This window comes from Artemia franciscana, chromosome 13, assembly GCF_032884065.1.
Source record: "Artemia franciscana chromosome 13, ASM3288406v1, whole genome shotgun sequence".
Classification (NCBI taxonomy): Eukaryota; Metazoa; Arthropoda; class Branchiopoda; order Anostraca; family Artemiidae; genus Artemia; species Artemia franciscana.
Window position 1 is genome coordinate 9,885,911 of NC_088875.1, and position 144,179 is coordinate 10,030,089.

General features: G+C 36.1%; 3 protein-coding genes, 1 long non-coding RNA gene and 2 other non-coding genes across 6 annotated transcripts; 4 read left to right on the forward strand and 2 right to left on the reverse strand.

Moving 5' to 3' along the window:
- Positions 1-23,526: 23,526 nt before the first annotated feature.
- On the forward strand, positions 23,527-98,735 carry LOC136034490 (frizzled-2-like). The gene is made up of 5 exons (XM_065715706.1): positions 23,527-23,652; positions 41,078-42,112; positions 48,584-48,806; positions 81,966-82,234; positions 97,307-98,735. The coding sequence occupies exons 2-5, from the start codon at positions 41,078-41,080 to the stop codon at positions 97,634-97,636; spliced, it is 1,857 nt and encodes a 618-aa protein (XP_065571778.1). The 5' UTR covers positions 23,527-23,652; the 3' UTR covers positions 97,637-98,735.
- LOC136034491 (uncharacterized) lies at positions 95,445-107,438 on the reverse strand. Its single transcript, XR_010619189.1, has 3 exons — positions 107,267-107,438; positions 103,949-103,994; positions 95,445-95,893 (listed from the first exon to the last, which is right to left on the reverse strand). It is a non-coding gene; the product is annotated as an uncharacterized LOC136034491 (long non-coding RNA).
- Positions 107,439-118,718: 11,280 nt separating this feature from the next.
- On the reverse strand, positions 118,719-120,185 carry LOC136034250 (craniofacial development protein 2-like). Its single transcript, XM_065715391.1, has one exon. The coding sequence runs from the start codon at positions 120,183-120,185 to the stop codon at positions 118,719-118,721; it is 1,467 nt and encodes a 488-aa protein (XP_065571463.1).
- Positions 120,186-121,790: 1,605 nt separating this feature from the next.
- Positions 121,791-121,983, forward strand: LOC136035132 (U2 spliceosomal RNA). The gene has a single exon (XR_010619350.1). It is a non-coding gene; the product is annotated as a U2 spliceosomal RNA (small nuclear RNA).
- Positions 121,984-123,747: 1,764 nt separating this feature from the next.
- LOC136034251 (uncharacterized) lies at positions 123,748-129,558 on the forward strand. Its single transcript, XM_065715392.1, has 2 exons — positions 123,748-124,054; positions 129,524-129,558. Exons 1-2 carry the CDS (start codon positions 123,748-123,750, stop codon positions 129,556-129,558), a joined length of 342 nt encoding a protein of 113 aa, XP_065571464.1.
- Positions 129,559-133,615: 4,057 nt separating this feature from the next.
- Positions 133,616-133,805, forward strand: LOC136035133 (U2 spliceosomal RNA). Its single transcript, XR_010619351.1, has one exon. It is a non-coding gene; the product is annotated as a U2 spliceosomal RNA (small nuclear RNA).
- Positions 133,806-144,179: the final 10,374 nt, after the last annotated feature.

Genomic DNA, 144,179 nt, shown 5'->3' on the forward strand with positions numbered 1-144,179 from the left:
AAATTTAGTTTTCTTCAAAATCTTGTCAAAACTAATGTAAACCTAAAAGTTCAAGCATCTACAAAGACAGATCAGTTTTTTTGCTTTTTTTTTCCCTACATATCTACCATTATAGTAAAATAAAGTACTTTTATAGTTCTTATCAAACAGTTCGTAGTAACGAACTGTAGTAAGGAGCGACCCGGCTCAATAGTAACCGAAACTCTAAAAATTAGAATTTTGATACCAATAGTTACATCAAAGAATCGAATTCTAATGCTGATTTTAAATATATAAGTTTTATCAAGATCAGTTACATCCATCAAGAGCCTGAGAAATTTGGCTCATTTTGGAAAATAGGGGAAAACACCCCCTAAAAGTCATAAGAATCTTTACAAAAATCTCACCATCAGATTCAGCGTATCAGAGAACCTTATTGTAGAAGTTTCAAGCCCCTATCTACAAAAATGTGGAATTTCGCATTTTTTTAGCAGAAGACAGATCACGGATGCGTGTTTATTTGTTTTTTTGTTTTTTTTTTGTTTTTTTTCCCAGGGGTGATCGTATCAACTGAGTGGTCCTAGAATGTCTCAAGAGGGCTCATTCTAACGGAAATTGAAAGTTCTAGTGCCCTTTTTAAGTGACAAAAAAATCAGAGGGCACCTAGGCGCCCTCCCATACTCATTTTTCCCAAAAGTCACCGGATCAAAATTCTGAGATAGCCATTTTATTCACCAAAGCCGAAAAACCTGATAACTATGCCTTTAGGGACGACTTACTCCCCCGTAGTCCCCGTGGGAGGGGCTGCAAGTTACAAACTTTGACCTGTGTTTACATATAGCAATGGTTACTGGGAAGTGTGCAGACGTTTTCAGGAGGATTTTTTTGGTTTAGGGGGAGAGTTGAGGAGGGGTTACGTGGGAGGATATTTCCATGGAGAAACTTCTCGTGGGGGAAGAGAATTTCAATGAAGGGGGCACAGGATTTTCTAGCATTATTTGAAAAAACAATGAAAAAATAAATATGAAAAGTTTTTTACTGAAAGTAAGGAGCAGCATTAAAACTTAAAACGAACAAAAATTATTACGCATATGAGGAGTTTACCTCCTTGTTATACCTCACTCTTTACGCTAAAGCATTTTTAGTAATTTCAACTATTTATTCTACGGCCTTTGTGATTCAGACGTCATTCAAAAGGAATTGGTACAAAATTTAAGCTTTAGTGTAAAGAGCGAGATATCGACGAAGGTTGAACCCCCTCATATACGCAATAAGAACATACGAATATAGAAGTTCGTTACGTAAGTTAATTCGTAAGTTACGTATATTTTTTTACTAATGAAAATTTTTGTAAAATATCAAAAGTTCTAGCTGCTTTTTAACGTAATCAAAAAATTGGAGGGCAACTAAGCCTCCTCCCTCGTTTCTTTTTTCTCAAAGTCTTCCGATTAATTGCAAGTAATTAATATGCAAATTTTGTTTTAATTATTTATGTGCGGAGAGCCAAGATCAAAACATGCATTAATTTTAAAACGTCCAGAAATTAAATAAGAAAAACAAGTTTTTTAAAATGAAAGTAAGGAGCAACATTAAAACTTAAAATGAACAGAAATTACTCCGTATATGAAAGGTGCTTTTCCTTGTCAACGCCCCGCTCTTTACACTAAAGTTTTTTACTGTTTTAAAAAGTAGAGTTAAGAGAAAGAGTCAAACTTTAACGTAAAGAGCGGGGCGTTGAGGAGAAAAGGCCCCTTTCATATACGGAGTAATTTCTGTTCGTTTTAAGTTTTGATGTTGCTCCTTCTTTTCATTTAAAAAAAACTTTTTTTTTTATTTAATATAGTATCAAACAGTACCCTTGTTGTACCAAATGGCTTTTTTTTGGTTTTTACTGCCATTTTCGCTTGATTTTGGGAAAATGGTTCCAATTTGTCCCTCCTCCCCCCCCCCTCAAGTTTGGATTTTGACATAATTACGACATTTTATAAAAGCAACAGAAATGAAAAACAGTCCTACAAGATTGACTCGAGCTAAAATGACTTAGTAGAAACAAAGTAGTACGAGGAAAGTTGCATTCCAAGATGGTAATATCTTTTGATTTTTCCAGTCCAGAAGATCAATGTCTTATGGATTAATATTCTGTATAGACTTGTACTAGTTTTTTTCAGGTTTTTTGAGCAATGCTTTGTCCTTTAATATTTAGCCTAAATAAATTACGTGGCTATGCTGTAAGGATAACAAATCCAGAATTAGTTACTTCTAAGACGAAACAAAAGAGGACTAAATGTAGCTTGGACTTTGCTCGCTTTTCACCATCTAAGGGCTTAAGAAATAAATACAAGAATCTTTTCCTTCCAATCTCGTCCAGGCCCATTGGCCCCTCACAAAGTCTTCTCCCTCTGGCAAAAAAAAAAAGATTTCTGTAAAATTTAGGACGGCTCTGCAGCAAGGCCTGCAATAAAAACAAGGGTCAGTCCTGACCACACCTGTTCCTTGTGCCAAAATATCGGACAGAATGCCGTTTAACCATCAACTAAATGAATTCATTCTTCATGGAAAGATTCTAATATATAGACCAAGGAATCATGAGTTAAGCTGTTAGAATGCAATACTTCAGACTCCTCGAATGTATCAACGAAGATAAAACTTTGAGATGATAAATCACAGGGTTTTTGTGTTATATTTGCATTTAGGCTACAGGCTTCCCCTTCCTCAGAGACCATTTTCTCTTAATTCTTGTTCTCCATTCACATGGAGAATTCCCTGTTGATTCTCTTTTCCCTTCATACAGAGCATTGTCTCTTGAATCGCGTTCTCCCACCAGTCAGAGTAGTGTGTCTAGAAATCCATGGAATTCCCAAATGAAAGGATTTGCCCCCATAAGATCTCAAAACTCCTCATTTTTTAGGACCCTCCTAAACTATACTTATATAACTATATACTATAACTATATATAATATATAACTAAACTATATAAATTAAAATACTGTTTTTATACGAGGGAGGAAGGAGGGCCCTAAGAGAATGGGGACTTAAGAGCACCTAGAGCTCCCAGAACTGGGAGCTCCACCCTGGGAGCTCCCAGGTTGAGGTCGTTTTCGTTAGTAATAAACATACGTACCTTACGAATTAACTTACGTACCGAATTTCTATGTATGTGAATTTTTATTAAGTAAATGAGGGGGATCGCCCCGATTTCAATACCTCGCTCTTTACACTAAAGCTTAAATTTTATCCCAAATCTTTAATGACCCCTGAATCCCAAAGGGTGTAGAATAAATAGTTGAAATTAGTAAAAATACTTTAGCGAAAAGAGCAAGGTATTGTGGAGGAGACGAAACTCCTTATATACGAAATATTTCTATGTTCATTTTATGTTTTAATGCTGCTCATTATTCCAGTTGAAAAAAAATCTATTTATTTTCTCACTGTTTTTTTTTTAATGCTATAAAATGCTGCGCCCCCTTCATAGAAATTCTCTTCCCTCATGATAAATTCCTCCATGGAAAGATCCTCCCACGTGATTAAAAATTATAAGAAAATTAATTAATAAAAATAGTATTTAATAATAGTAATTACTTAATAGTGATTAATAAAAAAATTTGCAGTTAAATATTAAGTACTTAGCGTTAAGCACTCCAAAATAGTAACATAAATAATGCTTGAGTTTCAAGTACACGTCATGAACTTTTAACTAGTACTTCAAACTCTTGATACTTTTCTAATTTCAACGGCATATTGGTCATAAATATTATTTTAATAATCCATAATTCATATAGAACTGTAATACAATGAACTATATGTAGTAGGCAGTATAACATGTTAGAAACTATAAACTCTACATGAAGGTTTATAAAGTCTACTATATTACAATACAACTAGCATCAAGCATAAATATAATGAGCTAAATTGTAATTACAATTTTGTTGCATAGCCTTACGATTTTTTGTAAAATAACCATATTTATTTTTTGATATATTTTATAGTAAAACTTGTGTGAAGCAATAATTTTACAAAAGCTGAATTTTTTATTTTATAATATTTATATAGCTACAACATAACTTCATACTTAATAATTTCCATTATTTTATACACAATCGTTCACATGCCTTGATTAAAATTATTACGTAAACAAATTGATGCACTCCTGCTACGTCAGTAACGAACTTAAAGGAAAGTAATTTTTTGTACTAGAGGCAAATTTCTCCTTAAACAAGGTTCAACCTTTACCGGTAATTAGATTCAATTAATAACAATAAATTAGGACATTAAATTGAATGTCTGTTTTTAGTGATCACTATAACAGTTACTCAACTTAAACATGCTTAGTATAATAGTTTTAACACTGTTAGTAACCAAAGATAGTTTGACAATTACTTCGGTGAAATGCAAATAAATCAATATACTTGGAGACTTTTTAATTCAAACAAATCCATAATATAATGCAATAATATAATATATTATTATATTAATGGATATTAATTATATTTAATAATATTTAAATAATATTAATATTTAATATTTAATATTAATAATTAAATTAATTATTAAATTAAAATTATTAATTATTAAATTAATTATTAAATTAAATAATATAAATTATTTAATAAATATTATTTATTAATTATTTAAATTAATTATTTATAATAATTATTAATTATTTATATTAATTATTTATTTAATATTAAAAATTATTTAATAATTATTTTATAAATTATTTAATTATTTAATATATATATTATTATATTAATTATTAAATTAAAAAATTAATATTAATAATATTTAATATTGAATTATATTTAATGGATATAATTATATTAATTATATTAATGGATGAAACATTATCTCTGTCTTACCAGAACTATGGTGTATTTCGATTAAACTAAAAAATAATATAAAATTAATTTAATTAGGCTATCGAAACAAGAAACTCAATTAAAAGAGGGCAACAACTGGATATAATGAGACAAAACGCCAGGCTGACGAGACTGTGATTCAGTTACATTCGCCAGATGTGCAGCTATGGGTGTTCATTATTCAGTGGTAATTTAGACATAATTCCACTACTTATACAGGGACAAGATGGTCTCATAACTTGATGCCTGTTTTCATTCTCTTTCCAATATGATAACCTATTTCCTCGCAAATTCAATTTAAAACCCTCCAACTGACATCCAATTTCAATAATTTCATTGAAATAGCTCAGATTTATTTTTATGAGTTTCGTGAAGTCAATTCAGCAAACTCATTTTAACAAAGAAATCATGATGCAGACAAGGAATAATAGACAAGGAAGAAACATATCATTTAGATCTGTATTTTGGACCAGCAGAAGGAATGGGGTGCTTTGTCAGGGTAAGGACTATTATATCGAAAAGAGGTATAAAATAAGGAACTCTTTTTTATTATGAGTTGGGAATGCTCTTAGCTGGTATCATTGTGGGAAAATATCATCAAAATATATGTAGCAACTTCATCCAACAAAGGTTTCTCACAGATCCGTCAGACAAATGTAATTTCAACAAACAAAAAACATTTTTTAGGAGATGAGTCGCCTCCTTTGACATCAGTGCAGGATGGCAAAATGACCTCTAAAGACGGCCAAAAGTACACATCCGGACGGAATTCAAATCAAATAGGAAATCGGATTGAATTCAAATCGAATATGGTCATCCCGTTAATAGTTCCAAATATTATTCTTAGTTAAATGAAATGTTTCAGAAACTGAACGGCATTCTCGCTTGAAAGTAAAACTTTGTATCTAGCGTCATTTCTAAATAAAGAAAGACAAAACTCCACTGAAAGAAAAAAAAAACTCTGAGTGACAAATTTTCTGAATTTAAATATTTTACTATCAGGCTCATACCCAATATCCAGAAATGTTGTTTTGGGAGAGGATTACATATTTTTTTTTCAAACAGTTCGTGGTAACGAACTGTAGTACGGAGCGACACGGCTCAATAGTAAACGAGACTCTAAAAAACGGAATTTTGATGGTAAAAGATACATCAAAAGAATCGGATTTTTATGGTGATTTTAAATATATAGGTTTCATCAAATTTAGTCTCTGTCATCAAAAGTTACGAGCCTGAGAACATTTACCTTATTTTAGAAAATGGGGGAGGCACCCCCTAAAAGTCCTAGAATATTAACAAAAATCACACCATCGCTAGGGTTCAGAGAACCCTAAAGCGAAAGTTTCAAGCTCCTATCTACAAAAATGTGGAATTTCGTATTTTTTGCCAGAAGACAGATCACGGGTGCGTGTTTATTTGTTTGTTTATTTTTTTTTTGTTTTTTTCCCAGGGGTCATCGTATCGACCAAGTGGTCCTAGAATGTTGCAAGAGGGCTCATTCTAACGGAAATGGAAAGTTCTAGTGCCCTTTTTAGGTGACCAAAAAATTGAAGGGCACCTAGGACCCTCCCACGCTCATTTTTTCCCAGTCAATGGATCAAAATTTGGAGATAGCCATTTTGTTCAGCATAGTCGAACACTATAATAACTATGTCTTTGGGGATGACTTACTCCCCCACAGTTCCTGGGGGAGGGGCTGCAAGTTACAAACTTTGACCAGTGTTTTACATACAGTAATGGTTATTGGGAAGTGTACAGACGTTTTCAGGGGGATTTTTTGGTTTGGGGGTAGGGTTGAGTGGAGGGGGCTATGTGGGAGAATCTTTCATTGGAGGAATATGTCATGGGGGAAGAGAAATTCAATGAAAAGGGCGCGGGATTTTCAAGCATTACTATAAACAAAAACAATGAAAAAATAAACATGAAAAAGTTTTTTTCAATTGAAAGTAAGGAGTAGCATTAAAACTTAAAACGAACAGAGATTATTACGCATATGAGGGATTCTAAAAATACTTTAGCATAAAGAGCGAGGTATTTAGGAGGAGATAAATACCTTGCTCTTTATGCTAAAGTATTTTTTGTAATTTCAACTATTTATTCTGCGGCCTTTCTGATTCAGGGGTCATTCTTAAGGAATTGGGACAAAACTTTAAGATTTAGCGCAAAGAGCGAGGTATTAACGGGGGGACAAACTCCCTCATCTACATAATAAAAGTATAAGAATATAAAAGTTTGTTACGTAAGTTAATTCTTAAGCTACGTAAAAACTTTCGTTAAAAATCAAAAGTTTTAGTTGCCTTTTTTAAGTAACCGAAAAATCGGGGGGCAACTAGGCCTCCTTCCCCACCCCTTATTTCTCAAAATCGTCTGATCAAAACTAAGAGAAAGCCATTTAGCCAAAAAAAAATTAATATTCAAATTTCATTTTAATAATTTATGTGCGGAGAGCCAAAAAATTCAAAAACGTTCAGAAATTAAATTTAAAAAAAATAGTTTTTTTAACTAAAAGTAAGGAGTGACGTTAAAACTTAAAACGAACAGAAATTATTCCGCATATGAAATGGGTTGTCCCCTCCACAATCCCTCACTCTTTACGCTAAAGTGTGACTCTTTGCCACAGTTCTACTTTTTAAAACAATTAAAAACTTTATTGTAAAGAGCGAGGGATTGCGGAGGGGACAACCCATTTCATATACGGAGTGATTTCTGTTTGTTTTAAGTTTTAATGTCGCTCCTTACTTTTAGTTAAGAAACTACTTTTTTTATTTAATTTTTAAACGTGTCGAAGGCTTGTCTATAAATGCATTTTTTTACAATTTGCGAGTCCAACAAACATTTTGGAGGGGGGGTTAAACTCAATAACCTCGCTGGATATAGCAGTGGGTATGATGATCTCATAAACCTGCTGGAAGTCCACTAAAAAACAAACAAAAAAAACTCTGAATGAAAAACTTAAGTCTTCTGGCAAAAAATGCAAAATTCCACATTTTTATAGATAGGAGCTTGAAACTTCTACAATAAGGTTGTCTGATACGCTGAATTTGATGGTGTGATTTTCGTTAAGATTGTCTGACCTTTACGGGTTTTTTCCCCCTATTTTCGAAAATGGGGCAAATTTTCTCAGGCTCGTAACTTTTGATGGGTAAAACTAATCTTGATGAAACTTATATATTTAAAATCAGAATTAATATGCAATTCTTTCGATGTAACTATTGGTATCAAAATTCCATTTTTTAGAATTTCGTTTACTATTGAGCCGGGTCGCTCCTTACTATAGTTCGTTACCACGAACTGTTTGATTCGCCTTATGCAGTTGATTCACGAATTCATTTTGATTAAGCTGTCGAAACTAAAAACTCAATTAAAACAGGGTAATAACTGAATATAATGAGATAACTCACCGGGTTGACGAGACTGCCAGATGTGAAGCTATGGGTCTTCATTATTCAGTGGCAATTTAGACACAATTCCACTGCTTACAGAGGGACAAGGTGGTCCCCCAACTTGATGCTTGTTTTTGTAATTTTGTAATTTTACATGTAATTTTAACAATTCCATTGGAATAGGTCAGAGTTATTTTCACGAATTTCGTGAAATCAATTCAGCAAGTCCGTTTTAACGGAGAAATCATAACGCATCATGAGATAATAGACAACGACGAAAATATCATTTAGCACTGTATTCTGGACCATCAGAAGGAGTGGGATGCATTGTCAGGGTAGGGACTATTATAACGAAAAGGGGCATAAAATAAGGAACGTACTACTTTTATTCTCAATAGTCTTGTCAAGTAGTGGCAGGAATTGGGTGTAACTTTAGGGTCCATTTAAGGGCTTTAAATATGCATTGCAAAATAAATGATTATTATAGTTTGAAAGAATATACAAAATGCGATCGAAAAGTGTGTTCACCTGGTCTTTACGTAAGTAACACAATCGTCTCTAGAATTACGATCCAGTTTCTTCTTTTTAATTTACCAATACTCGCGTGACAAAGCTAAACTTAAAATAATGTTTAACGGTAAAAGTTTATTGAAGGGCATGGTCCTTTGTTGATCGGTTTGGCTCCCATCGATGTTCAATTTTTAGTAAATTCCCACTATTTGTAAAAAGAAACACAGCTCAGGAAGAAGGAATCAAAGTAATAAACTTAAGATATCAAACTATCGATTGTGTTTAAATATTATTAAATTAATTTTTTAACTTAATGGAAGGAGCAACATTAAAACTTAAAACGAACAGAAACTATTACATATATGGGGGGGGTCGCACCCTCATCAATACATCGCTCTTTACGCTAAAGTTTGAATTTCGTCCCAATTCCTTAAGAATGAGATTCTTTAAGAACAACAAACGCTGTTTGATTAGAACAAAAAGCTCTTTTTACAGTGCTAAAAACAACTTTAGCGTAAAGAGGCAGGTACTACCAAGGGGGCGAACCCCCCATTATACGCAATTTTTTTTGTTCGTTTTAAGTTTTAATATTGCTCCTTTCTTTCAAGTGAAAATGCTGTAAAATCAAGCTTTCCTTCCATGGAAAATTTCCTATGACAAACACCTCCATGTAAAGATCCTTTCAAGTAGCCCCCCCCCCTTCCACATGAAAAATCATCCCTAAGAACGTCTGAATACTCCCCAGTGACCAATACTATATGTAAGCAGTGGGCAAAGTTCATTGCCTGCAGCCCTTCCTCTGGAGACTGTAGGAGTTTAAGTCATCATCAAAGCATAATTAATAGATTTTTTTTACTATGCTGAAAAAAATGAATATCTCTAAATTTTTATCAGGTGACTTAAGGGAAAAATAAACATAGGAGGGTGTATCTTTCTTCTGGCAACACATACAAAATTTCAAATTTTTGTACAAAGGAGCTTAAAACCTCTGTGGTTAGCTACCCTCCAATATTTTTTGTCGCAAAAAAGGGCAGTAAAACTTTTAAATTCCGATAAAATAAGCCTTCTACCAATCTATAATTACTAATTCAATATGATCACCCTTGGGGGAAAGAAACAAAAAAAAATTAAAAAAAAAACAACAAACAAACAAAAAATTAACACACATCCGTAATCTTTCTTCTGGTAAGAAACACAAAATTCAACATTTTTGTACATAGGAGCTTGAAACCTATGCAGTAGAGTTTTCTGGTGTGCTGAATTTGATGGTTTGAATTTTATTAAGATCACTTGAAGTCTTGGGGGTTTTCCCCCTTTTTAAAAATCTGGCAAATTTTCTTAGGCTCGTACCTTGTGATTGGTACAAGAAAACTTGATGAACTTTAAATAATTTGTATAAGCATCGAATTTTGATTCTATTTGAGTTTCGGTTACCATTGACCCACATCACTCCTTGCTTAAAGTTCGTTACCACGAACTGTTTGATTTGCGCAACTGACAAAATGTCTTATAAAAAACAGCTTCGGTGGATTACAGTTTGACCCCCCCCCCCCCTCAATCATTTTGTGTCATTAGGCTCAAATAAAGAAAAAAAAAACAAGAAAAAGGAAAACACTTATCAGGCATAAAGGAGAAAAATGAGTGACAGTTTTTATATGTTTTTGGACCCAATTTCCCCAATCAAGTGAAAATGACAGTAAAAACTGAAAAAAAAATATTTGATACAATAAAGAGACTTTTTCTTACTATAAAAGTACAATTGACGGTACTTTATGATAAAATAAAGGTAAATATTTACTAAAAAAAACTGGTCTATTTCTGTTGATGCTTGAATTATACATTTATCTTAATTTTGACAATATTTTGGAAGAATCTAAATTTCAGCTAGGGGGACAACTCGGGTCTGGGTCGGGAGCAAACCAAAGTCTGGGTGGGGTAGTTGCCCCTCTGCCCTATTGTAAAACACGCCTTTGCCTAGCATCGTATATCTGCTAAAGATTTGAGATTCATATGGACATTCTTCCAAACATTGATGACTATAATGCAGCTCTCCCCTAAAAGAGGTTTGATCAAGCACGGACACTTAAGGCCCTAGCTGGAACTATTCTTTTAGCTGTTTTGTTGAATGAGGTCGACCAAAGCCATTGTAGCAATTAAGCACCATTAGAAGATTTTTCTAAACTTCTACTTTAAGTTCTCTAGTAAAGGTCAAATATGTGATAAATTATTTATCTTTTCAACTCCTTTAAAATCTAGAACTGTATAGAATACACACATGATATTGCATTTTTAGTTTTAAATGCCGCCAATCGGTTCTTGTCATCGGCTTTAATATGTCTCTGCTTCAAGCGCTTCAGTTTTGCTCCATCTTCAGGTTCAAGGGTAGGTGTTTATTTTTCCAAAACGAGGGCAGTGAAATAAAGTATAGGGTGGCAAGAGCCATGCGTCATTTGATGTCTTTTGAGGAGTCGTTAGTGGATGTCGGCACACTTCCTAGGTAAACAAACTGTTCCATCCATTTGATTTCCTCGCTCCAAGTAGCGGGTTTGGTGAGAGAGGGACCAGTCTCTGCGTGCTGTGATATCTCATCACCTTGGTCCATTACCCCTTACCTTAAAGAGGTCAGATATCTGCAATTATTCCACTAACATCTACTATTTGTTGTATGATTTCCCGTTTTATAAAGTTGTGTCTCACTCCTATATGCATACCACTTTCAAGGCTCTAGGGTCTTACGTACAAGCCTTGTGAGGATTTCGGAAATTAATATTTTTATCGAAAAAACATTCGTTTTTTAGGGGCGTTTCCCCCTTTTTCAAAAATTAGTCAAATTTTCTCAGGCACGAAACTTCGGTGGGTAGTATAAAACTTCATGAATTCTATACATTGAATAAACATTAATATTCAATTCTTCCGATGTATCTACTATTATCAAAACCCTGATTCTTACAGTTTCGGTTACTATTGAGCCGCTTCGCCCCGTACTTACAGTTTGTTACCACGAACTATTTGATTTACAAGGCCAAAAGGTCAAACAAAAAAAGTACGTTTTTGTTCGACCTTTCTGTTGCTAAAGTAATAAGGATAAAAGAAAATGAAAGCATTTGGGTTTTTTCTCCCAACTACATATAGAATATTTATATAAGAGGGCTTGGGGTAATGAATCATACTTTTTTTACTCTACATATTGTATAATCTTCCCCTCTCCCTTCTTCCGCGCCAAATTTTTATTTTAGTAGTGTTTCTCTTGTAATTTCCATGACTATGAATTTGAAGCTTAAACCTGCCAACTTCACTCGTAATTCCAAAATTAACATATTTGCTTTTTACGATTTTATATGCTAGCTTTAAGCTGAAAATGTTATATTCTGTTGAGCCCCGTTTCATTTTCAAAAACACTTGAACACAAGAACTTATGAATTTCAACTATGGAGTAGTCAGCCCCTCAACGAGTTCTTTACTTTTTTGATTCTTTCCTCGGAAGTCCTGTGCTTACTTTTTAGTTAGTTTTTTTATAAATTATTCTTACGATCAAAAATTTGCAATTAATGGACAACAAATTATATTTTGATTCATGAATATCTAACATTGTTTATGCTACAAAACAAAAGAATAAAAAACAGTTTATTTAGTTTAACAAAACTTTTATAGCCCAACTGCAGCTTCATATATGTTTGAAGAAAACTGCACGTTAAGTTCATTAAATACAATTTTTGAAGGGTTGTACGAATGGTAAAGTCATACAAGAAACGATACTATTGGTCAACCCGAAAGACTTATCATCTGACCTATCAATGTTATACTTTTTTATCAAACAATCGAGATAACATCGGTGATACTAGGTAGAAAATCATTAGATGGCTCTCAGGTCAGGGTTCAGTTTCGGTAGAATTTACAGTAGGATTCTTTCATTTTGTGTTCGGTCTTTGAGCGAATTAGGTACTACATCCTGACATGGCTGCCAAATTGACACATTTTGTGCCAAAGTGACACATTCAGACGAAATGATGACACAATCGACGAGAATGACACATTTTTCAATAAAAAATGACAAAAATGACACACTTTGAAAAAAAATGACACATTCTTCAAAAAAAATTACACATTTTTGTCGTCCTAGTCTTGATTTTTAAATGGTAATAAAAGAAAAGTAAAATTTCAATTTTCTCCCTCCAGAAAAGCTATAGGGGAGAGTCGGGTAAGACGGACCGGGGGGAAAGACGGACCTTTTGTCATTGCTCGGCTTGAGCGTCACCTTTTTATCACTTGTAGAGCTAGAAACAACGGCCATCTAGTGGTAAGTTTCGGAGCGAAGTCTGAGAGTTGAAGCCAATCTTGTCTTCGAGAAAAATATTTTTATTCGTTTTCACATTCTCGAAACCGGCTTTTGAGGTAAATGTTTTTCTTTTCTGGTGTTTCTAATGTTCTGTTTTATACTGTGGTAATTTTTCTTACAAATATGGAGGTCTAGGAGAGTGTGTGAGACATTAATTTTTTTCATTGCAGCGCCATCTTATGTTATAATTTTTAACTATTCCGAAAAAGCAGGTTTAGGGTAAGATGGACCACAGAGACAGCGGGTAAGACGGACCGGTCCGTCTTGCCCCCTATCATCTGGGATCTTTTTCGAAGTTATTATTTTTTAGGTATTTTGTGAATATTGTGTTGCATTTATTGTTCCCGCATGTCAATTAGAAATATATTAAGCTGTCTCTCTTTTGCAGAATGGGAAAGTATACTAGGAAAACCACCCGCGGTCTCCACGACCAGGACTTACTGAGAGCAGCTGCTATGCGAGTTAAATCTGGTTCGCCGCTTCGCAAAGTTTCGAAAGAGGTTGGTTTGCCACGAAGCACAGTGCGAAGAGCAGTTGCAAAACTCGACCCAGCAGAAGATCCCCAATCAGTGGAGTTGGCAACTACCTTCAACTTTAAAAGTTAAGTTGAATAAGCATCCGTAATCTTTCTTCTTGCGAGAAATACAAAATTCCACATTTTTGTACATAGGAGCTTGAAACCTCTGCGGCAGAGCTCCCTGGAATGCTGAACTTGATGGTTTGATTTTCATTAAGATCGCTTGACGTTTTGGGGGTGTTTACTCCCTTTTTAAAAATCTGGCAAATTTTTTTGACTGGTACTATAAAATTTAATAAATTTTACATATTTAGAATAAGCATCAAAAATTTGATTCTATTTATGCATCTATTCATATCAGCACTATGTCTTTAGAGTGTTGGTTATAACTGAGCCACATCACTCCTTGCTTGAAGTTCGTTACCACTGTTTGAGCTTTTGTTTGTGTTGATCAACATTTCTCATGTCCTCATCCAATCAGCTATCTTGTTCAAGTTGGCGCAACTCACTCAAAATGTATTATAAAAAACAGCTTCCATGGACTACAGTTTGATCCCCTCCCCACTCATTTTTTTGTCATTACGATCTAATAAAGAAAAACAGCATGAAAAAGGAAAACACATATAAGGCATCAAGGAGAAAAAGTGAGATTCAGTTTTTATGTGTTTTTACTCTCTGAAAGTACGTAAGAAGCCCTAGCTGCAGTGGTGTAATTTTGTCAAAATTCTGGGGGAGGGCAAAGTTGGAGCCAATTTTCCAAAGTCAAGTGAAAATGACAGTAAAAACTAAAAAAAAAAAACATTTGGTACCCTAAAGGTACTTTTTAGTACTATAAAAGTGCAATAAAGGTACTTTATGGTAAAATAAAGGTAAATGCCCTAGCTGTAGCTATTCTTTGCAGCCGGTTTGTTGAATGAGGTCACCCAAAGCCATTGTAGCAATTAAGCACTATTAGGAGATGATTCTTCACTTTTAATTTCAATTGTCCAGTACCTGTCAAATATGTGATAAAATATTTATCTTTTCATCTCCTTTAAAATCTAGAAGTATATAGAATACACAAATGATATTGCATTTTTCTTTTTGCTAACTTCCGCCAGGAGGGATTGACCGATGGCATACGTTATGCCATTATGCATAACGTTATGATCGTCTAATGGCATCGCTAAATATTTGTGATATGCCTTCGAGTTTTTTGTAGTCCTCAGCAGTACTGGAGCGGGGTGGTCACAGAAATTTTCCTCTTAGGCCAGAGGCATTTATTCTTCCTTCAAAGACTATCTTGGGCAGTTAAGCATGGGACATACACTGAACGTGTCCTAACCATCGAAGCTTTGGAAATTGATGATCAGCATGATGGTTTGAGGTTACTCCAAGGAGGACAGTAATTGTTCGTTTCTTAATTGGTCAAGATAAGTGATAACACTGAGCTTTCGGAGGGATTTAGTTTCAAATGCCACCATTCGGTGCTTGTTATTAGCTTTTATGTGTCTCTGCTCCATGCGCTGCAACCGGAATCAATAAGCCGCAGAAAAGTCATCTGCTCCACGCACTTCAGTTTTGCTCCATCTTCAGTTTTAAGGGCAGGTGTTTATTTTTGCAAAAAGAGCGCAGTGAAATAAAGTACATGGAGGCGAGAGCCAGGTGTCGTTTGATGTCTTTTGAGGAGTCGTTAGTGGATGTCAGCACACATCCTAGTTAAATAAACTGTTCCATCCATTGGATTTCTTCGCCCCAAGTAGTTGGTTTGGTGAGAGGGGGACCAGTCTCTGCGTGCTCTGATATTTTCATTACTTTGGTTTATTGCCCCTTACCCAAAACAGATCAAATTACTGCAATTATTTTACTAAGATCTACTATTTTTTGTATGATTTCCCGTTTTATAAAGTTTTGTCTCACTCCTACCCCTCTCAGGGCTCTAAAGTCTTACGTACAAGTCTTGTGGGGATTTTGGAAATAAACATTTATACCGAAACAAGTTTAGAACTAGATCAAGCTACTTCTCAAGAGGTCAATTTAACAAGAAAGCATTACCCCCAAACTGATTACCCCCAACATATTACCCTAACTTCATTGATTGTTCAAGAGCGTGGAGCTGTCTTATTTAAACAAGAAGCAACATTAAGGGAGGGGAAGAGGAGGGAAATTGTTGCCGCTTGGATATTTTGAAAATACGTGTTTTTAGTTAGGAAGTATCCTTTTTTAGTATTTTCAAAGTAAATAGTAAAAAAGGTTGTTATTGAAATAGAATAAAATTTCGAGAAAGAAGTCAAAAATATTTTATTTGTTTTACTGGAGCTGAATGTAAGGTATATAGAAAAATAGATGAAACGCCAGTATAAATATACTAGTTTGTGACAACTGTTGGTAGATTTTTGGTCCTGATAGATGAAATTAAATTTAAAAAAAAACAACAGTTTTTTCAATTGAAATTAAGGGGCAAGATTAAAACTTAAAACGAAGAGAAATTATTGTAAATATGAAGGGGATGGTCCCTCCTTTATACCTCGTTCTTTACACTAAAGTTTGACTTTTTCTTCCAATTATCTATGAATGACTATTGATACACGTAGACCATTTAATAAGAGTAGATGATTTTTAAAAAATTCAAAAAACACCTGCATTACTTGCAGCCTTTCCCCCGGAAGCTTTGAGGGGTCATCCTCAAAACTATAGTTATTAGATATTTAGACCATGCTGTATAAAATGGCTTAAAATTTTGATTAGACAGCTTTGGGGAAAAAAGGGGGTACCCTCCAATAATTCTGTCACTTAAAAGGGGCACTAGAACGTTATATTTCCTATTAAAAGAGCCATCTTCAGATAACCTAGGATCAATGGTTTGATGCGGTCACCCCAGGGGAAAATAAATAAATCAACATGTATCTGTGACCTTGTTTTTGGTAAAAAATTCAAAATTCTATATTGTTTCATATAAGAGATTGAAACCTCTAAAGTAGGGTTCTCTGATAAGCTAAATCTCATGGTACATAAACTTCACGAATTCTATATTTTGAATAAACATCAAAATTTAATTCTTTTGATGTATCTACTATTGTCAGTTTCGGTTACTATTTGGCCACACCACTCCGTACTTATAGTTTGTTACCACGAACTATTTGATTTACAATGTCAAAAGGTCAAACAAAAATAGATACGTTTTTGCTTGACCTTTCTACTGCTAAAGTAACAATGATAAAAGAAAATGAAACCGTTTTGGTTCTTTCTCCTAATTACCTATAGAATATTTATATAAGAGGGCTTGAGGTAATGAATCATACTTTTTCTACTCTACGTATTTTATAATCTCCCCATCCCCCTCTACTACACCAAATTATTATTTTAGTAATGTTTCTTCAGTAATTTTCACGACTAACAATTTGAAACTTAAACCTGCCAACTTTACTCGTGAATCCGAAACTAACATATTTATTTTTTTCTATTTTATATACTAGCCTTAAGCTTAAAATATTATATTCTGTTGAGCCCCATTTAATTTTCAAAACACTGAAACGCAATAACTTATGAATTTCAACTAGGAGTTGTCCACCCCTCAATGATTTCATTACTTCAATAATTCTTTCTTTTCAAGTCTTGTATTTACGTTTTCTTTAGTATTTTGATTAAATATTTTTATGATAAAAAATTTGAAATTAATAGACAAGAAATTAAATTCTGATTTATGAATATCTAATATTGTTTATGTTATATAAGAAAACACTAAAAAAAACACTCTATTCAGTTTAACAAAGTTTTTATATATTAACCTTAGCTGCTAGATAATTTGAAGATTAGTTCCAATTTCTAAACTGTTTGCTAAAAACAATTTTTGAAAGGTTCTACCAATTGTATAGTTGTTGAAGAAACGATACTTTTGGGCAACCTCACCCAAATACCAGAATTGGTATATGATGCATTGGTATCCTAGCTGTGGCAAATCTGAAAGTCTCTACCATCTTAGGGATTAAATTTTTTATTAAGCTACCTGTCAGTTTAGCCAAAATTCAACTGTAATAACTATAGTTAAAGAGATTTGTTCCAATCTTCAAATAAAATCCAAAAACGTTCGAATATGTAAATTAATATCCCTAAAACTAAATTCGGAATTATTCGCGCTCAAGAGGGAGAAACTACTGGGTTGTTTGTGGGTATTCTACATCAGTATCTTTTTTTTTAGATTTACAAAAACTGCATATTGTATACCGTCGTTTCTAAGGGTTAGAGAATTCTTATTAATGACAATTAATTAATTATGGATGTTAATTAATTATTAATACAATTAATTAATTATTAATGACGGGTGTTACCAATTGTATAATTGCTGAAAAAATGATAAAATCGGCTAGCACGAAAGAACATTCACTATTTCAAATCGGGACTCGTAGACAGTATCAATGGTGCAGAACAGCATAATTGAGAAACAGAAGTATCCCAGCATACTCTAAGAGAAAGTACAAGGACAAATACAAAGATGGCTATTTTATTAAAATAAACTCTTTGGAGTAGTAACAGTCCGACTTTTCGTAGTTATGATCTTGAGGTATGTGAGAAAAAACGCGTGTGCGACATTTGGATTCAAGGCAAGTGATGAAGATGACCCATTTTAAAGATTTAGAGGGATTTTAGGCTAGTTTTGGTGAACGTTGAGACAACTTTGCCGTGTTACTTTTTATTAAGAGTTGGGAATGCTCTCAGGCTACCTGGTATTATTGTGGGAAAAATCATCAAAATATATGTAGCGATTTTATCCAAGAAAGGTTTCTAAGAGACTGTAAAAAGATCAATCCGCCAAACAAATGTAATTTCAACAATTAAAAGCCTTTTTTTTAGGAGATGAATCGTCTCAAAATCTTTTGACATCAATGGAGGGTGGCATAATAACCTCTAAAGACAACCCCAAACACATATCCGGGTGGAATTCAAATCGAATAGGAAATCGGATTGAATTCAAGTCGAATAGTTGTGGGCATCAAGCCATGGCTAATTGTAGAAAAAGCCAAGACAGATAGTCCAACTGAGTGAGAGGTGAATCTGGCATTAACCCCCTTATTAGGATTGTATAAAAATGATGTTAGTTCATTTGTTAATAGATATGTCTATCTATTATCCGTCCATGCGTGTGTTTACTGTTTGTGGCAATATTTATGTTTTATCTGATATTATATAATCATTTGATAAATGATATTTGATATTTAATGTAAATAATATTTTAAAGTAAATTTCAAAATTTACTCATTAGGCCCTATTCATTTTGACTAGGCAATTAAGACGAGCCATGATTTTTCTGTTTTGTATACATTGTTTGCATATTCTGCTCGGATCATCCCGTTAATAGTTCCAAATATTATTCTTAGTTAAATGAAACGTTTCAGAAACGAAATGGCATTCTCGCTTGAAAGTAAAGCTTTGTATCTTGTGTCATTTTTAACTAACGAAAGGCAAAAGTCCACTGCAAAAAAAAATTACTAAATGATGAACTTTCTGAATTTAAATATTTTACTATCAGGCCTATACCCAGGATTGTTGTCTTGGGAGAGGATTACATGTGTTTTTTTGTTTTTTTTTAAACGTGTCGAAGGTTTGTTTATATGCATTATTTTTACGTTTTACGAGCCCGACAAACATTTCTGAGGGTGGGGGGAGGGTCAAACTCCTCAACCCCTCTGGTTATAGCGTTGGGTATTATGAGCTGACAAACCCGCCTTCAGAGGACAAAGCAATACAGTAAATTAAGTCAAGAAACATTTTCAATAATCCATAAATGAAATATTTCTTTTAGAATTTAACTTGGATTTAATTGTTGTTTACATTTTTCTTGCTTTATAAATTCTCTTTTTGCTTAGTTTTTTGCTTTAGTATAGAGCTTACATAAAAGGATAGCCCTTCCTCCTCCTTTGGAAAATGTCTTCTAATCTCCAGACATGTAAATAATTTCTTGCCCCCTTTCCATTTACAATTCTAATGAAAATATATAGAAATGAATCAAAATTTTAATATGACAGTGAAAAAAAAATTCTAATTTCCTTGTAGCTTTACAAAGAAAGCTCCTAATGAGTTACATTAAATAATTATTGCTTATTGTTCTAGCCTTAATTTTATTATTGCAGTGAAGTAAGGGTTGAGAGCACAATTCCCCTGCTGCTATTTGTTTATATTCATTTTTGTTTTTTACTGAAAAAACACGTTCAATATTTTTGTTGAAAAACCCGTTCCTTCCTTTGGTTATTTTGCTTTTGATTTTTTTTTTTGCAGTTAGTGGATAAATATGGTAGTCAATTACCTCATCAGTAAATCATCCCCAAATGGAATAGTCTGTTTTGGAAAGCTCCTACCATGTTGTTTGAAAAGACTGTACGTAATTTAATTGTAAAAGATCTTGAAATATTTACACAACCCCACTGAAAGAGGCACAGTTTCAATTGCTAAAATGAGATCATAAGCAATGCATGGCTTCTAAAAAATGCTGGAGATCAAAGGATTTCTGAAAAACATGTCTGGAGCATAGGAAGGAATGTCAAAATGGCCGAACGAGAAAAAATTATTAATGCTAAATTGACTGTTAATTAGTATTCGGGATATAAATATAAAAAATCACCGAAATATTTTAATATTTTAAGAGTAAAATCGAATATAATAATATAATTAAATATATAATATTAGATTAATATTAATATAATAATATTATTATATTTTAATTATTATATTATATTATTATTGCTATATTATAATATTATTATATTAATACCACAATCGGTCATAGAGATGAAGGGTTAGCAGAACGGAGATTGCTAGCCTTAAATGTCTTCAGTATTCAAAAAAGTTATTAGACTACAGAAAAAGGACAATTTTCCCACCTTTTTGTGCAAAAAAAAACAAAAAAACAACAACATTTTATCCTCAAATGTTATTATATGAAACCCCTTGTATGAAATGTGCTTATATTCTTGTACTCAACCAAAAATCATGGTTGAACTTTTTTGAAGAAAGGATCTTGTTCTGAAGAAAGGATAATTGTTTTATTTTAATGTTGAGTTTCTTTTATATTTCAATTTGTTTGGCTTTGGATGGTCCTTACATAAAAGGTCAAAATGTTTATTTAGAGTTAAGGTTCCACTGTCTTAAGAAAAATTCTCTGTTGTCTCTACTTTTTTTTTTTACTTATTGAGGATGATTCCGCTAATAAGGATATGGGATAACTTTAAAGTACCCAAAATTTTTTAGGAAAATTAGAAATTCAGTTTCTTAATGAAAAAGTTCTCTGAAAGGCTTTGTCAATTTAAGATCAAGGTTTTTATTTATAATCCAATATTGCAACACTGGTGAAAATATGACACAGTCTCAAAAACTTTATACCTTTGTAATAACGAAGGAAAATCTTAAAAAATTGTAATTTCAGTAATGAATAGACTTAAGGTAGACCCAGAGGATCTAATGTTTTTAGGTAATATTCTTAGTATATAGACATTAAATAGAAAAATAAAGATGAAGTACCTGCTTACTCAACAAATTCATTGAGTAGCTTTGATGGTTTCCACTTCAAGTGTTTTTTTTTAATGGGAGAATCTTTCTGTGGATTCTAACTGATGTGGACATTAAATATTAACATTAATATAGACTCGGAAAAAGAAAAAGTAGCAGTAAAATAAACTTCATTTTTAAATAGCAAAAGCTAAATTCATTTCAACAAATGCCTCGGTTTGAAGCAATTACCTTTCGTTTCTTTTCTTGGAATCTTGACCAGAATATTTTTAACGTTTCAAAAAGAAGGAAGTTTTTTTTTTAGTTTTTGAATTTTTGTTCCCATTGCAAACCTTCACATATACTTTTAAAATGTTTATGCTTATGTAACAACCAAGTTACAAATATCAGGATTCGATTACGTTTAATGCTTTTAGATTCTCACCAGAAAATTTAATTCGCCAAAAGATGTTGGGAAGCTGAAGTTAATACAAATCAGCTAAGCAGAAAAAGGAACTATAACTATGTCCCAAATGTAAGAAAAATTAAAAATAATTATGTTAAACTGCGTGTCTTTGTTTTCTCCGCAATCAAGTTGGTGAATTCGTAAACTTGGGAAAGATGAATTGATGAGAAATTCTTTCACGTATACCAGCAGGAACGTGGCTGGATTTCGCTTTGATGATGACTCAATGTGATTTTCTCTATTTCTAGTTTTTCAGGTAATTCCTGGCCTCTTTTCCTTTAACTTGGTAAAATTGGCAAACTCTTGATTCCATTATATCATTTTTGATTTCATTAGTTTCTCCATGTTTAGCAGAGATGCTGCTGCCTGGATAAAAAATTAAGGAACATTTATAGATGCCGTTTTGGCATAATCTGCAGAAATAGGAAAAGATCCAAGTCTGTAAATAAAGCCTGCGGATAATAAGTGTCGGATATCAATATTTAACACCATATCGGTGTTAGTTCTACTTGTTTAATTCCATATACGTGAAACAGCACAATATACCACTTAAAAATGCTGTAAAAATCTCAAAAAAAAATTTAACAGAAATTTTACAGATTAAAAAAGGCTTTTCAAACGTCCACTGTTTCTTTTTACAGTTCCTTTAAGTTTTGCCTTCAAGGCTTGACCTTCGATCACTGATCAATTATCCAGTTTTGGGAAGAAACCATTCCAAAAACGCAGCAGTTGACAAATACACAGATGTTATTGGGAAAGGTCATTTCAGAAGAGTTGCGGCGCTACCCTCTCAGAAATATACATGTTGTTGTACATTTACATTATGCTGGAACCAAGGGGGAACCTGCAAAATGCAGTATGACTCTTTCAGGTCCATTATCACTGGATACGGAACTCGGATCTTTCAATTCTGAACAGCAAACAGTATTTCTATTTTTCCTTTCGAGTAATCTATAAAACAACGTCAATTTAAGCCAAAATAAATTTTGGCATCTTCTATTTCTGCCAGGAAATACCTGCCTGAGATTCTAAGAAGGCCTGACTTACTAAATGACAACAAACAAATAATGGTCCAATAAGAGAGGCGAACTTACTCTGGCCGTTTACGCGTGCCATTTAACCAAACACTTGGAAAACTATAGCCTCTATCACTATCTTAGCTCTATGACTATCTACCTTGGTTCTACTGCCCTAGGAATGACGCACGGATTGATAATAGATAGACATATCTATGTGAACTAACATCATTTTATATAATCCTAATAAGGGGGGGATTAATGCCAGGTTTGCTCCTCCCTTAATTGGACTATCTTTCTTGGCTTTTTCTACAGTTACCCATGACTTGATGCCCACATCTATTTCGTTTTCATTCAAATGTCAGGAGATGGATAGGATTTAATCATATCTCTAAAAAATGGATATAAGTAGCAACACTGAAAGAAACGTATATTCAAATCAGGTGCTACTTTGGATTGTACAAGGGTTACATAGTAAATAACAATGTACATTTTCTTGGAGTGATTGTCAAGAGGAAACCCTTAATCAACCCATGTGGATATTAGGGGTGTAATTTGCTAGGGTTCAGAGGATAACTACCTTCCAGTTTGTCCCCCTCAACTGAATTTTTTTTTGTTCAAAAATCTTATCAAAACTAAAATCAGCCTGCATAATTCAAGCACCCACAGACACGAGTCCGTTTTTTAGTATATGTTTGCTTTTATGGTACTGATTTTTACTGATTTAGGAACATTAGCTCTAACTTTGCCCCCTCCCCCCACGATTTTGCCGAAATTACGCTACTGGTCGACATTTCAACTGGGCTAAATTACTATCTCGTAATCTCTGTCAATTTTCTTGAATTAGTGCAGTTCAATTTTTAGAGCAGAATAAAAAAAAACTATTTTTGTCTTTACGTTTCCAAAAAGGCTGACAGAATTTATTTTTACACTGGGGTTAAAAGTAGCGATATTTTGGAGTATCGAGATGCCGATGCCTTTTCAATAAATATCGATACTTGGATATGAGTACTAAATATCGCCCAGCTTTAGTTGTAAATTGGAGTTCCTTTGCTCAAGTATTTTTGTTAATGGATGAGTTCATAATAATGTAGCTTTAACGATAAACTGACACTAACTAGTAAACAAAAGGTATGATATTAAATAGTTTTATTTGAGCTGAATATCCTCAGTCTAAAGTAGGCCAGCCTAACGTTCTGTCTAGGGTTAAGGCAGTCAATAGGCCTATGATGTGGACAAGGCTATTTAGATAGGCCTAAATGGGTTAAGATTATTTCTGGGATACAATCAAATAGGATAAAAATTAAAAAATATGGATAGAATCACGTCTTAGGGGCTTCTTGATATTGTGGAAAGTAGGCTAGGCTAGGTGAATGAAAATTAGCCTACAGGAATGATCCAAAGGGCAAAAATATACCCTGGGACGTGTTTCTAAATTAGGCTGTTATGTGACAAGTCTGAACCAAGCCTAACTGAGTTCTGTCTAGATTATCTTATCCCAAATCTGAGCAGTCAATACCTTTTTATTGGCTTTAGTTTTAAAAATGTAATTTCCTGTTATTTCAGTAGAATTTTAAGCAAAATGAACGTTTTTCTTAAATTTAACAAATAGATTCACATATCTTTAAAACCTTATAAATCAGGACTAAGCAAAGGTACAAGGGGCTTCTTGCTATCTCTGAAAAAAGCTGAGTTAGGCGAATTAAACTTTCAGTAATGAATCCAAGGCCTAAAACAGGCAACACCCTAAAGAGGCTTTACCCATTTTCTTATTTTTAGATCTTACAAGATTGTATTGGTGACATATCTGTAGGCTATACCTATCTTAATTTTGACAAGAAATAAAAAAATCTTAATTTTTGATCACTCAAGTTTTTGACCACTATTTTGGCAGATTTTAGAGCCATTCTTAGCTTTAATAAACTGATTTCGAAATCTTTTAAGCTTTATAATTTGAGATTGACTAAAGTCATAAGGCTTGAAACATTTTTCTTGGGCCTCATTTGAACATTTAATTTCTCAATATTTCCTTTTTACAACACAAAGATTTTCAAAGGTCAATACCCTTCAGAGGCAGAAGGGAAGGGGTAGTGGGTACTTCCAAGTACTTTCCAAGGGAATCATTAGGGCTCTGGGTTCATTTATGAGAGTTTCATATTACCTTCCTCTACTGCTTTCCGAGGTAGACTAAAACCCCTCATCCAGAATTTTATCCAAGGTGATGTCACAGCAGCATTGGCTAAAAGATTTTGTATAGCCTATACCCTATTGCTACCAAGTGTAGTTTATGATAATTGAAAGATATTAAATCTTAAATGAAAGATATTAGATTAGGTCAATCATAGAACTTTCTTAGTTTGAGGAGATCAACTTTGAATCTACATTATAAAAAACACCAATCAAAGCCTTTTTAACTATTGCAGATGGTACAACCAAGCATATATGAAGGACCATTTTATAAAAAAAAAATCCAAAGATTTTGCAAGTTTTCCTGTAATTTCTTATATTTTTCATAGGATTTGCCTTTTGTTATGTTTCATTGTCTTACTCATAGATAATTTACCATAAGCATGTCTGCAACTATGAATTTAAAAGGGAAGTTTTTCACACTGGGTCATTCTTTCCCCTCTTTTTTTCATTCATGTAGAGATAATCATAATCAAATTTTTTTTTATTGAAAGGGAAACAACAATTATTTTCATTCACAAGTTTCAATAAGCTTCTTTTATCTCTTTATTTCCTGTAACAGAGCTACAATGGTAAGCAGAAGCTTGTCATTCCTATAGCAGGCATCCACAAAACAAAATTAACTAACAGAATAATGAAGAAACACAATATTAAACAAACTAAATAAACACAAAATTAGATAAACTCAATAATAAAGAAAAGAGTTAGACAAACCCAGTTCATCAGACCTCACATGGCTGGAATTCTCTGTTTTTATCATATGTTTCCAAGCAGCATTGACACACATGGTTTCCCAGACTTTTGATTTTGATTTAAAAGTCATGCCATACTGATTCAGCATGACAAATGGACCAAAATAATTGAAAACTTGGTCACATTCTGTCTATAAGCTTGTAAATAACAGGGCTGTGGGGTAAATTTTTACTGAAATGGGTTGGAGTCATTTCATTGAAAATGCCTGCAGTTGGAGTCAGTTACAACTTGTTAAATCTAGTTAGATGAAGCTTTAAAACTAGGCTGGAGATCGGAGTTTTAGTAAATTTTTGCTGAATAGAGTTGGAGTAGGTAGGTATATTGAAAATGTTTAGAGTCAGAGTTGGTTATAACTTAAAACCCTTACAAATAGTCTCTGAGAAAACTGGTCAGGTATGACTTTTCTCCCTTTTTGTGATCTATTTGGTTGTTGTTTATGTTTTCCTTTGTTTTCTACTTTTCTCATTTGAACATGGTTGTCTGGCCATACACACAGTAAAGCATAGAAATCATAGTAAAGCACAGTAAAGCAATGCATGCATGGGAATCACACTTTCAAGCCCAGATGATAAGTATCCAAGGGCACTGGCAAAAAAATTTCGAGGAGGGGGGGGGTTGCAGACACGAAAATAGCAGTGGTGGTTGAGTGACAGGGGATATTTTTTCGTAGGAATAAGTTTATTTTAAATACTTTTAGGAAAAAACTATCAAATAAAAAGAACAATTAAATTGCATGTAAATTGACATAAAATCCAGAAATTTTAAACGACAAGGATTCCTGGCAAAGGGACCAATTTATTTAATCAATAATATATCTCTTATGGATTTAATCTTTGAAGAAAATCAAACTCAAACCAACATTACAGAAATATTTTTTTGCTTTGGTAGATTATAACAGATATAGATTTGTCTTTATGCAATATTTCCTATGCCTTAGAATAGTTTACAGAAGGAATGGGGATACACAAAAATCCTCCTGTCTGCATAGATACCACGTTTCATTTTATAACGGCCATGTAAAATGCACCTCTTTTACAATAGGACGATACTCTCGCTCGAACTTGAATTTCTTTTATATTCAGATGTTAAAAAAATAGAATAGCATTTTTTTTTTAATTTGAGAAAAAAAATTAAACTTAACTATCCAGCTGTCAAATTGACATTCTTTCTTTTTATTTTTTTTTATTAGAACAGAAATTACTCCGTATATGAAAGGGAATGTTTCCCTCCGCAACGCCCCGCTCTTTACGCTAAAGTTCGACTCTTTCTCTTAACTCTTCTTTTTAAATCAGCAAGAAACTTTAGCGTAAAGAGCAGGGTTTTGAGGAGTAAAAAATCCTTTCATATACGGAGTCATTTGTGTTCGTTTTAAGTTTTAATGTTGCTCCTTACTTGCATTAAAAAAACTAGTTTTTCTTATTTAATTTCTGGATGTTTTTGAATTTATGCATGTTTTGATCTTTGCTCTCCGCATATAAATAATTAAAACGAAGTTTGCATATGAATTAATTGCAATTAATCGGAAGATTTTAAGAAAAAAGGAGAGGGAGGAGGCCTAGTTGCCCACCAATTTTGTATTACTTAAAAAGGCAACTAGAACTTTTAATTCTTTACGAACGTTTTCATTGGTAAAAAATATACGTAAATTACGAATTAATTTACGTAACGAACTTCTATATTCGTATGTTTTTATTGCGTATATGAGGGGGGTTCACCCCTCGTCGATACCTCGCTCTTTACACTAAAGCTTAAATTGTGTCTCAATTCCTTAAGAATGACCTCTGAATCACAAAGGCCGTAGAATAAATAGTTGAAATTGCTAAAAATACTTTAGCGTAAAGAGTGAGGTATTACGATGAGGTAGACCCCTCATATGCGTAATATTTTTTGTTCTTTTTAAGTTTTAATGCTGCTCCTTACTTTCAGTAGAAAAAAACTTTTCATATTTATTTTTTTATTGTTTTTTCAAATAATGCTGGAAAATCCTGCGCCCCCTTCATTGAAATTCTTTTCCCCCATGGGAAGTTCCTCCATGGAAATATCCTCCCACGTAACCCTCCCCTCCAACTCTCCCCCTAAACCGAAAAATACCCCTGAAAATGTTTGTACACTTCCCAGTAACCATTACTATATGTAAACACAGGTCCAAGTTTGTAACTTGCAGCCCCTCCCACAGGGACTGGGGGAGTAAGTCGTCCCCAAATACATAGTTATTAGGTTTTTCGACTGTGGTGAATAAAATGGCTATCTCAGAATTTTGATCCGGTGACTTTTGGGAAAAAATGACCTGGTGGGGTAAATTTCAAATCTTTATATGTCTTGCTTTGTCTTTACCGATTCAATTTTACGCGTGGAGATGTTGAAGGTAATTGTCCGGGTAATTTTTCGCCAGGATTGAATAAATCGCTCGACTCTTCACTCTCTCAAAATCTTTTTAAGGATAGACCGTATACAATTTATTCCTCCGTCATTTTTTGTACAGAGTATAAATACCAAAGATTAGGTTAAACTCTAGATACTCGCATCAAATATTAAATTAAATCAAAATACCAAATATTAAATTAGGTTATTTTACTATTAAATTATTGAAATCCAGATACCAAATATTAAATTAAATATCAAATTAATTTTATTCAGTATTAGATTAATTGCTGTTCAATATAAATCAAATTCAAGATACATTAGTTGGTATAACACAAACTGCAACAATAGCGTCAAAATTAATGATTCGAATCCAAGACTGATAGCCTCTTGAAGACGAACAACTTTCCGTTACTTGTGACTTGACTGCCCTGGTATTTTCAATACATGAAGCAAGGGATTTCGCTTGTCTTCCAGGTGTTCGTGTTATAATACTAACGGTTAAGTCTTGGGGTAAAAAAAAAGGTACTCCATTTTTTGGCTACCGTACTTAGTTTTGAAAATGAAACGTTGGTAATTTTTATTCAGAGTTTTATTTACCAATAAACACAAAATGGAAATACAATACTCTTATTCCCCCTCGAAGGGCTCCATGGCCAGGGATACAAGGGGGATACAAAAAAATACAATATAAGCAAACTAACTTTATAAAGTCCACGATCTCCTACTTTCTAATTATTACTACGATAACTATACGATATACGATGTATTACCACGATAACTGCTTTCTAATATGCTCAGAGATGAAACTTCAAGGGTGTGAGCGATGTCCAATGTTACCAAAAAGTGAAGTTTAAGCCATAATTTTCTCAAACTTGCATTGCGAAGTTTTGAGCTAATTATAGGCGGGGAATCCCCTTTTGTACATATATGGCTTTACTAGATGAGTTAAATTCATCCTGGGAGTTGTTTAATTTTTTGTCTGAAGAATGACCAAGTATATCTTTTTGAAATGCCACTTAAAGCAATGCCTTGACAGACAAATCAAACAATACAAAGATAATTGATGAAGTGAGAATTTCAAATACTACTATTCATCGCTCACTTTTGTCCTCTGTTTCAATATCTTTTCCTTAACAGAGCTTGCTGTGTAGTTAGGATAGTTGATCATTCAGTCATTATCTAAATAAAAAAAAGTCAACGAAAAGTAAAGAGCAGCATTGACACTGCTTGAAGAATCTTAGAACTGTTCCGGTCGAGAGGTCACGAAATCACGTTAACAGTTTGGCGTGGCGGAACTATGCCGAGAATTGGAACGACTTCGTCACTTGTGGTTAAAATTTTTGGTATACGTGGCGCTTCAAGATGTACACCATGTGGTTCAAAGTGGGTGACTGTTCGTCTCAGTAAAACACCCAAACAGGGATTGCTGGAGTTGCTTTAGCGGTGCAATATGGTTGTGCGTCTCTGCTCCACCATAAATTCCTTTCAAGTTGTTTTTCTTTGTTAGGGAATACTTATTTTTCTGAAGTAGATCCTTGGTGGAAGCCAAATTGACTTGGTAATGCCAAAAATTTGTTTAAATGCAAGCCCTTTCGATTTTCTTTTGTGTTCTGTATAGTGCTTCTGTGTGTTCTTTTTTTTCTTTTTCTCTTTTTTATGTTTGAAGCTAGTTCTTTTCCTTTCTTTGTTTCTTTTCTCCAGTTGATAAAGACTTGCGAATTTGAAGGTGGAATGTTCGGAATTATTTTTATTATTTGTACGAAAAAGCTTTTTGTTTTGAAAAGTTTCACTGTTTGCGTAAAGATTTTACCCATTTACCGAAGTTTTCTCTTTGTTTCAGCTATGGAAAGGCGGTGTGGTTAGAAAAATTATTCGCTTTGGTTATTCAAAAAGTCTTTGATTTTTTTTTTTTGTAAAGCAGATTTAAAACCTATTCTTTTAAAAGAGTTACAGTCGACCCATTGATCTAATATGCGTTTATTTGGATCTCAAAAAAATTTGGATCTTTTGATTTTTCCCGAATGTGACATGTTTTTTTTTTTCAAAATGCAGAAATTGTTAGAAATTTTGAGCTTTTGACATAAAAATTATGCTAATCTTACCGTGTGGATAAAAACTTCCCTGCACTAACTATTATTTGCCAATAACAATCGAAAAAATTCAAAACGTATTTTCTAATTTGTTGGCAGTCCTTCAACACTTACACTATGCAACATACTCCCCTTTTTCCTTTTTTTACTCCAGATGTCCAGAGAAACTTGTCCAACAATTGAATTTCCTAGGGTAGGTTGCCTCTACTGCCCTTCTCCCTAGAAGCAGCCTTTTTTGGGGCGGAGGGGACAAGTTCGTCAAAACAGCCAATAAAGGAGTTTTCTGACAAGTAATGGTCATTCCTACAAAAAAGGGAGCTATCGAGGAAAGGAAATAACTGAGAGGCCGTGTGTGTTTTCCCAATTTGTTTTGTATATTGTTTTATATCCTTTAATTTTCTATATATGAATAAAGGACGCGTCATGTTCTTTTTGAGAAAAAGCGAATGAGTTGTGGTTAAAAGAAGCTGAACAAACAATTTTTATGCACACGATTCTGCAAATCCAACCATAAAAATGACGTGCATCTAATTGGTTTGCTGCCACGCTTTAGGTTTTCATTTAAAAATAAATAACTCTTCATAGTTGAAGCTTAAAAAATTTGAGAGAAAAGCTTTGTGTAATATTAGTTTACATAAATGATAGCTTTGAAGTCTAAGAAGCATCCAGTGTCCTATATTCATCATCTTCCACAAATGCGGTGATGAACCATGAAATTCTCTGGAGCCCAGGGTTGTATCCAGGACTTTTTGCATGGGGGTTGGTACAAAAACACTTTAAAAAATACACCAACGATACGTTTTAAAGGGGGGAACCCTTGTCCCTGGATATGGCCTTGCTGGAGCCTATACCTACTACACTTGCAATCGGGAAGCGTTATCCACGACCTTTGTGCAGATGATTAGGGCTAAAAAAAAGTAGTAGGCTACTAAAAGGATGCCTTTAATTTTAAGCACATACGGAGGGAGGGGGATCTTTGGGGCCTTAGCTTCACGTAAAACTTTGATACTTCTACCCTTATCTCTTATATTCGCGATGTAGAACCACCTAACTCTGCGAGTTCCTTTTTGTCTTCTCTCTCTCTTCTTCTCTCTCGCTATGCACTCTGGAGTTTGTGGTAACGAACTGTTGTAAGGAGCGACCCAGCTCAATAGTAACTGAAACTCTAAAAAATGGAATTTTGTTTCGAACAGATACATCAAAAGAATTGCATTTTAATACTGATTTTAAATATATAAGTTTCATCACGTTTAATTATACCCATCAAAAGTTACGAGCCTGAGAAAATTTGCCTTATTTTAGAAAATAGGGGGAAACACCCCCTAAAAGTCATAGAATCTTAAGGAAAATCACACCATCAGATTCAGAATATCAGAGAACTCCACTGTAAAAGTTTCAAGCTCCTATCTACAAAATGTGGAATTTGGTACTTTTTGCTAGAAGACAAATCACGAATGCTTGTTAATTTGTTTTGTTTTTTATTCCAAGGGTGATTGTATCGACCCAGTGTCCTTGAATGTCGCGAGAGGGTTCAATTTAACGAAAATTAAAAGTTCTAGTGACCTTTTTAAGTGACCAAAAACATTGGAGGGCACCTAGGCCCCCTCCCACGCACATTTTCCCCCAAAGTCACCGGATCAAAATTTTGAGATAACCATTCTGTTGAGCTTAGTCGAAAACCTAATAACTATGTCTTTGAGGACTACTTAATTCCCACAGTCCCCGGGGGATTGGCTGCAAGTTACAAACTTTGACCATTGTTTACATGTAGTAATGGTTATTATGAAGTGTTCAGACGGTTTCAGGGGGACTTTTTCGTGTTGTGCTGGGGATGGGTTGGGGGGAGAGGGTTACGTGGGTGGATCTTTTCACGGGGGAATTTATCACGAGAGAAGAGAATTTCCATGAAGGGGGCGCAGGATTTTCTAGCATTATCTAAAAAAAAACAATTAAAAAATAAAAAAAATTTCTTTCAACTGGAAGTAATGAGCAGCATTAAAACTTAAAACGAACATACGTGTATGTAAGGGGGTTCGTCTCCTCCACAATACCTTGCTCTTTACGCTAAAGTGTTTTTAGTAATTTCAACTATTTATCCTACGGCCTTTGTGATTCAAGGGCATTTTCTTAAAGATTTGGGACAAAATTCAAGCTTTAGTGTCAAGAGCGAGCTATTGACGAGGGGGTGAGCCCCCTCGTATACATAATTAAAACACACAAATATAGGATTCCGTTACGTAAGTTAATTCATAAGGTACCCATGTTTACTACTACCAAAAACGTTCTTTAAAAAGTAAAAAACATTAGTCGCATTTTAAGTAACCAAAAATTGGAGGGCAACTAGGCCTCCTCCCCCAGTTCTTTTTTTTATCAAAATCGTCGGATCAAAACTGTAAGAGCCATTTAGCAAAAAAAAAAAAAATGGAAATTTCGTTTTATTTATTCATGTGGCGTGAGCCAAAATCAAAACATGCATTAATTCTAAAACGTCCAGAAATTAAACAATAAAAAATCAAATTATCTTAACTGCAAGTAAGAAGTGACATTGAAACTTAAAACGAACAGAAATTATTCCGTATATGAAAGGGGTTGTCCCCTCCTCAACACCTCGCTCTTTATGCAGTATTTTCTTTATTGTTTTAAAAGTAGAGTTGTGACAAAGATTCCAACTGTGGCGTAAAGAGCGGGGCGTTGAGGAGGGGACAACCCTTTCATGTACGCAACAATTTCTGTTCGTGATAACTTTTAATATCGCTCCTTACTTGCAGCTAAGAAAAAGCTTGTTTTTTTATTTAATGCCCTCTGGAGTTTGTATCAGGGAAGGAGCGGAACAGTTAAAAATCAGAAACAGGTGAATTATTTAAAAAATATAAAAAACTACTTCGTTTGGTTTCCTTTATTACAGTTTTTATTTGAATCTAATCGGTTTTGTCTATTTCAGTCCGGTTTAATAATCGCTTCTTGCGCGTGTTTTAAAACTCGTTCTATTTTTGTCATGAAACTTCTACATAAAAACATTATTTTAAAATGAATCTTTTGTTGTACTCTGTAGACTAAAAAGCAAAAAGCTCAATCTACTCTGTATTCACTTAATATCTTTTGTACTTATCGAACGTTCTCTTATAGCATTTACTTTTAGTCCATCTTACAAGAAAGAATGACTTGGCGTAAAATTGAATTGTATTTGAATGAAATTGATTTTTCTGTTTTTTGTTGTTTCATTGGGCATAGGTGACAAGCATTTTTCCTTTTACTGTTCGGTACAGGATTTACATATTTAAAGTGCATGCTATTTAGCTTAAACGCTTAAAAAAAAAAAAACAACAACAAAAAACGGTGTTTCAAATAGGCCTATAGCCGGTGTTGTCTGCAATGAGATAGTGTTTTATCTTAGACAGTAGTTGGACGGAAATAAGGGGGAAATGACAACATCTTTGCTATTAATCCAAAAGTATTTTTTCCAAGTTTTGATCCCCTAACCCACTAAAAAAATGTTTTGACCCCGTCCCCTCAAAGGTCTATCTTCTGTTCACAAAATTCTGATATTACACTCAAACGAAGTCCTGTCGAATGCTTAATGAACCACCCTCCTACTCTATTCCCAGAAGTATATACCACACTCCTCCCCTTACTCTTATCCAAGAAGCATATGCCGCACTGAAGCCCGTATCTAGGGTAGGGGGGAGGGCAAAGAGTTTTAACCCCTTCCCCCTTACTCACGTAAAAAATCCTGGATACGCCCTGGGCCGTACCCTTTACTTTTTTTTACTGTTTGCACCTTACAATATTGTTTTTTTTTGTAAAAAAAAGCAAGAAAGTACAATTAATCGAAATCACCCATGGGAAATGGATCATTGAAAATTGGCATTTGCGTTCTCTTGCGGTTAAGTTTAAATTAGTAATTATTTTCCGGTAGACTAGGTTTGGGAGTAGTTTAGTTTTAATGGGATATCTCCTGCCCTGAAAAATGGGGTGCCAAAAAAAAAAAAAAAAAAAACAATAATCATAATCACACTGGAAGGGCACAATGGCTGGTACTTGTATGATATAACCCCTACCGCCCAAATTGTTCATTTATTAACGCATTATAGAACCGTTCTTTTCTTTCGCTAGCTTCTTTCAACTAAGCGTGATACAAGAGAAACAGCAGTGACAAAACAGATGGAAAATATGTTATTTGGGCTATTTATTTGCACATTAGGGGGGGGGGGATAAAGTATTGGACATAGATCATTGAACATTGGCATGAAAAAACCAACAGGCCTACCAGAAAAACTGAAACATTTTGTTTGCCAAAAGGGTCCTCGATCAGTTACCTGTTCTGGAACGCACAGCAGAAACTTGGGGGTTGTGGGGATTTTCCTAGATGATTTGATGATTTTTCTAGACTAGTGGTAAAAACCTCGAATATCCATATTTTAATTAACACGGATGGATTTCTTTTCAAAAACAAGTGGATTAGTTCATAGGCCTATACGAAATATTCGGGGAAATTTTTAAAATCACAAGCCCCAAGGCTCCTGACCTGCCTACGTGTCGACTGCATCTGTACTTAAGGCTTATATTCCCTGTTAACAATTTTGTTTTTCGCTAATTTTTTTTTGCGGTCTTGCATTATTATTATTTCAACTTAAGACGGCAATTCTGTTATCTTTCGACTGGGTGATATTCCGCTTTGTCCATTTGCCGAATTACATTTTTGGGTAACTTACGTGGTATCCCGACCGCACTCAAGAAGTGAAGTTAGGTTAATCATAATCAAACATTCCTAAATATGATGAAAATATAGTAATTTAGTTATTAAATTATGGTATTTGGTTAACTTATTTTGTAAAAAAATTATACCCAGCCTAGCCAACTCTATATATTAAATATTGAATTAAAATATACCTGCATAATAGTTTGTCTTACTCAGGCTAAGCTGATTATCCGAGAGTGCACAGAGATAAATCTATTTTAAACAGATCAAACTTCTTGAATGTGGTTGGGATAACACGCACATAAGTATCCATTTTTATGGCACTTGGTATTAAACAAGTGACTTATAGTAATCGCAAATTCTGTCGGTCTGTCTGTCTGTCGGTCCCGGTTTTGCTACTTTAGGTACTTCCAGGTAAGCTAGGACGATGAAATTTGACAGGCGCATCAGGGATCGGACCAGATTAAATTAGAAATAGTCGTTTTCCCGATTTGACTATCTGGGGGGAGTGGGGGGGGGGCGGTTAATTTGGAAAAAATAGAAAAAATGGGAATTTTTAACTTACGAACGGTTGATCAGATCTTAATGAAATTTGATGTTTGGAAGGATATCGTGTCTCAGAGCTCTTATTTTAAATCTCGACCGGATCTGGTGACATTGGGGGGGAGTTGGGAGGGGGAAACCTAAAATCTTGGAAAACACTTAGAGTGGAGGGTTCGGGATGAAACTTGGTGGGAAAAATAAGCACAAGTCCTAGATACATGATTGACATAACTGGAACGGATCCGCTCTCTTTGGGGTAGTTGGGGGTGGTAATTCGGAAAAATGAGGTATTTGTAACTTACGAACGGGTGATGAGATCCTAATGAAATTTGATATTTAGAAGGATCTTGTGCTTTAAACCTCTTATTTTAAATTCCGACCAGATACTGTGACATTCGGGGGAGTTGGAGGGAGAAACCGGAATTATTGGAAAACGTGAAAATTGGGTTTTTTTTATCTTACGAATAGGTGATTGGATCTTAATGAAACTTGATATACAGAAGAATCTTATGTCTCAGGTGCTCCATTTTCGACTCGAGTTGGATCCGGGGACATAGGGGGTTGGAGGAGGGAAACATAAATCTTGGAAAACGTTTAGAGTCGAGAAATCGGGATGAAACTTGATGGGAAGAATAATCACAAGTTTTAGATACGTGATTGACATAATTGGAACGGTCCGTTCTCTTTGGAGGAGCTGGGGGGGGTGTTAATTTGGAAAAATTGAGGTATTTTTAACTTAACAACGGGTGACCGGGTATTAATGAAATTTGATATTTGGAAGGAATCCATGTCTCAGAGCTCTTATTTCAAATCCCGACCAGATCTGTTGACATTGGGGGGAGTTGAAGGGGGAAATCGGAAATCTTGGAAAACGCTTGGAGTGGAGGAATCGGGATGACGCTTGGTGGATAGAATAAGCAAATGTCGTAGATACGTGATTGACGTAACTGTACTAGATTCGCTCTCTTTGGAAGAGTTCGGGGGAGGGGTTCAGTGCTTTGGCGAGTTTGGTGCCTCTGGACGTGCTAGGATGAATAAAATTAGTAGGCGTGTCAGGGAGCTGCACAAATTGACTTGGCGTTTTCCCAGATTCGACCATCGGGGGAGGGGGCTAAAGGGAGAGGAAAAATTAGAAAAATGAGGTATTTATAACTTACGAGTGGGTGATCAGATCTTAATGAATTTTAATATTTAGAAGGACACCGTGACTCAGAGCTCTTATTTTAAATCCGACATTAAGCCTCTGATTTTCCTTTTAAATCAATCTACTGATTCTTAGAATTTTGTTAGAGCTCATACCATATGAGCTCTTGGCTCTTAGCTCTTCTTGCCTCGTCATAAGTGCCATATGGGCTCTTAGCTCTTGTTTAAATTCGCTCCTACTTTTTTGCAGATAAAAATGCTTTGGAAATATCTCACACGCATGCGGAAATAGGAATATTTTCTTATTTTAAGAGCAAGTTTAGATCAATCTCCAAAAAAATTTCTGTTATAACTTTAAAAAATTAAATTTATAGGCTTTTCATCACTTTTGAGGAACCGTAAACCCTGCTAGTTAGTTTGAGTTGGTAGGGTGTAATAATATTTTCAAGAGAGTAGGGGAACTGAAAGAAGAAAAAAAAAATTCTGGACCCAAAATTGTTAATTTTTGTCTCTGGTCGCTAAGACCAATTTGAGCGAGAGATTACTAGGCTCGTATCGCTTTTAGGAAGTAGACTTGTCCCATGTGTCTACAGTACCCCTTGAAGTACTGTATCTATCATTTTATACTATTATATCTTTTGTTTACTACCGTGTCTATCATTTTATAAAAGATGACGAATTCTGCTTTGACTTTGCTGGGTCAGTGGCCTTAGATTTCTAGAAATCTGCTGGCTGGAATATCCTTTCTTCTCACTCATACTTACCTCACCCTTGCATGTGCTATTTATCTTTTACTGCAACGGGGAAAACTAATTAGGGCGCTATATCGCCCATTCGTTATTAATATTGTCTCTGAAATGTTAATTGTGATGCCAGTGCTAACATTCAAAAATTTTAATGACCTAGGCATTATTTGGCCTATCAAAAGTAAAGTTTTTTTTTTATCTTAGTCCAAGTTTTTGGGATTAGTTTATGAATGCTCAAATGCCTTCACAGATATTGTTCAACCATATTTGTTGTTTTCAAAAAGTGATATAAATGAAGGGTGGTGAGGTTGGTGTAGAATATGAGTGAAAAAATATGACGTAATTCTACTATATTGTATTATTTAAGAAGTAAGTGTAGAATATTATAATTTAAATTAATTTTTCGAGATTTGATTGTCTCTTTCAAATTAGTTTTGTCTCAGAAGCAATGTCGACACTTGGCACTTCCAGAAATATCTTTCAAATACGTTATTTTAAAAAAATCATTTTAACAACAAAAATGTCTTCAAAATAATATTTGCCTTATTCTTTTGACGATAATAAAAAAGGAAGCTTTAAGTCATGTTCTTGGCAAGGGCGAATCCATGGGGAGAACGTACAGCCCCCCCCAGATTGTCTATAGTTATGCTTTTTACCCCTCCTCCAACATAGATTCTGTATCTACCCTTGGTTGCTGATGAAACATAATGCATATCCTACCATTTGAATATTTAAACCCAGAAGTCTATATGCTCTTCTTGCAAACATCAGCAAATTGATGCCGTATCAATTTTTTGATACGGCATGTCCCTGATAATGTGAATACGTAGGGGGGAGTCGATTCATGAAAATGTTAGGGAAGGGGGTAATTTTGCTATTTTTTAATGGAAATATTAAAAAAATACATATTCAATGAAAATACTAAAAAACGTATTTTTCAGCTACAGTAGTCTACTTAAAAAGGTATTTTTCAATGAAACCACCAAAAAAGGTATTCATCGATAAAAATACCAATTGTAGGTATTTTCAAGATCTGTATGTTGGGGGTAATTGCCCCCCCTCCACAATTGATGTACATGTGTATACAATCTGCAAGTAGAACATTCCTAGATGTAATTGTGTGTTTTGATTTGTTGGCTATCTTAATTATAAAATTACGACACTTATTGAGTAACGGTTAGAAAACAAAAAAGAAGAGTTATTTGTAATCAGCGATAAGAAAAACACAATCCTTGGAGAACAATCTAGAAGATATATTTAGAAATAAAATGCTTTCGGTATGTCTCATTGGTTTTAAGCCTGGCTATCACTGGGTTTGCCACATCATTTTTTGAAATCCTCTCTGAATTTATGTCCTCTCTGAAAAAAAAAGACCATTAGAAATAAAAACCTTTCTCTTATTCTGAACCTGTAGCCAGGTATTTCTTCAACGCAAGTATGAATAAGAAACATAGAACAACTTTCTACAGAAGAGAAAAAGAGAGATTACTACCCAACATCTGCATGTTAAAAAGTGTACTTCAGTTCCATTTATTCTTGTGACTAATTTTCTAAAGACATCCATATCATATGCTAGTCGAGTAATTACCGCACAGGGCTTGCAGTCCTGCGTTTGTAAGGGGGGAAAGGGGGGAATGTCGATTCCTGATATTGTTGGCTAACCTAACCTTAATTTTGTTTTGAAACGGGGGTCAGCAGTGTGACTGTTAGCTTAGCCAGGGCTGATCCAGTCCCAAATGGGTATCTGTGGGGGGCGGGTAAGAGAAGCGTCTGATGATCTGCCCTCAACCACGCGTCGCGTTCTCGGTCGAAGGCGGAGAATTAGGAGATCAACACTTACGCTAGGCGAATCGTTCATCTGCATGGGAAAAAGTTTTAAGAAAAGATCCTTGTCATTCCTTATTAGGCTAATGGAGAGACAAAAGGCACCACCTTTTTGAAACCTGATTGGTTTTGAATCCGCATGGAACTGGGAAGTTGCATTAAACAAGATTATTTAGCACGGCGAAAAGTAAAAAAAAATTGTTACAATATTTGGTACTTATGGGTTATACCAAACACACCCAAATAGTGAAGTCAGGCTAATCATAATGAAATCTACCAAAATATGAGGAAAATAAAATACTTTAAAAACAAAATTAAGGAAACTACGACAAAGAATTGTGGAAAGAAGGCCTCCCAGAATGTATTATATTGAATATCTAACCTAACCGAAATACCAACTCTTAATATGAAATGTTTAATTAAGATATACCTATATCGTAGTTTTTCAACTGAGCGTGAGCTAATTATCTATAAATACAGACATATAAAACCGGTTTTCGTATATATATAACAGAGTAAATTTATCTTGTGTGTTTGGTATAACACATAAGTACCATAACTAAACTCTATTTTGTCGAGTGCGTTTGTCAGAATGCATAAGTACCCAATATTTTTATAAGTAAACTCCATTTTATCGTGTGTGTTTGGTATAATACATAACTGCCCAATATTTTTATAAGTAAACTCTATTTTATCGAGTGCGTTGGGTATAATACATAACTGCCCAATATTACTATAAGTAATCTCTATTTTATTGGGTGTGTGTGGCTTAATACACAAGTACCCAATATTTTTATATGTAAACTCCATTTATCATGTGTGTTTGGTATAATACATAACTGCCCGATATTTCTATAAGGAAACTATTTTATCGAGTGTATTTGGTATAATGCATAAGTACCCAATATTGTTATGAGGAAACTTTATTTTATCGAGTGTGTTTGGTATAATACACATGTACCCAATATTTTTATAAGTAAACTCCATTTTTCTATTTCATCATTATTAGCCTTATTCGCGTGATTGCCCAAGAGATGAAGGATCTCTATTACTGTTATCTGCACTAATTAAGATGGTGCCTTATAGTTGTTTTTACTTTAAAACCTTCACCGTATCATTAAAACTGAAAGCAGTAACCTCTATCGTAAATGCTCAACCATGTTCGTCATGCGACAACTTTATGTATATGTTTTATAGCGCGGATAGCCATACTGAAAGGACGGATTTCACGCTCAATAGTAAGCTATTAATGCAAATTCATCTTCTTCCCTAAGGCATTTGAAGACAATTAATTTATGAGCCGAAAAATCCTCTGGTGGAAAAAACTGTCGGTTTGATCTTGTCTGTCAAGATGAGTAATTGCAGTTTAATAGCTCTAATTCTGGAGTAATTTGTGCATAATTGAAGATCATTGGATTAACCTCCACATGGTGCTATTTTAACTTTAATCTACATCATTTTTCTTTATGAGCTTGTCGTTTATTGTTTACTAATTATAAAGTTAGCGTGAGATCCAGGCGATAATCGAATATAGTTGTTTCTACTGTTGATGTTCTTGCCATCAGAATAGAAGCTTTCAATGACGTAAGCAAGGGGTGGGCGAGGGTTCTTACTCCCTCATGTGTGCCAAATGCATTTTGATATTTTTATTATGTTTTAGTTTTGAAAAATCGAAACGAACGGATTTGAAAAATGCCCTCCCCCAAATATTTTAAAAATGCCTTGTCTTGTATCTTCATTAGAAAAACCTCACAATATTTTTGTTAATTGGCTCTACTGTGAAAATAATATTTGTAACATCAGCATTTTCGAAACTGAAAATTTGAAAACAAAACAAAGTAGCAGTAATATCCTCATTTTTTTTTTAGAGGATTCGGGTCAGAGGCTCCCTGCTTAAGTGCCTGTAGCCATCTCACCATAAGATTAGATTGGAAGACTCACCTATGGAAATTGGAAATAATTTAGCCTTAAACGCACGTTAGGATTATTAATTCCAACTCCAAAAAGAGTTCATCTGACCCCACCCATCAAATTCTTACCTATATACATCTATGATAAATATATAAAGGTGTTCTACGTGGTCAGAATGCCCCCTCGTAAAAAAAGAGGCCATTTCTGTGAGAAAAGGTATGATATGTTAACTGTTTGTGGCGTTCTTCTTCTTTTTTTCTTATGTTTTATTAATTTATTTTCTTTTCATGTTCTAGATGGCTGTTCCTGCTAAAGTCTTCCTGTTTTTGGCTAGTTTCTATCTGTGTGAAGGACGAGGATTATATGCTGTCAATACAACTATATCTGATAGAGATAGTCTGCCTCACCATGGGCGGTGTGAGCCAATTACAATCCCCCTCTGCAAAGATATTGCCTACAATGAAACAATCATGCCCAATATACTGGGACATCACAAACAGGAAGAAGCTGGACTAGAAGTTCATCAGTTCTTTCCATTAGTAAAAGTGCGGTGTAGTGAACACCTTCAGTTTTTCCTATGTACCATCTATGCACCAGTGTGCACAATATTAGATACGGCCATTCCTCCATGCCGCTTCCTATGTCTATCGGCAAAAATAGGATGTGAAGGCTTGATGAATAAATTTGGTTTTCAATGGCCTGAGAGTTTAGATTGTAAAAGGTTTCCAGAAGCAGGTACTGATGAGTTGTGTGTTGGTGAGAATGCCACTTCTTCTGATTCAAAACCGCAAAAACCAATTCCCAACACGAATTATGGATACCCCGGACTTGGCCAGAACCCTACTGTTTCTGTTGATAATCACAATAATAGAGGCTCGTTCGTTTATAATAAGCCTGTATTTAGTGATATTAGTGATCCCAGTGCTTATTTACGTGAGAAAATGTTAACTTGCCCCAAACAATTGGAAGTATCACGTGACCTCAATTATTCATTGCGCATTGGAAGAAGACGAATTTCTAATTGCGGTGCTCCGTGTAAAAATATGTTCTTTTCAGAATCGGAAGTCAACTTTTCACATTATTTTATTGGAGGGTGGTCAATTCTCTGCATGGCCTCCTCTTTATTTACAGTTCTAACTTTCCTTTTGGATAGAAAGCGGTTTAAATACCCAGAGAGACCTATTATATTCTTATCTGCTTGCTATTTTATGATAGCATTAGTATACATTATTGGGTATTTATTGGGGGATAGTGTGGCTTGTACGACCCCATATGAGCCTCCAAGGTCCCAGCAGCTTCATAATTTCCAATATCTGTCCACTATCACTCAGGTAAGAGCCAATAACAATTTTTTATATATTTTGCTCAGAAATTTTGAAGTAAGAGCCAATAACTCAGGTAAGAGCCAATAACTGTTTTCTATATATTTTTCTCATATATTTAATTATCTTAAAATATGTATTTGTATTTTATTCTTCAGTATGATTTTAAGGGAATGAAAAATATTTCATACAATGGAATTGCAATAGTTAGAAAAAAGGAAGAATTATAAAGTGACTCTAAAATATGTTTTCGAGAAATAATGAAATCGCAGTCTTGAAAACAATTCCATATACTTTATTGTCAAAATAAAGTATGAGTTTAAAATAAAAAACTTGAAGATTGGGTAAAGGGACCGTCCCGCCCAAAAAAATAAAATCTTTTGACTATAACATAAAGCCAAAATTCACCAATGTATCTGTCACATTTGACGAATTGCCGTGCCTCTTGCTGATACAAATCCCTGGATGTGGCTAGCTCTGTAAACTGGGGCTCATGGAACTTCCCCCTAGGAAAGATAAGGTTTATTCATCATGAAATACACACACAATATTACATTTTCCTATTCCCCCAAAGGCTCTTTGGCCTGTAAAGAAGGGGGGAGACAAATGAGTCACTTAATCAGAGAAGAAAAAATACAAAAAAAGAAATTAAAATTTTAAGTAATTAAAATATTAAAATAATATCATAGTCCCCCAAATCCAGTTTGTATATGGCTTGTCAATGTGGTGCAGGCGGTTTTCAAGTTGTATTAAAACAAGGAAAAATTTAACCCCAAGCCCGAGGCCGTATCCAGGATATTTATTCGGCAGGGTGGGGGGGGGGTGTACAAAATCGAATTACAAACTTGCTTGTATGCATTTTGTTATGTTTTACGAATTGGGCGAACTTTGTTTTTTTTGGAGGGGGGAGCTCCAAACTCCTTAACACCCAGGGATACGGCCGTGCCTAAGGCATTCAATTGGTTTTTAGCACAACGTGTGTAATATGATTAGAAGTGGATTGGGAATAGCTAGGAAAAATTGTCTATGGGTCAAATGCTCAATCTTTGTAAAACTTGTTGCGCTTTATTATCTGTTTCAAAGAATAATCCACATAAAGGTTTTGATTTACCTCAGTAAACCTCATTTGTTGATTCAGATCAATGGAACGAGTTTGGCGTCTAGTAGACCCGAAAATTCTTAGTTTCCCTAATTTACTTTGCAGCCTACTAGTTTCCTTATACTTTTCTTGTAACTCATCAACTTTGTTTCTTTCTAATTTTAGACTCCCCCTTCAAAATAAATTTTGCTAAATAAGGCTATTGAGAGTATTATTTTAATCATATTATTGATAACAAGTGGCGTCACTTTTGAGAGGGGTGCGTTTTCCCTTCCCCCAAGTTCCCTCTCACTAGGTTTTGGATTATTTTTTTTGTATCATGGGTTTTCTTATGGTATTTTCGAAAAAAATTGGCAAAATTACCCCCTAGATCTAAAAGAATACATCCCCCTACATTTCCATGAATTGAAGCCACTATCATCGATACCAATATTGCTGTTTTAAATTTCAAGTTGACCTAAAGTGGAGAAAACTAAAGTAGGCTATCTAATATCTTAGTTGGAATACTGCAATATATGGTTGATGACAATTAATATGGTTCAGGAAATACTGCAATATGTGGTTCATTACAATTAATACACACTCGAAACTTGATAATTAATACACACTCGAGAAGTGAAGTTTAATGAATGCTAATGAAATGAAACAAAATATAATGAAAATACAGTACTTTGGTAACAAAATTATGAAAACTACCACACAGAGTTATTGAATGGGGGCCAACCAGAGCGCATTATATTAAAAACGTAACCTAAAATAACCTAACCTAACCACAATACCAACTAAATATTTAACTGAAATATAGCTCTAGTGTAGTTTCCCAACAAACCGAAGAAAATTTTCTGGTATAGACAGCGTGAAAACCGGGTATTGTCTCATATTTGCGATTCACGTTCTCAAGTGTGTATTGTATAATACACAAGTGCTTCATTAAATTTTAGAAATGAACTACAAAACAAATATGCTCATTCAGACAATTGTAGTTGCTCTCACGTGTCAGAAGCAGAATAATTTACAAAGATGAAAACTTCAACAAGTATCCTGAGAACTTATTATTCTAGCCACTCCAGTATTTTACTTTTATTGTGCTCTGGACACTTGGGAGGTTGCCAAACTCACGTCTGTTATACGCAGGTATATCCAACTCATTCTTGGTAAAGTCATAATTGCTCCAGATATACAAACTTGTAGCATCCTCTTTTGCTCTAATGACTTCATCCACGAAAAGATGTGAAGTATTTTGATGAGACTATAAACCGATTTGCAACTCATGGTTTTTTGTCTCTTTTTTGCAAACCGTGACTTTTTTCTATTTTTGTCTCTTTCGAGCCCTATTATACATTTTGTAGCATACCAGCAGACATTTGATACCTCCAATCTAGTTGCAATTATTCTGTCTGAATTTTGCTTTGCCATAACTTGGTAGAATTCGTTAATAAAACCCTTTGGGCTCCAATGTTTTCAAACTCTGAAACTTGGATTCCATGTAATATCTGGGCTCTAAAAAGTTGTATTTTGTAAAACTTTCCACATAAAGAAGTTTTGCAAAGAAAAGTAAAGAGTCGCATTAAACCAAAGATGAGCGGAAATAAAGTAAGATAATTTTTCAAGGATAAAACTACCTTAAATTACAATAAGTGAATAAACGAAACCCAAAACGAACAGAAACTAAGAGGATTGGTCTGATGCATCCTGCGCCTTCCAAAGACCAGAGCATAATTTGCACTTTACTGAAAACAATCTTTATTTCAAGCTATGTGTTTTTGTTTCTCAGAATATCAAAAAAGAGAAAAAATCACCATTATAACCAAGTCACTGAAAAAAAAAGAAATGAATACGGATTTGCCAGCTTAATATATATCCTGATATTCATATCTGAAAGTCTGAATAATTTTGTTTATTTTGTAATTAAAAGAGATAAAAACATTTCAAACATATTTTGTTTTCAGTTACATGCTTAAGAAATTGCTTGTATGCCCTTTTGACGCACACATAGTGTCTTTTGATTTGGTTCAACTTAGCCTTAATAGCATGACAGGATTATATAGCTGTTAGGCAACTCATCCAATAAGGATTTACCCTTCAAAGCTGATCTTTTCAATTTTTTCAGTAACTCTGTTTGACCCTGCCTAGTAATAATCTTGGGACATGTTTACTTTGATCCGTTCCAAAATTATTCAAAATGGAATGTTAAATCAAGCATACTCTTCTCGCAAACTTGCCCTATCTCAAATAGGAACTAATATTACGTATATCAACAAGCCTACAGTAGTGGCAAAGTTGTAAAGGAGCTCACAGATGGCTATCCCCCCCACCAGAAAAATTGTCTATGAATATTAAATTTGTATGTTGTATGTACTGTATGTAGGCTAAAGATAAGGCAAAGTTTATTTCCAAAAGAATATCACAAGCTCTAAGAGCAGAGGCGTCAATTGACAAAAATATAAGGGAGAAGGGAGAAAAGGTCTTTCAAAATCTAGGGGAGGGGATCTTATTCAATTTCATCAATTAAAATGCCAAAAAAGTAACAAAATGTGTTACTGCATATGAATGTGTCAAAATTTATTGAACGATCAGTACAAAAGTTCAGCAGAAATTCGTAAAAAAATATAGCTTACAAAAATAGCTTATCTAAATAATAATTAAACAAACTTTACATAATAAATGATAAAGCAAATTAAAGAAAAGTATGAAGGGTGAGGGGGTTTGCTTGTGCAATGTTTATATGCAACGTTATTCATTTATGCTATACAAAACATAAAATTTCTTCTGTACCTTTGGGAGAACATTATAAGAGGAAAAGATTTTTCCTTAGTTTGACCCTGCCCAGGGGTGTTGTTTAGGTTGCCATTCCCCCACCCAAACAATGTAGAGAAAAAATTCTTATGTATCCCATGCCCCTTGACTATCTGGATATGAACCCCTCACCCCCAATAAAAATGCTGGAGATTCGCTCCTGACCCTGCCCCCTCCACAAAATGAGTTATATCTTCATTGAAAAGAGAAATATGTTGAAATCCGTGGATCCCATGTCTTAATACCTGCTGTTTCTAATAAATGAGTCTTTCAGAAGCCAAATTGATGAAGTCCGCTCTTCTGTATTTTGTTTCCGAGACTTAAATGTCAAAACACCATATTAACTCTTAACTATGGATTTTCTGAAGGGTAGGTTAAATAATAATGATAATAATAACAATAATATTAAAACGAAACATTTTGACAAAACAAGCAAACAGGTGTTAGGTGACTATTGAATGTATCTATAGGACTATAGATTCTATAGAAGTGCATGTCATAATCAAACATATACTGAAAACTTTGTCCGACTTAAAAAAGTACCAAAAAAAAGGATCCAGGATATTGCCTCGCACATAAGTAAGCCTTTACGTAGTCAAATTGTATTTGATTGTCAACTTCTTTTTCGAACTTCTTTTTACTCTTTTCAGTTCTTATGGCACCTAGTATTAACCAATTGACATATAGCGATCGCAAATTCTGTCAGTCTGTCCGTCTGTCGGTCCCAGTTTTACTAGTTTAGGCGCTTCAGATAAGCTAGGACGATGAAATTTGGCAGGCGTATCAGGGACCAGACTAGACTAAATTAGAATAGTTGTTTCCCCGATTCGACCATCTGGGGTGGGACGGTTAATTTGTAAAAAATTAGGTATTTTTAACTTACGAACAGGTTATCAGATCTTAATGAAATCCGATATTTAGAAGGATATGGTGTCTAAGAGCACTTTAGATCCCGACTTGGGATGGAGGGGTGTTGGAGGGGAAACCTAAAAGCTTGGAAAACGCTTAGAGTGGAGTGGTCGGGATGAAACTTGGTAAAAAAACTTAGCACAAGTCCTAGATACGTAATTGACATATGCGGAACGGATTCGCTCTCTTTTGGGGAGTTGGGGGAGGGTTAATAATTCGGAAAATTAGAATAAATGAGACATTTGTAACTTACGAACGGGTAATCAGATCTTAATGAAATTTGATATTTAGAAGGATCTTGTGCTTCAAAGCTCACATTTTAAATCCCGACCAGATTCGGTGACATTGGGGGGAGTTCAAGGGGGAAATCGCAAATCTTGGAAAACGTGAAAATTGAGGTATATTTATCTTATGAATGGGTGATCGGATCTTAATGAAATTTGATATATAGAAAGATCTTATGTCTCAGATGCTCCATTTTCAATTCAAATTGGATTCGGGGATATAGGCGGTTGGAGGGGGGAAAAAATCTTGGAAACCAGGAAATCTTGAAAAACGCTTAGATTTGAGAAATTGGGATGAAACTTGATGGGAAGAATAATCACAAGTTTTAGATACGTGATTGACAATTGGAAGGGATCTGCTCTCTTTGGGGGAGTTGGGGGAGTGTTAATTTGAAAAAATCAGAAAAATTGAGGTATTTTTAACTCAAGAACGGGTGACCAGATCTTAATGAAATTTGATATTTAGAAGGAACTCATGTTTCAGAGCTCTTGTTTTAAATCCAGACCAGATCCGGTGACATTGGGGGAGTTGGAGGGGGAAACCGGAAATCTTGGAAAACGCTTAGAGTGGGGAGATCGGGATGAAACTTGGTGGATAGAACAAGCAAATGTCGTAGAAACGTGATTGACGTAAACTTGACTGAACCCTCTGGGGAGGAGTCCAGTGCTTTGGCTAGTTTGGTGCTTCTGGATGTGCTAAGGCGATGAAAATTGGTAGGCGTGTCAAGGACCTGCACAAATTGACTTGATAAAGTCGTTTTCCCCCGATTCGACCATCTGGGGGGGCTGGAAGGAGAGGAAAAATTAGAAAAAATGAGGGATTTTTCACTTACAAGTGGTTGATCGAATCGTAATGAATTGTCTCAGAGCTCTTATTTTAAATCCTGACTGGCATTAAGCCTCTGATTTTGCTTTTAAATCAATCTATTGATTCTTAGAATTTTGTTAAAGCTCATGCCATATGAGCTCTTGACTCTTCCGACCTCGTCACAAGTGCCAAACGAGCTGTTAGCTCTTGTTCATTAATATAAACTGTTTTTATTTGAAGACATTAATAGAAGCAAATAACCCTCAACTACAGCTACAATTCAAATAGAAAAGCCCATTGAAAAAGGACGCTTTCAGCGAAGCCAAACCAATGAATGAAAGGGTAATTCTAAAAATACAGGACATAATCACCCACATAACCTGTACATTGAAATTGAGGGCAATAGGCTAATATTATTTTTTTGTATTTTCTTTTTTTTTGTTTTTTTTTTACCTGACTGATTAAACTAGTTTCCGAGCCATTTAAACAAGTAAGTAAGGTGTAGTATCTTTTATTTTTGTATTTTTTTTATATTCATTATTGTTTATATTTAATTATATTTTAATATTTATTTAATATTTTAGGGCACAAAAAAGCCTGATTGCACAATACTCTTTATGATGTTGTACTACTTTAGTGTGGCATCGTCTTTGTGGTGGGTCATATTATGCTTGACATGGTTTCTGTCTGCTGGACTCAAATGGGGACATGAACCCATTGAAGCAAAATCTCATTACTTCCATTTAGCAGCCTGGGCAGTGCCTGCAACTTTAACTATTGCTATCTTAGCCATGGGAAGGGTTGATGGTAAGTCATTTTTGCAAATTATATGGTAAAATGTTAATATTTTGCCCAGAATTTAATACCGATGATGAAATATTGTGAAAGTGTCTCCCTAACAATTCAGACAAGAAGAAAAAGAAGAAGCTAACATTGCTAACAAAATACGCATATATACATATATATATAATACTAACATATATTTTTATTATATTTAACATAATAAAAATATATGTTAAATATGGCTATTTGGAAGGACAAAAAGAAAATTACCTCATTGGGTTTTCTCCCCCCAAAATTACCCTCATTCCATCCCTCGTCTCAAAAAAACATAAATAATCAACTGCTAAGAAAGCAAAAAAAAAACATCAATTGAACTTGAATGAAACGCACCATACTCTTCAATTCTCATCAATCATTCTTTCTTACTCAAACTGACATTCACCTCGTCAAGCCTATAGTCAATCAACGAAACATAGGGGGTGGGGGTATATTTTACCATTGAAAATACAAACAAAAACTTATTTTCAAAGACAATATTAACAGAGGTATTTTCAAAGAAAGTACCAAAAATGGATTTTTCATGATCTGTAGGGTGATGCGTCAGAAGCCCCCCTCCCCCCTAATTGACACATAAATTGGGTGTCAATGGCTAACACTCGACGAGGTCATTTATAGCAGTATTTCGTAATCTATACATGAAAATTAGAATGCTATCTTGACTGTTTTGATCAAAAAACTCAATACAGACATTTAATGGGTCAAAAGCCTGCCTCCAGATTATTATGATCTAAACCTGATTTTGCTCAACCTTAATAAATTTTCCAGGAAGGTTAAGCTATATGCCGGGAACAATAGAAACCTCGTAAAAGTATTATATAGTTTCTTTATCTTTATTGGTTGAGATATCTGTTTCATTTCGCTAGGGGATAGCGTATGATGAAAATTGTATTATATGGCCTCTTGGAAACATTGATTCTTAGGACGTGTGTTACAAGATTTGAATCATTTTCGAAAAGTCTAAAATTTCAAATTAACCGTGGCGTCAATTGAGGGGAGAGAGATCCCCTAGGTGTTTTTACCCCCCTCCCCCCCATTCGATTTAGATTTGAAATATACTTCTTTGTGAATATTGGCATTGAAAGATGCCGTTTTCGTATTTTCATTGAAATTTTTTTTTATAAAAACGACAAATTTACGCTCCTAACTCGCTACCCCTAAATATCCGTTGAGATAATGAAAGTGCACATTGGTAGTGTTACTTTCCAAATTTTTGTTCCTCGATTTTGTAAAAGTAACGTTCGGTAAATAATCATTTGGAGTAAATTTAGTTTTTTGCAGTTTTTTAAATGGTGAAGCTTTAATTTTGCGAGTTAATAATACGTTTTACGCACCTGCACATAGTATGCAAAATAATAATAGTATAATAATATAATAAAAAATAATAATACGCACCTAAGTAGTTTTAGGATACACCCTGTTTAAAAAAGACGAGAATATGAAAGATTGGAATATGAAAGATACTTAATTGTTAGAGCGACCATTCTCAAGTTCTTTATCTGAGTAAAACCGGTTTCTCGGTCTGCAGTCAGAGATAATTAGCTTAATCTCAGTGAGATAAACTACTATACAGGTATATTTTAACTAAACAATTAATTGATAGAGTTGGTTTGGTATTTAATATAATGCGCTCTGGGCGGTCTGCTTTCTATAATTCACTGTTGTAGTTTTCATAACTTTGTTGTTTAAGTATTGTGTTTCCGTCATATTTTGATATATTTCATTATTATTAACCTAACTTCACTCTTTGATATTGTCACTATAACACGCAAGTACCAAAGATAGTGTTCCAGCGACCAAATTATGATGATACTGATAATGATCTGAAAAATAAGTCAAATCCCTCAACACAAAATGACATACCCCTGGTCCTGGGGGGGGAGGCAATTTGTGTTTTTAATATTGCAGTCCTTGGTAGTTAAAATTTTGTGATGGAATGGCACGTCAAAAATTCTCTAGATATGGCATTTCATTCGTCTATAGTGTGGTATTGGAAATTACGGAATCATCCACTAAATTTGAAAGAAAAATGAAACCGTGAAGGTAGCCGTGGTTAAAACGGGATTAATTTGTCTGCTGTATGTTATCATAATATCCATGAAAGAAGGTTCTTTATTTTTTATTTATTTATTTTTACATGAATGCTTCGTCCAGTAAGTTACGGCTTTTTTTTCTTTTTCTCTTTTTCTTGCTTGGATTCAATTATCTTTGCGAGTCAGCTTTGATGGTAAAAGTTAGGTTAGGTTAAATTAGGTTATAAATCTCAGAAATTGGTTAAAAACCTAACCCAACCTAGCCCAAAGTAATCTAACCTGGCACCATCAAACCTTGTATAAAAATGAAAAATTTGACTGGCAACGCTGACTAAATCTAAGGAGAAAAAAGGTATTTCGAACATTCACGGTAACATATACACCTAAAAGAGTGTAGTCCATAACTAAGAATTAGTGTGTATAATTAAAGTTTCTAGTTTGAGGACTAACTCCAGATTAGATATTTATTCAGTTTTAGAATGGATTAGCTAGTCTTGATATTGCTTAGCAAATCTTAGCTTTCTTAGCCGTGGCTTATTACCATAAAACTATTTTCTATGATAAGGACGGGATAGGGCCGTAAAAGCGCTTTGTGGAATCATAAATCGATTGTTTGAAATCTCCACTATGAATTGTTGATTCTATGGCTATAAATTGCTTTGTAAACCTAGCCTATGATTTTGAGCTAACCAGCAGAAGGACGAGACAAGTATATATATATATATATATATATATATATATATATATATATATATATATATATATATATATATATATATATATATATATATATGCTAATTTGCCTGTCCCGCCTTAGAGTTTTTGAAGACGGAGTTTTTCTTATGTGCCTTCATATGAAAATGAAATATGCCAATATACCCCTCCCCCTCAAGTATATATGTGCTAATTTTCCTATTTCTCCCCCTCAGACTTCTTGTTCGCGCAATATTCAGCCGCCCAGAATAAATCCTGCATCTGTGCATGGGTACACCATAACCAGGGCCCTTCCTAGGGTCGGTGGGGCCCAGGGAAAAATTAATAACAGTGCCTCCCTCCCATCTCAAATATTAGTAAAAGAGCCGAACAAAAACAAAAAATACAATCAAAGTAGTTAACCTCCAGTCGTCCTCCCCTGCCACGGTGCCTTGGAAAGCTTGACTCCCCTCCCCCCTTTGGACGGCTCTGACCACAACCTAGCTTTAGGCTAAGCACACTTGAGATTTGGAACCTTGACACTATTAATATATTAGGAGCAATTCCTATAGTATATGTAAATTCAAAAGTGATGCAACGTTGAGGTCGCTGTCTTATTAATTTGGTAATTACTTCCCAAATTTGAGTATAAACATCCAAGTAAGTGATCAGTTGTGTAAAATCCAATTTCAAACTGAGAATTAGCCTGTTAGTTTGCCTACTGAATGTACTATAATTATGCTTGGGTGAAACTAATCAAGTTACATCCAGTTTCACTTACTCAAATGATTTTAGTTCTTGAGAACCTATTAATGAGATGCGTGCGCAGAATGAAGTGGGTTCATTCCCCCTCCTTTTGGCTTGTGTTTGGGAGTCTGTCTTGCAGACAGTAGGTTAATGTTTATTGTGAGCTCCAGGGGCAGTTCCAAGAATTTCACTCTAGGTAGGCCCAGGTTTCTTGCATAGTAGTTATTATTATACCAAAAAATGATTCAAATACACCCTGGTGTAATGTTTTACAGACATGTAGCGTTCCACTTTTTCTGGGCCTAGGTCTATGCACAAATTGTTCCTTTATTTTCCTGGTAGTTATAAAAATTATAAGATTTGTCTTAAAATCTCCTATAGCTTATATCTATACATACTTCTTTGTTTTGTTTTTTCATATTCTCCCATCCCCCATCAATTTTGACTAAACCCCGTTTATGTGCTTCACTGGGCTTAATGGCATTTTTTAGATTTACCAGGAAGGCTTATTTTTATCTTATTTTATAAGTCTCGTCCTTTATGAATAGGCAAATTGTGTCCTTGTGAAGCAGGCGCGTACCCATGTGCAAAGCAGGTTTGTATAAATGAAAAGTCAGTGCGCTACCAACTTAACCTGATGCGAATATTGCTGTATATGCTCCTCCATCCCAACCTGTTCAGAGCTTCATATGTACTTCTTTGTATGTATCTTTAAATGTTTTCTTATCACGTCTTTTTGACCCATTTGAGGACAGCCTTCTTTTTGTTTAGCCCTCGGTGGACTGCCAATATGAATAAGTTTGGAAACCTCCCTGTGGTGTACCTATTCTTCTTTTTACATTGTGTATATCGTATATACTTTTTTTTCTCAGGCCTAGAAAATTGCCTATCAGCCTTTATTACTTCTCAGAAAAGACTGCTGGATAATTTACTTAACGAAACACGTGGCCTGTCTTGGCCGAATCATTAGTATATCGAACTTAAAAGCGAATGATAACTAGCTTGAGTCTCGGTGATGCCTATGGTTTTTGTTTGGGGCGAGGGTTTGTGGCATTTTCCTGTAAGGCAAGCCAAAAGTCCACCTACTTTCAAATGGGTAGGGTGTCTAGGGAAAACGCAGCAAGTGGTGGGAGATATTCCCCCAACTATGCATACTACTTCTGGCCGAGTACAAAGTAGATGATGAAAAATTAAGTTTTTCTGATTGTTACCCAGAGTACTAAGTTAATCTGGGCAAACAGGATCCGAGGATGGAAGCGGAACTGATGTTATGCACCATTACTCCACATCGAACAGTCGGGTGATCTTTTTGAAAGGATAAAAATCTGCTTTAGGGACACAGTAAATAACCATTTTTTTTTCTTTTATCAGCGACAGAGGTATTTCCCATTCTTAGAAATCAAGCACTCCAGATGGCGTGTGCAAAACGGGGTGGAACTCTGCCAAGTGTTTTGGGGAGTGTGTGAAGCGTCTCAGGATTTGTACCGACCCGACCGTCGCGGACTTCTTTGGCGCATTTAGTATTCCAAGATGTACGCCATGTGGCGGAAATGGGGAACCCCTCGGTAGCTTCGAATAACTTATAAACTCTTTGTCTTGCATTAGCTTGATTTGAACTATCTTGATTCAACTCATTTGAGTCTCGAAGAGCATAGCTTATTCTCAGGATTAGAGCTTACTTGAGGCCTATTTTCAGGTCATGATAACATTCTCATTTAATTGATCAAGAAACGGTGTGAATTCTATTATTGTTTGAATCTATCCCAGGCATGAAATGGTTTCCTATGCTTTTGGAATCGATTAAATTATTTTTATAACCAGAAATCTCTTAGTAAGCAAACAGTGGGGATGATTTGTCGGCAAGTTGTAAAAGAAATCCAAAGTCTAGACTTGTGTCTATTTAGAAATTCTTCCACTGACATAACGAAGAAAATTAATGATGCTGTTGACATGGCGGAAACTGAATTTGTGCGCCATGAGCCAACGAAAAATAGCTAACGATTTCATTGAAATCGGAGTAGATTTATTGTTAATACTGCTGTTCGCAATAAATATCCTTCTGCTCATCTTCTTCATTTCATATTCGGACGGAAATTTGGCAAATTGGAACTTAAAAATGCACTTTTGAGGCTTGTTACTCCCCCACTCAACTGAAAGACCCCTAACATCCCCTCTAAAAGTGCAACACTGAACACCGTTCATTTTGTATAGACTGTAAAAACGTATATGGACAGATGTGTCCTCTGGCGGCAGTATTCTCTTGAATGCCTCTTTCTCCGACATTATATAGTGACACGAAGGGGGTTTAGCAAAAGACAAAAAAGGAATTATGGTACTTGTGTATTGTTCAGAACACGCTCAATAAGTGAAGTTAGGTTCTTTTGTGAAAAAAATTACGATGCGAAAATCCGGTTTCATAGCCACAAAGACAAAACTCAACTTATTTTGCTACGCATAGTGGTAGAAGATAGTGTCTGTGATGTTTGAATGAAGATTTGCGAATTGCCAAAGACTGAAAAAGAGGTAATTGTACTTTTCCAGGATAAGGGGTTGTTGCCCACAACAAAACTGTGCGTTGATGGACACAACATGACTTTATGCTCTTACGAGAAGGAGCATTTTTGGAAGTGTAACAAAAGGCTATGTTTGAAAGGTTAGGTTAGGTTACAATTTTCATAATAAAGTACTGTATTTTCATCATATTTTGAGAGTGTTCTGAATAATGCACAAGTACAAGTCCTATACTTGTGTGTAAAAAATGTGCTGGAATGCCGTTGGCCTATGCTCCGAAAAACAGAAGTGGATTCCCTAGACATTTTCCAGAGAAATTCCCCACGAATTGTCTGGAATACCCAACTGACTGACCGTATCTTAAACAGTAAGCTGTACGAAAAATGTGGTTCACTAGGGCCATAATGACAGAAAAGATGAGATGGCTAGGACACTTTCTGCTGATGAAGGATGACAAATCAGCAAGGATTGTCCTTGTCGGCCAACCATCTAGGACCAAACGAAAAGCAGGGTGTCTCCGAATGGGGTAGGAGAATGTTGTTGGGAAAGATCAAAAGAAAATGGGAACTTCTGGGAGGATTTCAAGAGGGAGGCTATGAATAGATTGGGATGGAAAAGGAGAATGCGAAGCTGTGTTGGCCTCAGGCGGTTTATTGCTGCTGTGAGTTGCTAGTAGTAGCAGTAGATGTCGCATTATTTCCTAAGCGGATGAATACAAAAACTGATCGGTTCTTCTGTCTAAAATCCTAAGCCAGTAAAAAGAGCGAACCTTTTTGGATTCAGAATTATATATATATATATATATATATATATATATATATATATATATATATATATATATATATATATATATATATTATATGTTGCTATTCTGGGGTATAACCTTGAATTTACACCACTGTATTGAGACAATACGGTCTTTATTTTTGAATAGCTGATGACCAGACTGGTCATAGCGCTATAATCTTTTTATTGATTAAATAAAAAAAAAAGTTTTTTAACTGAAAGTAAGGAGCAACATTAAAACTTAAAACAAGCAGAAATTACTCCGTGTATGAAAGGGGCTGTCCCCTTCTCAACGCCCCGCTCGTTACGCTAAAGTTTGACTCTTTCTCTCAATTCTACTTTAATAAACAGTAAAAAACTTTAGCGTAAAGAGCGGGGCGTTGAGAAGGGAACAGGCCCTTTCATACACGGAGTAATTTCTGTTCGTTTTAAATTTTAATATCACTCCTTACTTTCAGTTAAAAAAACTAGTTGTTTTTATTTAATTTCTGAACGTTTTTGAATTAATGCATGTTTGATTTTGGCTCTCGGCACATAAACTATTAAAATGGAATTTGCATATTAATTCTTTTTTTTTTGGCTAAATGGCTTTCTCTTAGTTTTGATCAGACGATTTTGAGAAATAAGGGTTGGGGAAGGAGGCCTAGTTGCCCTCCAATTTTTCGGTTATTTAAAAAGGCAACTAGAACTTTTAATTTTTAACGAACGTTTCTATTAGTAAAAAATATCCGTAACTTAAGAATTAACTTACGTAATAAGCCTCTATATTCTTATATTTGTATTATATATACGAGGGGGTTTGTCCCCTCGTTAATACCTCGCTCTTTACTCTAAAGCTTAAGTTTTGTCCCAATTCTTTAAGAATGACCCCTGAATCAGAAAGGCCATAGAATAAATAGTTGAAAGTACCAAAAATAATTTAGCATAAAAAACGAGGTATTTAGGAGGAGAAGAACCCCTCATATGTGTAATAATCTCTGTTCGTTTTAAGTTTTAATGCTCATCCTTACTTTCAATTGAAAAAAACTTTCATGTTTATTTTTAATTTTTTTTATAGTAATGCTAGAAAATCCTGTGCCCTTTTCATTGAATTTCTCTTCCCCCATGACATGTTCCTCCAAGGAAAGATCCTCCCACATAGCCCCCTCCCCTCAACCCCCCAAACCAAAAAAATCCCCCGAAAACGTCTATACACTTCCCAATAACCATTGCTATATGTAAATACTGGTCAAAGTTTGTAACTTGCCGCTCCTCCCCCGGGGACTGTGGGGGAATAAGTCATCCTCAAAGATATAGTTTTATGATTTTCGACTGTGTTGAACAAAATGGCTATCTCAAAATTTTGATCCGTTGACTTTGGGAAAAAATGAGCGTGGGAGGGGGCCTACGTGTCCTCCAATTTTTTGGTCACTTAAAAAGGGCACTAAAACTTTCATTTCCGTTGGAATTAGCCCTCTTGTGACATTCTAGGACCACTTGGTCGATACGATGACCCCTAGGGAAAAAAACAACAAATAAACACGTACCCGTGATCTGTCTTCTGGCAAAAAATACGAAATTCCACATTTCTGTAGATATGAGCTTGAAGTTTTTGCAATAGGATTCTCTGATGCGCTGAATGCGATGGTGTGATTTTCGTTAAGATTCTATGACTTTTAGGGGGTGTTTCCCTCTATTTTCCAAAATAGGGCACATTTTCTCAGGCTCATAACTTTTGATGACAAAGACTAAATTTGATGAAACTTATATATTTAAAATCAGCATGAAAATCCGATGCGTTTGATTAGAATTTCGTTTACTATTGAGCCGGGTCGCTCATTACTACAGTTCGTTACCACGAACTGTTTGATTTTTGGGAAATTTGGTAATTAATTAAATACATTTTAATTAATTAGTAAGGAGCGACCCGGCTCAATAGTAACGGAAACTCTAAAAAATGGAATTTTGATACCAATAGTTACATGAAAAGAATCGCATTTTAGTTCTGATTTTAAATATATAAGTTTCATCAAGATCGGTTATACCCATCAAAAGTTACGAGCCTGATAAAATTTGCCTCATTTTAGAAAATAGGGGAAACACTCCCTAAAAGTCATAAAATCTCAACGAAATCACACCATTAGATTCAGCGTATCAGAGAACCTTATTGAAGAATTTTCAAGCTCCTATCTATCAAAATGTGGAGTTTCGCATTTTTTTTTACCAGAAGACAGATCACGGATTTCGTGTTTATTTGTTTATTGTTTTTTTTTTCTTCCCCAGGGGTGATCGTATCGACTGAGTGGTCTTAGAATGTCGCGAGAGGGCTCATTCTAACGGAAATCAAAAGTTATTGTGCCCTTTTTAAGTGACCGAAAATTGGAGGGCACCTAGGCCCCCTCCCACGCTCATTTCTTCCCAAAAGTCACCGGATCAAAATTCTGAGATTGCAATTTTATTCACCATAATCAAAAAACCTCATAACTATGTTTTTAGGGACGACTTCTTCCCCCGCAGTCCCCGTGGGAGGGGCTGTAAGTTAGAAACTTTGACCTGTGTTTACATACAGTAATGGTTACTGGGAAGTGTGCAGACGTTTTCAGGGTGATTTTTTTGGTTTAGGGGGGAGAGTTGAGGGGGGTTACGTGGGAGGATATTTCCATGGATGAACTTCTCATGGGGGAAGAGAATTTCAATGAAGGATTTTCTAGTATTTTTTGAAAAAAAACAATGAAAAAATAAATATGAAAAGTATTTTCTACTGAAAGTAAGGAGCAGCATTAAAACTTAAAACGAACAAAATTATTACGCATGTGACGGGTTTACCTCCTCGTTATACCTCACTCTTTACGCTAAAGTCTTTATAGTAATTTCAACTATTTATTCTACGGCCTTTGTGATTCAGACGTCATTCTTAATGAATTGGGACAAAATTTAAGCATTAATGTAAAGAGCGAGGTATCGACGAGGGTTGAACCCCCTCATATACGCAATAAAAACATATGAATATAGAAGTTCGTTACGTAAGTTAAGTTACGTATATTTTTTACCAAAGAAAACGTTTGTAAAAAATTAAAAGTTCTAGTTGCCTTTTTAAGTAATCAAAAAATTGGAGGGCAACTAGGCCTCCTCCCTCGCTCCTTTTTTCTCAAAATCTTCCGATTAATTGCAATTAATTAATATGCAAATTTCGTTTTAATTATTTATGTGCGGAGAGCCAAGATCAAAGCATGCTTTAATTCAAAAACGTCCAGAAATTAAATAAAAAAACAAGTTTTTTAAATAAAAGTATGGAGCAACATTAAAACTTAAAACGAACAGAAATTACTCCGTATATGAAAGGGGCTTTTCCTCCTCAATGCCCCGCTCTTTACGCTAAAGTTTCTTACTGTTTTAAAAAGTAGAGTTAAGAGAAAGAGTCAAACTTTAGCGTAGAGTTATTTGGGGGGGGGGTTAATTCTGAAAAATTAGAAAAAATGACGTATTTTTAACTTACGAAGGAGTGATCGGATCTTCATGAAACTTCATATTTAGAAGGAACTCGTAACTCAGATCTCTTATTTTAAATCTCAACCGGATCCAGCGTAATTGGGGGGGGGGAATACCTAAAGTGGTGAAATCAGAATGAAACTGGATGGGAAGAATAAAAACCTGTCTAAGATCCGTGACTGACATAACCGGACCGGATCTGCTCTCTTTGGTGGAATTGGGGGGGGGGTAATTTAGAAAATTGAGGTATTTGTAACTTACGAAAGGGTGACCAGATCTTAATGAAATTTGATATTTAGAAGGATCTTGTGCTTTAAAGCTCCAATTTTAAATTCCGACCAGATCCTGTGACATTGGGGGGAGTTGGAGGGGGAAACCGGAATTCTTGGAAAACGGGAAAATAGAGGTATTTTTATCTTACGAATAGGTGATCGGATCTTAATGAAATTTGATATTTAGAAGGAATTCATGTCTCAGAACTCTTATTTCAAATCCCGACCGGATCTTTGACATTGGGGGGAGTTGGAGGGGGAAATCTTGGAAAACACTTGGAGTGGAGGAATCGGATGAAGCTTGGTGGATAGAATAAGCAAATGTCCTTGATAGGTGATTGGCGGAACCGTACTGGATTTGCTCCCTTTGGGGGAGTTGGGGGGAGGGGTTCAGTGATTTGGCGAGTTAGGTGCTTCTGGACGTGCTAGGACGATGAAGATCGGTAGGCGTGTCAGGGACCTGCACAAATTGACTTGATAAAGTCGTTTTCCCTGATTCGACCATCTGGGGGGCTAAAGGGAGAGGAAAAATTAGAAAAAATTAGGTATTTATAACTTACGAGTGGGTGATCGGATCTTAATGAATTTTGATATTTAGAAGGACATCGTGACTCAGAGTTCTTATTTTAAATCCTCACCAGCATTAAGCCTCTTATTTTACTTTTAAATCAATCTATTGATTCTTAGAATTGTATTAGAGCTCATGCCATATGATCTCTTGGCTCTTAGCTCTTCTTGCCTCGTCACAAGTGCCATATGAGCTCTTAGCTCTTGTTTTCATTTTGTCATGCTTAGCCTGTTACCTTAGAAATTAGTTCTTTTCCAGGCTTAATGAATCTTATATCCTTTCCGCAAACCTTGCATTTCTTTGTTAGTCTAAGTCTATCACTAAACGTTAATTGCAAGTTGGCAATCACCAGTAACAATAAGGAATAATGTAATTTGGGAAAATACGTCACAAAAATAAATCAATAAATTTAAAGCACACTTTTTAACACGGACATACTGGACTGCAGTTTCTCTTTTTCTCTCTGGGTTCAGGCACCCTTGCTCAAGTACCAGGATGGGATATTAAAAATTGAGAGAAGAAGAAATTAAGGGCTGTAACCTATTATTCAGCATTTTTTACAGTTACGCTTGGTCAAAATCAGAAAGTGTATACCCGTGTCATTATTATCGGCAATTCTTTATATAGTCGTTTAATGGCTGGCTGTATATCTTTAGCCTAATCGGCGTTTTATGCAAATTTAGGCCGCAGATATTGTCATGCTTTAAATTAGGTATTTCAGTCGTTTAAGAACCTGTTTCAAAGAGTTCAAATATAAATCTTAGCTTTGACTGGGAGTGTGAGATTCAGGACTCAGGGGCCGATAGCTTCGTTCTTTAGATGACGCTTACAGGTTTGTCAGGTAACTATTTGTCTTTGATAAAACTTTTCTTCAAGAAACAGATACATCGAGACGTCTTTTAGACAATTAGGTAGTTTCTCTTGATTTACCCTGCCTCTGCTCAATTGGCGACGAATATTTATTATATGCTACTTATATGACAATTTCAATGGAAAATCGTATCTGTTTAAAATCTTGTAAATCTTTCCTCCACTGTTTTCCTACCGAGTGATAGCAAGCTCTGGAGCTGCTACCGGGTTGTCATGATTCTATCGTTGGTTATTGTTATGCCTCTTTAATACAAAACCTTTTTTTTCGTTCGCCGTCCGACATTTTATAGGATACCCTATGAGCCTTAAACGACAAAAATAAAACACGTTAAATGGCCAGGTAGCATGCGACAATTATTGAAAAGTCCCTATCAAACAGTTCGTGGTAACGAACTGTAACATACGATGCAGCTCAATAGCAATCGAAACTTTAAGAAATAGAGTCTGAATAACAATAGATACATCAAAGAATCAAATTTCTCAATCAAAATATGTAAAATTCATCAAATTTAATGGTACCATCAAAAATTTGACCAATTTTTGAAAATAGGTGGGAACACCCACAAAACATCAAGTGTTCTTAATGAAAATCACTCCGTCAGATTAAGCATGCCAGAGAATCCTATCGTAGTGGTTTCAAGCTACTATGTACAAAAATGCGGAATTTGCGGGGGGGGGGGGGTATTTTAGCTAGCCTTTGAAGTTACGTGGGAGGATCTCTCCACTGAGGAATTTTTCATGGGGGAAGGGAATTCATGGAAGTGGACCCGGATTTCCCAGAATTATTTAAAAAACGACGAGAAATTAAATAAAAAACAAGTTTTTTCCAACTGAAAGTAAGGAGTAACTTCAAACCGTAAAACGAACATAAATTATTATGTATATGAGGGGTCTAGCCCCCTCGTCAACACTTCGCTCTTTACGCTAAAGTTTTTATGGCACTTGGTACCTTCAAGTGACATATAGCGATCGCAAATTCTGTCGGTCCCGGTTTTGCTAGTTTAGGCACTTTAGGTAAACTAGGACGATGAAATTTAGCAGGCGTATCAGGTACCAGACCAGATTAAACTAGAAATTGTCATTTTCTCAATTCGACCATTTTGGGGGGGAGTGGGGGAACGGTTAATCGGAAAAATAGAAAAAATGATGTATTTTTACCTTACGAACGGGTGATCGGGTCTTAACGAAATTTGATATTTAGGAGGATATCGCGTCTCAGAGCTCTTATTTGAAATCCCAACCGGATCTGGTGACATTAGGGGAAGTTTTGGGAGGGGGGAACTTAAAATCTTGTAAAACGCTTAGAGTGGAGGGATCGGGATGAATCTGGTGGAAAAAATAAGCAGAAGTCGTAGATACGTGATTGACATAACCGGAACGGTTCCGCTCTATTTGGGGGAGTTGGGGGGGGGGGTTAGTTCTGAAAATTTAGAAAAAATGAGGTGTTTTTTACTTACGAAGGAATGATCGGATCTTACTGAAATTTCATTAGATCCCGACTGGATCCAGCGTCATTGGGGGGGGGGGGGTGAATCTTGGAAAACACTTAAAGCGGAGAGATCAGGATGAAGCTTGGTGGGAAGATTAAAAACAAGTCCAACATGCGGGACTGACACAACCGGACCGGATCCGTTGACATTTGGGGGGAGTCGGGGGGGGGGGAACCTAAAATCTTGGAAAATGCTTAGAGTGAAGGAATCGGGATGAAACTTGGTGGGAAAAATAAGCTGAAGTCCTAGATACGTGACTGACATAACCGGAACGGATCTGCTCTATTTGGAGGGGGGTTGGGGGGGGGGGTTAATTCTGACAAATTAGAAAAAATGAAGTATTTTTAACTTACAAAGGAGTGATCGGATATATTTAGAATGACCTCGTAACTCAGATCACTTATTTTAAATCCCGACCAGATACAGCGTCATTAAGGAGAGCTAGGGGGGGGGGCCGGAATTATTGGGAAATGTGAAAATTGAGGTATCTTTATCTTACGAATGGGTGATCGGATCTTAATGAACCTTGATATATAAAAGGATCCTATGTCTCAGATGATCCATTTTCAATTCGAATTGGATCCGGGGAGAAAGGGGGTTGGAGGGGAAACATAAATCTTGGAAAACGCTTAGAGCGGAGAGATCAGAATGAAACTTGATGAGAAGAATAAGCACAAGTTATAGATACGTGATTGATATAATTGGAACGGATCTGTCTTCTTTGGAGGTGCCGGGGGGTGTTAATTTGGAAAAATTAGAAAAACTGAGGTATTTTTAACTTAACGGGTGACCGGATCTTAATGAAATTTGATATTTAGAAGGAACTCATGTCTCAGAGCTTTTGTTTCAAATCCCGACCAGATCTGATGACATTGGGGGGAGTTGGGGGGGGGGACCGAAAATCTTGGAAAACGCTCAGAGTGGAAAAATCGGGATGAAACTTGGTAGGTAGAATAAGCAAAGGTTGTAGATACGTGATTGATGTAACCGTACTGGATCTGCTCTCTTTGGGGGAGCTAGGGGGGTGGGGTTCAGTGCATTGGTGAGTTTGGTGCTTCTGGACATGTTAGGACGATGAAAATTGGTAGGCGTGTCAGGGAGCTACACAAATTGACTTGATATAGTCGTTTTCCCCGATTCGACCATCTGGGGGGCTGAAGGGAGAGGAAAAATTAGAAAAAATGAGGTATTTATAACTCACGAGTGGGTGATCGGATCTTAATGAATTTTGATATTTAGAAGGACCTCTTGACTCAGAGCTCTTATTTTAAATCCCGACCGGCATTAAGCCTCTGATTTTCCTTTCAAATCAATCTATTGATTCTTAGAATTTTGCTAGAGCTCATACCATATGAGTTCTTGGCTTTTGGCTCTTCCGGCCTCGTTACAAGTGCCGTATGAGCTCTTAGCTCTTGTTTTTAGTTCTTTTAAAAGAGCTTTTTATTCTAATTAAACGGGCTTTGTGATTCAGATTTCATTTTTAAGGAATTGGGACAACATTCGATCTTCAGCGTAAGGAACGGGATATTGACAAGGGTATAACCCCCCCCCCCTCATATTCGTAATAATTTCTGTTCGCTTTAAGTTTAGTGTTGCTGCTTACTTTCTGTTGAAAAAACTTGTTTTTTATTTAACTGTCTTAAAATTTCGCTACTGGCTCAGCTCCTTCAAGGTCAATTTACAAAGCGATTTTACTAACGCCGGGAATTAGCCAGTGCTGATTTGAGCTAATTCTATCAGCTGAAATCAGTACAACTTAATATTTGTTGTGAAATACATATATAACAAGAGCTCATATGGCACTTTGACGAGGCCGGAAGAGCCAAGCCTCCCAGATGGTCCAATCGGGGAAAACGATTTTTTCAAGTCAATTTGTGCAGGTTCCTGACACGCCTACCAATTTTCATCGTCATAGCACGTCCAGAAGCACCAAACTCGCCAAAGCACTGGACCCCCCTAACTCCTCCAAAGAGAGTGGATCCAATCCAGTTTCGGCAATAACATATCTACGATATTTGCTTATTCCACCCAACAAGTTTCATCCCGATCTTTCCACTCTAAGCGTTTTCTATGATTTCTGGTTTCCCCCCTCCAACTCACCCCAATGTAACCATATCTGGGCGGGATTTAGAACAATAGCTCTGAGACATGGATTCCTTCTAAATATCAAATTTCGTTTAGATCCTGTCACCCGTTCTTAAGTTAAAAATGCCTAAATTTTTCTAATTTTTCCGAATTAACACCCCCCCCCCCCAACTCCCATAAAGAGAGCGGATCCGTTCTAATTACGTCAATCACGTATCTAGAACTTGTGCTTATTCTTCCCATTAAGTTTCATCCACTAAGTATTAAGTATCTTTAAGTATCATAAAGTATCTTTCCACTCTAAGCGTTTTCTAAGATTTTCGGTTTCCAGGATTTCTGTTTCCCCCCTCCAATCCCCTATGTCCCCGGATCCAATTCGAATTAAAAACGGAGAGATACCTCAATTTTCACGTTTTCCAAGATTTCCAGTTTCCCCCTCCAACTGCCCCCAGTGTCACCGGATCTGGTCGGGATTTAGAATAAGATTTCTGAAGCACAAGATTCTTCTAAATATCAAATTTCATTTAGATCCGATAATTTGTTCGTAAGTTAAAAATACCTATTTTTTCTAATTTTTCCGAATTAACCGTTCCCCACTCCCCCAAGATAGTCTAATCAGGGAAACGGCTATTTCTAATTTAATCTGGTCTGGTCCCTGATACGCCGGCCAAATTTCATCGTTCTAGCTTATCTGGAAGTGCCTAAACTAGCAAAACAGGACAGACAGACCGACAGAATTTGCCATCGCTAAATGTCACTTGGTTAACACCAAGTGCCATAATGATACACAATGCTGTTCCCCCTAAAGGCACTTTGGCCTGTAAAGAAGTTGGAATACACACCAGTCATTGGCCTAGAGAAAAAGAAAACTGATCACTTACTTACTCACACACAGAAGAGAGAAGGAGAATAAAAAACTATATATAATACAAGAGTTGAACAGATTAGATAGATTAAATGATTTAAATAAACTCCAATAAGTCCTGCATAAAAAAGAGAACAATAAAAAAGAAACTTATAAGAATCTAGGCGTTAAATCTTGAATAAGTAAAATCGTATTGTGAATGGGACTATATGGGTAATTTTGATGCGTCTAAGCGTTTCCCCTGAAAAATCCCCCGACTCCCGTTTTAAAATTATCCCATGGAAAAATTCGTCCTATATAATTCTCCTCATTTTCCATAACAGCATCCGATCGAACTTTTGATAGAGCTATTTTTTTCAAAACTGTCCAAAGGTCAAGCAACCATTCCTCCAGGTTTACCAACCCCTTTCCTTGCCCTTTCCAGGGGCAAGGGCTGTAAGCTAAGCAATTTGTCTATTGTCAAGATATAATTTTTTTGTGGGAAGGGTGGCTGTATAAACTTTGTAGGGGAGGATGCTCCAAAGGGTGTATTTTAATGCCAAAACATCCAACTTACATTGAGCCTTCAGGTAAATACAGAATAATTTGTAAGAAAGGGGTGGAGTGGAAGTAGTAATTGATATTTAATCCTTCTTGATTTTGGGGAATAATTCTGATCTACGCTGTTATTATGAAAGTTAAGACTAATATTAAACCCCAAGATTAGCAGAATTTATCTTTTATAAGAGGGGAGGGGCTTCGCCTTCCTCATCCCTGACCCCCCCCCCCTGCGTGGCTGTAGAAACTTTGGATGATGCTCATTTGATGGGAAATCAAGAGTTCTATTTCTTTATTTGAAGACAAAGGTGATTGGAGACCAACCAACCCCTGCCCTATAACTGTTTCATATTTGGTCCTTTTGTTACCCTTTAGAACGTCTGATGGACATTATGAGGTACCTACTTTGTACTTTCTCTGAGGCTGCTCAACTTTGCGGGTGGGAGAATTTTCCATGTGGGGTGGACGTAACCCCTGGTCCCAATTTCGATAGAACTTATTTCTGTGCAACAGCCTCTCCTGCTGATTTTAGTTGGAAAACTTTATATAAGTGGACAGGTTCTTGTACCCAATTGATTTCACAATAGAGTACCAACAGAAACAACAAGGTCATTGTTTTCGTTGCATCGAATATGTGAAGTTCCGATTAACTTTGCACCAAAAAATCATCTAAAACCTACAAAGATGGGAGACCCTATTGCAATTTAGTATAAGTAATGAAAGTGATGGATGCATAGTTATCACTACTACAGGAAGCCCAATGCGTTACAACTGCTATGAGAGGAACTGAAATCCTTTATGTATTAGGACGTGTCTTTAATATATGCGATGGTGATGACAGATGTTCGTTTGGATACTTTGCTATTCGAGGCTGTTCAACTCATACGATTAGTTTGACTTCTTGAAATAAATAATATGCCTAAAAGCAAAAATTTAATTCGATCCGAAATTTTATCCCGATCGAAAGATAAGATAAAAAGGCAGAAAGTGAATAAAAAGCAAACAGATAAGAAACTATAATGCTTAGATAACCTGGCTGTTCAGGTGGTTCGTTCATTTTTGCTATACTGGCGAAGAAAAAGGAAGAATAGGGGGAGGAGGCAATAATACCGCAACTAGATCAATACATCAAAGAAAGGAGTTGCTCACGTAGAGAACCATGGAAAGCTAGATGAATTAGATCTAACGTTGGTGAATAAAAATCTTCACGCAATTAGTAGTATTAACATAACGCTAGGGTTGTGTCCAGGATTGATATTTGTCTATTATATAATACACAATCAAGAAGTGAAGTTTGGTGAATGCTAGTGAAATACTACAAAATATGATCAAAATACAATACTTTAATAACAAAATAATGAAAGCTATCACAAAGAATTAGGGAGGGGTGGCCACCCAGAGCCTGTTATATTAAATACGCAACCTAAAATAACCTAACCACAATACCAACTATGTATATAGTTTAAATATACCTATAACGTAGTTTCCCAATGAGCTGAAGAAGATTATCTGGTATAGATAACGTGAAAACCGGTATTGTCACATGTTCAAGATACAAGTTCTCGAGTGTCTATTATATAATAGACAAGTACCCCAGGATTTTTTTGCTTGGGGTGATTTTTTTCGGGGGGGAGGTGGGGAAAAACGCATCAAAATGTGTTTTTTCGCATTTTTATTGCGTTTTTACGCTTGGACCAAATTTCTTTTTTTTGGCGGGTTGGGTTATTTAAATCCCCTGACTCCTCTCCTGAATACGGCCTTGGCATCGGTTAGTGTTGAAAACTTTGGAAACTATTATACACTATTCTAAGATGACTTTTCATCATGGTTGCAGCGATATTAGCAACCTAGTAGGCTAAAGAACGAACTGCGACCCATAGTAGCCAAAAATTTAAAACGCTATTGAAAAAATTGTAATCAAGTGACAATCAGAGAAAAAAAACGCTGACCTGTGAGTTTTTCACATTTTCTTTTTTTTGGCTAAAAGTTTTTATGGTTTATTTTCTCGTCGTAAAAAAAGCTCCTATTTTTCGAAGTGCTTCTTATTTCGGACTCTTATGTAGCTCTGACATCTTCAGGCCTCTCCAGGATCCATGCAGTTCTTGGTGCGAAGAGAATTAGATTTAAAAACAATTGAAATATTTTGGATCCAGTATTTAACGAAGTATAATTCGCTTTAAAGCCTCTGGGAAGAACGGAGAGGCTAACAATTGTGTTGAATCATTCTTTAATCGGTATTTGAAGAGTTCTCAGGAAACAAAAGGTCGTAAAATAATAGGAGTCCATCAATATGCTGAGTGGATTTGGAATTTTGTAATTCTCTCCCAACTTCCTTTTGAAAATTGGTTCCAGTCTTTCAAAAAGATGTTGTAATTAGAAACATTCTGTAACCAGATGTGTTTTATAGCCGAGAGATGTAGGCATGCTTGCGGGCAGTAATATAACTGATATCGGGTACCATGTATGAAGACGAGGTCTCTGGGAAATGGGATTTGGTCGAAAAGCTTCTAAAGACGATCCCGGAAGGGATTGTGAAAGATGTTTGTTATATATGACTTTCTAGAAATGCAATTCTTCATGTAATATGGATTAAAACTATTTTTAGGGATTAAGAACAAAAAGTTTTTTTTTCTACCAAACCTCATATTGGTAACGTCAAAAACGTCAAAAACGTCAAACGATTACGTTTTACGCACACACTAGCACATAAACAAACAGATAAACAATACCAAATAAACACAAAGTAGAAAGAATTGAGATTTTTTTTTCGAAGACAGTGGAATACAATTCAGTGAATATTTCGGCCCTATGTCCAAGGGCCGTTTTCAGGCCAATACTTTACTGAAAAAGACAAAACAATATAGAAGTTTTGGTACAGTAAAAGCAAACCGATTAAGGACATATTTTACAGAACAAAAGTAAGGCATTTTAGGATTGTTGCTTTTTTTCATTTCATTTGAAAAGGATATTCACGGCCATTTAAAAAAGAAAATACAATGTAAATATTCCGGTCAAGACCTCCGCAAGTCCAGAAGCTAGAATAAAAAGATAAACCTTAGAAATTAAAATAAAAACGACCTCTTCTCAAGCAACGATGGGTTACATCGTATCATCCTTTTGCGCTGGGTACGATTATCTTCGTTTTTATGGCCCTTGGTATTAACCAAGTGACATATAGCAATCGCAAATTCTGTCGGTCCCGGTTTTGCTACTTTCGGCACTTCCAGGTAAGCTAGGACGATGAAATTTGGCAGGCGTATCAGGGACCGGACCAGAATAAATTAGAAATAGTCGTTTTCCCGATTTGACCATCTGGGGGGCAAGTGGGGGGCCAGTTAATTCGAAAAAATAGAAAAAATGAAGTATTTTAACTTACAGCCGGTTGATCAGATCTTAATGAAATTTGATGTTTGGAAGGATATCGTGTCTCAGAGCTCTTATTTTAAATCCCGGCTGGATCTGGTGACATTGGGGGGAGTTGGGATGGGGGAACCTAAAATCTTGGAAAACATTTAGAGTGGAGGGATCGGGATGAAACTTGGTGGGAAAAATAAGCACAAATCCTAGCTACATGATTGACATAACCGGAACGGATCCGCTTTCTTTGGGGTAGTTGGGGGGAGGGTTAATTCTGAAAAATTAGAAAAAATGAGGTATTTTTAACTTACGAACGGGTGATTGGATCTCAATGATCTGCTCTCTTTGGTGGAGTTGGGGGGGGGGGGGTAATTCGGAAAAATTAGGTATTTGTAACTTACGAACGGGTGATCAGATCTTAATCACATTTAATATTTAGAAGGAACTTGTGCTTTAAAGCTTTTATTTTAAATTCCTACCAGATCCTGTGACATTGGGGGTATTTGGAGGAGGAAACCGGAATTCTTGGAAAACGTGAAAACTGGGGTATTTTTATCTTACGAATAGGTGTTCGGATCTTAATGAAACTTGATATACAGAAGGATCTTAGGTCTCAGATCCTCCGTTTTCGATTTGAATGGGATCCGGGGACATAGGGGGCTGGAGGAGGGAAACAGAAATCTTGGAAAACGCTTAGAGTGGAGAGATCGGGATGAGACTTGATGGGAAGAATAATCACAAGTTTTAGATACGTGATTGACATAATTAGAACGGATCCGTTCTCTTCGGAGGAGCTGGGGGGGTGTTAATTTGGAAAAATTAGAAAAATTGAGGTATTTTTAACGTAAGAACGGGTGACCGGATCTTTATTAAATTTGACATTTAGAAGGAATTCATGTCTCAGAGCTCATATCAAATCCCGACCAGATCTGTTGTCATTAGGGGGAGTTGGAGGGGGAAATCGGAAATCTTGGAAAACGCTTAGAGTGGAGGAATCGGGATGAAGCTTGGTGGATAGAATAAGCAAATTTCGTAGATACGTGATTGACGTAACCGTACTGGATTCGCTCTCTTTGGGGGAGTTGGGGGGAGGGGTTCAGTTCTTTGGCGAGTTTGGTGCTTCTGGACGTGCTAGGACGATGAAAATCGGTAGGCGTGTCAGGGAGCTGCACAAATTGACTTGATAAAGTCGTTTTCCAGATTCGACCATACGGGGGGGGGGCCTAAGGGAGAGGAAAAATAAGAAAAAATGAGGTAATTATAACTTACGAGTGGGATATCGAATCTTAATGAATTTTGATGTTTAGAAGGACATCTTGACTCAGAGCTCTTATTTTAAATCCCGACCGGCCTTAAGCCTCTGATTTTCCTTTTAAAACAATCTCTTGATTCTTAAAATTTTGTTAGAGCTCATACCATATGAGTTCTTGGCTCTTCTGGCCTCGTCACAAGTGCCATATGAGCTCTTAGCTCTTGTTCTTCTTTATGTTTTCTCGTTTTGTCATGCATAGCCAGTACTTGGATCCATATTACACTGGATTTTCACAGAAGGAACGAATTCAAAAGCCACTTCAAATAGCCTCAAAAATTATTTAGCTATCTGACATGCTTTACCATTGACTAACAATCCTTTTTTCTAGATTGGATACATGGGTCCTATTTGGAGTAAAGTCATGGTTACTTGCGGTGGGGATCCTTATTTTAGAAGGGGAGCTGCCGATAATGTTCGGCTTGAGAATATTATAGAAAAGTAAATTGTGCTCAAGTCAAAGAGGGATCAAGCCCTGTATCTGCCAGCGGTTTCTAGCCTGATCAGACTTTAAGTCTTGCCCAAAGCGGCGTTACTGGTTGTAGATTAAGTAAAAAGAAAAAAAAAAGTTTTTTTTAACAGAAAGTAAGGAGCGGCATTAAAACTTAAAACGAACAGAAATTACTTCGCATATGAAAGGGGCCGCTTCCTCATCAACGCCCAGCTCTTTACGCTAAAGTTTGACTCTTTTCCTTAACTCTACTTTTTAAAATAGTAAAAAACTTTCTTGACTCTCTCACTCTTATTTTCACCCCTACCCTCATCCTTTAGCACTGGAGGGGGGTAGGGGGCGATGAGAACATGAGATTGTCAATTTTTCACTATGTAAAAAAAAACAATAATAATGTGACCTTTGCAGAAAGACCTTTCGTTCAGTTTTTTTTTGTAGAAGGAGGAACTTTCACAAAAAAAATGTCGTAAGTAGACTCGAGAGGAGAAGGTAGGGTTTGAAAAATAAAATAAAAACGCAACAAATATTCGTATTTTTGTCAAGAATTTGTGGGTTAGAGAAAATGTTCAAGGGGGGAGAGTCAAACTCTGTATATAAGGTCTTCTCAAATCTTGTGGACTAATTCGTTCCTTGATTCACAGAAAGGAGGGGTATTGACAGTAATACTGACATTGAGAATAATGTGACTGATGTTCTTCGAAGAATGACTAAATTCCTCTCAATAACATTCAATTTAATACGAAATCCAAAATCAGAATACGAATTGCTCGTTCCAATTTTTAGTGTGAAAAATTCATGGAAATCAAATGCTGTCTGGTAAGAGAATGGTCGTCGGAGTCCATAAGAAATATGGAGATATTGTGAATTACATTTGGTGTTTCTAAATTGAACCTTTCCCAGAAAAAAGTTGAACCCAGATCAAACTAAAATAAACTTACTTTTCATTTATTTGTCAAAAATGTTGGCTGTGTCCCACACCACACATGAAAACTAAATATGCTTGGCATGAGCAAGTGTCATACTTTAACACACGAATTCCTACTGAACTTCTGAGAAAGACTTGAGGATGACTTTGTCCTTATTGTTTGAGTAATATTTTTGATATCCTATAATCCAATCTGATATCAGTAGTGATGCATTTTTGGATCCCGTGAGACACATAACGGTTATAATATTGGAGCTACTAGTCCCCCAAGACGTTTTTACGCGCACCTAGGTCTTACGTAATGCTATAGTACAGTTGTATGTTACATAATAGGGAGTCGTTTACTTCAGGATTTCTTTGGTTATTACTCAATAGGGTATTGTGTTCCCATGTTAAGGATAACGCTTTCTCGCGTGACTTGTAGCTTAGGGCCCACCAGTCAAGTGGGGAACCCCCGCTTGTAACTGAAATTACGTAATCTTGCATGACATGTTACATTTCAAGGTCCGCTAGTTAAGTGGGAGAGCCTACGTAAGAGGGAATGTTTATTTATGTTGAGGGTGACAAAATCTGGCGTCACTCGGTAGATTTTATTGGGAATGAAGGGGGCCTTGGGGAACCCCCGCTTGTAACTGAGCACGGCACACACGTGGGTGTTCTGTAATGACGGCGCACACATGGGTGCTACGTAACGACAGCGCACATGTGGGAGTTACGTAATGACGGTGCACACGTAACTGTTACGTAATGACGATGCACATATGGGATGTTACCGAATACTTTAAGAGATTTTTTCTTCAGGATTTCATTTTTCTTCAAGGGCGTTTTTTCTTTTTTTTTTCCAGGGATCCTTTATAATCTAAAGATTTTTGCCCCCTTAGGAAACGAAAGATATTGGCAATTTTTTCGAAGATAAGGCAAATTTTCTCAGACTCATAGAACTAAACTTGATGAAACTTATATGTTTAAAATCAGCATAAAAATTCGATTTTTTATGTACTCGTCCTTTTGGTGGAAATGCAAACTGTAGGCTTGTTGCAAAATCATATATTTCAGAAGCAGGGCCGTAATCTGGATGTTTGTACGGGGGGATTTTTAGGGGGTATACAAAAAGAATTAAAAGACGCATTAAAAGCGTGTTTTCGTGTATTTTTATTACGTTTTTACGAACCGGACAAACATTTTAGGGTTTGGGGATTTCAAACCCCCTAACTCCTCTCCTGAATACGACCTTCTTCAGAGGGAACATAAACCACAGCAAAATTTGACAACTCATATCTTCACATATTTTTGTATCTTTCGCTTTAACCCTATAACCAAAGAGTATGGGTAACTTATATGGGTGAAAACTGGCGCTAGTGCATACAAGAAAACTATCAGTACCATCAAGTGTTTGACGACGCTGGGCATTTTTTCAAGCTATATAATGTATGTTTTTTTTGCCAGGAACTAAAATCAGACATTTACTGCTACCTATATTTTACCAGTCAAGTAGCTGAACTTAATTCTTCTTATCATTACACGGGAAAAAATGTCAATTGTCGTCAAGTGCTAGATGGTGTTGATATTTTTTTTAACAATAGCGTCAGTTCCCACTCTTATAAGTTACCCATACTCTTTGACTGTAACAGTCAATTCTGAGTTGTTCATAATGGCTACAAGTTCACTTAATGCCATATATCCCCTTCATAATTGAGCAATTTTCTACCTGTTTGCCCTTTCAATTGCGAAGCTAATTTTCTTCAGCCTAAACAAAGTCATTTTTCGTGAGTAAGCAGTCATAAAATTTTAGACAGGGTATTATTTGTTTGTTTTTAAGTTGTTCTGAAATTATATGTACTGCATAGTTCCTAATAATAGCCTGCATTTTGCTTAAAGCGCAATTTTCAGGTTTCACTGGGGAGATGATTAATTTTGAAAAACGACTGGTAACCTACTTATAAGCTGTTTTACTGTAGATTTCCTTTGATTTTATATATTTTTTTTCTAAAAGATAATTTCTGAGTTATGACAAAACTATGTTGTATTGTACTTTTCGTAGCTATGAACAATCCTTTTTTCATGTTGTTTTAATGGCAAAATTCTCTTAAATCATGCCAAACTCGTAAAAACTGCAATTTACAAAAAATCATCAAGTATTATTTCGATATTTTTTTTATATTTGTTTATTTCCCTCGATTAGAGAAATATATAAAATGTATAAATGAAATTGCGAAAATATTTTGACAAATAGAACAAAGCAAGGATTTACAATACACTTATAAACATAACTGAATAAAACACTTTAAATGAAAAAAATAATCAATACTAGAAAAAATAAATAATTACTAGGAGGTGTGTATTGAGGGGAGAGAGGGACTGGAGAACCTATGTTCAATTAAATAAAAAAAACTAGTTTTTTTAACTGAAAGTAAGGAGCGACATTAAAACTTAAAACGAACAGAAATTACTCCGTATATGAAATGGGTTGTCCCCTCCGCAGTCCCACGCTCTTTACGCAAAAGTTTTTAATTGTTTTAAAAAGTAGAATTGTGGCAAAGAGTCAAACTTTAGCGTAAAGAGCGAGGGACTGCGGAGGGGACAACCCATTTCATATACGGAGTAATTTCTGTTCGTTTTAAGTTTTAATGTCGCTCCTTACTTTCAGTTAAAAAAACTAGTTTTTTTATTTAATTTCTGAACGTTTTTGAATTAATGCATGTTTGATTTTGGCTCTCCGCACATAAATTATTGAAATGAAATTAGTATATTAATTTTTTTTTTTGCTAAATGGCTTTCTCTTAGTTTTGATCAGACGATTTTGAGAAATAAGGGGTGGGGAAGGAGGCCTAGCTGCCCTCCAATTTTTCGGTTACTTAAAAAGGCTACTAGAACTTTTAATATTCAACGAACGTTTTTATTAGTAAAAAATATACGTAACTTAAGAATTAACTTACGTAACAAACTTTTATATTCTTATATTTTTATTATGTGTACGAGGGGGTTTGTACCCTCGTTAATACCTCGCTCTTTACACTAAATCGTAAGTTTTGTCCCAATTCTTTAAGAATGACCCCTGAATCAAAAAGGCCGTAGAATAAATAGTTGAAATCACTAAAAATATTTTAGCATAAAGAGCGAGGTATTTATCTCCTCCTAAATACCTCGCTCTTTATGCTAAAGTATTTTTAGAACCCCTCATATGCGTAATAATCTCTGTTCGTTTTAAATTTCAATGCTATTCCTTACTTTCATTTGAAAAAACGTTTTCATGTTTATTTTTTCATTGTTTTTTTTTTTTTTTATAGTAATGCTAGAAAATCCTGCGCCCTTTTCATTGAATTTTTCTTCCCCCATGACATATTCCTCAAAGGAAAGATCCTCCCACAAAGCCCTCTCCCATCAACCCCACCCCCTAAACCAAAAAATCCCCATGAAAACGTCTGTACACTTCCCAATAACCATTACTATATGTAAACACTGGTCAAAGTTTGTAACTTGCAGCTCCTCCCTCAGGGATTGTGGGGGAGTAAGTCATTCCAAAGACATAGTTATTATGGTTTTCGACTATGCTGAACACAAATGGCTATCTTAAAACTTTAATCTTTTGACTTTTGGAAAAAATGAGCATGGGAGGGGGCCTATTTGCCCTCCAATTTTTTTGGTCACTTAAAAAGGGCACTAGAACTTTTCATTTCCGTTAGAATGAGCCCTCTCGCGGCATTCTAGGACCACTTGGTCGATAAGATGACCCCTGGGGAAAAAAAAAACAAAAAAACAAACAAACAAATAAACACGCACCCGTGATTTGTCTTCTGGCGAAAAATACAAAATTCCACATTTTTTAGATAGGAGCTTGAAATTTTTGCTATAGAGTTCTCTGATATACCGAATGCGATAGTGTGATTTTCTTTAAGATTCTATGACTTTTAGGGGATGTTTCCCCCCTTTTTTCCCAAAATAGGGCAAATTTTCTCATGCTCGTAACTTTTGATGACAAAGACTAAATTAATTGAAACTTATATATTTAGAATCAGCGTAAAAATTCGATTCTTTTGATGTACCTTTTAGCATCAAAATTCCGTTTTTTTAGAGTTTCTTTTACTATTGAGCCGGGTCGCCCTTACTACAGTTCCTTACCACGAACTGTTTGAAAAGAAAATAATTCGGTATTTCGGGGCTTCTGACATTATTACTCCTTTGCGGAAGTTAAGCTCAAAATTGAAAAAGGATTATATTTTTTCTCTGGGCCCTTTCCACCCCTTAGTTCGTTTATTTTCCCGTTAGTTTTCACCAGTTTTCGCTTTATAGTTGTGTTATCTCTTAGCAGTTCTTTCGTTAGTTGAGTTATGGTTGTGGTATATATATTTTATCGCTCGTATAGTTGTGTTATTTTCAAATTATACCCCATAATAGAGAGGCTCCGAACACCCAGCATTGTATATTAAGCTCTTAATTTGACGTTTTTTTCTAACGTGACCAGATTCGTCCTGCGCCCTTTTCATTGAATTTTTTCTCTCATGGCATATTTCTCCCAGGAAAGATCCTCCCACATAGCCCCCTCCCTCAACCCTACCCCCAAAACCAAAAAAATCCCCCTGAAAACGTCTGTACACTTCCCAATAACCATTATTATATTTAAACACTGGTTGAAGTTTGTAACTTGCAACCCCTCCCCCAGGGACTGTGGGGGAGTAAGTCATCCCCAAAAACATAGTTATTATGATTTTCGACTATGCTAAACAAAATGGCTATCTCAAAATTTTGATCCGTTGACTTTGGGAAAAAATGAGCGTGGGAGGGGGCCTAGATGCCCTCCAATTTTTTTGGTCACTTAAAAAGGGCACTAGAACTTTTCATTTCCGTTAGAATGAGCCCTCTTGCGACATTCTAGGACCACTTGGTCGACACGATGACCCCTGGAAAAAAAACAAAAAAAACAAAACAAACAAATAAACACGCACCCGTGATTTGTCTTCTGGCAAAAAATGCAAAATTCCACATTTTTGTAGATAGGAGCTTGAAACTTCTACAGTAGGGTTCTCTGATACGCTGAATCTGATGGTGTCATTTTCGTTAAGATCCTACGACTTTTAGGGGGTGTTTCCCCCTATTTTCCTAAATAAGGCAGATTTTCTCAGGCTCGTAACTTTTGATGGGTAAGACTAAACTTGATGAAACTTATATATTTAAAATCAGCATTAAAATGCGATTCTTTTGATGTAGCTATTGATATCAAAATTCAATTTTTTAGAGTTTTGAGCCTATTGAGCCGGATCGCTCCTTACTACAGTTCGTTACCACGAACTGTTTGATATGGAAAGTAACTTTAATTTTTAAGTAGAAGCTTGTATGCCTGTACAAATCCTAGTTTGTGTCTTTGTATATATTCATTAAGCTTGGTAGGCTGCAAATAGAATCTGACCGTAAGTTTTATCAGTATTTGTTACACAAACATTAAAATAAATGTATAAAAAATCTATTTGGTATAAATAGATTCCTATTACTATTACTAACAACTCACAACTGTCCCAAACCGTTTAAGACCAACACAGCTACGTACGGTCCTCCTCCGTCCCAATGTACTGAACACCTATCTCTTTACTTCCTCCGAGGAAGTTGCCATTTCCCTTAAACCTTTCCTTATGACATCCTCCCACCCCAACTGGGGACGACAGACTCTTCTTTCGACCCTAGATTGCGTTCTATAATTGGGGATAAAATGCAACCCTGCTTAACTCCTAAAGAGCTGGCTTTTTGTTGCCCTCTCTTTTCGCCCTTCATGATTACGATTTCCCCTATAGTGTATTACATTTAAGTATAGTTTTGCCAGCCCCCCCCCCCGCTAATTGTGAAGATTTTCTTCTGGAAATGGCCTGCTGTATTTTTAATAAATTTATTGATTATGTTATTTTTACAACTTGGTTTTCAAAAACATCTTTATTCATGGTGTTGGTTATTGCAAAAAAACGTAAAACTGAAAAAAAAAATTCAGTCCTCTTGATTTGAGCGAATACTTCAGGGGAAGGATCATTGCCAAAACGGGAAAAGTTGCTAGTGATTCGTTAGAATTATACTAATTTGGCAGCGCTCTTGCAGTCCGATTGAGGCAACACTCTCGGGGTACTATAAATTAGTCTTGTCTTCCCTGAACGCAATTTCAGATTTCTTGAAAAAACTTTGTAAAAGTACCGCCTTTTAATCCAATGACTTTGTTAGATTAGCCGAACATTTACGTTGTGTGTGTACTATCCTATTTTGGTACGATACAGCTTATGTACAACAATTCCCTCATTTATTTCTCTTTTTATCTTATAACATCACCGATCTCGCCTCCCGATTCCCAGGGGGTTAACTTCAGAGACAGGTCCCATAAAAGAGAAGATATATGGATGCACCTAAGTACAATGGAATCACTGCCATAGGTTCAACTTAATTCCGTTCTGTCATTTAGGTATGCAGACCCCACGCTGATCCAGGGTTACCGTCTGTGACAAATTATCCGATGGTATATAAACATGGAACGTTCTAGACAGATGTATTGTTTGAAAAGGGAGCTTGTGCCAATGGTGTGTTTAGCTGAACGCTAAACTTACTCTAAAAAACGAACTTTTTTTCACAATTATTTTAAATAAAGAGTCGTCATTACAAATCGAGATACTCGTGAATAGTAAAGAATATGGTGTGAAAGTATGGGTTCTAAAGAAAGAAGATAGTCTATACGCTTTTTCAGAGAAAGTGTTTCAGGATTGTTTCTCCGGAGTGTTTTTTTCCTGGGGAATAATTGGGCCTGAATTTGTGGAGACTTTGGACCAATCTTGGAAGACTCCTACTGCCCCTCCTTTCTGTGTTCTGGTGCTAATATCTTTTATTAACTACTACTCAAGTCGCCTGAGGCCAACACAGCTACGCACGTTGCTCCTCCATCCCAATCTATTGCAGGCCTCCTTCTTTACACCCTCCTAGGAAGTTCCCGTCTCCTTTAAATCTTTCTTTATGACGTTATCCCATTCCAACCGCGGACGCCCTAATTTCTCTGGAAAACATCAAGTAAATCTTCATGCGCTTTTCGGGCGTTCATGCTTCAGAGCCATATCTGATCACTATCATCACTGTAGCTTCCAATATTCTAATCTTGGTTTGCAGACGTATCTTCCTATTCTTCCAAACTTGTTTTAACTGTGAAAAAAACACCCTGAGCCTTGGCTATTCTACTTTTAACATTTTCACTGCTCCCACCATCTTTACTAATAATACTACCAAAGTGAGTAAAACTATCCACCTGATCAATCTTTTCGTTACCTCTTCAACCTTTTCATCTTCACTTTTTCCTAGCCTTAGTGACTTAGTCTTCTTAACATTAAGTTTTCAAACCAATTCTAGCACCCTGAACTCGGCAAACCTCTGAAAGTTCATTCATTTTTCTCACACTTTCATCTAGGATGCTTAGATCATCAGCATAATATAAGTCCAGGAGACTTTTCTTCCCCATTTGATTCCGTGGTCTAACATTGCTTTTCCTGTACTCCTCAAGACAAATTCCATCAGAATGATCTATATAGAAAGGATAGAACACAACCATGCTTAACTCCGTATGCTAAAAAAGAAGATACTTTGGCTGCATAACTGAAGGATTAAGTACGGAGTATGGAGCTTCCAACACTTTCCCAGGCCTGCACTATTTTTTTATTTTTTACGTTTTTTACACTCTTGTATCCCTTTTGGTAAAGCTACAAGAATTTGCTGAAGTGCTACTTTATAGGTACCGCATGAGGTAAAGATTTAGGAATCTTTTGTCGGAGGAATTAACCGAAGACCAGGAACAAACATACCTACAAAAAAAGTTGGAGGCTTTTTGTCAGTGAAATGTTATTTAACTGTGGCCACTGTTGTTATTGTGAATACTACACTGCTACTGAATAACGTTTTTTTTTGTTTTTTTTTTTTTTAAGTCAATTTAGACCAAAAACTAGGTACATGACACAATCTATCTTTTTTATTACTAGTTTTATAGTCATTTACACGAATGATATCTCTCTGGTGAACACTGATTGTAAACTTCATATCATTAATTTTATTTGTATGATTAATTTCACTAATCTTCATTCCTAATATGAGGGGAGAGCAGATGAGGTATAAAGCATTTATTTAAGAAAAAACTACAAAATTCGTTATTATTACACAAATATCATAATGCCACTTTTATGCCAACTCAATGATTTTTTTTTTCTTGTGAATTTTAGACTGAAAGTTGGATATATGATACAATCCATCCTTTTTTGTAATCAGTTTTATGCCCATATAAGCCTCTCTTGTGAACCCTGATAAATGAGATCATGTCATTAATTTCCTTTCTCTGATCAATGTCAGTAATTTAAATCAAATGTAGAAGGAGGGGTAGATGAAATTTAAAGGGTTTATCAAGAAACAGCTACAAAATTTGAAACTATTGCACGAATGTGTATTTTAAATCAGGAAATTTCCTATCTGTGGATTATACTGTTATGAAAAAGCAATGTAGAATTTCACACAAGTAAAATTTCAAAAATTTGTAGCACGAGGGTCCTCTGAGGTGATGGGGTGTCCATTCTATTGAGTTGATCGCGATGGTTCTATCTGAAAGTCAATACCTTTTAGTCTTCAAATTGCCTGCTCTTAGCCTTTTTGGAGATAGACTCTATGTTGCACGCCTACTTCTAATTTTGGATCACCCTTTGGTAATCTCCAGCCTTTGTTGTTGAAAAACTGCTAGACTGTAGTTTGAATATCGCTGATTTACTCCTTTTTTAAATTGACTTTTTGTAACTATATTCCCTCTATATATTAAAATGGTCCAGGTATTTCTAGATCATTACCGAGTCCTGTTTTGCATATCAGATCGTGACCTCAGTCAAGGGATTTACGATGACATTCAATGTCTCTTTCTGTCTTGTTTGCTTCGCATGCTTTACATTTATCAGAATGACAGAAAGGATTGTGCAAGACAGATGAGCTTCGTGCGAGCTGTTTTTGTCTAGCGATAAAAAAAATTCTTCGGTTTAATTTAGTTCTTTTTGCGTGCTTGGTTGTTATTTTGCACTACGCCAGCAACTTTTGGCGTCTCCGTCTTTAGTTTTTGTTTTCTTCTCTAAAGGTTTACTACGCCTGTCACATGTATATCATTCCTCTCAATTCGTTTTTTTATTATCATTTTAAATTCTATTCAGAAGTTTTAATTTCAGTTTTAGACATTTGTTTCTGCTTAAATTAGATATTTGAAAATGTTGATCTAAAGTGTAGTCGCGTGGTCATGTTTTTCACACATGTAAGTCTTAGAGAAAATGTACTCGTGCTCGTAGTCGAAATGTAAATCACGTTTGAAGAAGGATCTAAATATGATAAACAAGGTCGCGTCCAGTATTTTTTTGGTGAGGGGGGGGGTACAAAAGTAAATTTTACAAAACGTATTAAAAATTTGTTTATATTTATTTTGTTATTTTTTTACGAGTCGAACAACGATTTCTTGGGTTCAAGTCTGGTATCCCCTCCCTGGATATGGCTTTGATGATGTATTAATTAAATGCGTGCATGAATAATAATTGCTGGCTTTTGTGAAAATAATCCCACGTAATAATTTTTGTCCAGTTAAAGAAAGTATTTTTCAAACCAAATAGATACCAGTATGACCTGACACTGGATTACCTATTTGTTTTCGTAAAATTTAATGCCCCAATTTTTGCCGTCTTGCAATAGGTCCTGATGCACAGGCATTGGTAAGTCGTGTACACATGAAAACTTAGGTACACTTGTGGCGTACGGAAGGTGGGATCGGCTTCGACTTTAAATAAAGATAGTTTGACTTGAACCCAAAAACGATTCGGTAAATATAACTGTAGCAACTTATGGAATTATTATGACCTTTCTTTAATATATCAAAAAGGTAATTAAGCTACGACATATGACAATTGGAAATTATGAGATAATTAAGACAAATTATGAGAAACCGGAGGGGTGATAGTTATGAATTCCCCCCCACTTGTTGTGGTACTCTTTTTTAGAATATCCGTCGGTGATTTGGTGTTAACCTTATGCACAGGCTCGTGAAGTAATTTATATATTATTTAATATAATAATATAATATAATTTATATAATATATAATATAATATATTAATAATATAATTTTTATATTATTTTTTTAAGGTGATGTGCTCAGTGGTGTTTGCTCTGTGGGAATATGGAACACAGAAGCTCAGCGAATATTTGTGATAGCGCCTCTGATTATCTTCTTACTTCTTGGTGTCGCTTTCTTATTGGCTGGTTTTATTTCATTATTTCGAATTCGTACGATAATGAAGCATGACGGAACTCGAACTGATAAATTGGAGAAGCTGATGATTCGAATTGGTGTCTTCTCAGTTTTGTATGCTGTACCAGCTATTATGATTCTTGGCTGCTTGATCTATGAGCAGGTAAAGTTTAAATGTAGTCTGACAGGGACGGTTTTAGGGGGGTGAAAAAAGGAGCCCTTGCCCCGGTTGCAAAAGTTTTAGGGGCGCAAAATTTGAAATAAATAATTTAGCAGTTATAATCATTATGTAATTTTTGAAGTTTTATTCGAATTAAAATAAAGTAGAGGGTGCAGTTATAATGAAAAATTATTTAATCATTAATTAGTAAATTTAATAAAGTTAAAAACTATTTAGCAAGGATAATTAAATGGTAATAAATAAAATAGTTAAATTAAAAATAAATAGTATTTAAATAATATAAATAATAAACAGAAAATGATCCAAGTATAAACCATTAGTTAATTAATTAATTGAAGTTACTTCTGTTAATAAATGTAAATCTTGGTAAAACTTGGCCCGAAAATTTTGTAGGAAACAGGGGGGCGCTATTCAAGATTTCGCCCCGGGTGAAAGGGAGGCCAGAACTGCCACTGGAGTCTCGGGAGCCCGCTGGTCTAAATCGTTGGACAAAACGTCCAAACATCCCTATTCGAAAGGAAAAATGAGAAATACATAAAATGGTACTAAAATTGTCATAATTTGGCTGATTTTCTCGGTTGACAAGAACCTTCAAAAAAAGAATGAAAACAAACAAAATTTAGCCCCTGAGCTTGTATGACTGGCCTATAAAACACGTTTCTTGATTAGTCAAACGTTACATAAATAAATTGGTCAGGGAAATTGGGCAATTCAACGGATTTGATAATTTTAGCTGACTAAATACACTGTAAGTTAGGACAAAAAAGATAGGTCACTGGAGACGTTCCATATTGAGGGGTCGATAAGTACAAACAGGAAGCCTTTTCAATTGGCCAATTTCCAATTTAATCTGCAATAAGAAAAAAAGGAAAACATTGAAAAAATTGTGCGATAAATAGTGATATGAAAAATTAAAGCAATTAAACGAAATTAAAAATTAAATAAATATTAATTAATTAAATTAAATAAAATAAATTAAGATAAAATTAAATTAATTAAAATAAATTAAATTAATTAATTAAATAAAATTAAAAATGATATGAAAAATAAACGTGACGAAATGTTCAAAACGCACAGCGGTGTTGAATGAAAAATCATGCATAAAAGTTTCAAATTATTAGTTCCCAAAGATTTATGATGTTCAGAATTTCATTTTATTGCTGTATTATCTCAGCAATAAAGATTTTGTATGCCAAATCGGGATGTTCAAACGCGCCACTATTCTTCTGCCTATTGGAAAACGACCATCCAAAGAAAGGCAACTGCCTAATAAGGGCAAGTGGCTATACCAAAAGATGATTTGCGAACTATTTAATGGTTGGAATTTTTCAGAATTGGCTCACAAGGGCAACGTCTCTTTTTTCTAAATTTAGTGAAAAGGTTATATATGCCCGATTAAAGGGTGGGCGATCCATCGTCGTAACCCTTTTTGTATTGTATAAAAACTTGTTGGTCAGTTATTATTATTATCATGGGCGGACTAAAAAAAAAAAATTGTCTAAATTGGCCCATTGCCTCTACATCCAAAAAGCTGCTGGGCGATCGATCCCCACCTCCGTGCATGTGGTATTTTTGGTAAGATCTTGTCTGTCCCATTGTAGAAGATTCTTCTACGGTAGCGGTGTTCAGCATTGTTTCCTCCATCCCGAGAACCCGACCGTCAGCTTCAGACTGACTTGGGCAGACAACATCCGTTCCTCGAAAGAAAGCGGAGAGCTACCCATCATTCGTCATCCATACGGTACTTGTGAGAGATCTTTTTCTTCCGCCTTGGTCTCATTTCGCCTCGGTTTCTTCCTCAAGGGATCTTTTCTTGTGTCACGGTAGGTTCTTCATATACCAAGGGATTGACCTCCTGGCATAATTTGTGTAGCCGTTTCCGGCTTCAATCTATCCAATCTCGGCTGTATATTCAACAAAATAGCCTGCCTCGTGATCAGACACTGGGCAGGACGGCCAGTGGTTAGATAGTCATACTTGGCATACTCCCGCCGTTTATCCGTACAATTTAACCAAACTGTTGGAAAACTATAGCTTCTATGACTATCTATCTTAGTTCTTCCCTAGGAATGACGCATGGGCGGATGATAGATAGACTTATCTATTAACAAATGTACCTGACATCATTTTTATAGAATCAAACAGTTCGTGGTAACGAACTGTAGTAAGGAGCGACCCAGGTCAATAGTAACCGAAACTCTAAAAAATGGAATTTTGATACCAATAGTTACATCATAAGAATCGCATTTTAATTCCGATTTTAAATATATAACTTTCATCAAGGTCAGTTATACCCCTCAAAAGTTACGAGCCTGAGAAAATTTGCCTCCTTTTAGAAAATAGGGGGAAACACCCCCTAAAAGTCATACAATCTTAACGAACCATTAATTATCTTAACAAATCACACCATTAAATTCAGCGTATCAGAGAACCTTAGTGTAGAAGTTTCAAGCTCCTATCTACAAAAATGTGGAATTTCACATTTCTTTGCCAGAAGACAGATCACGGATGCGTGTTTATTTGTTTTTTTTTTGTTTGTTTTTTTGTTTGTTTTTCCCAGGGGTGATCGTATAGATTGAGTGGTCCTAGAATGCCGCGAGAGGGCTCATTCTTACGGAAATTAAAAGTTCTAGTGCCCTTTTTAAGTGACCAAAAAATTGGAGGGCACCTAGACCCCCTCCCACACTCATTTTTTCCCAAAAGTCACTGGATCAAAATTCTGAGATAGCCATTTTATTCACGTTAGTCGAAAAACCTAATAACCATGTCTTTAGGGACGACTTACTCCCCCGCAGTCCCCTTGGGAGGGGCTGCAAGTTACAAACTTTGACCTGTGTTAACATATAGTAATGGTTACTGGAAAGTGTACAGACGTTTTCAGGGGTATTTGTTTTTGTTTAGGGGGAGATTTGAGGGGGGGTTACGTGGGAGGATATTTCCATGGAGAAACTTGTCATGAGGGAAGAGAATTTTAATGAAGGGGGCGCAGGATTTACTAGCATTATTTGAAAAAACATTGAAAAAATAAGTATGACCAGTTTTTTCTACTGAAAGTATGGAGCAGCATTAAAACTTAAAACGAACAAAAATTATTACGCATATGAGGAGCTTACCTTCTTGTTATACCTCACTCTTTACGCTAAAGTATTTTTAGTAATTTCAACTATTTATTCTACGGCCTTTGTGATTCAGAGCTCATTCTTAAGGAATTGAGACAAAATTTAAGCTTTAGGGTAAAGAGCGAGATATCGACGAGGGTTGAACCCCTTCATACATGCAATAAAAATATACGAATATAGAAGTTCGTTACGTAAATTAATTCGTAAGTTACGTATATTTTTTACCAATGAAAACGTTTGTAAAAAATTAAAAGCTGTAGTTGCTTTTTAAGTAATCAAAAAATTGGAGGGCAACTAGGCCTCCTTCCTCGCTCCTTTTTTCTCAAAATCTCCCGATTAATTGCAATTAACTAATATGCAAATTTCGTTTTATTTAATTTATGTGCGGAGAGCCAAGATCAAAACATGCATTAAGTCAAAAACGTCCAGAAATTAAATATAAAAAAAAAAGTTTTTTTTAAATGAAAGTAAGGAACAACATTAAAACTTAAAACGAACAGAAATTACTCCGTATATGAAAGGGGCTTTTCCTCCTCAACGCCCCGCTCTTTACGCAAAAGTTTCTTACTGTTTTAAAAATAGAGTTAAGAGAAAGAGTCAAACTTTAGCGTAAAGAGTGGGGCGTTGAGGAGGAAAAGCCCCTTTCATATACAGAGTAATTTCTGTTCGTTTTATGTTTTAATGTTGCTCCTTACTTTCATTTTAAAAAAATTGTTTTTTTTTATTTAATCCTAATAAGGGCTTAAGCCAGATTTCCCTCTGCCTCAATTGGACTGTCTGTCTTGGCTTTTCTACTATTAGCCATGGCTTGTTGCCCACAACTACTTGATTTTAATTCAAAACCAACGGCAAAACTGGCATAAATCTGGATTTAGTAGTAGCTGACTATCATGTGTGTCTGCTACTCTCAGTGAAATTCCGAGGTTTCGCCAGTACCCCCTTATTAGTCATTCAAATTTAGTCAATATTGCGTAATGCCTTCCTGGGAATCAAATCAACAGGATCTTTGGCAGAGGGACAGAAGTGAACATGGATCGGGGGGGGGGGGTGGCTTGAAATATAGTGCACATTATGAATGAATAGTCGAATGCCCCGAGGTATATTATGCGAAGTATATACGAAGGGCGCCTAAAAACATTTTGCCCAAGGGCTTGATTTGGCACTCGGTGCCCCTGATGACAGCAGATCTTCTGTAGTTTTCTAGACAGAAAGAAAATTTGTTTTTTATATTCAGTGCAAAAAAATACATAATACCTTTTATACAACTCTGAATAAATTTAAAGACTATTTTTAAGTAATTCCAGAGCCGTATTTATATGTGGGTGGAGTCCGCATCCAGCTAGGGAATCACCCTAGCTGGATTAGGGGTGCAACAACTGTATTTGATTCTTGCAACATGACGGAAAAAGAGGAATGTAATTAGGATATATGAATGAAAAAAATGTCAGTTTTCCCGAATTTTTGCAATGCAAGTTCGAGTCATTTGACCATTTTCAGAAATCTTGGTACTTATACCGCTGTACAGAACAAAACCAAAATACAGCCATATTGATACATTGGACGCTGTTAGACTGCAAAATTTTAGTAAAAATACAAACTAAAAAAAAAAACAGGAAGGGACTAAGAAAAAGCCAATTTTTATTTCAACATAATTAGTTAAAAATCTGGTTACCGTAGAAGTGGACAAGGGGCGGTGATTGTTCTTAAAGCGGCTCACTACAAAGTTATGGCCTTCGTCACTGTCGGCTTTCGCTATAAAATTAAGTAAAAAAAAACAGGAATGTTTTAATTGAAACTAAGGAGCTACATTAAAACTTAAAACGAACAGAAATTATTCCGTATTTGAAAGGGGTTGTCTCCTCCTCAACGCATCTCTCTTTATGCTAAAGTTTGTATTAAAAAACTTTAGCATAAAAAGGGGTTGTTGAGGGAGGGACAGCCCCTTTCTTATACGGAATAATTTCTAGTCGTTTTACGTTTTAATGTCTCTCCTTTTTATTTGATTTGTGAACGTTTTTTGAATTAATGCAGGTTTTGAATTTAGCTCACCGTACATGAATAATTAAAACAAAATTTGCATACTAATTTTACTTTTTTTTTAAACTAATAATCACCTTTTAATAACCTAAGTTTGATTTTTGTTCCAGTTGTTTAAAAATGACTCTTGAATCACAAAGGCTGTTTAATTAGAATAATAACCTCTTTTAAAGTTAAAAAGGAAACTTTAGCGTAAGAGTGAGCTATTCAGGAGAGGTAACCCTCCTCATATACGTAATATTTTTTGGTCGTTCTAAGTTTTAATGCTGCTTCTTACTTGCAGTTGAAAAAACTTGTTTTTTATTTAATTGCTGCTCGTTTTTAAATAATATCAGGAAAGCCAGTCCCCTTTATGGAAAATCCTTTTCCCCACCAGAAATTTCTCCATGGAAAGATTCTTCTGCGTAACTTAAATAAGTGATATTTGTGGAATTAATTTTGTAAGGCATAGCAACAGAACGGCCAAAGAGGTCGAAACTACTTTTATAAAAATGAAAGTCACAAGTTGAGCAATTCTCAAATGACTGAAATGAATGAAAGAAAAGATCATTAAACGATATAAATATTAAATTATGTTCGTTTAAGTTTTAATGTTATTCCTTACTTTCAGTTGGAAAAATTAAATAAAAAAAAGCAAGTTTTTTAACGGAAAATAAGGAGCGACATTAAAACTTAAAACGAACAGAAATTATTTCGTATGTGAAAGGGGCTGCTTCCTCATCAACGCCCCGCTCTTTATGCTAAAGTTTGACTCTTTCTCTTAACTCTACTTTTTAAAACAGTAAAAAAAATTAGCGTAAAGACCGGGGCGTTGATGAACAAGCAGCCCATTTCACATACGAAGTAATTTCTGTTCGTTTTAAGTTTTAATGTCGCTCCTTATTTTCCGTTAAAAAAAAAACTTGTTTTTTTTAATTTCTGAACATTTTTGAATCAATGCATGTTTTGATTTTGACTCTCAGCAGATGAATAATTAAAACAAAATTTGCATATTTATTTATTTTGGCTAATTAGCTTTCTCATAGTTTTGATGGAATGATTTTGAGAAAAAAAGGAGCAGGGGAGGAGGCCTAGTTGCCCTTCGATTTTTTGGTTACTTAAAAAGGCAACTAGAACTTTTAATTTTTTACGAATGTTTTTATTAGTAAAAGATATACGTAACTTACAAATTAGTTTACGTAACGAACTTCTGTATTCTCATGTTTTTATTACGTATATGAAGGGGATCACCCCCTCGTCAGTTCCTTGCTCTACACTAAAGCTTAAATTTTGTCCCAATTTCTTAAGAATGACCCCTGAATCACAAAAGCCGTAGAATAAATAGTTGAAATTACTAAAAGTGCTTTTGCATAAAGAGCGAGGTATTAGTAGGAGGTGAGCCCCTCATATGCGTAATAATTTCTGTTCGTTTTAAGTTTTAATGTTTCTCCTTACTTTCAGTTGAAACAACTTTTTCATATTTATTTTTTCCGTTTTTTTTAATAATGCTAGAAAATCCTGCGCTCCCTTCATGAAAATTTTCCTCCCCCATGACAAATTCCTCCAAGGAAAGGTCCCCCAACATATTTCCTCTTCTCAACCCCCCCCCCCAACCTAAAAATCCCCCAGAAAACGTCTGTACACTTCCAAATAACCTTTACTATATGTAAGCACTGGTCAAATTTTGTAACTTGTGGCCGCTCCCACGGGGACTGTGGGGGACTAAGTCATCCCCAAAGACATAGTTATAAGGTTTTTTGACTACGCTGAATAAAATGGCTATCTCAGAATTTTGATTCGGTGACTTTGGGAAAATAATTAGCGTGGGAGGGGGCCTAGGTGCCCTCCAATTTTTTTAGTCACTTAAAAAGGGAACTAGAACTTTTCGTTTCCGTTAGAATGAGCCCTCTCGCAAGATTCTAGGACCACTGGGTCGGTACTATCACCCCTGGAAAAAACAAACAAACAAAAAAACAAATAAACACGCATCCGTGATCTGTATTCTGACAAAAAAAAATGTGAAATTCCACATTTTTATAGATAGGAGCTTGAAACTTCTACAATATGGTTGTCTGACACGCTGAATCTGATGGTGTGATTTTCGTTAAGATTGTTTGACCTTTAGGGGGTGTTTCCCCCTATTTTCAAAAATGAGGGAAATTTTCTCAGGCTCGTAACTTTTGATGGGTAAAACTAATCTTGATGAAACTTATATATTTCAAATCAGCATTAAAATGCGATTCTTTTGATGCAACTATTGGTGTCAAAGTTCCATTTTTTAGAGTTACGGTTACTATTGAGCCGGGTTGCTCCTTACCTCAGTTCGTTACCACGAACTGTTTGAAAACTTATTTTTTATTTCTATTTAATAACAACCACAAGCCGAAGACGTACAATATCTGTGGTTTCTTATCAAATGAAAGTCATAGTTATGAAGCTACTTAAGATAAAATTAAATGCTAAGATTGGTCAGAAAATAACATAAGCAAACTATTGCTTATATTGGCCATTATTTAACAAAGTTCGAACTTCAGTATAAAGAACGAGGTATTGACGAAGGGGCGAATTTCTTCATATACGTAATATGAGAGGGTTTGCACCCTTTTCAATACCTCGCTCTTTACGCTGAAGTTCGAATTTTGTTCCAATTCTTTAAAAATGACCCCTGGACCACAAAGGCGGTTTAATTGGATTAAATAGCTCTTTTGAAATTACTAAAAATACTTAAGCGTAAAGAGCGAGGTATTGACGAGAGGAAGAAACCCCTTATATACTTAATAATTTTTGTTCGTTTTAAGTTAATGTTACTCCTTACTTCCAGTTGAAAAAAAACTTTTTTGTTCAATTAATTTCTGATTGTTTTTTTAAAATAATGCTTGGAAATCCAGCACCCCCTTTATGTAAAATCTTTTCCCCCATGAAAAATTTCTCTATGAAAAGATATTTCCACATAACCCAAACCCCCGACCCCCCACCAGATAAAATCCCCCGAAAACGTCTATATACATACCAATAATCAATACTATATGTAAAGATGGGCAAAGTTCATAACTTGCAGCTCTTCCTCCGGGGACTGTGGGGGATTAAGTCGTCCTCAAAGTCATAGTTATAAATATTTCGACTATGTTGAACAAAATGGTTATCTCAAAATTTTGATTCGGTGACTTTGGGAAAAAAATGAGCGTTTGAGGGGGCTTAATTGCCCTCTAATTTTTCTGGTCACTTAAAAGGGCACTAGAACTTTTAATCTCCGTTCGAATGAGCTCTCTCCCAATATTCTAGCACCACTGAATAAATACGATCATCCCTGGGAAAAAACAAGCAAACAAAATAACAACAAATAAACACGCATGCGTGATCTTTCTTCTGGCAAAAAAATACAAAATTCCACATAGGAGCTTGAAACTGCAGGACCGACGCAGAGACCTTAGCAGTCAAGAAGCGTCGTTAATTCTTAAATAAATAATAAAAATAACCTCTACTCAATGGTTCTCTGATACGCTGAATCTGATGGTGTGATTTTCATTAAGATTATATGACTTTTAGGGGATGTTTCCCTTTTTTCAAAAATACGGTAAATTTTCTCAGGTTTGGAACTTTTGATGTGTAGGACTAAACTTGATTGAACTTATATATATAAAATCAGCATAACACTCCGATACTTTTGATTTATCTATTGGTATCAAAATTCCGTTTTTTAGAGTTTCGGTTACTATTGAGCCGGGTCGATCCTTACTTTGAGTTCGTTATCACGAACTGTTTGATAATGTTAATTTTACGTGAAATGTTCTGTAAATGATAAAAATATGACTGAACCAAATAGCATAAGTAAATCAAAAGTACGATACATAAAGAAGTTAAAAATAGAACCAAACCAACTTAAACCCATCAGTTTTACGTAAGTATAATTTGTTCAGCTTTAAAGTTCAATGTATCCTCTTCGCAACACTCATAATAATTCAACCTAAAATACGGTACTTGAATCTTAAGTTAGAGAGGTGTGTTCTGTGCATTCTAGAGTAATATAATTTATGCGCGTTGTGAGTTTTTAATATATCTATTTGGTATAATCGATAATTTTTATGAGCAACTAAATAATCAGGATCTTGAACGAGTATTTTTTCCCTTTTTTGCTTAGCTACAAACGACTCAATATTTCAGCTCGAGCGTTTGCAAAATTGTGTAGTACTGGTTTCAACGGTTTGGTGAAACCCCATCTACTGGTATCTAACAAAAATCTTTTGCCCTGTTAAGCAGAGTATCACTACGTTGAACTTCTCAGGGGGTGTTATCTCAAGTGAAGCGAGTGCTCCTACCAACTACTTTTAACTCGATTAAAACATAATAAGGTTTGCATCAAACAACATCTGTTGCATTGAAAAAACTAGAACATAGTTGAAAAGTCAAAAGCAGAACAAAAAATATAACTATGTTGTAGTAATGATTCTCTTGGTAGTCTTTTATAGGACGTTTAAATGTTTATATGGGGAATATTTTCCTTTTTAGAGATAATTAGATTACATTTTCTTAGCTCTTTTTATTGAAGGAGTGGAATTGGCTCACGTCCATTTCCAGTGACCAAATTCTTCAGGCAAGGTCTAAGGGAGATCTAATTAATGTTATTTTCTTGGATGTGCTGTGAATAGGAACCCAAATTTTTACTTAGAAATAAATGAAGTGATATAAACTTTTTTTTAATAGACTTAGTTTTCATACAACGTTCCACAATTGTTTTTGTTTTGTTTTACATTTTTCCTGCTTGGTAGAAAAATAAATGAATAGTTTTTCAAAGAAACAGAATAAACAAAAAGGGAGCTCTTGTATTAATAAAGATAATCAAAATGAACTTAGCGTTCAAGGACATTCAATTTTCCCTGTTAACTAAAAACCAGAAACGAACATAAATGTGACGTCAGTAATTTGGATATACGGAAGCGGAATAGAAGATGGGGTAGGGGATATCATAGTTGCAATGATAGCTGCGACCTAGTAAAGAACGAAGATCGGCCCATGGTAACCATTAAATAAAAAACGCGTTAAAAAAATGGCTTGTGAAAAAATTGTCATTTGTAGGTGATTCAGGAATTGGGTACTTGTCAATAATATCGACAACACCCAAGAAGTGAGGTTAGGTCAATCTCAATGAAATATACCAAAATATTATGAAAACATAATGCTTTAGTAACAAAATTATGGTAACTACAGCAACAAAATTATGGAAATCAGGTCGCCCAAAACGCGTTATATTAAATACCTAACCAACTTTATATGTTAAATATTTAATTAAAATATACTTATATAGTATTTTATCTCACTGAGACTAAGCTAATTATATCCAACTGTAGACAAAGAAACCGGCTTTACTCAGATCAAATAGATCAAACTTTTTGAGTGTGGTCGATATAATTGACAAGTACCATCTGAAAGGGAATTACTATATCTACGTGCTATCGTGTATGACAGTTCGTTCCTATTTCTTTGAAACTGCCTAGTGATTTTTAGAACTCCGAAACACAACACTATACTTAAATCAGAAACTATCAAAATACACAATATGGAAAATAATAACTTATGAACAAATCTACTTTAAAATGATTACATTGTATGAAAAATGATGGCAAACATGCACGACATAGTTTTTTTTTTGGGGGGGGGTGCAACTTCCAAAAAAAAATCAGAACTAGGTTAGAATATATAAATTGTAGAACAATTGTCAAAAGTTTAAGGTCTCATCAAAGGAGGGGGGCTGGTATTGTGGCGCATGTGTGCCTAAAATAGTATTTTCTTGATATAAAAAAAAAATTGTAACTAAGTAATTTATGCTTCTCCAGAAGAAGATTTTATTGGAGGTTTTTCCGTGATTTAATGTCTAAGGATTAGCATTTCTGTATTTTCTAATTATTGTAATTATTGAATATAACTGTATCCCGAGTTAATTTTGTTGTTTTTTTTTAATGAAATTTGTCAAGTTAATTTGTAAGGAAAAGAAAAATCGCATGATAATCCAATGTTTAGGTTATTCTTTTTTATAGATTACTCGTATGAATCAAGTAATACGGCCTGTTTAACTAACTTAATTTTGTCATTGTGAAATTTTAGGTCCGAAATTCGAGGGAGGAGGATGTAAAGAATGATATGGCGGGCGATTTGATTTGACAAAGGCTGTATTCCAGTTTGCAAACCGTAGTAACTTACAGACGTTACTCAGAGACATTTTAGGGGAGGGACAGAGCGGGTACTTGACCCAGGCGTAGCAATTTTAGGAGCGCAAAATTTCAAATAAATAATCTAATGGTTATAATCATTTTGAAACTTATGAAATTTTATTTTTGTTAAAGTAAAGTAGAGGTCGCAGTTAATAAGTGAAAAAATTAATAAATTATGAATTGATTAGTTAAACAACAATGGATTGAAAATAACTAAATAATGATATTAGAATAATTATATTAAAATATTTATTAATTAATAAATTGGAGATAATTTTGGTGAAAGATTAAAGTTTTGTTAAAATTTAGCCTAAAATTTTGCGAGAGATGGGAGGAGGGCTCTAATCAAGATTTTGCCCGGGCCGCAACAGGCCAGAACCGCCACTGAAGCTTCTCAAAGCGACATCCATCAGGAACGGGTGTGAAGTAACTACTCCCTCAGTAAGTTTGTAATGATATAACCTTCTAGAGTTTCAACTTTATTAATTGCTCTCTCAATATAATTTAGTCTAATAATACTTTGGGTATGTTTCAAACTGACATTATTTGCAATGATGATAGTGATGCACAGTTACTTCTCTAAAGATGATCGTTAACTATCGTTAGTTAAAGCTACTAAAAAGTGCAAATTCAAAGATACTTTTATGTTATTCCTGCGACTGTGAAATGTCAACTGGAACGGAAAAAGCTACTTTTTCGTAACTTTTAGTTACTTTTTGTTGTACCTGGAATGCAGCCAAAATTTTGTCTCAAGAATTAATGACTGTTTAGTCACAAGTACAAATTTAGTATGGTCTTGAACAATGAAGAAAAAAATACTGAATAATCGCCTAAATACTGAATAATCATATAATCACATATTTATTTCTAGTAGTAGAGAGTAAGGCTCTTATATGTTATAGTGCTTTAGTTCTTCATCCGTTGACGCACTGCAGAACCGGTTCCTTCGTTAGTTTCTTTCAGCTTAGCGTGAGACAAACAAAGACAAGTGACAGAATAGATGGGAAATATAGAATTTGGGCTTTATATTTGCACATTAGGGGGTGGGGGTAAAGTAATAGGACAGTGGTAAGTTAGAAAGCAATTCTTACTTCATAATATGCGGAATAATTGTACCTAACACATTTTGCATGTTGACCCGCTATACTTAACCCCCCCCCCCCTTCAATGTGCAAAAATGTGGTTCAAATTTTTTTGTGAAGTATTATAATTTCATCATATTTTGTGACATTTAATTACGATTAGTCTGAGAAATAGGTTCTATTTAGATGAAGAACTTAACACAGGCACTATAACATAAAAGCACCAAGAATGATACTATTAACAATGATAATAAAATTATTTATGCTGGGTAACTGCCAAGGAATGACGTCATTGGAGCCATGGTTTTGTGAGTCTTGAAATTAGTCTGAAGGATTTGTTTCGATTTTATCTTTGTTGTGGCTTGAGTCGTTAGTGCTATTAAGGACATTATAGGCTTTAATTTTGGTCGTAAAATACCCACGGCAAATCAAAATCTTTTGAATACTAAGGTAGCAGATGTTTGACAAAGAGAAGATTTTGCAATGGATACCTGTTAATTAGCACAGTCAGTTCGTAATTAACCAAAGTTAAGAAAAAAGTCTTCGAGTTACACTTGCTGATGTTTTTGTCTGAAACTGGTGTCAATTAACTACATCACTAAAGTCGGATATTCATGGTGGAAAACTTTTTTTTTAAATACGTAAAGCTATAAATTTAAACGTGTGAACAGGAAAATAAGAAAATATACCCCACCCCCTAGGAAGATGCTCTTAGTTCACAATTAACAAAAGTAACAGTGTTTCCCCATTTTTTTTCAAACAATCTGGAAAACCTCGGCGATTTTCGGTGGAAAATCGGTAGATGGCTCTCAGAGTTTGGTAGAATTTTCAGTAGGACTGTTTTTCATTTTGTGTTATGTATTTGGAGGTGTTTGAGCGATTTACGAATAAAGTACCTTTCCTAAACGTCTTTTCCTATTCGTCTTTCCTAAACCCTCCCTTGATCGTCGTAAAAGCAGAACGCGTTGGGATTTTGAACACAACACGCGCAAAAAGGTATAATTACGCCGTCAGCACTCTTCAAAAAATCACTAAAACACCACAGACAACAGCCATGAGCCATATCAAAATCAAAGAATGACCACCAACACAAAGTAATATTTTCCGTGGATTCAGAGTTTTCTGTAGATTGTCGGTAGTTTCAGGATCTTCTTTTTTTGTCGGGAGATGGATAGGGAATTCGGTAGATCTCCATAGAAATCGGTAGAAGTGGAAACACTGAAAAGTAAAGAAAAATGTCTCAAAGCGGCAATTTCTAGTGTTCTAGTCTGAAATTGATGTCGATTGGCTACCGCAATAGATCTACAAGCTCGAAAAGGCTTTTTTTCAGTTTCAAAACATTCAAATTTTAACTAGGCAAGCAATACTGTTTGAACCTGCTTCTAAAGGGTAACTTGCAAAGTTTGTAACTGGCAGCCCCTCCCCCTGGGACTATGGGGGAGTAAGCCGTCCCCAAAGACGTAATTATTAGGTTTTTGACTATGCTGAACAAAATGGCTATCTTGAAATTTTGATTTGGTAACTTTAGGGGGGAAATCAGCATGGGAGAGGGCCTAGGTGCCCTCAATTTTTTTTGTCACTTAAAAAGGGCACTAGAACACTTAATTTCCGTTAGTTTTAAACATGTAAATTTTAACTAGACAAGCAGTACTGTTTGAACCTGCTTGTAAAGGGAAAAGTCTCTAAGTGTCACTTGCACTACACTAGATCCAGATATTCAAACTGGAGAATATATTTTGTAATTTAAAAACCCATATAAATGAAATTTTTGTTGGGAATGGGGAAAATAAACCCCCCCAGGAATGCATTATTGGTTCTTGATTAACGAAAGTAAATAAAAAAAAGTCTCAAAATGGCAACTGCTGGTGTTGAAATCTGAAATTGGCATTAGTTAATTGTTTCCACAAAAACCAGAAATTCATCCTGGAAAATATGATTTGTCATTTACACAAAAATTGTAATTTTAGACTAAACGCAAACAATATCTAACAACTTTTGAATCCGGGGACATGGAAATGGGAAAATCCCCTCATTCCTTTTTCCAGCAGTGGCTAAACATTTCTCTTAAGGTAGATGCTCCCTCTGAAACCAGCGATTTTCCGACAAGCCTGCAGCTTTAACTTGCAACAAAAGGAAAAAAATACTTAGATCACTGAATTTTATAGTCTCAGCTCTATCTATTCACCGAGCCAGAATTATGATATTTCTCAAACTCTTTGCTAGAAAAAGAGCTAAACTTGCGTAAAAATAGGAAAAATGTCCTTTTTTATTATTTCAAACCAATTTTTGACGTATTTTTAGTCTAAATAAACTCGTATACCAAATAATCCAAAATTTAATTTAGTAAATGAAACGCTTTAGAACACTAAATTATGAGTTCTTTTTAGTTTTATGTCGAGGGATTGATGACCTTCGGAAATTACGTTAACCAGGTGGCACGTGCCAAGCGTGGCGAAAGTTTGCCGGAAACTGCCATGTGTGGCAGAATTGTGCCACATTTGGTAAAATTGTGCGTCACACACGGTGCTCCCAGATCCAGAATAGGTGGTGGATAGTGGTAAACTCCTTGTTTTGGCTATTTTTAAAACATTGTCTGTTTTTTAAATAATAATTTTTCTTTTTGTTTTCCAGTTGAATTTGGATAAGTGGATGCTTGCATGGCTGGAACGAGCTTGTAGAGACTATCGTTTCCCGTGTCCAATGTCTTTAGCCCGAGCTGCTGCCACGCTTAAATATGGTGGCAATGCAATAAATGACACCATCGTCGAAGATCTGCTGACAAGCATTACGGGTGTTTCGCCAGATCCAGGTGCTAAACCTATTTTTGTGGTGTTTATGGTGAAACATTTAATGTACCTCATTGTTGGTGTAACCACTGGCTTTTGGGTGGCATCGCCAAAAACTTTTACTATATGGAAAAGGCATTTAACAGGCTGGAGATCGTCTGGTGTTAGTGTGTAACATGGTAAATTTTGGTTGGCATCACCAAAGATCTGTCAAATATGACTGGTTTTTTGGTGGCGTCACCGAAGCTACCGTACAATACGGTGAATTTATTTTTGAAAATGGTGATGTAAGTCTAAGCTAGGAAACGTAACAGTTCTGCAGCTTTCGTAAAAATAGAGGCAGCTTCCATAAACAGCAGCTTCAAGCTGCTAAAACTTTGAAACTCATGGTGATTGAAAGCTGCTGAAATTTCCCTTAGTTCAGCTTGATTTAGGCAATGTTCTGCTTCTATGTATGCTGTATATAATGTTTGTTTAAAATATACTATAGTTAACATTGAGGTCACGACCCAGGCTCACTCAAAGAATAAAGTTTTTCCTCTGGAGACAAGAAATTTTCCAACTAAAGCCACACTACTCTGGAAAGCGCGTCTTTTCTAGGCAGTGTTATTATTTCTCTTGATGAAAAAAGATTTAATTTTCAATCGCGTTTCAAATTTCTAAGTAAGGGACCAATGTGTAGAGCTTAGTTTTTGGGGTGTAAAGGCAATGGGCCTTGAAGGCCTGAGTCTCGACCCACTGACAGTGGGTCGAAGTTAATCTAAATTTTGATATTTTTTCAGTTTTATGAAGTTATTAAATTTTATGATAATGATAAGCGGAACGGGGTGGTAAGGCACATATACATTGGAAGACTGAGTCTATCTCTCACCCTGAATTGTTTTGGTTTTCCCATAGTTTTCCGAAGCATCTATAAAATTCGCTTGTTTTTGGGTCTTTCAACTCTCCCAGCCCCAGCCGAAATTGATTCATGCACAGGGTGTGCTGGTGAAAGTTGTGAATTTGTAGATATTGAAGTTTGGAAGAAGTTACAAATCCAACTGACATTATTATATGTGATATTTATTCTGTTTACTAATTGTAGATATTGTTTATTATGCTGTATATGTTATTTTGATATCTTTATTGCTCTCGGCTCAATGTGCTACTTTGACCATAAATGGACTAATTTGACCTTTGAAAAAATTGTCTCAGTTCTATAGTTTTCTGATGTTTTTGATGACTTTTTTGTTCTTTGATATTTCAAGGAAAATATAATTGATGGCGTTTAAGGACCTCTAGTGTTTTATTTTGTTGAAATCAATCGTCAAAATTGAAAGATTTTGCTTTGCTAAAATTCTTGTTTATATCCAGCGCACAGTTTTTCTACGCGTAAAATTCCTTCTCGAGAAGTTTGGCTAACGAGTATTTTCGTGATATAGATATATATATAACAATTTGATGATAAGTTTTACTCGCCAGCGAATTTACAGGCCGAAATTATGTTTCAAGCGTCGTTTTTTTTTGTAACTTTAAAGCGATCAATAAAAATATGCAACTAGAAGCCAGTAATGAACAAACAATCCAATACTACAAGTAAAGACTACGTGCTACAGTAAATATACAACATATTAAATACCAATAAAGACCAATATTAAAAGTAAAGCAAAAATGCCATTATTGAAAGAACTCGAAACCACAAGCCATGCGGTAACTACTCGAAGCTTCTACCAGTTGAGCAATGTTTGCATAAATGTGGCGGGCGTACCCCGAAGTTATGAGAACTGTTTGTTAGGATTGTGCGTTTCAATGGAGTTTAGTGGGGATACGCACCTGTGTATAGCAGGGAACTGCCTCTTGGACATAGAACTATCTCAGGAAAAAAAAATTGAGAGCCAGTGAACCGAATCATGACGCAGCAACGTCTCAGCAAAGACAATTTCAACCTTCTCACTGAACCAAATGAACGACTTCCTAATATTATCTTTATTTATATCTTGTTATAAATAAAATAATTTCTCCTTTATTATTATTTTGCGTTTTGTACCAAAAAATAAAATATTGTGATTATTATTAAAACCCATCTATTTTCCTATTCGTTTTCACATCATCTGTTAGTTGTGTTCCACGCCTGTAAAATAATAATTAATTATGATGCTTTTTCTTGTTCAAAGACCTTTTCTAGTGACAAACTGGATTGTAAATTCATAGTCGGGATTTTAACAATGCCGTTCTATTGACGATTTAGATGATGAAAATGTTCATATCTGTTGCCCCAGTGACAATTGGGATCGTAAGCTCATAAATTAGACTGTGAATTCAAGAACTTAGCTGGTAAAAAAGGGTGGTCCTGGATCGTGTATTTCGCCAGGTTTGTAGGTCCTAGAAAGTGGACTTACAGAGTTCGCAACTCTGAATCTTATTTCGAGAATCTGGCTTGTCAGTAGACAAAGCACCCAAGGCTTTTATTCCCTCCTGTTTACAGGTAAGGTAATTTATTAGGATCAAGGAACACGGTTTTGAAAGAGAGTTTGACCTACAACGTACTAAGATTCGATAAATACAATTGTTGTATACCAGCTGTAAATCAAATGGCACTGTGTGCATCATGTTTATCAAAAAGAAGGATCTGCAATTACTTAAGAATGGCTGAGGGTATTAAGCTGAAATTTTCAGGACCTGCTGAGGGTTGGATGTTTAAAAGTGGTTGGAGGGCTGTCAACCCCTTCTCATGTGCTTTTTAGCTGCCCTCCTTCCAAAGCCCTTTACACGTTCATTTCTTGTTTACAGATAAGGTGACTTATTAAGATAAAGAAACATGGCTTGAAAGGAAGTTGGACCTACAACGTACTAAGATTCAATAAATATAACTGTTGTGTTTCAGCTACTGGCTACTGGTAAAATTCGTGCAGCAAACAGCTGTATTTCTTAGCTGCACAGAATTCAAAGCTAGCAAGCTTTAAAAAAAATTCTTGCCATTCCTCGAGGTAAAATCTAATCCATAGGATGTTTCTTTAAGTTTGGCAGGAATTCTGTTTGGACGTGAGTCGATGGTCTTACATCGTGTTGTAAATCACACCAAAGTTTCATGTTTAGAGGGTGAAAGGGGTGTAATGCATCAAATTATACCCACATTTTTGCAGGAAAGTCTTCCAGACCTATCACAGAAGGAAGTCTCCTATCTTTGAGTAGGGGTTTCCCCTTTGTTTTAATCTGATATCTACCGATTCGTGGGACTTTTACTAACCAATTTCAACACTGTCTCCTCTTGAAGGCAGTTGCCGATTTAGCCCAATGCTGTGTCCTGTTAAGATAATTGAACAAACCTTCATGCTTGCTTACTTCTGTAGGCTATTTACAGACGCCTGAAATTTTTATTTCGACTCATGGATTTCCAACGAATATTTTTCACAGAGTGTTGAAAAAAAAAAAAAATACCACTGTTTTTACAATTTATTTTTGAATGGAAACGAAACAAATTTTTAAGAGAAGAAAATTGAAAGATGCCCAACTGGTAAACCCTAATCTGGCCTTTCAAAAGTTGAAAATGAAAGAGGTTAATCTCAAATTCTCTGTGTAAGCTCTTTAAGAATTTTGCAAGAGATTGTGCTTTTATTTACCATTAAAATAAAATGAAAGACCTATCTCTACTCAAATAAAACCACTAAATAGGAGAATAAAAACCAACTGTTTGGCTGGAACTTGTACTGGCTGACACCAGGGGCGTAATTTGTTATGGGACAGGAGAGCCAACTGTCCCCTAGACCCTAGTTTGACTTCCCTCCAGGATCAAAGTTTGACCTCCTTCCCCTCCCAACTGAATTTTGGTTTCTTCAAAAATCTAGACAAAACTAAGATAAGCCTGCATAATTTATCCATCCACAGAAACGGGTCCGTTTTCTTTAGTATATTTTTGCTTCTATGGTACTATTTGGCTCATTTTTCAGTTTTCAGTTTAGTTTTCACTTGATTTTGGAAAGTTCCCACCTACCCCTCAAGGATTGTCTTGAAATTACGCCACTGGTTGACACTGAAAAAACCTTTGATCTTGTTGAGTGGAATGACTACTTGTGCAGAAGGAGAGAAACCCTGTGTACTTTTTACTCTTCTTATGTGTACTTTAGGGATATTGGTGATGAAAGGGGTGAGTCTCTTCTATTCGTTTTATGCATGAATTAAGTTAAGAGAAAATATGCTCTTCGCAATTTTTGTATAAACTTTCTAAGGTGTAGGATTCTTATTACTCTTATTACATTAAATACAACGGGGCTTTTTTTCTTTTTTTTTCTTTCTTTTTTTTAGTTGTATCTTGTTTAGGTTGACTTTCAGAAAACCTTTGATTTAGTTTATCTTGACCAAAGAATATAAAATTTCTTCAAACTGGGTAGTTTTCTAATGAATATTTTAGTTTCCTTTCGTAATTGATCGCAGGTGATGAAGCATCTCAATTTCTATTCAAAAGCCCTTTCTATTTACTGTGAAAATTCCCCAAGGTATCTCATTGTACCTCTGCATCCTTATCCATAAATTTAAGCAACTTCAAACTTGAGTGTTTTCTCGTAAATGTTTTAATTGCCTTCCTGTCGAATCCATTACAGGTGGTGAAGTATATGAATTTCTATTCTAACGGGAAAAACACAAAAAAAAGATGTCCTCCACTATTCTCGGATATGCCGTTTGTCATCGGTGCCTAAAAACTTACACTTAAGGGTATTAAAATCAGTATGGAAAAAGTAACGTCTTTTGTGGCTTTATAAGCCAGGCAGGAATAGCAATCCAGTCTTTATTTTTATTACCAAACGCAAGTTAGCCTCGTGCAGGAATTTCAAATTTCCTTGAGAAGCTTTGGACGTTAGTCTACTTAACTTGCAGTGGGTGAAGGAGATTTTGGGTTGAACTACTGCTGTCCTTGGATTTGGCTCAAGCTCCTTCTCTGGAATCGAACCCTGATTACCTGTTATCCGTTGTAACCATGGTAGGTTACAACGGTAGGACATCATCCTGGATGCCTGAAGGCATCCAGGGCTGTCAATTTCGATTTGAAAAACCCTGGACAATTGGACTCAATCCAGAGCGTTAATGCACTTTCAGTTAAGCTACCCAATAATGATTTTATCTTTCCTAAACTTCCTTTATATTCTGTCCTTTTATATACAATTGTTCCGTGACACTTCGTTTATTTTGCCACTTTTTGAGAACAAAAGTGTAACATAGCTAGCTTGAATTACTCTTGGGACTCAATCCTGGACAGGTGGACTTGCCTCTTTTTTCTTTTAGAGCTAATATTCAAGTGAATTCTCACCAAAGCAGCGAAAACGCTCTTTGTGCCTCCCTCTTTACACCCTCACAAGGATTTCTATTTCCCTTATTTTCTCCCCACGAAAGGTTTTACCCCACGCGGGGAAGTTCCCATTCAGAAAAATTGCATGTGGACTCGCCTCTTTTTTCTTTTAGAGCTAATATTCAAGTGAATTCTCACAAAAGCAGCGCAAACGCTCTTTGTGCCTCCCTCTTTACACCGTCACAGGAATTTCTATTTCCCTTATTTGCTCCCCACGAAAGCTTTTACCTCACACGGGGAAGTTCCCATTCAGAAAATTTGCATGTAAAGATTTGCAGAAAATACCAGGTCGAGACTTGTCATCTTTTTTTCCTGTTTCAGTTTTTTACGGCTTTCAGTGTTGAAATCCTGAATTCCTATCATTTTTTATATTTCTATTTTATTGCCTTATTCAGTATTGTTTTTAGATCGTTTATATACTGCTTTGTGAATCTAAGGAGTAATTTTTGGGGTACGTGCCCCCAAAAAGTCAAAAGTTTCACTAATTACAGTGCCGGTTTGCGAACTACCCATGGGAGAATTTTAGCTTCGTTGGTATTCCTCAATACCTACAAACTAATCCTGCATCTGCTCTTGGTTCTGTTTACACTTTACTGTCCTTGGTTCCGTATTAGTATGTTCTAGTCATTGTGTAAGAAAGAGAGGAATAGACAAAGTTTAAATATAACTCAAGTCATTCCCGAAACTCTTATTTTTTATTCGCAATCAGAATTGCCAATTTTGCAAATCTGATTTACTATTTAATGCTAGATAATTTTAAATACCAAAGTAATTTTTTTTCAACGTTGGACTGTACTTCAGTAAAATGATAAACACCAGAACTTGTAACACCGTTCTAAATAGAGAACTCAGCACTTTGTTGTTATGTTATTGCCACAAACGTACTTAAAATTCATAGTAGTTTTTCAGGTTTTTGACTTCAAGTGGTTTCGTAACGCTGATCAAAATTAGCAAATTTTTAGATGAATGAGAGGCTTAGTTTCTTAGATAAAATTTTTTCTAAAATTTTTAGATAAAGAGAGGCATCACTTTCGTTTAAAGTGCTTTATTATTAACTCTTCGACTAGTCATTTCTTTCCTAGATTTTTTAATTTTCTTTCTAAATATTTATATTTTTCTCCATTATTTTGAATAACCATACAAATTATGCGCAATATATTCACTGACCTGTGCTTTGGTACTAAATTATTTGCCCATTCGTCATCAGAGAAATCTAAAGAAAAAAGAGAAAGACAATTATAACAAATAACAGAAAAATAAGAATGTAAATAAAGCGTAATTCTATAACCTGAACGAGGTAGAAACTCCAAAAAAAAATAAACAAAAATTTTTTTATTGTTTCTAAACGTTAAATTCGGCGCAGCTCCATTTTTACAGTTTGCTTAAGTTTTAAGGACGGCGTTCGCAAATTTCGTAAAGTTGCTTCGTTAACCTTCTGTAAATCTTTACGTGAGTAAGCATTAAAGTTAAACTTTAGTTAACTTTTTTCGTAAAGTTCATAAAGTTGACCAATAGGGAAAGAGTTCTAGAGCAAAACTTTTAAACAGATTTGGAAATGTGGAATCAGGAAACTAAAGATATGCTGATTTCTCTAGTCCGAGAAAAGCCTTTCATATACCAGTCTTCTCAAGGAAAACACAAAGACAGGATCTGCATTGAAAACACTGTCAACTTCACAAGAAAATAGGAAAAACCAGGGAATCTTGATGTGTTTGATCCTGAAAACAGAATATGCAACAAGCCCTTATGCCTCATTAATCTATACTCACACCCCAAGCTCCTTATTTCTTCAAGACTTTTTCTCCGAAATATGAAGTGCTTCAGAAATTTGAATAGTTTGCTGCTCAAAACGCACGTAAAGTACAAGGCTGATATGAGCGGTGAAAACTTTACAGAAACACATTTTGCGAACGTCCTTACAAACTTTACGAACGCCGTCTGAGCCGTCCTTTAACCTTCCATAAACCTTTACGTGAGCAAGCATTAAAGTTAAACTTTAGCTAACTTTTTTCGTAAAATTTATAGAGATGACCAATAGGGAAAGAGTTCCAGAGCAAAACTTTTGAGCAAAACATATTATATATGAATATACAATTATAGCCTGTTTTAAAACTGAACCTATATTCAAAAACAAAGTCTTGCAAAATATTCAAGGGGTACTTGTAGCCTATGATATACCCCCTGCATCTCAAGTTGTGCATGCATTGTAAAACTTTCTGTTCATTAGTTAGTCAACTCAGTATGAAAAAAGACAAAGAGAATTGACAGAATAGATGGAAAATGCTTGACCCTGAAAACAGAATATGTAATAAGCCCTTATGCCTAGTCCCCGAAGCCGCGCCGAATAAAAGTTCGGCGGCGGCAGAGATAATTTATGTCGGTGGCGGCGCAAAGAAAATTTTTTGGCGGCGCACCGTCGAAGTACTATTGGCGGCGCGCCGCCGATTTTTCGGCGTTTTCACAACTTAAGGCATTTTTCAGTAACTTTAACTACAAGAAGCCTGGTTAAACAAGAAAATTAAAAGTGGGCTTATTACAATAACTCTGAGATGCCCCTGTAAACCCAATGAAAACTCTATAGCCTGCGTAGTTGAATAGTAATTTTATGGAAAACTTGCATGTCTTGATAATGCAATAGTACAGAATACTTTACTTTGATGTGCCTCACACTCTGCTACTTATGCAGTAGTATGTAGTAGCATCCACACCCAGGGGCGTCCTGACACCTTCCTGATTGGGGGGGGGGGATGCAGCTTCAGAATTTTACTGGAATTTTTTGAGATTTTACCGCAATTTTTCAAAATTTTACCGGAATTGGTCGAGGCTTTACCTAAGCGAGATTCCCTAAAAATAATCAGTTCCGGCGAATTTATCAAATTTTACCAGATTTTTTTACCAACAGACCTTCTTGGGGTGGGTGGGGTGTGGCACCCCCCCCCCTTGGGATGCCACTGTCCTCACCTTATTCTAGTAGCACCCAATCTTGCTATAGTCAGTTACAGTCATATCAGCATGTTCCTTTTACAAACAACTTCATACAACTATTTTGAGATAATCTTTCATTTGGAACAGCCTGGTAGTATGTGTTTGTAAGAATTGACATTGACTTTTGTGTTTGTGTGCATAGGTTTACTCTTACTAACAGTATATTTTAAAGCTGTACTACCCTGCCATTCAAAAATCCTAAATTTTTCCAGCAATGGTGCTCCAAAGCCCGGGCATTCCCTAATGCATGGGCATGGGGCTTATACAATAAGGCACCGTGTCCTGCAGCAAACTATATAACTAGCTTTCGTATAAAGTGAATGTACCACTCGATGCCTTTTTTTATGCTCTTTACGAATATAATAATCGCTTCTACCGCAAATTCAGATTTAAGCACTTTTTAACCTAACCTAGCCTTATTGTAAATAATTTTAGCACTGAAAAATGTAGTATTATTTTGTCAAAAGCGGCGCGGAGAAAATGTAGTATTATTTTGTCAAAAACGGCGCGGAGAAAATGTAGTATTATTTTGTCGGAAATGAAGGATAATTCATACTTCAATTGAAAATTCGTCATTTTTGAGAGCTTAAAAAGTTCTTAAATTCGAATTTGTGGTAAACGTGATTATTATATCCTTAAAGAACATAAAAAAAGGCATCATGTGGTATGTTTGCTTTATTGGTAAGCCAGTTATAAGAAACTGTCATAATTTTTTGAAAATTTGCCATATTTAAGAGCTAAAAAAGTGCTCAAATCTGAATTTGTAGCAGAGGCAATTATTATATTCGTAAAGAGCATAAAAAACGGCATCGAGTGGTATATTCACTTTTTACGAAAGCCAATTATATGGTTTGCTATAATTTTACCCATACAACCCCCATAACAATCTGTTTGAAAGCAAATTTACATGTACTCACTTGGAGAAGCTATATAGTACTAAACAGAAATCGGCGGCAGTTATTCATCGGCGGACCGCCGCCACCGAACCTCACGGCAGCGCGCCGGCGCGCCAACATGTTTTCGGTGGCGGCCCGTTGAGTTATATTCGCCGGCGTGCCGCCGACTTTCGGCGCGGCTTCGGGGACTACTTATGCCTCATAAAACTATACTCACACCCCAAGCTCCTTATTTCTTCAAGATTTTTTCTCCGAAGCATGAAATGCTTCAGAAATTTGAATAGTTTGCTGCTCAAAACGCATGTAAAGTAAAAGGCTCATATGAGCGGTGAAAACTTTACGGAAACACACTTTGCGAACGATTTTACAAACTTTACGAATGCCGTCTGAGCCGTCCCTTATTTTTCATATCCACATTCCTCAGTGCCTCATTTTCTTAAAATCGATTCGGATATATTAAAGATGGCGCAAACTTTCAACTACATTTTCGAAATGCTTCCTATTTCATAACTTCATTCGGTCGAACATTCGAAGTCGAGAGGGGCTGTTAATCAATGCCAACATGCTTCAAAACATTTTCATCATCAGCAACATGAAGTCTTACCTATTTGAATTTCTCTTAGGCCAGTCTGGGTGTTTGGCAGAAGTTGTCTAAATTCATTTGCAGGTATCAATTCCTTCTTTAAGTGATGCTTCAACCTATCTTTTGCCGGATACTTTTTTTTTCTAAAATATCAAAAACTGTCATGGTTAAGTAAAATACAAAATCATGGGTAAAAATATCGCTTATTCAAGAATTAATGTCTGAATATCCACAGCTACAGGTGAGCTTTAACAACTTCTTATAACAATTAAATAAAATAAAACAGTTTTTTCGACAAAAGTAGGGAGCAACATTAAATAACTTCGAAGACCACACTGCCTTTCCATGACGAAAGTAAAACAGTTCAAAATAGAGATGACACCTTTTTATTGACAGTGAATAGATATAAAATTATTTAACTGGATATTTCGAACACATATACAGTGTTCATCATCAGCAGTAAAACTAAAAGACATGAATAAAAATAAACAAAATTTGTACCTAATAAACTAATTACATATAGTTTATTGCTATTATTTTTTTCAATGCAACAGCGGGGGCAAATCTTTTTGACCTTTTTGGTTCCGGTTCATTAGAATTATCTGACATATTACGTGGAAAGAGGTCATAGCTCTTAGGCGAGGTGATATTTACTTTATTTGACCTCGGTAAATTATCATAAATTGAGTTCAATCCAAATTCACCTGTATCTCTGTTTATGGAATTATTCTTGAATAGAATTTTTTTAATTTCGATTGTTTCCCTGAAAATTTGCTTTAAACCTTGGTCCCTAGAAATCAAAGAAACATTTTCAAACAAAATAAAATGATTTGGAAAATTAAAGATATGTTCCGAGAGGGCCGACGTGAAATCTTCAGGTTTGGTATTTTGCTTTAAAGACGATGAAATAGAATTATGATGTTGTAGCAATCTCGTTTTTAAATTTTGGTTAGTACGTCCCACATAAGAGCTTCCACAAGTACATGGGATTTTATAAACCCCACTTTGTTGCTCTACAGAGGTCCGATCCTTTCCAGAATTTAAAAAACTAGCCAAAGTATTACTACCTCTTAAAGCTACCTTTAAGCCATTATTTTGTAAAATTCTTTTAAGTTTTTCACTCAAACCTGGAACATATGGTAGAGAATAAAAAATATCTTTCTTTTCTGTTGTTTCCAGAATATCGTCAGAACATTCTAGAAATTGTTTCCTTCTTTTCGAAAAAGTCTGGTCAATTAACCAACCCGGATAATGGTTACTTATTAAAATCTCTTTTAACAACAATAATTCCTCCTCAATGAATTTTGGAGAACGAATTCTAAAAATGCGGACAGTTAAGGATATGATTAAACTAATTTTTACTTGGCGAGCATGACCGGAGAAAAACGACAAAATCTGTTATTGTTTGTAGGTTTTCTGTAAATCTTAAAATCCAGACTATTTTCATTTTTTAAAAGAGAGACATCCAGAAAAGGATGTTTATTATCCTCTTCTAATTCTATTGTAACTTTTAAATCCCCTCCCCAAAAATTAATATGTTCTAAAAACTTTTTAATTCCTCCACCCCATAATTCCATACGGAATTATATGGAATTCCATATGGAATTGTGGAGTGGAGGAATCAAAAAGTTTTTTAGAACATCTATTCAAGAATAATTCCATAAACAGAGATACAGGTGAATTTGGATTGAACTCAATTTATGATAATTTACTGAGGTCAAATAAAGTAAATATCACCTCACCTAAGAGCTATGACCTCTGTCCACGTAATATGTCAGATAACTTTAATGAACCGGAACCGAAAAGGTCAAAGAGACTTGCCTCCGCTGTTGCATTGAAAAAAATAAGAGCAATAAAATATATGGAATTAGTTTATTAGGCATAAATTTTGTTTATTTTTATTCATGTCTTTTAGTTTTACTGCTGATGATGAACACTGTATATGTGTTCGAAATATCCAGCTAAATAATTTTATATCTATTCACTGTTAATAAAAAGGTATCATCCCTATTTTGAACTGTTTTAGCAACATTAAAACCTAAAACGAACAGAAATTCTCACGTAAATGAGGGGGATTGACTCCTAATCAATACCTCGGTCTTTAGGTTAAAGTTCAAATTTTGTTCCAATACTTTAAGAATGAGCCGTGAACCACAATGGCCGTTCAATTAGAATAAATTGCTCTATTGAAAGTACAAAAAAAAATTTATGTAAAGAGCAAGGTATTCAATAGGGGGCGAACCCCCTCATATACGTAAGAATTTTTTTCTTTTTAGTTTTTAATGTAGCTCCTTACTTCTAGTTGAAAAATCTTGTTTTTTTTTAATGTAATTTCTGATCGTTTTAATTAATGCTGGGAAATCCGGCGCCCCCTTCATAGAAATGTCCCTTCCCTCATGAAAACTTCCTTCACGGAAATATCCTCCCATAAAACCATAAAACGTCTGTATACTTCCCAAGAAGAATTAAAGCTAAAGGAAGGCCAAGTGGTGGTTTAGCCGTCCTGACAACTTGTCAATCAGAATTGCTTGAAATGTGTGATTGCTATCTTACTGTGACGTTGATAACTTGGTAATAGTCATTTTTTATATTCCAACCCATTCCAGGGACGAAGCTTCTGAAAGAAAATTTGCTATTGCTTGCAGAAAGGTGGCCAAACTGTTAAAAAAGATCGAGAAGATGAACAGAAAGTGTTTACTTATTGGAGACTTTAACTGTGATCTACTTGAGAATTCAAGTGCTAGAGCTGAAACGTTTCTATCTATTCTACCAACCGGTTACTCGATTGTACCGAAAGACCGAAATTGTTCGTTTATTTCAACTTCTGGAAACACTTCTAATCTTGACCATATAGTCTTTTTCCATCCTCCCAATCCAGATCTTATTGTGAAAGTCAGTTTGGAAGGCGAATATAGTGACCATATCCCTTTGTTCCTGTCGATCCCCGTCCGAGATACTCCCTCTTCTGAATTTGCCAAAAAGAAATATAAATTTTTACGTGTTAAATCTTGGGACAAGATTGATAAGGGTATCCTCCAAGGGGAGTTTGACTTCATGCTAGATAAATCCGAGTTCCGTTTCAACTGCTCCAACGGCAACCTGGGATGGACAAGTCTGACATTCGTATTGAACTGAATTTTTATTGTGCGCAGATTACCCACGCTCTAAAAAATACCAAAAATTCGCTGTCCCAGTGAAAACGTGTAGATCTGGAACTGAAAAATTTGGATGGTCCAGTAACGATAGCCTCAAATCCGCTTGTCAGTCCTCTAAATTTTGGTTATGTCTGTGGAATGATTGTGATAAACCTAGAAACGGAGTTGTAAATACATTACGGTTACTTACTAAGCGCCACTTTCAGAAGGAACTCAAAGCTCACCGGGTTGGCCAAAGTGTTGCAATTGCCGAATCGATCGCGAATGACCCTAATAAGTTGTGGAAAACGCGTTTGGCAAATAATAAAACTCGGGAAAGCAAAATTACAATTAGTGAGTACCAGTGGCATTCATATTTCAAAAGTCAGTTCACCGAACCTGACGTTAACATTCTCAAGAAATTTGAAACGGATTTAAATAATCGCTTACGTACTCCTGGACCGGGTACCTTTGTAGTAAGTTCTAGTGAATTACGTGACGTTATACGAAAGCTTAACAAAAGACAGTCAATGGGTTATGATGGCATATGCGCCCTTCATTTACAAAATGCGTCTGATAAGCTTATGTGTCATCTTTCTTTGTTGTACCAACTGATTTTTTGGCTGCGGTATAGTTACAGATTCTTTTTGTGTTGGTCTTATTTCACCGATTCTAAAAAAAGGGAAGGATCCGTTTGAATGCTCATCGTATCGACCTATAACTGTTTCAAGCGTTTTTGCGGAGGTGTTTGAATTACTTATAATTAATAACCTACGTTCTATCTGTTACATGCCACCTCACCAGTTTGGCTTCCAGCCTAAGCTTGGTTGCTTCCATGCTCTAAAATGTCTGTGCAATTTGTTGATCGATGCAGATAAATCCGGTGGTACTCTAGCGCTTGGAACATACGATGTTAGTAAAGCATTTGACTCGTTGTTGCATCCCCAAGCAATGAATGAGCCTTTGAACCGTGGTATATCGCTAGACTTAGTTAGACCTCTTTTGTACATGTACCGCCAAATGAAAGCAAAAATACGTATACCTGGAAGCAATTTGCTGACTGATGATATACCAATTCATATTGGGGTTAAGCAGGGTGCGGTTACTTCTTCCACGTTTTATAATAATGCAACGCTTCCAGCTCTGTGCCAACTTTCTTCGTGTTGTATATATAAAGGTACTGATTGGTCGATATTATGTTATGCATACGATGTTTTTAATATTAGTAGGACTATCAGTGGGATAGAAAATGTTTTTTGGAGATATGTAAAAACTACAGTGATATTAGACTTTCCCTAAATGCTGAAAAATGTGATGTTTTGATTTTCAATGAAATAGACACGACTACATCAGATAATACATCTATAGATCTGAATGGTACAGAAGTAAATCCTTGTGTTAAGTTGAAATATCTTGGCCTTCCTATTGGAAAAAATCTGAAGAAAACTAGGCTATTGATGCTAGAAAGTATGGAAACGAAAATCCGTCGTGCATATGATACAAATGTTAGTTCTCAGTTTCATTTGAATAGAGCCCATCTTGCGAGAATTTACAATAGTGTCGTCCTGCCACATATTCTGTATTTAGTACCGTTTTACCCTATATTTAGTGAATCTGACCATCTTAGGATGAAACGCGTTTTATTCAAATTTGCTAAGTTTCTGTTGCGAGTTCCTCCGTGGACCCGCAACTCCTATTTGATGAAAAAGTATAGCTTGTCTGACCCGTGTGCTAGGTTAGCTGAGCTGAATGTACACTTGTGCAATAAGCAAACCGGCCATGAATGGCAAAATGTTGTTTTTTGACGTGGAATTATTTTTGTTTGTATTTTAGAATGTAATTACGATATGTTGTTTCTTTCTCCTTTTTTTCCTTTTTTCTTCAATTTACTCCATCACTTCATTATTTTGTATGATGGGTTATAAATAAATACATACATACATACAATAATATACGTAAGCAATGGGTAAATTTCATTACTTGCAGCCCTTCCCACAGGGACTGTGGGGGATTAAGTCATTCTCAAGGACATAGCTATTAGATTTTTCAACTATGTTGACAAAATGGCTATCTTATAATTTTGATCGGGTGAGTATGGAAAAAATAAGCGTGGGAGGGGACCTAGTTAACTTCCAACTTTTTTGGTCACTTAAAAAGGGTAGAACTTTTAATTTTCATTCGAATTAGCCCTCTCGTCATATTGTAGGATTACTGGGTCGATGCGACCACCCCTGGGGAAAAAAAAATACATATAAACACACATCCGTGATTTTTCTTCTGGTAAAAAATACAAAATTTTACGTTTTTGTATATAGGAGCTTGAAACCTCTACAGTAGGGTTCTCTAATATGCAGAATCTGATGGTTTGATTTTCATTAAGATTCTATGACTTATAGGAGGTATTTTCCCCTTTTTTCGAAACCAAGACAAATTTTCTGAGGATCGTAACTTTCGATGGGTAAGACTAAGTATAAGGACACAGTTCTTTTGATGTATCTATAGGTATCAAAATTTAGTTTTTTTTTAGTTTCGGATACTATTGAGCTGGGTCACTCCTTACTTGCAGTTCGTTACCACGAACAGTTTGATGTCTAATCTCTTTGTGTTCGTTCCCTCAGTTCAGTGTAAAAAAAAATTTCTTCTCTTTTGAAAAATCGAGAAATGTAATTAGCCTATAAACCAGAGCAGGGGAAATAGTTGAGTACAGCCACAATTTAGATTCATATGACATGGGATTGAATAGGCTCTAGTGCAGTAATGTTTTTGCCAGGGACGTAGCTCAACTTTGGGATGATCTGTTTAAAGGCTCTGCTAAGATATTTCAGGTCGTATATCCGGAAGATAATATTTGATACCTTATTTTTACGTTTGTCTCTTAAACTCTAGGAAAAAAAGAAATATTTAACCTATTAAGCTTCTGGCAGAAATTTGTCTCCACGGGAAGAGCTATTATTAAAGAGAGTATATCCATCAATATAGAGTATCACAAAAGCAGAGGAGCGAAACTATGCAGGAGTATAAGCTAAAAAGTTTCATGTTATAAAATATTATGTTAAAAACTTAATAAAAGAACTTAAATTTTTATTTACATTGTATGTATAAATGCATAGCCAAAATATGGTTTCGGAAATATCGGAGGAATGTCCAGTATCTTATACTATCCATATTACCAATATGTCTCTTTTTTCATACCAATTAAAATATTTTCAACACAAGCTGGACTATCGAGTATATCACTGAACAATTTTTCATCTTTCTGTTGATTACTGTAATCCTGGCTTCAAATTCAACCCGAAATTATGGAAGTTTTTCTTTTTAATCGGCTTGAAAATTTCAAGTCACAGGTAATATCACTGGGTGCCTCCGTTATTCCGGCTGTTGACCATGTCTTATTTTTGGCTCTATTTGCCAAACTCGCACTATTTAAATTGAGCGTATTTCTTGTCATTTACCCGCCGTCTAGAATTGAAAAGTTTCGGAAATGTTTTGTTTTAACTGTTTTGTTCCTCGCAAGTTTTTGTCGATGCATGTCGAAATACCTCGTAGTCTGTATGCTATAACTTTTTGAAAGATATTTACTAATACTGATAAAGAAAAATTACGTTTACCTTTTCCTATTTTGGTAACAAAGAGTATGGATAATTTAAAACACCATTTAACGATGGTGTTGCTTTGTGCGTTGCTTCGCATTTATTTTTTAGTTAATAAGGTAACATTAGTCAAGGAATAAGGGTATTTTTTGTTTCTGGGTAAGTAAATAATTGTATTATCGACAATTTTTGATTGCTCAGATTCCTGTTTTGTCCTTGCAATGTGTTGCTACAGCAAGGTTTCTGGGCACAATTATGAAGTTTGAAAAATTTCCAGAAGTGACAAGTATTAGATGGCGTTGGTGTCTCTTTTTTTACACTGATGCCAGTTTTCGTTCTTATAAGTTACCTGTACTTTTTTAAATCTACCACGATGGGCACAAAAGTACATTGACCAAACAATATGTTACCGCAAATCAATAAATGATAGTATTAAGACTTTTTGAAAAACAGAAAAGGAAAAAAAAACAGGTCGCTTGTTGTTCTATATTCGTGATTGAATTTGAGTTACAAGGTACAATAATAAAGAAGATATAAAATTTATTCATAATAATATGCGTAATTAAATTACGCATAGCTAGCCTTATATAGGCTAGCCTTTTGAGTATATTTTCTTAGCTTCCAGAGCTTGATCTGGTCTAATCCAAAACTGTTAAAATGTGTCATACTAGTTTTCGTGCTTCAACGGTCAAAAGTCTTATCTGCGTGGACCTATTTGCAATTTTCCTATAACCATTATCCTTGAGTCTCAGCATGAATCTATGGCAAGAAGTTTTTATAAATTACAGATTTATAAAATGGGCAAAGGGCCAATACTAAGTGCTTCCAATGGCAAAAAGCTTGAAAAAGTCAAATATTAACTCAGGTTTACAGTGTTTACCTGATGTAGGTTATCGAATCAGTATGATATCGAAAAAAATAATATGAGATATATGGCAATTATTTTCCAACTTGACCTTATTGACTCATATCCCATCCGGGCTTTGTGGAGTTTACGCCGTCCCTCTAAATGGATTAGAGCGGCTTTCTTTTTAAGAATGGTCACAATAACACCTAGACAATATAGATCAGGGACAACACCTTGATTCGTCACAAATGGATTAGAATGACTCATTTTTTTTCTTTTTTTTTGTATATAAGATATTCTATAGGCGATGCACTATAGCTTGGTTGGCAATGTCTCTTTCTGACACAAGTGCTATAATAGCAAATTCCAACTTTTTAACGGACTTATAGAATCACTTACATTTTGCCTGTAGCCCCCCTCCTTTATTTCTCAAATGTAGCCCTAGTCTATAAACAGAAGTTTACGGATATTTTGTTGTTGTTTGCCTTTTAATCGGCATTTTTGGCAACTGTTTTGAGAAATAAGTAAAACTACAAAAAAAATCAACCAGTTTCCAGAGAGAGAGAGAGAGAGAGAGAGATCGGTATATTTAAAAAATATCGTAGCATAGCTAAATTCAGTTTTTTCACAAAAATCATACATTTAAACAAAAATCACACACTACAACTCAGCATTAAAAACTGATGTGAAAAAAGGCACAAATGAGTTTGCGTATCGATTGGTTCGTACTTTAGGGGGTACAAGTTTATTTCGTAATCGAGTTCTGCTATTGGGAGGGGCTGGTTCGGGTAGTAGTGATCGGTGGCTCTTATTGGCTAGGATGAATTTTCCAAATTGGTGAATAAGGTGTTCCAGCCGGACTTTAAGTGGAGATAAATTTAATTTAGTGAGGGCTTGATCGTAGGGTATGCCACGGTCTCGGAGTATAATCCTTGTTGCTCTTTTCTGGACGCACTCTATGTCGCGTAATAGGTACGCTGTGCGGATAGCAGATGGACCCCACACCGGGCACGCATACTCGAGCAACGGGCGAACATAACACGTGTAGGCATGAAGAAGGCTTTTAGTATCACACCCAAAACGCCTCATTTTGGTAATTGTCTGAAGGCTTGCATTAGCCTTGTGGACGGTTAAATTAATATGGGCACTGAAACTACAGACACTAGTGAAAGTTACTCCTAAGATTTTTATTTCGTTCACAATCGCGAAAGGGACTAGAGGCATATCTATATTCCGCTTCAGAGGGTTGAAACGAATTATCTTCGACTTGGCTACGTTAATGGTAAGATCATGACTTGAGCATTCGGTCTTTAGCTGATCAAATAACTGGTCTGAAAACTGCTTTGTTATGATAGTGTTTTCGACCAGGTAAGCGAGCACTATGGACAGATCATCTACAAACTTGTAACGGTCGTCGTGATGGTTAAGCAGGGAATTAATTACAGCCAGGAAAATTATTACAGCTAATTTTCTGCCTTGTGGGGCCCCGCAAGAAGTATCTGACCATGATGAATCCGAATCGTTTTCGTGGAGTGCAAAGACTTTTTGTTTTCGGCCAGTTAAGAAGTCAAGTACAAGGCTAAGGGTGCATCGTTTGGCCCCCATTTCCTGGAGATTCATGCCTGCAGTCCGGTGGCGGATTAGGTCAAACTTTCGGAAATCCACTGCGCAAATGTCGACGAAACAGCTACCTTTTTCAAGCCATTGGAGGACGCAGTCAAACATCCGTACTAGGTAGATTGTAGTACTACACTTGGGGAGTCCACCGTACTGGAATTTATCAATACGCATGAATTTGTTTCAGAAGAAACTTGAGTATAAAGGCCTCAGTTACTTTCGCCAAACAAGGTGTAAGTGAGATCGGGCGGAGATCGTCGCATGCACTAGGGGTGCGCTTTTTTGGAATAATTCTAATATAGGCCCTTTCCACTGTGACGGGAAAAAGCCAGAAGCAAAACACTCGTTAATGATGCTGGACAGTGGTAATGCTATGAAGGCTGCATATTCACGTAGCAGTTTGGCAGGTAATTCACCAGGGTATGAAGATGTATTCGGTTTGATCTTCCGTAATTCCGTGTAAACATCAAACTCACTGACTATTATGTTGTTCTCAGGCTCACATTTTTCAAGTATGGTGGACTTTTCATGAGCCGTAATAGTTGGATAGGTAGTACAGATCTTGGTGAAGAATTCACTCTTACTTACTTGTACTTGGGTCACGTTCGAGCCTTGTCCAGGCCCATCGTGGCATCCAGAATTTGTCGACATGCGTCTCTCCATTGCCCTCTTTCAAATGCGATTAGCTCGATCAACAGGATCCATTGTCTATTCCATCGGTGCCCGTGCTTCTTGAAACTTCCCATTGGCTCGAGGTCGGCTCTGACTATTGATAACCATGTCTTTTTTTGTCCTCCAGGCTTCTTCTTCCAGTGCGCGAGGGGTTGGCATTTCAAGCACTGTTTTCTGAACGAGTCATCCGGTCGGCGCAGTGTATGCCCGAACCATCGTAGATGTCTCGCTTTGACAACATCAGAGACAAGTGGTATATCACCACATCTTCTTCTGATGACATCGTTACGGACGCGGTCAGAGAGACGCAGGCCAAGAATACAGCGAAGACACTTGTGGTGGAAGACATTCAGGTTATTAGCTTCCCCAGCTCTGAGGGGCCACGTTTCGCAACCATAAAGAAGCACAGAGAGGACCAAAGCGTTATATATCTGGAGCTTTGTACGAAGGGAGATTTCATTTCGTAGCCAGAGGCACTTCCGAAGCTGGATGAATGCTGCCCAGGCTGCGGAGATGCGGCTTTGTATTTCGCTTAGAGCTTCGCCCTTGGGATTTATTAGGGAGCCTAGATATTTGAAATTCTGGACGTCCTCGATTGGGATGCCATTCAATGTGATTGGAGTTTCATCTAGCCCAGAGGTGCGCATCGATTTTGTTTTCGATTGGCTGATCTTTAGTCCAGTAGTAAGGGATCTAGGAGCAATGTCGTCTATCATGAGCTGTGCTTCTATTATCGACTCAGCCAAGATATCCACATCATCAGCGTAATCAAGGTCTGTTATTGATAGTGCTGGACTGATTGTCACACCTTTGTATTTGTCAAGAGTCTTCATGATCTGGTCAATGACAAAGTTAAACAAAATAGGCGATAAGGCACAACCCTGTCGCACTCCTTTGTCAATTGATATTTCTTTTGAGATTTCTCCGTCAGCTCTTAAAAATGCCCTCGTTCCCACGTAATACGCCTTAATTAAACGGACTATCTTTTCGGGCACTCCATCATCCCTCATTGCATCCCAGATGGCAATTCTCTTTACCGAGTCAAAAGCCGTTACAAAGTCGATAAAGACTTTTATTGTTTCCTGCTGGTGTATAAGGCGGTGTTCCAGGATCTGTCTCAGGCTAAAAATATGATCGCAGCATCCCATACCAGGTCTGAATCCTGCTTGATTTGGCCTCGTCTGATCATTTCTAATATTTCTGAACCTATTTAATACTATTATTGTGAAAACTTTTGCAGAAATGGGTAGCAGGGAAATTCCTCTATAATTTTTACAATCGGCTCGATCCCCTTTCTTAAATACAGGAATTATTATAGAGGTCCTCCACTCTTCAGGAATGTATTCGTTGACCCAGACATCCGTGAGTAAGTTGTGGAGCTCGTCGATAACCGCTTCTGGAAGGGCCTTGAGAAGTTCAGCTGGTAATTCGTCAATGCCAGGGCTTTTATTATTTTTTAATAGTTTTACGGCATGAATAATTTCTGCTCTGCTTGGAGGGGCGATATTGCAATCCTCATACACGAATGGTGACTCAGAACTGCTGTGGGATGGAATGGGTTGGCTGTGGTCATTTTCTGATGGGTGAAGAAGCTCCTGGAAGTGAGCACGCCATCATTCGATGCGATCTTCTTTGCTCGTGAGAAGCTTGTTGTCCTTACTAAGTAGCGTGGGGGTAGATCTTTGCTTCTTTTTCCTGGTTGATTCTCCTAGGAGCTGGTAGAGTTTCCGTGAATCATTGCGTGCAGCAGCTTTTTCCATTTCACAGGCTACATTAGACCAATATGCTTGTTTGTCTGCCTTAGCAGATTTGTGACATTCTTGGCGGAGTGCTTTAAAAGAAGCAGAGTGTTTATCAGTCATTTGTTTCTTCCTTAAAGAGAGTTCTATTGTCTTCTGAGAAATCCATCTTTTGGGTTTTTTGTCTCTTACTCCGAGAATTTCTGTAGCTGCCTCTTTCACTTGATTTCGGAATTTGATCCAGCGCTTTTCTATATTTAGTGATGGGTTAAAATTTTCTTGCTCGGTCATGGCACTTGTCTCGGTCTCAGAAATAACTTGATTGGTCTTAAATTCTCGGTCATTATCTTGCAACGCCGTGAAACGGTTTGTAAGTTCGAGCATAAAGGTCTCTTTGATTTTAGGGAGTTTGAGTTTCGTTGTGTCTAGGATGCGTCTAGGTGCATATACTTTTTTGGAGCTGAGTCTGAATCTAACTTTTGATTTTAGTAATAAATGGTCGGATCCTTTTTTTGATCCAGTGTCCGCCCCTCTGTATACTCTCGAGTCTTTAATCATTGACTTCCAGCGACGGGAAACGAGTAAATAGTCAATTTGGGCGCGGGTTCTACCATCTCGGGATCTCCAAGTGTAAGTGTGGCAAGGTTTGTGTTTAAACCATGTATTAGCCACACAGAGATTATTCAGCATAGCAAACATGAGAGGTCTAACTCCGTTAATGCACCGGTCGCCCAAACCGTTGTTGCCAATGGCCCATTCAGAATCGTTTAGTCTCGTGCCAATCCTGGCATTGAAGTCACCACCGATCACGAGGATGTCCTTACGAGGAATTTTATTCATAGTCAGTTGGAGGTCAGCATAGAATTTGTCTTTCAAGTGGTCAGGGGTGTCACGAATAGGGGCATATACAGATAGTATTGTCAGGTTATTACTCTGACCTTTTAAACGGGCCATCACAATTCTGTCAGACACTGCTTCATAGTCAAGGAGTCCCGATGCGATCTTGGGCGTCATGATTATTCCCACTCCTGCGAGGCCGGATCCATCCATTGGGCCAGAATTGAATGGTATGGCCTTTTTATCCGAAGGGGCTATTAGGTCAAGTGTCGTTTGTCCATTTAATCTTGTCTCTGAAACACAGAGTATGTCCAGGTTATATAAATAAAATTCTTCAGCTACGAAGGCTTGCGTTAGTGAACATTTGATGGAACAGAGGTTCCAGCAGCCGATATTCAGGCCATGTCTCCTTGATAGTATGGTAGCTAGCTCACTTTTCGACAAGGTCGCCAGCCTCGACGCATCGCTTAATGCCGGGAATGCCGTAGCCAAATTCGCTCTCATATTAGACATATTCAACATAATTCTGGATGTTTCTTGGGTATGATTAACCGCAGGGGCCCCAGTCCTACGGGTCACCCGGAGCACGTTGGCCGTCACTTCGCTTGGCGTGAAGCTAGGTGACGTTTACACCCTCTCACCGCTATGAGGTGTGCTGGCGGGTTTGCTCTACTGCCTAGGGACAGAAGGGGGGAGCATCCTTGCTTGCAACGCCACCACCGCCGTGGCAATTTGCAAGCTTAGCTTCCACCTTTGCTCCCACCTAGAATCAGTAAAGCCTTCAGGACTCACTCACTCACTTTCTTTCACTCACTTCTTCTGCGCTGATTAAGGACCCGCCATCATTGCTGATCTTTACACTGCTGTCAAAAGCTTGGCCGGCCACCTTTTTCACTGCGTTGTGCCACTTTTTGGGGTCTGATGTAAGTAATTGGGAGGGCATGGTTTCACGACCATACCGAGCTTTGGCTTTCTTTACCAAAGAGACTATTTGATTTCGCAATTTCTTGCCGTTGATTATAGCACCACGGGAGTAGAGGTGAGACCTCTCTTTTATTAGTGATTTAATAGCTGGAGATATCCATGGTTTGTCGTATTCACTAACAACAAATGATTTTGTAGTAAAGATCTTTAGGTATTGACTGTATAACGTGGCATTGAAATCGGATACCTTAGTTTCCAAGAGCCCGGTATTGTACACTTCGGGGAAGTCATATGTGCCAATCCATCGACCGTATTCACAGATGGCCGACTCCGTACAAGGACGAGCAGTGACACGGGATAGTTTGGGCTTTGGTAAAGACTCTCTTGCTTTCCAAAGAATTGGGTTGTGGTCTGACATACCAACAGGACCAAGAGAAAAGGGAGGGGAGTAAAAATCATCACAATTTGTGAATATAAGGTCCAATATGCCCCCCAAAGAGTGGGTGGGTATGTGTACTACTTGTTTTAAAGACAAACAAGATGATAACCAACTCTTCTTGGTTTGGTTAAAGTCTCCTCCTATAATAAAAGCAGGGCTACTGTATATACTTCTCAGGTGATCAACAGTCGTTTGGAGGTGGAAGACCAAGTCACCCCAGTTTCTTGCACTTTCTGGGTAATATACTGAAGCGACTATAATACAAGAAAAGCGCCGGGGAAGAGATTTAGGTTTGCAAATAGCCCAGATTACTTCATGAGCTGGATCAAATAATTCCGGTAATAATTTGCAAGGGATGTCTTTCCGTATGTACAAGGCAACACCTCCACCTAGTCTATGCTCACCTCGATCAGCACGTGTGCTCAGGAAAATTTCGTAGCCTGCCATATGACCTGACAACCTATCAAGATTCCAAGTTTCTGTAACTGCGATAACTGGGATACTATTTTGACGGACGATAACTTCAAATTCTTCCATTTTGTTACACAATGACTGGCAGTTTATAACGAGAAAATTCGGCATTCCATAATATAGAGCTAAATCTAGAAATTGTAGGGGGAGGGGTGATTAGGAGTGCCATTAAACAGGAATTTAGTCCAAAATAAATATAAATTTCCTGAATAAAAAAGCATAACTTTCGTTAAAGTAGTGTTTAGTTTAAGAGGGCTTTAAATTATTACACATGCATCGCTTCTCAGCCTTTTGGCTAAGATCAAAGTTTAGTATCAGTTCTTATCAGTTTAATATCTGATATGATCCCTACATGGTACCCAAAATATTAAACTGATTTTTGGATATCGGAAGGATATTGGAGGTTGCTGCGCTCCCTCCACGTGATTGCTCGGTATTGCAGTTTGTGTTGCGGACAACAAATTTTTGTGCCAACCCCCCCCCTAGATAGAGCCTTGCCTCTGACCATTTTTTGAGTCTATCACCTATCCAAATTTTACTTAATAAGTAAAATTAAACGTAGTGAATTGGCTATATTTGGAATCAGTATAGCAAGCCAGTGCTGATGCCCTGCTTTTAAACGGTGACATAGCCGCTACTCTTTTCTTCCTTAATAAGAGATCACTAGGAAGTTTAACAGCGATCCCCTCAAGACGCAGGTGTTATTAATTTTCTTGAAGACGCAGGTGCTTGTTACGCAATAGAGTTTGTTTACTTCAGGATATAGGTGCCTGTTCCATTATAGAGACTTTTTTTCTTTGATTGCTTAAAAACCTCCGAAGGCCAGGAAAAAACCGTCAGAGGACCCCTGCCAAATCATGATTTCTTTGGTTGCTAAGTCTTAGGACTTAGTCCGCTAGTCAAGTGGGGAAGCCTACGTAACAGGGAACGTTTACTTATATTGAGGGTGATGCAAACTTATTGGGAATGACGCAATCTTACATAACATTTTAAATCTCAATGTCTGCTAGTCAAACGGGGGAGGCCTACATAATATGGAATAAATACTTATGTTGAAGGTATTGCAATCTTGCATAACTTGGTAAATTTATTGGGAATGGCGGAATCTTGCATAACATCTTCGATCTCAATTTTTGCTAGTCAAGCGGGGGAGCCTGCGTAATATGGAATGTTTACTTATGTTGAGGGTGATGAAATCTTGCGTGACTTGGTATATTTGTTGGGAATGACACTATCGTGCATGACATGCTAATTTCTCAAGGTCCGCTAGTCAAGTAAGGGACCCTAACTTAGGGTCCCTTAGTAGTAATTAGTAAATTAGGGTGATACAATCTTCCATGACTTAGTAGATTTATTGGGATTAACGCAATCTCGCATTACTTGTTTCTCTGGGGCCCGTGGGGAATCCTCATTTGTAACTAAGGAGGACACACGCGCCTGGCGTTACACAACGACGATGTACATGTGGGTGTTATTTAATACTTTAAGAGGTTTTTAATTCAGGATTTTATTTTCATTATAAGGCTTTTTTCTTCAATGCTTGTTCTTCGAGATCTCATTTTCGTTTACGACGTTTTTTTGTCAGGGAGCCTTTATTTTCACATATTTTGGCCACCTTTAGGAATCAAAAGAGATTTCTCCTGAATGGAATGGAGCGCTAGTCAGCTGGACCAAGAAAGAATTGATGTTATTTTGATTCAGTAAATAGCTTCTACGTGAAAACCTATTCCGCGTATGGAGAATTTTCTGCCAGCTTTCTAGAATGATTAAATGGATCAGGTTTTTCCAACCCCTTCCATACGAGAGCGCGCAAGCACTCCAATTCCATTGATTCTATTAAACAAACCTGCCAGTTACATGGTATTAATTTAAATCTTGTATCAGAAAAATCACATTTTGAATGAGCCGTGAGTATTACGCCTTATGGAGTAGAAGCTTCATTACTTGCAATAGTAATGAACAAAAGACAGTCTATGGGTTATGATGGCATATGCGCCCTTCATTTACAAAATGCGTCTGATAAGCTTATGTGTCATCTTTCTTTGTTGTACCAACTGATTTTTTGGCTGCGGTATAGTTACAGATTCTTTTTGTGTTGGTCTTATTTCACCGATTCTAAAAAAAGGGAAGGATCCGTTTGAATGCTCATCGTATCGACCTATAACTGTTTCAAGCGTTTTTGCGGAGGTGTTTGAATTACTTATAATTAATAACCTACGTTCTATCTGTTACATGCCACCTCACCAGTTTGGCTTCCAGCCTAAGGTTGGTTGCTTCCATGCTCTAAAATGTCTGCGCAATTTGTTGATCGATGCAGATAAATCCGGTGGTACTCTAGCGCTTGGAACATACGATGTTAGTAAAGCATTTGACTCGTTGTTGCATCCCCAAGCAATGAATGAGCCTTTGAACCGTGGTATATCGCTAGACTTAGTTAGACCTCTTTTGTACATGTACCGCCAAATGAAAGCAAAAATACGTATACCTGGAAGCAATTTGCTGACTGATGATATACCAATTCATATTGGGGTTAAGCAGGGTGCGGTTACTTCTTCCACGTTTTATAATAATGCAACGCTTCCAGCTCTGTGCCAACTTTCTTCGTGTTGTATATATAAAGGTACTGATTGGTCGATATTATGTTATGCATACGATGTTTTTAATATTAGTAGGACTATCAGTGGGATAGAAAATGTTTTTTGGAGATATGTAAAAACTACAGTGGTATTAGACTTTCCCTAAATGCTGAAAAATGTGATGTTTTGATTTTCAATGAAATAGACACGACTACATCAGATAATACATCTATAGATCTGAATGGTACAGAAGTAAATTCTTGTGTTAAGTAGAAATATCTTGGCCTTCCTATTGGAAAAAATATGAAGAAAACTAGGCTATTGATGCTAGGAAGTATGGAAACGAAAATCCGTCGTGCATATGATACAAATGTTAGTTCTCAGTTTCATTTGAATAGAGCCAATCTTGCGAGAATTTAGAATAGTGTCGTCGTGCCACATATTCTGTATTTAGTACCGTTTTACCCTATATTTAGTGAATCTGACCATCTTAGGATGAAACGCGTTTTATTCAAATTTGCTAAGTTTCTGTTGCGAGTTCCTCCGTGGACCCGCAACTCCTATTTGATGAAAAAGTATAGCTTGTCTGACCCGTGTGCTAGGTTAGCTGAGCTGAATGTACACTTGTGCTATAAGCAAACCGGCCATGAATGGCAAAATGTTGTTTTTTGACGTGGAATTATTTTTGTTTGTATTTTAGAATGTAATTACGATATGTTGTTTCTTTCTTCTTTTTTTTCCTTTTTTCTTCAATTTACTCCATCACTTCATTATTTTGTATGATGGGTTATAAATAAATACATACATACATACAATAATATACGTAAGCAATGGGTAAATTTCATTACTTGCAGCCCTTCCCACAGGGACTGTGGGGGATTAAGTCATTCTCAAGGATATAGCTATTAGATTTTTCAACTATGTTGACAAAATGGCTATCTTATAATTTTGATCGGGTGAGTATGGAAAAAATAAGCGTGGGAGGGGGCCTAGTTAACTTCCAACTTTTTTGGTCACTTAAAAAGGGTAGAACTTTTTTTTAATTTTCGTTCAAATTAGCCCTCTCGTCATATTGTAGGATTACTGGGTCGATGCGACCACCCCTGGGGAAAAAAATACATATAAACACACATCCGTGATTTTTCTTCTGGTAAAAAATACAAAATTTTACGTTTTTGTATATAGGAGCTTGAAACCTCTACAGTAGGGTTCTCTAATATGCAGAATCTGATGGTTTGATTTTCATTAAGATTCTATGACTTATAGGAGGTATTTTCCCCTTTTTTCGAAACCAAGACAAATTTTCTGAGGATCGTAACTTTCGATGGGTAAGACTAAGTATAAGGACACAGTTCTTTTGATGTATCTATAGGTATCAAAATTTAGTTTTTTTTTTAGTTTCGGATACTATTGAGCTGGGTCACTCCTTACTTGCAGTTCGTTACCACGAACAGTTTGATGTCTAATCTCTTTGTGTTCGTTCCCTCAGTTCAGTGTAAAAAAAAATTTCTTCTCTTTTGAAAAATCGAGAAATGTAATTAGCCTATAAACCAGAGCAGGGGAAATAGTTGAGTACAGCCACAATTTAGATTCATATGACATGGGATTGAATAGGCTCTAGTGCAGTAATATTTTTGCCAGGGACGTAGCTCAACTTTGGGATGATCTGTTTAAAGGCTCTGCTAAGATATTTCAGGTCGTATATCCGGAAGATAATATTTGATACCTTATTTTTACGTTTATCTCTTAAACTCTAGGAAAAAAAGAAATATTTAACCTATTAAGCTTCTGGCAGAAATTTGTCTCCACGGGAAGAGCTATTATTAAAGAGAGTATATTCATCAATATAGAGTATCACAAAAGCAGAGCAGCGAAACTATGCAGGAGTATAAGCTAAAAAGTTTCATGTTATAAAATATTATGTTAAAAACTTAATAAAAGAACTTAAATTTTTATTTACATTGTATGTATAAATGCATAGCCAAAATATGGTTTCGGAAATATCGGAGGAATGTCCTTTATCTTAAACTATCCATATTACCAATATGTCTCTTTTTTCATACCAATTAAAATATTTTCAACACAAGCTGGACTATCGAGTATATCACTGAACAATTTTTCATCTTTCTGTTGATTACTGTAATCCTGGCTTCAAATTCAACCCGAAATTATGGAAGTTTTTCTTTTTAATCGGCTTGAAAATTTCAAGTCACAGGTAATATCACTGGGTGCCGCCGTTATTCCGGCTGTTGACCATGTCTTATTTTTGGCTCTATTTGCCAAACTCGCACTATTTAAATTGAGCGTATTTCTTGTCATTTACCCGCCGTCTAGAATTGAAAAGTTTCGGAAATGTTTTGTTTTAACTGTTTTGTTCCTCGCAAGTTTTTGTCGATGCATGTCGTCATACCTCGTAGTCTGTATGCTATAACTTTTTGAAAGATATTTACTAATACTGATAAAGAAAAATTACGTTTACCTTTTCCTATTTTGGTAACAAAGTGTATGGATAATTTAAAACACCATTTAACGATGGTGTTGCTTTGTGCGTTGCTTTGCATTTATTTTTTAGTTAATAAGGTAACATTAGTCAAGGAATAAGGGTATTTTTTGTTTCTGGGTAAGTAAATAATTGTATTAACGACAATTATTGATTGCTCAGATTCCTGCTTTGGCCTTGCAATGTGTTGCTACAGCAAGGTTTCTGGGCACAATTATGAAGTTTGAAAAATTTACAGAAGTGACAAGTATTAGATGGCGTTGGTGTCTCTTTTTTTACACTGATGCCAGTTTTCTTTCTTATAAGTTACCTGTACTTTTTTAAATCAACCACGATGGGCACAAAAGTACATTGACCAAACAATATGTTACCGCAAATCAATAAATGATAGTACTAAGACTTTTTGAAAAACAGAAAAGGAAAAAAAACAGGTCGCTTGTTGTTCTATATTCGTGATTGAATTTGAGTTACAAGGTACAATAATAAAGAAGATATAAAATTTATTCATAATAATATGCGTAATTAAATTACGCATAGCTAGCCTTATATAGGCTAGCCTTTTGAGTATATTTTCTTGGCTTCCAGAGCTTGATCTGGTCTAATCCAATACTGTTAAAATGTGTCATACTAGTTTTCGTGCTTCAACGGTCAAAAGTCTTATCTGCGTGGACCTATTTGTAATTTTCCTATAACCATTATCCTTGAGTCTCAGCATGAATCTATGGCAAGAAGTTTTTATAAATTACAGATTTATAAAATGGGCAAAGGGCCAATACTAAGTGCTTCCAATGGCAAAAAGCTTGAAAAAGTCAAATATTAACTCAGGTTTACAGTGTTTACCTGATGTAGGTTATCGAATCAGTATGATATCGAAAAAAATAATATGAGATATATAGCAATTATTTTCCAACTTGACCTTATTGACTCATATCCCATCCGGGCTTTGTGGAGTTTACGCCGTCCCTCTAAATGGATTAGAGCGGCTTTCTTTTTAAGAATGGTCACAATAACACCTAAACAATATAGATCAGGGACAACACCTTGATTCGTCACAAATGGATTAGAATGACTCATTTTTTTTCTTTTTTTTTGTATATAAGATATTCTATAGGCGATGCACTATAGCTTGGTTGGCAATGTCTCTTTCTGACACAAGTGCTACAATAGCAAATTCCAACTTTTTAACGGACTTATAGAATCACTTACATTTTGCCTGTAGCCCCCCTCCTTTATTTCTCAAATGTAGCCCTAGTCTATAAACAGAAGTTTACGGATATTTTGTTGTTGTTTGCCTTTTAATCGGCATTTTTGGCAACTGTTTTGAGAAATAAGTAAAACTACAAAAAAATCAACCAGTTTCCAGAGAGAGAGAGAGAGAGAGAGAGAGAGAGAGAGAGATCGGTATATTTAAAAAATATCGTAGCATAGCTAAATTCAGTTTTTTCACAAAAATCATACATTTAGACAGAAATCATACACTACAACTCAGCATTAAAAACTGATGTGAAAAAAGGCACAAATGAGTTTGCGTATCGATTGGTTCGTACTTTAGGGGGTACAAGTTTATTTCGTAATCGAGTTCTGCTATTGGGAGGGGCTGGTTCGGGTAGTAGTGATCGGTGGCTCTTATTGGCTAGGATGAATTTTCCAAATTGGTGAATAAGGTGTTCCAGCCGGACTTTAAGTGGAGATAAATTTAATTTAGCGAGGGCTTGATCGTAGGGTATGCCACGGTCTCGGAGTATAATCCTTGTTGCTCTTTTCTGGACGCACTCTATGTCGCGTAATAGGTACGCTGTGCGGATAGCAGATGGACCCCACACCGGGCATGCATACTCGAGCAACGGGCGAACATAACACGATTAGGCATGAAGAAGGCTTTTAGTATCACACCCAAAACGCCTCATTTTGGTAATTGTCTGAAGGCTTGCATTAGCCTTGTGGACGGTTAAATTAATATGGGCACTGAAACTACAGACACTAGTGAAAGTTACTCCTAAGATTTTTATTTCGTTCACAATCGCGAAAGGGACTAGAGGCATATCTATATTCCGCTTCAGAGGGTTGAAACGAATTATCTTCGACTTGGCTACGTTAATGGTAAGATCATGACTTGAGCATTCGGTCTTTAGCTGATCAAATAACTGGTCTGAAAACTGCTTTGTTATGATAGTGTTTTCGACCAGGTAAGCGAGCACTATGGACAGATCATCTACAAACTTGTAACGGTCGTCGTGATGGTTAAGCAGGGAATTAATTACAGCCAGGAAAATTATTACAGCTTATTTTCTGCCTTGTGGGGCCCCGCAAGAAGTATCTGACCATGATGAATCCGAATCGTTTTCGTGGAGTGCAAAGACTTTTTGTTTTCGGCCAGTTAAGAAGTCAAGTACAAGGCTAAGGGTGCATCGTTTGGCCCCCATTTCCTGGAGATTCATGCCTGCAGTCCGGTGGCGGATTAGGTCAAATTTTCGGAAATCCACTGCGCAAATGTCGACGAAACAGCTACCTTTTTCAAGCCATTGGAGGACGCAGTCAAACATCCGTACTAGGTAGATTGTAGTACTACACTTGGGGAGTCCACCGTACTGGAATTTATCAATACGCATGAATTTGTTTCAGAAGAAACTTGAGTATAAAGGCCTCAGTTACTTTCGCCAAACAAGGTGTAAGTGAGATCGGGCGGAGATCGTCGCATGCACAAGGGGTGCGCATTTTTGGAATAATTCTAATATAGGCCCTTTCCACTGTGACGGGAAAAAGCCAGAAGCAAAACACTCGTTAATGATGCTGGACAGTGGTAATGCTATGAAGGCTGCATATTCACGTAGGAGTTTGGCAGGTAATTCACCAGGGTATGAAGATGTATTCGGTTTGATCTTCCGTAATTCCGTGTAAACATCAAACTCACTGACTATTATGTTGTTCTCAGGCTCACATTTTTCAAGTATGGTGGACTTTTCATGAGCCGTAATAGTTGGATAGGTAGTACAGATCTTGGTGAAGAATTCACTCTTACTTACTTGTACTTGGGTCACGTTCGAGCCTTGTCCAGGCCCATCGTGGCATCCAGAATTTGTCGACATGCGTCTCTCCATTGCCCTCTTTCAAATGCGATTAGCTCGATCAACAGGATCCATTGTCTATTCCATCGGTGCCCGTGCTTCTTGAAACCTCCCATTGGCTCGAGGTCGGCTCTGACTATTGATAACCATGTCTTTTTTTGTCCTCCAGGCTTCCTTTTCCAGTGTGCGAGGGGTTGGCATTTAAAGCACTGTTTGCTGAACGAGTCATCCGGTCGGCGCAGTGTATGCCCGAACCATCGTAGATGTCTCGCTTTGACAACATCAGAGACAAGTGGTATATCACCACATCTTCTTCTGATGACATCGTTACGGACGCGGTCAGAGAGACGCAGGCCAAGAATACAGCGAAGACACTTGTGGTGGAAGACATTCAGGTTATTAGCTTCCCCAGCTCTGACGGGCCACGTTTCGCAACCATAAAGAAGCACAGAGAGGACCAAAGCGTTATATATCTGGAGCTTTGTACGAAGGGAGATTTCATTTCGTAGCCAGAGGTACTTCCGAAGCTGGATGAATGCTGCCCAGGCTGCGGAGATGCGGCTTTGTATTTCGCTTAGAGCTTCGCCCTTGGGATTTATTAGGGAGCCTAGATATTTGAAATTCTGGACGTCCTCGATTGGGATGCCATTCAATGTGATTGGAGTTTCATCTAGCCCAGAGGTGCGCATCGATTTTGTTTTCGATTGGCTGATCTTTAGTCCAGTAGTAAGGTATCTAGGAGCAATGTCGTCTATCATGAGCTGTGCTTCTATTATCGACTCAGCCAAGATATCCACGTCATCAGCGTAATCAAGGTCTGTTATTGATAGTGCTGGACTGATTGTCACACCTTTGTATTTGTCAAGAGTCTTCATGATCTGGCCAATGACAAAGTTAAACAAAATAGGCGATAAGGCACAACCCTGTCGCACTCCTTTGTCAATTGATATTTCTTTTGAGATTTCTCCGTCAGCTCTTATAAATGCCCTCGTTCCCACGTAATACGCCTTAATTAAACGGACTATCTTTTCCATTTCACAGGCTACATTAGACCAATATGCTTGTTTGTCTGCCTTAGCAGATTTGTGACATTCTTGGCGGAGTGCTTTAAAAGAAGCAGAGTGTTTATCAGTCATTTGTTTCTTCCTTAAAGAGAATTCTATTGTCTTCTGAGAAATCCATCTTTTGGGTTTTTTGTCCCTTACTCCGAGAATTTCTGTAGCTGCCTCTTTCACTTGATTTCGGAACTTGATCCAGCGCTTTTCTATATTTAGTGATGGGTTAAAATTTTCTTGCTCGGTCATGGAACTTGTCTCGGTCTCAGAAATTGCTTGATTGGTCTTAAATTCTCGGTCATTATCTTGCAACGCCGTGAAACGGTTTGTAAGTTCGAGCATAAAGGTCTCTTTGATTTTAGGGAGTTTGAGTTTCGTTGTGTCTAGGATGCGTCTAGGTGCATATACTTTTTTGGAGCTGAGTCTGAATCTAACTTTTGATTTTAGTAATAAATGGTCGGATCCTTTTTTTGATTCAGTGTCCGCCCCTCTGTATACTCTCGAGTCTTTAATCATTGACTTCCAGCGACGGGAAACGAGTAAATAGTCAATTTGGGCGCGGGTTCTACCATCTCGGGATCTCCAAGTGTAAGTGTGGCAAGGTTTGTGTTTAAACCATGTATTAGCCACACTGAGATTATTCAGCATAGCTAACATGAGAAGTCTAACTCCGCTAATGCACCGGTCGCCCAAACCGTTGTTGCCAATAGCCCATTCAGAATCGTTTAGTCTCGTGCCAATCCTGGCAATGAAGTCACCACCGATCACGAGGATGTCCTTACGAGGAATTTTATTCATAGTCAGTTGGAGGTCAGCATAGAATTTGTTTTTCAAGTGGTCAGGGGCGTCACGAATAGGGGCATATACAGATAGTATTGTCAGGTTATTACTCTGACCTTTTAAACGGGCCATCACAATTCTGTCAGACACTGCTTCATAGTCAAGGAGTCCCGATGCGATCTTGGGCGTCATGATTATTCCCACTCCTGTGAGGCCGGATCCATCCATTGGGCCAGAATTGAATAGTATGGCCTTTTTACCCGAAGGGGCTATTAGGTCAAGTGTCGTTTGTCCATTTAATCTTGTCTCTGAAACACAGAGTATGTCCAGGTTATATAAATAAAATTCTTCAGCTACGAAGGCTTGCGTTAGTGAACATTTGATGGAACAGAGGTTCCAGCAGCCGATATTCAGGCCATGTCTCCTTGATAGTATGGTAGCTAGCTCACTTTTCGACGAGGTCACCAGCCTCGACGCATCGCTTAATGCCGGGAATGCCGTAGCCAAATTCGCTCTCATATTAGACATATTCAACATAATTCTGGATGTTTCTTGGGTATGATTAACCGCAGGGGCCCCAGTCCTACGGGTCACCCGGAGCACGTTGGCCGTCACTTCGCTTGGCGTGAAGCTAGGTGACGTTTACACCCTCTCACCGCTATGAGGTGTGCTGGCGGGTTTGCTCTACTGCCTAGGGACGGAAGGGGGGAGCATCCTTGCTTGCAACGCCACCACCGCCGTGGCAATTTGCAAGCTTAGCTTCCACCTTTGCTCCCACCTAGAATCAGTAAAGCCTTCAGGACTCACTCACTCACTTTCATTCACTCACTTCTTCTGCGCTGATTAAGGACCCGCCATCATTGCTGATCTTTACACTGCTGTCAAAAGCTTGGCCGGCCACCTTTTTCACAGCGTTGTGCCACTTTTTGGGGTCTGATGTAAGTAATTGGGAGGGCATGGTTTCACGACCATACCGAGCTTTGGCTTTCTTTACCAAAGAGACTATTTGATTTCGCAATTTCTTGCCGTTGATTATAGCACCACGGGAGTAGAGGCGAGACCTCTCTTTTATTAGTGATTTAATAGCTGGAGATATCCATGGTTTGTCGTATTCACTAACAACAAATGATTTTGTTGTAAAGATCTTTAGGTATTGACTGTATAACGTGGCATTGAAATCGGATACCTTAGTTTCCAAGAGCCCGGTATTGTACACTTCGGGGAAGTCATATGTGCCAATCCATCGACCGTATTCACAGATGGCCGACTCCGTACAAGGACGAACAGTGACACGGGATAGTTTGGGCTTTGGTAAAGACTCTCTTGCTTTCCAAAGAATTGGGTTGTGGTCTGACATACCAACAGGACCAAGAGAAAAGGGAGGGGAGTAAAAATCATCACAATTTGTGAGTATAAGGTCCAATATGCCCCCCAAAGAGTGGGTGGGTATGTGTACTACTTGTTTTAAAGACAAACAAGATGATAACCAACTCTTCTTGGTTTGGTTAAAGTCTCCTCCTATAATAAAAGCAGGGCTACTGTATATACTTCTCAGGTGATCAACAGTCGTTTGGAGGTAGAAGACCAAGTCACCACGGTTTCTTGCACTTTCTGGGTAATATACTGAAGCGACTATAGTACAAGAAAAGCGCCGGGGAAGAGACTTAGGTTTGCAATTAGCCCAGATTACTTCATGAGCTAGATCAAATACTTCCGGTAATAATTTGCAAGGGATGTCTTTCCGTATGTACAAGGCAACACCTCCACCTAGTCTATGCTCACCTCGATCAGCACGTGTGCTCAGGAAAATTTCGTAGCCTGCCATATGACCTGACAACCTATCAAGATTCCAAGTTTCTGTAACTGCGATAACTGGGATGCTATTTTGACGGACGATAACTTCAAATTCTTCCATTTTGTTACACAATGACTGGCAGTTTATAACGAGAAAATTCGGCATTCCATAATATAGAGCTAAATCTAGAAATTGTAGGGGGAGTGGTGATTAGGAGTGCCATTAAACAGGAATTTAGTCCAAAATAAATATAAATTTCCTGAATAAAAAAGCATAACTTTCGTTAAAGTAGTGTTTAGTTTAAGAGGACTTTAAATTATTACATATGCATCGCTTCTCAGCCTTTTGGCTAAGATCAAAGTTTAGTATCAGTTCTTATCAGTTTAATATCTGATACGATCCCTACATGGTACCCAAAATATTAAACTGATTTTTGGATATCGGAAGGATATTGGAAGTTGCTGCGCTCCCTCCACGTGATTGCTCGGTATTGCAGTTTGTGTTGCGGACAAAAAATTTTTGTGCCAACCCCCCCCCCCCCTAGATAGAGCCTTGCCTCTGACCATTTTTTGAGTCTATCACCTATCCAAATTTTACTTAGTAAATAAAATTAAACGTAGTGAATTGGCTATATTTGGAATCAGTATAGCAAGCCAGTGCTGATGCCCTGCTTTTAAACGGTGACATAGCCGCTACTCTTTTCTTCCTTAATAATAAGAGATCACTAGGAAGTTTAACGGCGATCCCCTCAAGACGCATGTGTAATTAATTTTCTTGAAGACGCAGGTGCTTGTTACGCAATAGAGTTTGTTTACTTCAGGATATAGGTGCCTGTTCCATTATAGAGACTGTTTTTCTTTGATTGCTTAAAAACCTCCGAAGGCCAGGAAAAAGCCGTCAGAGGACCCCTGCCAAATCAAGATTTCTTTGATTGTTAAATATTAGGACTTAGTCCGCTAGTCAGGTGGGGAAGCCTACGTAACAGGGAACGTTTGCTTATATTGAGGGTGATGTAAACTTGCGTGGCTTGGTAGATTTATTGGGAATGACGCAATCTTACCTAACATTTTAAATCTCAATGTCTGCTAGTCAAACGGGGGAGGCCTACATAATATGGAATAGACACTTATGTTGAAGGTATTGCAATTTTGCATAACTTGGTAAATTTATTGGGAATGGCGGAATCTTGCATAACATCTTCGATCTCAATTTTTTTTAGTCAAGCGGGGGAGCCTACGTAATATGGAATGTTTACTTATGTTGAAGCTGATGAAATCTTGCGTGACTTAATATATTTGTTGGGAATGACACTATTGTGCATGGCATGCTAATTTCTCAAGGTCCGCTAGTCAAGTAAGGGATCCTAACTTGTAAATTAGGGTGATACAATCTTGCATGACTTAGTAGATTTATTGGGAATAACGCAATCTCGCATTACTTGTTTCTCTGGGGCCCGTGGGGAATCCTCATTTGTAACTAAGGAGGACACACGTGTCTGGCGTTACATAACGACGATGTACATGTGGGTGTTATTTAATACTTTAAGAGGTTTTTAATTCAGGATTTTATTTTCATTACAAGGCTTTTTTCTTCAATGCTTGTTCTTCGAGATCTCGTTTTCTTTTACGACGTTTTTTGTCAGGGAGCCTTTATTTTCACATATTTTGGTGCCCTTTAGGAATCAAAAGAGATTTCTCCTGAATGGAATGGAGCGCTAGTCAGCTGGACCAAGAAGGAATTGATGTTATTTTGATTCAGTAAATATCTTCTACATGAAAACCTATTCCATGTACGGAGAATTCTTTGCCTGCTTTCTAGAATGATTAAATGGATCAGATTTTTCCAACCCCTTCCATACGAGAGCGCGCAAGCACTCCAATTCCATTGATTCTATTAAACAAACCTGCCAGTTACATGGTATTAATTTAAATCTTGTATTAGAAAAATCACATTTTGAATGAGCCGTGAGTATTACGCCTTATGGAGTAGAAGCTTCATTACTTGCAATAGCCATAATAAGAAAAATGTCAACTGCACAATTCATTTTCTCAATAGTAAATGAAACACACAAGCAAAGAAAAAATAGACACATTTTGGCATTCAGTTATTTCTGAGAGATTTTAATGAAAATTCTACGTTTCTTTGAGCCGAGACTATGCATATTCACGCCACCATGACAGTATGTGGCTGGTCCCCCTAGGAAGTGATTCCAGGGAGGGAGGGGGGTTTTACTAGAAGTAAATTTGGGCCATATTAAGACATATATACCTGAGAGGTCTTAATGAAAATGCCTCATTTCTTTAAATTTTGGTATTAGCTAAATCACATTTTGTATGAGCCGCAAATATTAAGCTTTATGGAGCGGAAGCCTCATTACTTACCATAGTAATAATAAGAAAAGGGTCAACTTCACAATACGTTTTCTCGCTAGTACGGGAAACAAGCGAACGAAGAAAAAAGACACACATTCTTGCATTTGGTTATTACTAAGAGGTTATAATGAAAATGCTACGTTTCTTTGAACCAAGACTATGCACGTTCATGCTACCGTAACAGTATATGACAGGCCCACTCTTGTAACCAATTCCAGAAGGGAGGGGACGGGTTGTTATTAGGGGTCAGTTTAAGCCATATTAAGGGGTATTTCTGAGAGGTCTTAATGATAGTTCCTCGTTTCTATTGCTTTATTAGACGTACCCACCTAATAAACTATATTAATTTAATTCTTAGTATTAACAAAATCGCATTTCAAATAAGCTGTAAGTATTACGCATTATGCAGTAGAAGCCTCATTACTTACAAAGTAACAATAAGAAAAACATGTCAATTTCACAATACATTTTCTCGGTAGTAAATTAAACACGCAAACTAAGAAGAAAGGTATACTTTTTTGCATTCGGGTACTTCAGAGTGGTTTTAATGAAAATACCATGCATCTTTGAGCCAAGACTGTGCATATTCACGCCACCGTGACAATATATGGCTGACCCATCCCCTAGGGAGCAATTCCAGGGAGGGAGGGGGGTGTTGTTGTTAGAGGTAAGTTTAAGCCATAGTAAGAGATATTTCTGAGAGGTCTTAATGAAAAGGCCTCGTTTCTTTAGATCTTGATATTAGCAAAATCACGAAAGTATAACAGTTCAAAATAGGGATGAAACCTTTTAATCGACAGTGAACAGATATAAAATTTTTTACTGGATATTTCGAACACATATACAGGGTTCATCATCAGCAGTAAAACTAAAAGACATCAATAAAAACAAACAAAATTTATACCTAATAAACTAATTACATATAGTTTATTGCTCTTATTCTTTTCAATGCAACACGGAAGCAAATGTCCTTGACCTTTTCGGTTCCAGTTCATTAGATTTATCTGACATATCGAGTGGACAGAGGTCATAGCTCTTAGGTGAAGTGATATTTACTTTATTTGACCTTGGTAAATTATCATATTTTGAATTCAATCCAAATTCACCTGTATCTCTGTTTATGGAATTATTCTTGAATAATTTTTTTTAAATTTCGATTGTTTCCCTGAAAATTTGCTTTAAACCTTGGTCCATAGAAGTCAAAGAAACATTTTCAAACAAAATAAAATGATTTGGATAATTATAAATATGTTCCGATAGAGCCGACGTGAAATCATCAGGTTTGGAATTTTTCTTTAATGATGATGAAATAAAATTATGATGTTGTGGTAATCTTATTTTTAAATTCTGGCTAGTGCGTCCCACATTAAGAACTTCCAGAAGTACATGGGATTTTATAAACCCCACTTTGTTGCTCTACGGAAGTTCGATCCTTTCCAGAATTTAAAAAACTAGCTAAAGTATTACTACCTCTTAAAGCTACCTTAAACCATTATTTTGTAAATTCTTTTAAGTTTTTCACTCAGCTCTAGAACATATGGTAAAGAACAAAAAACATCTTTCTTTTCTTTTTTTCCAGAATATCGTTAGAAAATTCTAGAAATTTTTTCCTTCTTTTCGAAAAAGTCTGGTCAATTAACCAACCTGGATAATGGTTACTTATTAAATTTTCTTTTAACAACAATAATTCCTCCTCAATGAATTTTGGAGAAAAATTCCAAAAATGCGGTCAGTTAAGGATATGATTAAATCAATTTTTACTTGGCAAACATGACCGAAGAAGAACGACAAAAATCTATTATTGTTGGTAGGTCTTCTCTAAATTTAAAAACCAGACTACTTTCATTTCTTAAAAGAAGAACATCCAGAAAAAGAAGTTTCTTATCCTCTTCTAATTCTATTTTAAATTTCAAATCACCTCCCCAAAAATGAAGATGTTCTAAAAAACCATTTAATTCCTCCTCCCCATAATTCCCTACTGAAATTATGTCATCCATATATCTCCCCCAAAATTTGTGTTTTGAAAATATGAATCTAATGCTATTGTTTCAATATTTTCTACAAAAAAATTGCTAATAAAGGACTTAAAGGGGCCCCCATGGGTAAACCATTTACTTGTTCGAAAAAACCCCTCTAACTGAAAAAAAAACAAGAGAACGAGTTGCACAACCTAACCAAATTCATAATTACACCGACTTCCAAAACTGTTTTACCACTAATTAAGTCCAAATTTCTTAATATCTCTCTTTGAAGAAGAATTTCAAAATCAAATTTTGGATGAGCCGTAAGCATTACGCCTTATGCAGCAGAGGCCTCATTACTTACAATAGTAATAATAATAAAAAAATTAACTTCACAGTAGGTTTTCTCGCTATTAAACGAAACACGCAAAGGAAGAAAAAAAGACATATTTTTACATTTGGATATATCTGAGAGTTTTTAATGAAAATGCCACTTTTCTTTGAGCCAAGAGTAGGCATATTCAAGCCACTGTGACAATATTTGACTGGCCAACCCTTCCAACCAGTTCCTCGGGGGGGGGGTGTTTGTTATCATTGGTAAATTTAAGCCATATTAAGAGATATAACGGAGAGGTCTTAATGAAACTGCCCCTTTTCTATTTCTTTACGAGGCGCACCTGCCTGTTACATTGTATTAATTTTAATCTTGGTATTAGCAAAATTATATTTTGAATGAGCTGTGAGCTGTAATGAGCTGTAAGTATTACCCATGATGCAGCAGAAGCCTCACTACTTAAAATAGTAATAATAAGAAAAAGTGCATACTTCACAATATGTTTTATCGCTGGTAAATAAAACACGCAAACAAAGGGAAAAGAGACAATTTTTTGCATTAGGTTATTTCTGAGAGGTATTCATGAAAATACCACGCTTCTTTGATCCAAGACTATGCATATTCACACACCACCGTTACAACCTATATTGGTCCACCCTAGCACCCAATTCGAGAGGGAGGGGGAAGAGTTGTTATTAAAGGTAAATTTAAGCCATATTAAGAGATATTTCTGAGAGGTCTTAATGAGAATACATAAAAAGGAATTAGTATATTAATGAAAATCTTGGTATTAGGAAATTTACATTTCGAATGAGCCGTGAGTATAATGTATTATACCGAAGAGCCTCATTACTTACAATAGTAATCATAGGAAAACATGTCAACTTCACAATATGTTTTCTTGGTAGTAAACGAAACACGCAAACGAAGAAAAAGAAACATTTTTTGAATTTGTTTATTTCTTAGAGGTTTTAATGAAAATACCGCGTTTTGTTTGAGCAAAAACTATACATATTCACGTTACTTTGACAATCTATGGCTGGTCCTCCTAGCAACCAATTCCAGAGGGAGGGTTGTTATTAGAGGTAAATTTAAGCCTTATTAAGAAATGTTTCTGAGAAACCTTAATGAAAATGCCTTTGTTTCTATTTCTTCATTAGAAAGACTTGCCTTTTAAATTTTATTAAGTTAAATTTTGGTATTAGCAAAATCACGTTTCGAATTAGCCGTAAGTACTACGCATTATGCAGCAGAAGCCTTGGTACTTACAACAGCAATAATAAGAAAAAGTGTTAACTTCACAATACGTTTTCTCACTTGTAAATAAAACGAACAAACGAAGAAAAAAGAATCAGTATTTGTGTTCGATTATTTCTGAGAGGTTTTAATAAAAATACCAGATTTCTTTGATCCAGGACTATGTATATTCACGCCACCGTGACAATAGATGGCTGGACCATCCCTAGCAAGCAATTCCAGTGGGGAGGGGAGGTTGTTACTAGAGGTAAATTTAAACCATATAAAGAGATATTAATGAGAGTTCTTAATGAAAACGTCACGTTTCTATTACTTTATTAAGCGCACCTGCCTGTTAGGTTTTATTAATTTAAATCTTGGTATTAGCAAAATCACATTTCAAATGACCTGTTAGTATTACGCATTATGAAGCAGAAGCCTTATTACTTACAATATTAATAATCAGAAAAATGTCAACTTGACAATACGTTTTTTCTTCAACAAATGAAACACTAAAACGAAGTAAAAAGGGACACAATGTTGCATTCCGTTATTTCTGAGGCGTTTTAAGGCAAATGCAACGCTTCTTTGAGCCAAGACTATGCATATTCATGCCACCGTGACAATATATTGCTGGCCCTTGGCATACCTGTGATACATATTATCACTCCTAGGACATTCTCCAACTTTCGCTGATTAGAGGATTTTGTGTGCGGCTGCCCCATGATAATCTATGGCTGGTCATTGACAATAGCTAGTTTATTGTATGTTTTTGAGCAGCATCATTTGTACATTGGAAAGACAAACACCCACATCCTATTTTAAAAGGGAAGATGAGATATTTCTTGCTCATCCTGTCTGTAAAATATTATCCGTTGATAGATACTATCCCCATATTTTTACCATTAGCATTCAAAAGAAGACAAGAAGAAGTCAAGCCCACTACAGAGCCAATGATATAATGCATATCTTATCCAGGTACCGAAACTGTAACCTATGTAAAAATAATCTCAGAATAGACGCTGAAACCGAAAGTAAAATAAAAAGGGCATTGACTGACAATATCATTAATGAATATGAGAACGAATTGATGAAAACGAAGCACTGACAAACGTTACCAGTAGCATAATTTGATTACCAGTAGACACAGTCAATGAACCCGATAATATCACTGATGAATGGTATGGTATGGTTGCTAGAAGTTGTTTATAATCTAAAAATGGAGTAAGTGCCATCTCAGGAGAAAACACAATGAAGTATTTTACGCGTGGATTCAAAGCAATCCCTTTTGTGATGATATTACACATGCCATTATTTAAATAAAAATATATTATTACATTACTTTGTAATATTTCTATTATTTTTAGGTTGCAATATCAACTCCAACGTTTAGAATGTTGATTTAAAAGTCAAAGAGGGGAGAAAAAGAAATTTAAGAGACATAGGTACTACATGGGTTTCATAGGGAGTCTTCTTCAGTCTGAGATAAGTTAGCTGTTTTTTTTTTTACCCAAGTCAGAAAGAGAGATGAGCGGAATTTTTTGCAAACAAATTAATATGCTCAGTCATTCCTGAGTTACAACCTTTCGAAAATCTATATACACATAGCATGTTATGATTTAGTTCAACAATCACCTCAACATTGTTTGAAAGACTAATCTTAATGCCCTTCGTATTTTGGGAAAGTAGAAGTCTAACATGCCTACCTTTTCTCAATAACACATACTATACGTAAACAATGAACAAATTGCATAACTTGCAGCCCTTGCCCTGAAGCCTTGGGGGGGGGAGTTGACATCCCCAAACACATAATTACTGAACCTTTCAGCATTGCTGAAAAAATTGACTTCACAAAATTTTATTCGGATGTTTGTTATGGGAAATAATGGGCGTGCGGAGAGGGGGAGGTTTTTTCTCTCATATCATTTTGACTCTATAAAAGGCACTATAACTTTCAATTTAAAATCAAATAAGACCCATTGAATTTGATAAGACCACTCATTTCATTAAAACCTTATATACCACCAGGGCATAACTTTAAGTCCTTGCCCCTGCTCTGAGGGTTGTGCCAACCCTGGAGGCATTGTTATATGTTCTTTTGTCTATTTTCAACAAAACTGCCATAGAACAATTTCAATCAAACGCATTTGGTGAAAAGTGTGGTAGTTTATGGGGGGAGGGCTAGTTGACCTCAATCACTATTGACTCTTAAAAGGGAACTAGAACTTCCAATTTCAACCAAATGAACCACCCCTAAAGTTTAAACAACAATCCCTTCCATAAAATGGCCAGGGGCATAACTTATAACCCTCACCCTCTGATTGTGGTGGTTTGTATCAACCTCAAAAGTCCTGTTATATGATCTTTGGGCTATTTTGAATAAAATGACTTTCTCAAAAATATCCATTGGACGCACCTCGGAAAACACTACATGTTTATATGTGTGGGGAGGGGGAGGGGTAGCTGTGTTCTGATCACTTCGACTCTTAAAAAGGGCACAAGAACTTCTGATTACCAATCCAATGAGTCTCCTCTACTGCATATATGACTACCTTTTCTATAAGAACCTGATATGTCCCCAAGGCATAACTTACAACCCTTGCCCTGAGATCATTAGGGGGAGAAGAGGATTTTCTTCCTCACAGATACAATTTTTGAAACCTTAAAGTACGATGAAAGTAATATTTATTTCTAAGTTTTGATTCGTGGTGCAAACGGAAATGATTAGTGTGGAGGGAGGTGGACTGGTTGCTCTCAAATCATTTTGACTCTTAAAAAGGGCACTACAATTTCCAATTTAAAATCAAAGAAGTCCCATCGGAAATTTATATGACGGTCCATTCCATAAAAATATTATGTGCTCTCATGGCATAAATTCCAACCCTATTCCCAGGGTGATAGGGGGTTGTGTCAACCCTTGAGGCATAATTATATGTTTTTTGGACTATTTTGAACCAAATCGATATCTCATAATTTCAATTAGATGCTTTTGGTGAAAAGAGGGGTTGTTGGGGAGTGGGGGGGGGGATAAATGCTTTCCATCACTTTTGACGCTTAAATAGGAACTAGAACTTCTAATTTTCAATCAAATGAGCCTCTTCTAAAGTTAAACAACCATCCCTTACATAGAAACCTGAATTGCCCCGTGGCGTTTAGACACGATATAGGGCTTAAACAAAAAATTCAGATTTATCTTCTTTTTTTTCAAACAGTTCTTGGTAAGGAACTGTGTAAGGAGCGACCAGGCTCGATAGTACCTGAAACTCTAAAACATGGAATTTTGATACCAATAGTTCCATCAAAAGAATTGCATTTTTATGCTGATTTTAAATATATAAGTTCCTTCAAGTTTAGCCTTACTCATCAAAAATTGAAACGAACTGAAATTATTCCATATATAAAAAGGGCTGTCCCCTCCTCAACGCCTCGCTCTTTGAGCTAAAGTTTTTTTTTATTGTGCTAAAAAGTAGAGTTGTGACAAAGAGTCAGACTTTGGCGTAAAGAGCAGGGCGTTGAGGAGGGGACTACCCCTTCCATATACGGAATAATTATTGTTCGTTTTAAGTCTTAATGCTGCTCCTTGATTGCAGTTAAAAAAATTTTTTTTTTTATTTAATTAATTATATAAACTGTCATGTTTTTCCGTTTATGAGGAAAGCCTGTCTAAAGGTCTAAAGTCGAGATTTTTATTAAAATCCCGCTGCTTATCTGATAGCGAAATGCTTCATTTTAGAACTTGAAAAACAGGCTATTCAGTATGCTTTCAAAGACTTTTTCGATCTCGGATTGTAGACTAATGGGTTATTTTGAAGAAATATTGATAGGATGTAGTTTTTAAACTTATGGTGAGTTTTTGTACAATAACGTCCGTGTTCCATACTTCTGGTAGCTGGAATACTTAGCAGTTTCATTTAGCTGACGATTTTGCACTAGTCTTGGCAGCTAGGTAATTACGACTTATTGGGGGCAATTTCCCTCCACCCGTTGGTTTGAAATTCATCATTTTTATTTGTATTTAATTGGAAAAACAGATAACATCATTTTTTGCTTCTTAGATTAAAAAAAAAATATTTTCCTCCTTCCTAAATTATGTGAATTGACGAACCCTGTACCAGCCATGGAAATCATAATCTGAAGGATCCTAAAGAGAGCGCTTTGGTTCATGCAATAAGGAATAGCTTTTTAAGGAATTCTTTTATCCTTAGTAAGGGTTGGGGTCAAATTCAAAATGGCCTGGAGCCATGAATGTTCCATGAATGGAATGGAATGGATTTGCCTGGAGCCAAAATATTCCATAACTGGAATATTTTGAGTGAGGAGATAGACTATAAGTATTTTTCAGGGGAAGAGAGGAAAGTTAGATTTTTTTGAAATATCAGTTCAAATACAATAGCTGTCCCCAGGAGTTTCTGGTTATCTCATATATGAGATAAAAAAAGAAGAAGAAGAATAAAGTGATACCGGAATACAAAAAAGAAAGCAGAATATTATGTTTTTGTTTTCAAAGGGAAGAGTGGGGGCTTCTGGTCTAACCACCCTCTGAAGAGTTTCTTTTCAAGAACTGGTCTTGCAGTTCCTACCTCACCCAGGCTCTGCAAGCATGGTTGTCATACCCTTTGTAGCAAACCAGAACCAATCACAGCAAAACCAGATGACTTTGATGTAACGTAAAAGTACTTGATGAATAAGACCAGAAATAATATTCAAAGGCTACTGAATATAATGATTACACATTTTGAAAGTAAAAAAAACGATATATATATATATATATATATATATATATATATATATATATATATATATATATATATATATATATATATATATATACATATATATATACTAGCTGTTGGGGTGGCGCTTCGCGCCACCCCAACACCTAGTTGGTGGGGCGCTTCGTGCCCCCCAAGCCCCCCCGCGCGCGTAAGTCGTTACGCGTCATTGTAGTTGTGTCCCTGTGTCCCACCGGTGAATATAGATAGATTTATAT

Bases quoted from the DNA above. Each gene is read 5' to 3' on its own strand.
- LOC136034490 (XM_065715706.1), top strand. From the start codon at position 41,078: ATGGCTGTTCCTGCTAAAGTCTTCCTGTTTTTGGCTAGTTTCTATCTG. The intron at 42,113-48,583 runs GTAAGAGCCAAT...TTAATATTTTAG, and splicing joins ATCTGTCCACTATCACTCAG to GGCACAAAAAAGCCTGATTG. The intron at 82,235-97,306 runs GTAAAGTTTAAA...TTTGTTTTCCAG, and splicing joins GCTGCTTGATCTATGAGCAG to TTGAATTTGGATAAGTGGAT.
- LOC136034250 (XM_065715391.1), bottom strand. From the start codon at position 120,185: ATGAGAGCGAATTTGGCTACGGCATTCCCGGCATTAAGCGATGCGTCG.
- LOC136034251 (XM_065715392.1), top strand. From the start codon at position 123,748: ATGCCACCTCACCAGTTTGGCTTCCAGCCTAAGGTTGGTTGCTTCCAT. The intron at 124,055-129,523 runs GTGCGGTTACTT...TGTTGTTCTCAG, and splicing joins TCATATTGGGGTTAAGCAGG to GCTCACATTTTTCAAGTATG.